This window comes from Triplophysa rosa, linkage group LG1 (assembly GCF_024868665.1).
Source record: "Triplophysa rosa linkage group LG1, Trosa_1v2, whole genome shotgun sequence".
Classification (NCBI taxonomy): Eukaryota; Metazoa; Chordata; class Actinopteri; order Cypriniformes; family Nemacheilidae; genus Triplophysa; species Triplophysa rosa.
Window position 1 is genome coordinate 15,668,874 of NC_079890.1, and position 138,725 is coordinate 15,807,598.

Below are 138,725 nucleotides of genomic sequence, written 5' to 3' on the forward strand. Positions count from 1 at the left end.
TGCTTTATATATCGCATTTACTGCACAAGTTAGCCTATTATTTCAACTTTTTCAATAAGATCCTAATTTCTTTTTGACAATGTTGTATAATGATCATTGGTTGTGTCCTCCTGCATCATATTTTTTTTATTGTAGGGAAAATGCTGACAGACACATCATTGTACGCACAATGGCTGTTAATGGAAGACAATAAGGCAGGCAGTAAAAATACATACCGTTATTAATTATTAACCTCTCACCACTTACTTTCTATGAGGTGTTTACTATATATCAACCACACTGGGAAGTTGGAAAGGCAAACTGAGCTCATCTTTGTTACTTCACATTTAAAACCATTTCCACTTCATGTCAGCAGTATGCCAATATTGCAAAAGAAGTCTACTCCACACTTAGGGGTTAGGGGTTTTCTTTGCTTCAAGGCTTCAAGTTTATTTTTAAGGCTTACATCACATGCTCATCCATGTCCAGTGTGGTAGCAGAATGGGAAGTAATGTTTCCATCTTACAGAAAAGGGGATGTCTAAAGAGAATTAACTCAATAGAAAGTGCAATCTTGTGTGAGTCATGCTTAACACTTTCCTGTCCTTTATCTCGGCAGAACTGAAACTATTATCTGTATACTATTATGATTTTATATTCCCTCTCTGGGAATGTAGCCTATTTCATTCTTCATTTCACAAAAAAATTAAATTAAGGTGTTTATAATTATTTGACTACGCCAACCTTTTTAATAAAACTAGTCAATATACTAAACATAAAACCTGATTCAAGTTGTAATTATCAATTAATAATAATACGCTTCTAATAAGTCTGAACATTATAACAATTTGTCATATGCCAGATACACTCAAAAAAAGACTTTTGCTGCTTGTCCAATTAACTTAACTAACTTAAGTTGAATCAACACAACTTTTGGAAAATTGGGTCACAACATGATTTTTTATGTTTAGTCATATAACTTAATCCATTCATGTTGGGACAACATAAAGGAGTTGTGTGAAGATACAATTGTTACATTTGGGCAGAGGACTTATATTTCCCAGCATGCTTTGCATATGACTGCATTTTGAAAGTTCTTTTTTGAGAGTTTTGTGGCTTATTCAGAAAAGCGTTGCCTTTGGTTAGGGAGTGGGCGGTTGACAACTGTAGGTTTTGTCTGATTTTTAGTAAAAATGTATAAAATTAAAAAATGTTCTTGGATGCCTTCATCGAATAAACTATTCGAGAAAATTGTTTTTCTTATAGTGGTTTAATTTAAAATATACATTTGAGCATTATTTAACTTCTTCAAGATAGTAATTTAAAACAAAAACAAGACTCTTAATCTGATTCAACCAAACAACATTGCATTAACTTGTTACATTGCATGTATACCTTAAGTTTACTGAAATAGATAATGTTACTTAAATTCAACATAATCCAGTTATGTGGAACCTGTTGACATAAAAAAGTTAATTAAGTTGAACATAATTTTTTTAAGTGTAAGCTTGGGTTACATGGAAAGTTCTTACTTCCTCACTTTATGCTTTTATATACTGGCAATGCAATAAACAAAACATTTTATTTTCGATTTAAGAAAAGAAACTTAAAATGGATCTTAACATAATGTCTTGTATTTAAAATTCTATTATTAATAATTCTCAGTTCTAGAATTCAATTGAAATTTTCAACGTAAACTTCACATAGTAATGTTAATGTCATGAATAATTCATAATTTTTATGAATTATATGACTTTCAAATAAATTGCTACGCCATAAAGTCTATATTACCGTATAAATGGATAAAAGAAAAAATATATGCTAATATAAACTGAATCAAAGTTACAGTCCATTCAAAGTTGTATTGTGTTATACAAAGGTAAAAAAGACCAAAAAAGCTGTCAATCTGCTCTGGCTATTATTTCAAGCCCTCCACACATAAAGAGCTGTAAATCCTGTCTGGGAGGTTCTTCTGGGAGGGCCCAATAGATAACATACATGATTTTTACAATCCTAACATACTTCATCACATCAGAACCAACCTAAAACATCAGAAATGTTTATTGGTGGTCGCACCACATTGAGAATATGTTTCTGTTAAGTAGAAAAAAATAAAGAGTAGATGGAGTAAAAAGTTGCTCAAGTGTGTAGCTGTCTGTAAGTAATTTCTTTACTCAAAGTCCAAGCATCAGTTCAAATGCAGTTTAAGATTCCTTCCACCAGGGGTCACCATCCCCTAAGCGGCTGAATCTGTTTGCTTCACTTGTTATAATTCCCATTACTGTTTAAAAATCCAGTCAAGAGTTGCGCTCATTGTTAAGTCTTGATATCCTGTGGCTGCATTCCTGAAAAGTATTGTTTATTCTGCTTATTCAATCCTATGTTGTACTGTTTTTTCTATTCAATATGCTTGAACGTAATTTGTTGTCTGTTGTTACGCCCCGTCTAGGGGTAAGGGTGCAACATGAAAGAGTCGGAGAAATGAATGAATGACAATAATGAAAATTTATTGTTTTAACTTGGGACCTAAGGATTCAAGAGTTGACATAGCCAAAATAATAAACAAAACTTCCTTTATTTAAAACCTTGCTAAATCCTAATAGCAACAGAAGAAAACAAAAATACAACGTATAACCTAACTCCCATAACAGAAACAAAGATCAAACTTATAGCAAAACAAAAGAGTGGCGTCAGACTCCCTACTTTCCCAAGTTAAGCGGTATTTACAAATATATACAAGTTAGAATATTTACAAGGAATAATCCACAGATCAGAAACAAAAGCCAAGCTCAATGTCAAAAACAGGCAAAAGGTCTAGTATCACAGTTAAGTTCAACAAGCCAGAACAACACACACAGCGAGTGAGAACAAATGCGCTCTCGAGAAGTGAAGACTGGATTCCTATAGGCAAAAGGTGTCGTCATGAACCAATCAGGGCAAAGGAATGATCAGTCGTCAGGAGCCAATCAGGTTTCTTCCTGGACAGAGACACAAACAAACTTCTCCCACAGGCAAATAAACATAGAAGGTCGTAACATCTGTCTTAAACTACCCAAGTGAATTTATTTATCTTTTACTTTAATTTTAACTTATACAAAACAAAAAAATCAGAGGATTCTTATTCAAATTTGGTTAATGGATAACACATCTACAATAAACTGTGCCCAATTTAAAGTTTTTTTTTCAATATCTAACGGTTTATATAATATTCAAACATGTGTTTGTTCATACACATACAAAGTGATTTTAAACTTTATTTTAAAAGTTTTAATTTTGAATACTTTCAACAATACAAACAAAAGGTACAATAAAGTATTAATTATTTTTCTCATTACAGAACTCTTTACAATAAACAAAAGTGCTGTAAAACTGAAATAACAAAATAAAATGTACAGTCTGCCAGTTTCATTTACTCTGATAAGCATTTTGAGGAATGTACTCTTTTGGCAGATTTTCTGACAACCCGACAGCTAAAGCGCAACCTCTACTCATCAAACACACCACATTATTTATCTGATCACAGATTCAATATTATAGTCATTACTAACAGTGGTTCACTAAAAATCCTATTAACATTTCACAATAAAAACAGCAGTTTTCTACAGTAGTTAAAAAAGCTAAAGTGCAAGGCTCGCTTGAAAAAAATATATACTCACACTAATTATGGAAATACAGCTTATGACAGGTAAAGCATTAATGCTCAATATCAGTGCAATGTCATCTGAGCAACATTTAACTTAAGAGCCTGACCTGCAGGATGAGAAAAGATCTTTACAAATGCCCTGATGAATCCTGACCCCTAATTTAATATAATGCAATACATTTCTGATAGACCATTTCAGAAAAAACACTGAGCATCTTCAGACTTTTAACTCTTTTCATGAGTCTGTAGCATAAGTTGTTTTGATGATCCACTACTGCTCCCACTGGACTCATGTGTCTTTTCTATCCGTTTCATAATGAAGTGTCGCAGCATGAGGAAAAATCCTGTTGGGATAAATGGGAATTGCATATTATTAGTTTGTATTGGCCTTAGAATACTTGATTGATATTGGTCATTCTTAGTATTCTGCTGTCAAATGTCTTGTATAATGTCTGTATTTAACTACTGACAAAGACAACCAATAATCGGATTCTTCTCATACAGTATAACAAAACATTAACTATAGAAAGAATATGTCCATCATTTAAGTAGCCACGTAAAAATAACTGACTTATACTTATTATGACCACAAATTATCCTACTATGGCCTTACATGGTATTTGAACTGTAATCGTGTAAAACCTCACCTTGTAAGGAATTGATAATGCAGAAAAGGAAGAGGGTGGCCTCTGAAAAGGGGCCAAAATCGAGGAAACTCAGGCCCCATGTTGTGCCAAACAGACAAGTTATGCCCCAGATACTCAGAAATACTCCGTAACGGTTCTTCAGCACTTGCATCTTCATTATCTTTCTCACAACGTAGAAAAGCATGACCATACCAGAGCTCATCACAACAACCAGTAAGCCCATATTTACAATGTAATGAACCAGTCTGCTCTTTTCATTGTCCAACATCCAGCACCTGGGTGGGAAAATACAAAGATAATAAAATATATTTACATTTTTGTATACAGTATGCATGCAAATAAGGATGTCTACGTACATGTAGTATGGATTGTTGACATCATCACTGGGCACAATCTTTCTTTGACCATAAATATCACCTATAGAGACCAGTATAACAACTAGCAGAGCTGGAAGACCTGAAAATAGAAATACAAAAAGATTAATTCATATGAAAATTAAAAAACTATATGTGGCCAAAAGTACCATGACAATATACTGTGCATACTTCCAAAGATAACACCAGGACAACACCTTTACACTCACCAAAACCCCCCAGGTAAAACAGCCATGACGGAGGCGGTATCTCGAACACTTGATGGACTAACAAGAACGCGTGAAACACTTCCACAGCCATCCAGCAGAGGGCGCTTAGCAGCGCGTAATGCAGAAGGGTTCCCGTTATCTGACAAACTGTCTCATTTCCAACATTTGCCATTGTACCAGTAAGAATGAAGAACAAGCTCAAAAGAAATATAGCCACCACCAGACCACGGTGCACCAATGAGGACTGATTTTTCTTTCCTTTTCTGGAATGCAGAGAACAGAAATGAGACAACATAACAGGGGTCAGATTCACAATATTCTTAACATTTGTGAGGATAGTATGATAAATTAAAGGGGTGATATGGCGCGAATACGTGTTTTTCTGTGTTTTTTGTGTGATTTGACTAAGACCGCCTATACGCAAGTAAGGTGGGCGCACCTGTCAGCACAATTGCTTTGGAACCTGATGTTCCAAATATGGTAAGAGGCGTTACATTTCCGTCACACGCTTGCAGTATCGACCAATCACTACAGCACTGGTTAACTGGCCAATCATAGCACACCTCGCTTTTCAGAGCGATGAGCTTTGTTAAAAATCTGCATGTTTCAGAGAGGCGGGGCAAAGAGGAGATACAAACATGCACGGTATGTGGAAAATACAGCGTTTTTGAAATCGTGTATACACATTGCATTACATCTAAAACAAACGATAATATTCGTTTTAGCCGTGTCATATGACCCCTTTAAAGCAATTTACATTTATGCATTTGGCAGACGCTTTTATCCAAATCGACTTACATTGCATTATACTATACATTTGTTTCTGACTATGTGCAATCCCTCGAACCCATGACCTTGGCGTTGCTAGCGCCATGCTCTAACCACTGAGCTGCAGGAAAGCTAGGATTTAGGCCAATATTTACCTCTTTTTACAGAGCCAGTAGAAGAGAACCAAGCAGCTAACTAAAGACACAGCACATCCCACAGCTGTTATGAACGTCAGAGCCTTAAGATGGCGCACAGTAGCTCTCTGTTTCACTTGCTAAAGCGTTGAGAAAAAGACCAAATGTGTCACAGCAAAGCATACCATTGTGTATTACAATGAACACACTGTCTAATTGGCATTTAGTTGATAATATGAACATCACCACAGAATAGCATTCATAAAGTAAACATTATTGTTCACAGAGTCTGGCTCTCAATTGTAAGTATAAAAAAGGGGTAAAAACAGGTTCAAGGCAAAGAAAAACTCTAGACTGAACTATATGTGTACTGTTATTGAGCATGCAATTGTTTCTTGGTTTTGTAAACTTACTACTCACCACAAGAATAGCAAAGTACGTAAGGTGTTTACAACAGCATTCTGTCTCTTCTGCATTGATGTTAAACGTCTCACAACCGTCTGACCTCCACATCACATCTTTGTCTGCAGAGTACAAAACACAGGATTGAGTAACATCACCAGTAATTCTGCTACAGCTAGCGTTGAAACATCAGCTGGAAATTGAAGACCTGAGCTCACCTTTTCTTGTGTCCCATGAAACACATTCATTTGAAAAATTAGACTGTGGAATGAAAGAGAAACACCATTAACCGTCGAGTCTGAATGCTTTGTTGGAAAGAAATGCACTCAGCTGATACAGTTGGCACATAGAATGAGAGATTATCATAGCAGAGTGTACTTTAATAAAATCCCTACTTTAAACAGGCTCAGGGTGATAGAAACATTTTGGTAGCGATATAAACAATCATGGCAGCCATTTCAAAATTTTCAGGCTTCACCTCATGCTTCACTGTTAAAGTATTTTAACAGTACAAACAATACAGTATAACCAGTGTTGGGTGTAACTAGTTACTAAGTAATTAGTTACTGTAATTTAATTACTTTTCCCCATGAAAAAGTAAAGTAAGGGATTACTCTTGTTTTTTCTGTAATTTAATTACAGTTACTTCTGATGTAATTAAACTAAATACTTTGTGTAATATATGTGCGTGCAATAGTGGAATTGACATCAAAATTCAAAGTCTAACTTCAAAATCTGTGCTTTAATGTGTAATTCTCACATTTGTAATACTTTGGTCAGTTAATAATACTACTTTATGTAGTTTTATATTATTTATTTGAATGAATTAGAAGAGCCGTTTCATGTCTGTGCCTGAATCACTTAACTAATCAAGGTTGATGTAGGATATAGAAAGTAATTAGTAATAAGTAACTAAATACTTTTTGGAGAGAGTCATTTGTACAGTAATCTAATTACACTATTGAATATGTAATTAGTAACTAGTAATTAATTACTTTTTCAGAGTAACTTGCCCAACACTGAGTATAACAAACAATAGAACAAAGAATATAAAAGATACACAAATGAATATGCTCAAACAGACTTACCGGAAGGGCTGAATGACGGAACCTGATTCTGACAGGTTCTGGGAGGTTAGTGATGATCTCATTCTCCACTGAGATTCCAACTATGTCATCCAGAAGAGTTGACTCAGGTGATTTTGGTGATTTTTTTTGCTGCAAACACAAGCTGTTACTGTTTGTATCTTTGTACACATACATAAATATTTAACTTTACATTCATTATTCCTACCTTAAAAAATGTCTTTGCTGTCCTCTCCCTGAAGTAGGTAAGGACCACTTTGGATTTTTTTCTTACTTCTGATTTCAGGCAGGGGGGGAGATAGATTGAGGGTATTGTGTTGGATTGGTTACTTCGTGGAGCCTGGAATGCAGCACATACATTCATTCATTTATATGGTGAGGAACATGCTAAGACATGCCATGGCTAAAGGTTATCCATCTCCATTTAAATCATCTGCTTCTGCAAAAATGTGAATGCATTTACTGGCAGCGTGATGTTGTGTCCTGTGAAGCCCTCTTCCATCTCAATGATAGTTCCCTGAACACAAGGTAGATCCACACGCCCAATTTTGCTAGATTTCATTACCGCTTCCTCAATCCTGCGCATGCAAACACAAACAATTCTTAGATCCCCTCTGACTGGTGCTGTGTTCAGTATAGCATAGCACTATCGTTTCTGTCCCTCCATTGATTGTAAATGACATTGTAAATGTGCATGAAAGAGGACTTCTCAAATTCACTAAAGTGACCCCAAAAAAGTCCACCAATCCAACAATATCACCATCAACAGTATTTCCAGTCAGAGGTTAAGGTTACAAATAATATTACAAATAATATATGTGTGGTGTGTATGTGTCACGATCTCAGTTGGTGTTCCCCTGTTATTTTGGACTTTTAGGTTATTTCCTGTTTGAGTACCATGTTTGTAGTCTTTTGTAGTTTTTCGTGTTAATTAGTTTCCCCTGGTGTTTCTTGTTTCCTTGTTATCCCAGTGTATTTAAGCCCTAGTGTTTCCTTTGTTTGGGGTCGGTCTTTGTTTTTATGTTCCTGTTCAGTTCTTGGATTGCCGTGCTTTGTTTGTGTCTTTGTTTATGTCATTAAATTCAATACTGCACGTGGATCTACGCTCGGTTCCTCAGCATTACAGTATGTTTTAGGGTGACATTAAAAAACACAACATGCCTCTACCCACCAATTTCTGCATCTTATCATTGTAAAGTATATATGGATTTGTAATTACAGAATCATAATTTTAAAGAGAATATTACTTTGGATATTTTAATTGTTTTGATAATTTCTTCAATGATGCATTTAGCTGGACATGCAGTAAAATGACATTGCTAGAACAAAAGAAATAGCAAATGTGAGGTTTGGCTTCCTGCTTGTGGCTCAGCTAGCTGCTTTTTACTTGAGAATAATGACTGTAATGATATGAACATGTAATGATTACAGCCCAAAAACATGCATAGAATCTCCTCCTGCTCATTACTGCATTATCAGTTCATTGCACTTCACATAATTGTGAAACTACTTAACTACACTAAAGTTCAAGATGAATGGCTCACATGTTTGGTCCTCCTGGATTTTCGCTTGCCTCATCACAGAACTTCTTCTCTGAAAGCAGAACAATATATTAATATATATTTAAAGCATAATGAATGAATCCTTCATGATTGTAATTTCTTCATAAATCATTCATTATAAATCATAAATCACCATTGGTCACCCTTCATATTTGTCCTTGGGTTTTGCATATATTTAACCAATAAAAAGTACTGAAAAGAGCTTGACATCTTTGGCATCACAGCATTTAATTATTGAAACAATGCAATGCAAACTTTGTTCATTTCCTGTAAAGTGGCAGTTTTGGAGATATGAGCTTCCAGTCTGACAGCGATGATTTGTCAAAGGGATAGTTCACCCACAAATTCTGTCATCATTTACTCACCCTCAGGTTGTTCCAAACCTATATATAAATGTCTTTGTTCTGTTAAACAGAAAAGAAGATATTTTGAAGAATGCGATAAAACCAAACAGTTCTGCGGCACCATTGACTACCACAGTGTTTTTCCCTACTATAGCGCCACAAAACTGTTAGGGTACAAACACTCCTCCAAATCTCTTTCTTAGCGTTCAGGACAACAACAAAATTTAAATAGGCTTGGAACAACTTGAGGATGCGTAAATAATGACAGGATTTTATTTTTTTGCGAACTATCCCTTTAAGACACCTATTAAAAGGAAGATACAGTACTGTGCAAAAGTAATAAGCACATTAGATGCTTTAATCACCACATCATTTGCTTAAGTGTGTGAGTAGATAAAATATATATTTACAAATATTATTTGCCATTAACGTCAATAATCAAGTGAGCTTAGTTGATAGGGTGTTAAAATAATAATAATACTAGATACTTACATCTTTGTATAAACAAGGAAATTCTATAGTATTATCCGATGTCACAATAGGCATTTATGCATTTATATTTTATATTTGTCATTTACATACGACCTGTATCTGGATGTTGTCCTCATACACATTGAAAAGACATGTGTAAACGCGCTTCTGATCGGAATGTTATCTGATCAGCGTGTCCTGATCCAGAGGTAGTCGGGGTTTTTCATTATGATTGGATCACAGTGTAATGTAAACGCAATCCAGACAGTTTATCTACATTTACCGGTACAACTTCACAGAAAACCCCGCCTGCTATCATTATTCTCACTCGTCTGTCCGAAGCCTGTCAGGCTGCGGAGCAGATGACAAATACAGCGGAGAGTTTACTCTTGCTCTTACTCTTTTCCTACGAAATGATCGTGGATGCTTTTTTTACAGTGTATCATTATTTGCAACGTACAGCGGATGTATATCAAATCACACGAGATTTTTTACTTGACCACTTCAGCTGTATCATCACATAGGCTGTGACTGCCATGAACGGGTTTTACTCGCACACACAGCCCTGTTGAAAAACCAGCATATGCTGGTTTGGTATGTTTTGATGCTGGTCTGTGCTGGTTTAAGCTGGTCATGTGCTGGTTTAAAGGTCCAGTGTGTAATTTTTTGGAGGATCTATTGACAGAAATGCAATATAATATACATAACTATCTCTTCAGAGGTGTATAAAGAGCTTACACAATGAAGCGTCATGTTTTTTTTACCTTAGAATGAGCGGACATTCTGAACGGATGTGTTTAACTGTAATGCCTGCGTCTCACGCCGTTTGCAGCATCTCTCACATAAGCGCCACTGTAAAAATGTATTTGTTGTTTCAACTTAAAAAATTAAGTTACCAGGCTGCCTTAAAATTTTGCATTAATTCATTATAAAAAAAATAGTTACATGAATTTGTAAGCTGGGTAACTAATTAATTGTAAAAATACAGTACGCTGTGTCAAGTTGAAATAATTTAAATTTTTACACACAGCGCAGCTCATCAATGTCAGTTCCACAGCAGTTGACCAATCAGAAGACCCCGAAGGCGGGACAAGTGTTGTAAGCTTTTGTTTACAATAGCAACTTGGCATATGGCAATTTCTGTTATCAAAAGAGTGCCACGAGACCCTGGCGGTTTGCGCTGCGCTTTTTCAAACCATTCCTGAGCGCTGTGTCATGCGTTTTTAGATGCAAAGATGCGTTCTGTGCGAACCACTCCTAAGTCCTGTGTATTTGGGCCTAGGTGCAACACTGTTCTCGAAAAATATGTGATGCCAGGTGGCATTTGAAACGTTCCTGCCCAGGGCACATCAAAGTCATAATCCGTCCCTGTACGTGTTCTGTGAAATCTCCCCACACTGGGGCTTTTTTAAATTGCCAGCTTTTTAAAATAATGGGCTGGATACTATAGAGATCCGATCAGATATCCAGATGTGGAAGCCACTTGATGTTGACAAGTGTAAACGCACTGTGTCCTGAATGTCTGAAGATCCGATCTGCTTGTTCGGATCACCGAGATCGCATGTTAATGACAAATATAAACGTACCGAGTCAGTTTGGAATTACATGAAGAGACAAAGAAAATCCATGAGAACTATGTAAATATTTCCAAGAAACTAAAGTGCACAGTACTGTTTTTGTCATTTGAGATATACATTAAAGTACTTACTGCAGTTTATTGATTCCCCACGGAATGTATATATTTCCATGACATTGCTGCTGATAGGATCCCCTTTGATGCTGCCATTCACAATACCATACAGCTTGCTACCATTCTGGTAATCTGGTGAGAGGTTAGTGCAGCAGTTGCCCTGCAGGCCATTTGGGCCACACAGTGTCCGATTTCGTCCATTCACCTCCACTATCAGCAGGTCCAACAATGGCTCCCAGAACACACAGAAATTACTTTGATTTTGAAAGGGGCTTGAATCTAGAGTAATTGTTGCAGATTGCTTGCACTTCGCTGTGATACTGCCCTGAATAGAGAGGGTGAACTCATTTCCTAAAATCCTGATGTCTTCACAACCTGGTCTTAAATCATACGTCAGATTTCGGGATGCGTTGCCATGGCGCCATATTCCACACATCTTAAAGTCTTTGTCATTCTCTGTTGTTGCTGCTACATGGACAGTCACATAAAGCAACAGAATATGTTTGAGGTTAAGAAGCAAACTCAGTTGACGTCTCAATATATTTCTAATAAACTAACCTACACATTTTTGCATGTATCAAAAAGGCATTAACAGCAATCCATCATCAATGAGCAATACCATATTATTTTGCTTCTTAATTATAACTTGCTTACCTTGACCCAAAATGAACACTAGACAGATGATCATGAAGGTTCTTATGGTGTTTTGATTCTGCTTCATTGTTACTCATAGATGAAGCCTGAAATTTGAAAGAGGGATAAAAAACTCATTTAGCATCTCTTCCCATCTTTAGTAAGGGATACAGTATATTATGAATGATCTATAACCCTCACTTCCTCCTTACAAACTCATTATTCTTGAGATAAAGCGACACTCATAGTCATGCATCTAGCAACACATCTATTCCTGGATTCTTATCAATGAGAACACATACATGCACGTGCAAAAATGCATTCTGATACATGTTAGGCAGCAACCGTCATCTCTTATCCTTGAAAACAGACGTTCTTTCTCAACAAAGGCCCTATTGTAACCAATGTGCACATTCAGTGCAACATGCAGATTTGATGCCATACCACAAGTTTCATTTTGTTCACGAAGTACACAAGTCCAAAAACCTGAGACAAAAAGCATGTCTCATGTCTAAAATAAAATGATTCATAATATATTGTCAGTCTCTTAATGTACTGTCTGTGAGAATAGATGACTCAGTCGCTGAATGGAATGTTTTCAGGCCTGAGTCAGCAGTGCGACACTGAAGCTGTGCCGAAGTCACTTCAGCAAATTTCGAAAGTGAAAAAGAAAAGGCTTCATTTTTCATCACAGACTACTGTAAACATGTTCTCTCAGGTAACAAAAGACATGTGATTCATGTGGGAACACTGAAATCATAAACTGTCTATTTCAATTTCATAAACACCCTATTAAATGCAACTACATCTTCCTACATTATTTTTAAGTACATCACCAAATGTCACTGTTAACATTTAGATAACAAAGAGAATTAGATTGTTAAACTAATAATTGGATGTAATCTCTTTTCACATTTCAGAAAGTAGAACAGCAGATACTTTACGCCCAAATGAAACATGAAGTCCCCCCATCATTCATTCATCTTGCATAAAATGTTAGTTCAATACTTTGGGATAAACCTTTAGAGAGATGAGGGCTTAACAATAAGACCACGGTGTTAAACAAAAGGACGATTTCACAAATATACTGTAATCCACACGGAGGACATTGCATACAACATTTCTCAATAACATCTCAACTGTTTTGTTTGTTTTGTCAAATCAAATCCCTTTATTGTTACTCAACCATATACACAAGTGCAACAGTAGGTGAAAAATTTTGCAGATTGCAGATGTAGATTACAAGTAACAAAGAATTACAATGCTTTACAGCATAGACATTTTCTTGTACACATTTACACGGTAAACATGTCTGTACAAGTATATACAGTACTTCCTCAAAGTTGTAAAACATCTTATCTTGCAATTTATCTATATTGAATACAGGTGTTGTGTGTCGACCTTTAAATATGTTGAAGATATAACCCAAGCCAAACTGAAGATGAGACGCGCTGTGGCTTTCCTGCGTTTACCCACTCGAGCACAAAACACGCATTAACCTGTTGTGGCACGCATTAAACATAACACAACACCTGTATTCAATAAAGATAAACTGCATCAGCTTGTTTTACAACTTTGAGGAAGTATAACTGAACTACAATGGAACTGTTTGCAGGAGACATAAGAGACAGATAAGAGATAAAGAAAATGTGACTGACTGAGAGATGTTAATGACTCAACCAAGGTAAACGTAAAGCCTTTTTTAAAATGTTGCATTATAACTTTATTTTGGCTTGATGTCTCGCAGGTTTTATTTCACCCACACTATTTTATATATACTTCCTTTCTAAAGCACATTAAAGCTATCTATTAGGTCCGATTTGGTGTTAAATCATTTGTCTGAGCTTAAATCATACTGTTAAATATCTAAAACAAAAACTGAGAAAAAATTGTGTCTTTGTACTCCTCAGAAGTGTACTGTATATGAATTACAGCTAAACGGAGGCATAACAGATTATTCACTATCACTGAGTGCCCAGTTTCTCAGTGCTGTGTTTGAGAAGGGTGCGTCTATGCCTCCGCCCCGTCTCTCTCTCTCCCTCTCTCTCCCTCTCTCTCCCTCTCTCTCCCTCTCCCTCTCTCTCTCTCATTGTTCCAGCTATGTGTGGACCTCACAGCAGCCAAAGAATGTTCCTTTTCTCCTCTTTTGAAAGCACCAGTTTTGAAAGGAAGCGAGTGAAGTCCAACTACACAGGCTGATTTGTTGCCAGTTTTAAATAAAGTCAAATAAGTTTGATCTAAATGTTTTATTTTCCTGTAATTCATAATCCTATATGTCGTTCTCCACACTAAAGCCATTGAAAATTTTGCGCACATCAACTTCACACAAAATATAATGCATCCTCTTTTACACACCTTTTAACATAGATTTTCAGCTTTCAAGTTTCCACTACCTGCATATCTCTCCTCTGATCAATGTCTTAAAATGATTCAACGTGTTTTGAAATGCCAGCTTATTCACTGAGCAATATGCCTCAAGAGACACGCACAAGAGGCTGAGTGTCGCCTTATCGTTTCCATGGCTGCTGTCTTGTCTAGCAAAGCTAACAACCTGCACAGAGCAAGAATGTGAACTTTGCGATGAACTAGGTCAAGCTATTGTGCTTTTGCTTTGTGACTTCAATGCTCGACAAAAAAGAGAGAGGCCTTTCAGTTCTCGCCATTCTGAGCTGTACTGACAAGTAGCTGAGAGGGGCAAAGGTCTTTCAACCATTTAGTGGTATACTAGATGTACAGCACGTTACAGCAAAGAGACTGGTTTAAGATGCGCAAAAATAACCACCGCGGTGCAGACAGGAAAACCAATACACTTGACAGAGACGTCAACTCTGCTCTAATGAAAACAGACTCTAAATGTAAACAAACAAGCATTAGATCAATACTTTAAAAATGTTTTGTGTCATAAAGCATGAACTCTGTTATATGGGCAGATAAAGAAAGCAAGCATTCCTTTCCATTGAGGTGGACTGTCTGAGGGGGTTAAAGGATTGGAGGATTTGCACAGTGTCTCTTTGATTTGTTCATAGCCTCGGAGTAAATATGCGCTTGCGTTCTTCCACCTGCGCTCCAATTTCCCCAAGGACCTCCAGACACTCAGTCTCATATATTACAGCACCCAGCAGGGAAGTCAAATAAATGTTGATATAAAGGAACACAAAAATGATTAAATATTGTATGCTTATCTTATAAGAAGCTCGTAAAAGCTCCAGGGTTATGATTGGTGAATTCACAGTAGGCCTATTAATAATTACAGTCAGTATGGTAATGTGTTGCTTCAAATGTTTTGGGATAATATCTAGCACTGTCAATGCTCATTTGCTAACGGGACAAACACATTACAGACAACAAAAACCAAAACAAGAAAATGAAAAATGACAGTAGTCTATGTTTCCATAGCTAAATATTTTAGTTATCACTGAACACAATTTCGCACCAAAACATAAACAAGCTTAAAACATTGCGCTGAATCAAACAAGCTCGCTTAAAACGACGCCTGTTAAGGTTTCTTAACATTCTTAGTTAACGTTAACTTTTTGACATTCTTTACATTAGTTTATAATTAAATCGATTGTTAGCCTACATTGTCCCTGTTAACGACAATAAAGACAGTCCATAGACTGTTTATTACATTCACAAGCACGCACCTGCCTCGCGGCGGATCGCAACATTTACGGAAAAAAATCTTACCTTATCGGTCAAACCAAAACACTTGCTGTCTTCCTCGCGTAGACAAAGTACGTGGTTTCGGAAAAAATCTGAAAATTCGTATGTTTATTTTATGCTGGAGGAAAAACACGTATGAAAATCGAGTGTAACTCAATAAACGAGAGTAACTTCGCACTTTGAGAGTCCGCGAGGCAGCAGTGACTCAATGTGTGTGTGCGTGCGTGCGTGCGTATGTGTGTGCGCGTTCGTGTGTGAAAACCTCTCGTGTGTGAAAACCTCTCGTGTGGATAGCGGCGGTACTTCGAACTGATTCCGACAGCAGTCAGTCATACAGAAACTCTCTTCTCCAGAGAGAATAGATCATGTCAGCAGCATTAAACAGCGCAATGCTACTTCAAAACACAATTATGCTGTAAAAAGGTTGAAATCATACCTGGTTTATTTATAAAATATTTAATAGTTCTCCTCCTTGCAAGAAAATACCATATTTCCCCTTATCACTGGAAACACCCTCAAAGGGCACATCCACGGTAGTCTTTAACATCAGTATTTAATATAGCCTTTTTGTGCCATATATTCCACCTAAAAGGACAAAAGGAGATGTAGTCCATCTTGTAGTCCCGAAGCTCAAGTCTTTGCACATTTTTACCAGACAGTGTATGTACGTTAAGTGTTATATTTGCAATACAAAGGTGTGCACAAAAACCCACTGCCCTGGATAGAAAACTGGAATGATTTGCAAGGTCCATGCGTGTACATATTCAGGCTATATTTTGCATCAGAAAGCTGACAAAACTAATAATGCAAAAACAAGAATTGTTTCCTCAGTATTAACAATATGTTCTTTTCGAGGGCAACCTCTGTTTTGACTGAAGACTTGTTACAAATTAAACCCTACAAAACCATAACGTCCAGGAAACTGATAAGGTTTCGATAGGTAGAGGTTAAAAAATGAAACAAGAAGAGGGGCAGTCGTGTGTGTGTGGTGATCAGTTAGAGCACCTGGCTTCCTCTGCATCTCAGCGGCTTTTTCGACGGCTTTTATGAAGGCCAAGGTCTAACAAAGGCTTGTCTGTTTCTCCAACATAAATAAAAAGTCAGACTTTTACACGGAGTGTGTATGCGATTGTTTTGATAAGACTGCTGGTTAAACATGACTCATGCATATTTTGACATTGACATACAACAGCAAACAGCAGAAGGTATAAGAAGCCCTATAAATAATAATATATGTTTGTTGAAGGTCTTTGCATTTTCCATTTACTTCTGAAAGAAAAATGTAAATGTGTGCTGTGAAAAGCGACGTTTGTTTGTAATCTGTTCTCTGTTCTGGGTCATACATTTTAGATACAGACATCTTGATTTAACAGTGTAGGAGGAAACAAAACCTTTTGCCACAATAGGGAAACTGTATCAACTCCCACAAGGTGTAAGCTGATGTTGCAGATGATTGAAACTGTCTACAAAATATTTTGACTTTCTCCCCGTCTTTTAAGCTATTCTTATCATCACAACACATTAAATGCATGTTGTTTTTATGGCTTTTATACAGTTCATTTACTGTATATTCTTTAGTGTGTTAGAGCACTTGCATTTCATTTCCTTTCGTTTTATTTAGTGCTTTTACAAGAGCATAAATTCCCCTTGTGCTAAGAAGAACTGAGAATTTCCCTATAGCTATTCTACATGCATGGTTTAGCTAGACAATGTGTAACTTCTTGCCCCAACTGGACATTAAATCCTTTCAGTGAGGTTTCAAATTGCATTTATGTCTGAACTTGTCTGTTGAGTTAAATCAGCACTGGTCTTTCAATAAACACTTCACTATGCCTAAAATTTTATTTACAGTAATTGGAATTTGAAGTAATAACACCCTAGTGCAACAATATTAGGGAACATTGTTAATGTATTTACATCTTCTCAGGCTTTACCTATGCAAAGCAGTGCATACCTCAAAGATCATGGGAAATGTAGTAACATGTACAGTCACGCTCAAGGTTTTGGTAGGGTTACACTACACCTCGCCTCCTTTTCCAATCCAAAGCTACACAAAACAGATGGCAGCTAGTGCAGATGGTATATAGCAAAACGGCAACCGGCCAACAAAGGCAGTGGCTCCGCTCCTTTGTTGCCTCTCTCAGCGTTCGTTTAGTAGTGCTGACTCATGCTGTGTAAATCCACGGTGAGCTCACAGAGCAGGGGAACTCCAATCCCATGTATATAAAGAGGGATTGAGGGAGCCAGCATGAAAGAGATTTACCCACTCGTAGATAAACACAGACGCTGAATTGAAAACAGGTCCAGCTCAAATATGCTTATGGAGAATGAAAATAGCTTCTGATATGTTGAGACATGACACAAGATATAAAACACCAACCAGTGGTTATTGCTTTATTTCTGAATGTTAGGTGTCTTATTGTATTTTTCTCTTGTACATGTTCACTTCTTTTTTTATTTCATCGATTTAGGGTCTGTTAAGGTAGATTAGAATGGTGCAAAATTGTGTATCTGCTGGTTTTAATACTAAGCAACACAACATACATACAGACCCACGTCTTTCTAAGCTTCCACCGTTTCTTTGCTTACTTGCTTTCTGTCTTATTTTCTATGTCACTTCTCCTGTTGTGGTAAGTCAGGAGGTGATGACGTCCTGTTTTTGTGTCATTGTGGTGTCTGTCAACTACAGCTACTGCACGATGTCTGCAACTTTATGGTCTTAGCGGTCAGTTTATTAGTAAGCTGACAGATGGTTTGTATTTTTCACTGACTATAAACAGATGAATCTCCTCACCCCAACATTATTAAAATTCATTCAAAGGCTAGATCAGATATTCTCACCTCGTGATTGCTTCTGGGAATTGGTCATTCTGCCGTTACCATGGTTATCTGATTGACTAGTGATGTGCTGCTTAAAGCTGGCCCCAGGGGACCTATGGTCATTTCTGTGTCTGCTAGTGGTGGGAGTGATGGTTTATTCTGGTATATTAATAGCTTAGAGGTTGCTGTTGCTATACATTTCCTATTACAACGGCATAATGTGAAAACAGAGCTTACGAGGCCCCAGCACCAAAGAAATATAAGAAATTGATTTTATTTCATGAACATATATCGACGATGTACATTCGCAAGTGAAACTGAGTCCAACTTGGCATTCTGTTAAGGCTCTGACATACTGTAGCTCGGGTTAAATGTCCTACAGTTTTAAAGATTATGTAACTCCTATCAAATGTCTTAGTTCTATCCCACCCATGTATTTAAACTGTTTAGAGAAACAGTTCAAATGCTGAGCAGGAAGGAAGGAAACACAAATGAAAAGATAGCAGATAAACAAGTCGAAAGTTTTATTTTGTAAATAATTTAAGGAAAGGTCAAGACTGCTGTGGCAATACTGATGAATCAGTCAATATATGCAGCTTTAGAACAATATGAATTGTGAAAAGTCCAATACAAATGCAGTGAATTGAAATGAAAATTGAATTACATTACCCATCGATATTGACGATATTTGAAAGCCCCTATTTACACGTTAAAAAATTAATTTTTTTAAATTGATAAAAAATAAATAATACATATTTTTTAGTTGTTTTAGCCCATTTTAATGATCAAACAAGACATGTTGAAGCTCAATTGAAAGTTTGTTGAGCCCTCTTATCGCACCCTGGCCTCTGGTGAGAAACTCTGCGGTTGTATCCCATTTTCTGTACGTTCTTTCCCACACCCATCTACACTTGTGTAGCAAATCCTCTTTTTGTAAAATATTTTAGAATTGTATATTATTTTTTTAGAAAAGAATGAAATGATTCGATCATTCTCTCTCGATTGGTTTAAGACTGAACTGTAAACAAAAACCTGTATTTAATCTATGTTGGAGTGAAAGAAAATAAAGTAATATGGTTTTTACTGCCTCCTGCTGGCTAAAACCATAATGTTTTCTTGGGCTTTGTGGAGTGAAGATCGTATCTTCAATATGCTTCTACCAAAAGCACTTCCTTTTCTGCGTTAATTGTATATTCATTAAAATATGAATTGCATGGTAAAATGTTTTCATAGATAAGAATTTGAACATTCTTAATCAGAATCTTAATATGCTTTTTTTTTTAAAAAATTCAGCCGCATTTTGCTACTCTGGACATGTCAGTCTCCGTGATCCTGCTGCCAATTTTTGGAGTTACTTATTACAATTTTATTCATGATATTTTACTAATACTAATATGCACATATGTGTTTGTTTATGTGGTTTCATGGATAGGTACACAATTACAACAATAACAACTTGGAGCTGAACACGCTTAAAACAGTGGAGATGATTGTGGACTTCAGGAGAAACCCCCCTGCACTCCCCCCTCTCACCATCATGAACAGCACTGTGGCTGTGGCAGCAGTGGAGTCATTCAGGTTCCTGGGCACCACCATCTGATGAGCAGCAACAACAAGCGATCTGTAAACAATGTCATAAAACGGTTTTGTCAAAAGGTGGAAGCACAACAAATCTCTTCTACCACCTGCAAAAATGACGCGGCACAAAACGAAACGTGATTGGTTGCTTTACTGTCAGTCATATGGCCTTCTTGGGCGGGCCTTGGCCAAAGAAAGCGGTGATAAGTTCCAGTCTGGCTACGCGAGACGACGTTGGAAGCTTCTTTTACCCGCAGCGTGCCTTACGAAAAAAATGTTATTATCATTTTTGTTTACAATTTACATGTTTTAAACAAGTGGTGTGCAGCTGTATGTTTTCAAATAGGGAAAAAAAAACCTGTGATTGAATTTCTTTTCACAAGCCATTTTAATAAAGGTGATTGTGACATCTCACATGAGGCTTTGACTTGCAAGTAAACATTTATTACACTTTGTAGAAAATATCGATATACATATCAGATATCGCCTTTCATCAAAAAAATACAGAGATATGAATTTTGGTCAATATCGCCCAGCCCTACATCCAAGCCATCTCTTCACAATGCTGCTGTCTGGTCGGCACTACAGAGCACTGAGCACCAAAACAACCAGACACAAAAGCAGTTTCTTCCCTCAGGCCATCTACCTCTTGAACAGTTAAATGTTTTTTACCCACTGTGCAATTAATAACTGTGCAATAATAATTAAGTGCCATATTAATTATATCCTCCAGATAATACACTATGTATTTTTTATACAACTTTTTCTGTAAATTATATTTCATTCTGCTGTATATAGCACATACCTTGTACAATAATCTATTCTTATTTTTTACATATTTACATACACGCATAGCTTTACTCTTTATATCTTTATCTTGTGTTTATTGTATTGTATTTCTTAAATTTGTATACCCATAGGCCCTTATTTAAATCATCTGTACTGTATTCTATTGTGTTATGGTCTCTGTGTACTGTTGTTGCTCTTTCTGTGTACTGGATGCTCCTGTCACCAAAACAAATTCCTTGTATGTGCAAACATACTTGGCAATAAGGCTCTTTCTGATTCTGAATTAGAAATATTCTTAAAGCCCTGGAAACTATGGATGTTTACTTTCCATGTTTGGTCATTCTGTTATGATGGAGTCAATTTCCTGGCCGTGACAACTGCTCGTGTGTTGTGAAATATAAAATTGTGTCGCATTGTTGGGAGCCACACAAAGGACATTATCAGCAGCACCTCACCAAAAGGCATCTTTTACCCAGGATAATGGATGTGATGAAAGTGGGATCGGACACACAACTCATGAGATGTCTCTCTGATAATAGCAAGGAAAGGTAAGTATAAATATGCTATGTATTTTCATATTTCCCCCAAACAGAGGATGTATTCCCAACAAATTTATTTTCTTGTGAATCACTCTAGTCTACATAAATCTCAATTTAATTTAAAACTGGGCATTTTTTGCACCTCTTTGGGACCCCATGTGTCCCAAGATGTGACGAAACATATCCCTTCAAAAGAAGATTGCTGTGGCACGAGAGGCCTTATCCGCCGCCTGTAGTTTGTAATCTACATAGTCAGTTAAAATTTAACTTATTATTTATTTATTTAATTGCAATTGAGACACAGATAACATGAAATTAACATCATTCAAACAGCCTTCCATTTGCATGCAGAAAAAGTAAACAAGATAACATTATAGCTTAAAATTTGCAAATGTGCCTTATTTAATACACTATTTATGGAAGACACTTCCTAATATAGAGAAAAGATGGGGGAAAAGAAAGGAAAGGAGGAATATTGTTTTGGAACTCATGATCATGTTTGTGGTGCTAAAACAAAATCCAGTCCGATAACATTGTATTGTTTGCTACATAAAATAATTTAATCTGTTTAGTAATTGTGTTTAACTGTACTATAGAAAAAGGTACATGGTCGTGTTGACATAAAATAAAAATGAAAAGGTGTATCCTTCAGGCAGGGATCTTGATGACGGTGAAAGCACCGCCTCTGGTCTGTTATCCCTCCCCTTCCATCCTCTGCCCACACACACTCCGCCTGCCTTCGGTGGGAAAATTCCTGCTGGAACATCCACAGTAGATTGAACTCGGGAATTATATCGAGAAAAAAACACTCGTCTGTGACACAAGCCAGGGGATTTTCCTGCATGTTCTTTCACATATCGTTCAGGTAGGTGCACGCGATGTTACAATAGGGCACGATCAGATGTGTTATAGTGAATTAGGTGAACAGCGACGTCGAATGACATTAAGCACGCAGACGCCGTTGTGGAAACACCGAACTTCCCAGAAATGCAGTTTACCCGCGAATTGTTACAGTGTTTACTTTGTAACCGACGTGTTGCTGTTATAAACAGTGTCTTGTTACATTAGTTCACGTGGTTGCAAATGTAGTTTACTAGTCCTGTGTGCATAAGAACTCGAAACGGAAAAGTTATAGTGATTTCATTGTTGTTAGCCTTCCTTTTATACTGTTACCTCATTTTTTCTTTGCTGTACAGTCACATTATAACTGTAACGTTATTAGAACAAATAAGTTTGCTGTTTTAAGCATATAAGATAAATTAAGTTACAGTAACGGTTTATTGTACAGATCATTCACGCTTTCAACCCAGTCAGTCATTCATTCATGTTGTTTGACGTTAAAGGCAGGAACCAGGACAGACAGACAGCTCTGTTGTCCTTGGGGGTTGTTTGTGCATTACTAAAAGAAAAATATAAATAATTTATTTACATTGTTTGTTTATGTAGACTTACAGGTAAATCTACTGCATCTTTGTGACGTTTTATTCAACCAACTAGCTAATGACAGTTGAAAATAGGGGCTTTTAAAAACATGGCATCTGTTTTCCTCCAGGCTGGGTTGTCCCCCTTTATGCAGTTAAAATAAAAAACGGGGCTTCCTCCACAACAAAACAGTGCTAATTGGAGGTCACACAAGTTCCATAAAGCTGCAGCCAGGCTCACTTTTTCCACATTCAGAGTAGCAAATCCATGGCCACAGAGAGATTCTGTGCACTGTGGTGATAAATTCTCTCAATAGCTGTCAGAGAAAGTTAGATGTGTGGATTACAGTTATCCTGAAATATTGCTTATTTGTCAATTGTGTGAGAAAAGACATTGATAGTAAGGCAGCCCTATTGATTGTATGAGACTTTTTTGTGTCTTTATGTGTTTTATTAAGGAATGTTCTGTATCCCACATCTGGAGCAGTCCGGTCGCACACAGATGTAGTGATTTCTTCCTTCCTCTGTCTCAATTGCTTCTCTGCATTACTGCATGAAAGCGAGCAGAAGTCAAGGCCACACTAACCATCCCGACTGTAATTTCATTGAGTTTGAATATAGTTTGTCAGTTCCAACCACTTGGCTGTCTACATACAATCTCTCTAGTGTCCTGTGATCTTAGGGTCAAAAAAAGCACTGAAAACCAGGGAACAGGCAAGATGGCTTTTGTTTGGTACATAAATGTGCTTCTTGAATCACTGACTTGGTCAAGCACTGCTTTATAATATATATATTTATATTGGTCTTTGGTGGCGTAATTACACATCTTGTTTTGGTCTGACGGTCCGATCTGCCAGACTCTCCCTTTTTTCTGTCAACCTGGCAGTGGTCAGCAGATGGTGGATTGCTTTGTGGAATACCTTTCTAAGTCACCGACCCTCCCTTCTTCTTCAGGAATTCACTGAGGGTAGAACACCAAGCATGGAGGCAGCTAGCCAGACAAATGGAAGGTGAAAAAGCACTATTGCCCCTTCTGCGTTTCTTTATGCTGAAAGGAGAACAAGTCGTGTGAGTGGTTGCTATGGCGACCTCGCCTTTTCAGACGACTCGAACCCATCTGCTTGCTGCTGGCTGCGCGTAGCCAGAGATAGTGAGAGAATGAGAGTGGATGTGATTTTATATTTGGTTTTGGCTCCTTTGTTTGTTTTGCGAATGTGAGCTCTTCGTCTGAGCTTGTGTGCGAAAACCCACATCCTTTCCTCATGATGTCTGTTTTGATAGAATGTTTCAAATTCAAGACCCCGTCATGTAGCTTATCTCAATCAAACCTTATTTTGCCGTATGATAGTTCAGCGTTTCATCTACATTTACATTTCTGCATTCTTTGCTTTGCACCTTCCACAGAGAAACAGCTTCTTACGATTGCATGCTGAATTGACAGCGTTCCTGCCTGTTAAACACATTCCAGTGGCCCACACCCATTCCTTAACACAGTTCGCTCACCTTTAAAACCTCTTCGATTCTTTTCTCGGGATTTTTCCCACTTTTTGCACAGGCACTATTCAGCTTCAATGACATGTTTCTGTTTCGCATGGCTCGGGCATGTGGAGACAGGATTCAATGTCTACTGGAGATTCGTCTCTCTTAAATGATTGATTAATCTCTAAATGTGAAATACAACCTCTCTGATAGCGGATCAGCAGTAAACCAAACCATGATTGCTGGAATGGAGCTCATTGTCGTACGATCTGACGGCCCTCTCGAGGTACCTCTCACCCCTACTGTTATAATCACAGCCAGCTCTGAAATCTGTGCGACCGCAGAACTTTCGTGTGGCCTCTCGACAATTCTTAGGATCGGATACAATTTCACATTTTCTAGTCGTTTTGTGAAGTCGTGTTGAGGGTCAGGATTTATCGGCGGAGACCCTAATTGGAAGTGGCATCTCGTGGCACCTCGGTCGGCTGCCATCGGTGAAGTGTGCAAGTGAAGCCTCTAAGTTTGCAAAGGCTGGGAGGTTTTTCATGCTATGTGTTGTGCTGTTACTGTGTTTGTTGGCTGTTTTATGCTTTGTTTATTACGCTACCTGCAAAGGTTGTACATGCAATAATGATGGTTTACATGGTTTGTAAGTTTATTGGTTGGCATGTGCTAGGTCTGTTTTACTTTCACCATCTGCTTTTAAACATTTAAAGAAAATTGTGTTTTCCAAAATACACAATTGTACATTTTAAGAGCTTAGATATGTTCACCATGCATAACGCACAAAGTAACATGTAGTAATTTGAAAAATAAAATGTAATGGAAAGAACCTTAGATTTCTAAATTGTGCTGGCTTTTCACTGGTAGGTGACTGTCTGTGGATTTAATATGACATATTAGTGGAATGGAAGGATAAGTACTAGGGGTTAAAGGGATAACTCGCTCAAAAATAACAATTCTGCCATGATTTATTTACCTTCATAATGTCTAAAACCTGTCCTGTATGACTCTTTCAGTGGTGGACAAAAAAGATATTTAGCGAAATGTCTCAGTGTTGTGTGTCCAATCCATACAATGGAAGTTAATAGGATTTATGCCGAACGTCACATGCAGACACCGGAAAACAGGTCTCATCTCATCCGCTTCAGGTCTTTTGTATGTACTTGTTACATACTCAAAATGCCTGTAAGAAAAGATACCGAATATTAGCTTAATCATCAATGTACATAATACTTGCAGATTGATATTTAAAAGTTTTTCTTACATTTTTTTCACTGACATTTGAATATAAAAAAGAAACAACATGCTGGCCTCAAAAATGTATAGATATCTCTGTTATTTTATAATACTGTTAACACTTTCTTTGACAAGGAGATGTAACAAGACCTGTATTCTGGTTTGGTCATGAGACGTTCAAGATATACTATAAGGGCCAAAATATCTTCTTTTGTGTTCTGCAAAAGAAGGAAAGTCAAACAGGTCTGGAACGACATGAGGGTGAAGAAATAATGAAAGCGTTTTTATTTCTGGGTGAACTATCCCTTTAAAGTCTGCATTTGATAGAGTATGGGGCTGGGATTAGGATTAATAAACATTGCAGTCGCACTCACCAGACATCTTGAATATCTGTCTATCTATCTTTTCAATCTGTTTTCATTCCCTTCTCATTATATACTTTCTTTTAGATGAATTCTGTGAAGCTACATTGCATGAAGAGTGTAGTGGCCTGTTTTTATCTAGCATGTGTGTTAATAATTGCTGCAGTATTCCTCATTACAGCGTTGCGCCCCATATCAAACGAGATGTTTTTAATTATTGCAACATTCACTGTTTCTCCACCAGTCTGAGTGCTCATTCAGATAAGCACTGGGTAAGTGAGAACTGTGTTCATTCACTGCTAATGTTTTTTCAGCCGTTCAGCCATTTTTTTTGTAGAGTTCCTGTTCTTTAGTCACTTCCCCGGCTGATTTTCAGTTCTGTGAATTATGATCTTGGTCAAGACCACACCAGCTGTTCAAAAAGACATGTGCAACTAAGCAGTTGTTAGTGAGTTTTATATAGAAGCCTTGACTTTAAAATTAGGGTATTCTTAATTAGGGATGGGTACCGAAACCTGGTATTAAACCAAGTAGGGGTCTCTGCAGGTCGGAGAAATGGGCGTGTTGAAAGCTGGGGGCGTGTCGAAAGGTTTTTCATTGGTCAAAGGTGCTCTTTCTAACCAATTTAGTTGACCAATTAGCGTTAAGTTGACACACATACGTCATTTCTTTTAAACAGGAAGATGATCGCAATAAGGTGTGTAATGCAAAGGTTTCAAATTGTGAATTTGTGATCATAAGCCCTTAAAAACTAAATAAAATTTTATCAGACAAGTCGGTGTTTTTGCTCAATTGCTTAGGCCTACCTTCTGTAATTTATTACTAAGTAAATAGCTCTTACTCATCTAGAAGCAGCTGTCATTATGTTTTATGAGTATTTCAGTTTTTTTCTGCATGTTTTCGTTTATATATACTGTAGAAATGCCTTTTACAGTATGACATGTTGTTATTCTATCATGACACCAAGGAAAGTAAATTATGTTGAATTTATAAAACGCTAGTGCAGTTGTAAGTGTTATTATTTTAGAGACATTGTACCACCCTTTAAATAATAATTGTAATTCACTTTTGATTGTGACACTTATCAGCTGTTCCTTAAATATCAGTCATTTCTAAATAGTTCAAATCCAATATGTGCATTCCCTGTACCTTCATTTTACATTTACAATAAAACGCAATATGACATTAACACCTGCTTCTTTTCGTTTTCATTTTAAATATGGTTAAGGTAATGTGATTATTTTCACTTTTAATCAAATACAAAACACATTTTATTGTAAAGTATAAGAAGTACTTTGCACAATAGGGGAAAACAATTCAGTCAAATGTACACAGGCAATGCTCCAAGACTACATTTAACTAATAAATACATACAGCCAGGCTGTGTATAGTTATGAAACTCTGACTGACCTCAGTCAAAATGATTAGTCTCGAAACTAATAGATTCATCAGACCAACGGTTGCCCATTATGAAATGTAACCAAAACTAGGCTACTAATCCTATTACCACTGATTTAAGTGATTTTAGAGGCAGCGGCCAATTTGAGGTGTATTTGCTGCCATCAAGCTGTTCTTGGCGGCGCTAACAGCCCGGTGATCAAGGGGAACTCACACATTAGATTCGCGTCGAGGCCAATTTTAAAATAGGCACTAGTATCTTTATAAATCAACTGCAGATTCTTGGTTTCATATTTAAAAGCTTCGATAAAAAACACCACAGTGAAAAAGTGGCTTTAGATGTAGGCCAATAGCGTTTAAGCTGATGTTGAACAGGCAGCTTTCGTGTCAAATTGAAAAGACCTCCCCTACCCTTCGGTACGCCCAGTTTTCCGACCTGCAGATACCCCTGATTATTAAACTGGCCCCGGGGCAAAATTATGAAAGACCAGAGCGTCGATAAGCTTCGCCCTTATCGGTTCTGCTTTCGGTCCTCTGGGGGAAAAATCTTATGTTGTTGCTACATTAAAGTTATCTTGCACATTTTTTCTCAACAATAGTATCTAATTTTCAATAACACCAAGAATTTAGTCTTTGCCGCAAGCATATTCGTTATTCCCAGCAGAGCGCGCGAGGCGGCACATCACGTGCCTCTCGCGCAGTTGTGTCTACAGAGCGCGCACACACATGAAGTCACGAACACGAGCAGCCGCACAGAATAAAGACGATCTTAATTCGCGACGATGGCGGAGAGAACTAAGCGTTCAAAAGCGTGGTTACACTTCACCAAAGTTGATGCCGACAGTGACAATGCTCGTTGCCACAAGTGCAACAAAACCTTTGCTTGTAGTGTTGGAAACACAAGTAATCTGTCAAAGCACCTGTCAAAAGTGCATCATGTACAGACAGAGAGATGCACTGTTTTTGACTGCTTAGCCCTTATGCCCCATCTACGTCAGGTATGAATGCTGAATGCAAACATACGTTACTTATACTCTGACATTCTTTATATATGCTAATGCCATTCACCCTATTTAAAACAACTGTAAATTCGATCTAACTGGTTTCCATAACCTTACGTTAAAACTATGCTAATTCCACATGGGTGAAAGGAAATTACACATTTAATCCATTTTCTATTAGTTAACTACTTAAAATCAGCCTATATGAGTAATCATTTATTATTACACTGAGAACTGAAATAATTCAGCGCAGTATATGCAAAATAAACATGTACAAAATACATAACTATTTAGAGTAAAATTAAATTATCCTTTAGAAAAAAATATGACAAAGGAACTTATGAAAATGAATAATTTCTTTAATTGTAAATTGTTTATTTTGTTTATTTTGAATTATTTATTTATTGTTAATTATGTTAATTCAAATAAAGCAATGTTAATTCTGTTACTAATTTGTTTCTTTTTATATCAAAAAGTACCGATAAGAATACCGTTAAAGTACCGCACTGATAAGCAGTATCGATAAGAGTAGTAATACCGTTCAAATCTTAATGATACCCATCCCTATTCTTAATAGATCACATTTTACTGGAGTACTGTTCGTTGCACATTCATCTGTTCTCAATGAGACCGAAAGATGCCATGGCAAAATAAATACTTTGTTGTGCTTTGTCATTAATGGCTCTGAGTGTCGTATTAAAGGCATTCTTTCTAAAATATTAGGCATTCTGAAGTTGGAGCAGCAAGAAGGAAGAATGGAGCTTAGAGTCTAGAGGATGTTTTCTCTGAGACCCAACTGCCCCCCTTTCTTTTCTTATTGTAGAAACAACTCTACAGCCCGTCTTCAGAGTGGTTATAAGTCACCTTTTAGCCATGCAGCAGGGGCCAATCCAGCTGGGAATAAATGCACTACATCATTGGATATTCTCTGTTTTACTGTGGCCAATTAGCTTGCACCCCAGGCCCATAAGCAGTCTGCCAGATGCACTATAGCAGTGGTCTGTGGCTTTGAGAGGGAAGGGCTATAGCAGGGGTATTCAGTTAAAGTTCTAAGATGTCAGGTCTTTATATTTTCTTCCAAACGGAGGTCCGGACAATATGTTCTTTGAAAATAAATAAACATTTAATCAATTTAGCCCAGTTCGATATACTGTATATACTGTATAAAAGGTATGATCTTTTATCAGGCCATTTTTTAATATTTTGATATCCACAGTATGTATAGTATACTGTTTTGTAGGCTCTGTGGCTTTAGGGGAATGCCCTCTTAAAGGGGTCATATGACACGGCTAAAACAAATATTATCGTTTGTTTTAAATGTAATGCAATGTGTATACATGATTTAAGGTTAAAAAACGCTGTGTTTTCCACATACCGTGTATGTTTGTATCTCCTCTTTGCCCTGCCTCTCTGAAACGCTTTTATTTTTAACAAAGCTCATCGCTCTGAAAAGCGAGGTGTGCTATGATTGGCCAGTTAACCAGTGCGTAGTGATTGGTTGAATACTGCAAGCGTCTGAGGGAAATGTAACGCCTCTTACCATATTTGGAACATCAGGTTCCAAAGCAATTGTACTGACAGGTACGCCCACCTTACTTGCGTATACATTTGGGCGGTCTCAGTCAAATCATACCACTAACTGACGTAGATTTGTGGGGGTGTGGTTACACGAGGCGTTTCGGGCAGGTCTGGGTGAGCATTCGTTTTTAGATAGAATGCATCTTTTGTTCCCACACTTTAATATTTGCAATTTTACGTTTCTAATACATGCATGGGCAACACACCAAATAACACACCAAAGACACAGATAAACACGTATTCGTGCCATATGACCCCTTTAAAAGAAGTCTGTTAATTAATATTTGTAAATAAAAAACTACTGACAACCTGCAAACAGTAAATGTAATGTAACAATTAAAATGCTCATCATAAACAGAAAACAAAGTTACTTACTAAATTAGCCTTTCCATGTCATTCATACCAGAACTACTTCTATCTTTAAATAATTTCCCAATAAGAACATTGTTCATTACAAAATGTGACCCTGCTTCTGAAAACCCAGCAAAAGTCCTTCATAAAATCATCCTGCAGAATATTCTGTGAAAATATAACAATATCTTCAATATTGACCGAATAATGCCAAAATCGTAGTGAAATTAATGCTTGCAATTAATCTTTGATGGTTGTTATTTAATAATCAATTAGATTATGAGACTTTAGCCTGGTTTTTCAGAGGGTCAAAAAATGTTTACATGCTGATCCATAATGCTAATGCTAAATGTAGATAAAAACGTTATGGTTCATAAAATATCACAAATCTGGTTGAAAGGTTGCAGACATATAGCAAACAGTAAACCGACTGATGGATACAAATGCTTTAATATTTGCTGCATTTTGTTTACTGTTGTGTGTCCGTTTACCTGCTCTGCGTGTCTGCACTACTGTTGTTAAAATAAGCATGTGTTCGCTGCTCTTCATGCGGCGTGTCTTTGGCAGGAGGGAAGCAGCACGCGCAGAGCAGAAAGGGTTAAAATGAAGCACGTTTGGCGCTAGATAAAGATATCAGAGGATATAGCGGCAAACGATAAATTACGTTGTTCCTGAGAGCGCGTGTGATGTGATTCTTCATTGTGTAGACGCGATGCTCAATTTAGATTCAGATTTTTTAGATTAAATTTTTATTGTCATTGCACATGTACGAAGGTACAAGGCAACGAAATGTGACCTCTGCATTTAACCCATCCAGAGAGTAGTGAACACACGTACCCCCGGAGCAGTGCAGTTTAAACAACCAAATTAGTCAAAAATTTTAAATGGTTTATTAGGCTATGTCTCGCGGTCCAGGTCTGGATCCGGACTGCGGTCCGCCAATTGAGGATGACTGGGCTATAGCATACAGTCTATGAGTGATTATTTAAGAGGGCCGCCCTCTCTGAGTCCACAAGCCCAGATATTTGCTTGTTGACTGCTGGAGGAACTACAGGAACCTCATAGACAGCAGATTTTAATAAGTTGGCCATTTCTTGATGAAAAGGATTTAGGGTACATCAAACTTCATGTTGTTCATCCGTTTTGACATCCAAACTTAAAGAATCATTGGAAGATATTGAGTATGATTATCATACTTTCAGCATGGAGTGAAGAGTTCGACCTTGACTAGATTTGGCAGATATTGTGAATGACTCATAAATGTTAGAACACTTTTGTATTGTTCTGTTTAATGGCTGAACATAGATGAGAAAACCATGACAAGGCTTTATTTTATGTTGGCGTCAGCCCTGTTTAATAGTTGTGTTAGGAGGCTGGTTCCTTTAGATCATCTTAAAATCCCCAAGGTATCGTCAGATTTCTTTTCGGTGGGTTTGTGGTTGACTGATTTAAAGCCAGTTTTACTCTTCCGTCCATTGAGATCACCTCTGTGTTGGCAGGAACATGTTTCAAGTGTGACTCCCGCTGAACTAGGATGATTTATGTTATCATGAGATTCAATAGCAGCCTGTTAAAGACAAATTTGGTCCGTCTCTCCTTAATTCAGTGAACAGGGGATTTTTCACAAACTTGGCAACTGACACAGTGATAAAGCCTTTGCTTTTGGGAGCACACATCACGCTTTCTGGTCCTGTAATTTCTACGTATAAATTTACATTTATACATTTGCCAGACAGTTTTAAGCAAAATGACTTGCAGAGCATTCCGGCTATATGTTGTATTGGCATATGTGCATTTCACGGAATATTAACCCCACCATCTCTGCCAGCAGACATATTTTTAAGTGCTTTAATGGTTAGTCACAGATACATTACATTCGGTAATGATTAGTTGTGATGACTGGATAATGAAACATTTCTGTAAAAGATGCGTATATAATCTGTAGTGGTTGAGGTTAACCAGTCGGACAGTCACTATATACATTCATTGATTATTCTATAGACACTGCATTTTCCCTTGTAATTAAATAAATTCATGTCCAACATTTTGAAAAAAAATTCTAGTCTGTGTCACACAACAGGTTTTTTGAAGCAATGCAAAAACATCAGTCTGCAGAAAAAGTCTCCTTGGGTAAGGGAGTTTTACAAGGCTACATTGTTGATGGGCTTTACTTATAGTCTTACTTCTGTGTATGTTTTGACAGTTTAGGTCCCGAATGCTCTCGATAACTAATTTTATGTCATTTTAGCACACAAATAGCGAAAGAAGACCACCCACATGAATACACTGTGCTGATGTGTCTGAACAATTAATCTGATTGGTTTTATTATTAGCAAGTTTTTTCATTTGTCATTCCCCACATGTGCATTCGAACGCAAAGTTGCAAACATGGCTAGAAACAAAGTGTTAAGGCTGTGTTTATATGGCTCCGTTCTTTAATCAAAGGAAAGTATGTGAGAGAAATGGGAGTGTTTGTTTTGGTTCGGTCTGGATGTGTTCAGCTGATGGCTTTGTTCTCTGGCTGAACCGCAGAATGTGATTTAGAGTAGGTTTACACGATAAAAAACGGAAAAGTTTTTCCTTTGCGTTTTTGAAACTTTTCACGCACACACGACAGCGTTATCAAAACGATCTGCATTTACATGGATCTGGGAAAACAAATAAAAAAGATGTATTATGCATGCCCAGCCAGTGGATGCGTATGACGTCATCGTTTTTGGAAAACGCTGCCTTCAGAGTTTACACGGAAACGATAATGCTTGCACTTTGAGACCCGTTTTTCTGAACGTGTCCACCCATGGCGCTGCAGCCATTTTTCTTTCCGCAAGCAACATACGTGAATTAGTTCCGACACCATGGCAAAAAGCCAAAAGAAAGTGGTCGTGACCGGACCTACGGGGACAGGAGCGCCTTCGCGAATGGCCCCAGCGGAAACAGTTATGCTTATAGAAAACAATATGTTTGGTGTTCAAAGACGAGACAGTTTCAGAATGAGTTTCTCATTCGCTTTATGTGTGACCCTTTTCTCGTGTGTACTTTCACTTATAGAAAGCAGTGTGTATGGTTTGTAAATATGCGACCGGTTTGTCATGTGTACCATTACTTTCGCATATAGAAAACGTGCACCTTTGTTAGGAGTCTGTTTGCTTATAGAAAACAATGTGTTCGGTGTTTAAAGACGAGACAGTGTTTTTCATTCGCTTTATGTGACCCTTCTTTCTTGTTTTGTCGTTGGAAGCACAGGCTCACAGCCCTGGCTGCGTTTTCTGCTGGAAAGGGGGCTGAGACTAGCATGGAGGTCTTGTTAGGTTGGCTGTTATTATAGATAGATAGATAGATAGATTCAATTTATTGTCATTGCACATGTACGAAGGTACAAGGCAACGAAATGTGACCTCTGCATTTAACCCATCCAGAGAGTAGTGAACACACGTACCCCCAGAGCAGTGGGCAGCTATCACTGCAGCGCCCGGGGAGCAAGTAGGGGTAAGGTGCCTTGCTCAAGGGCACCTCAGTTGTTACCCGCCAGCCCTGGGAATCGAACCGGCAACCTTCTGGTCACGAGTCCGACTCTCTAACCATTAGGCCACAACTGCCCTGTTATTGTGTGTGTATGTGTGCTGTTGTGGTGGATCGTCTTCCTCATCTGACCCTCATTAGTGCTGGGGTACATGTGGAGTCTGTCTGCGGGACTGTAGACTGTCTCATCCCTCTCTGTATTAGTCTTCTGTCACATGGTATCATCAAAGGAATGATTAAGACCCTAAGCAGATGGCATTTATTATCCCTCTGTGTTACTGTGAGTGAATTGTTTGTGAGTTTAAAACAGTTAGAGGGGTCGAAAACTTCTTTTGTTTTTATCTTCTCCTTTCAGAATCCAGACTGTTTGACCCAGCATGAAGGGTCAGAGGGTTGGCATGCCTGGCTAAGATCAAGAGTCAAAGGACTGAATCTCTGTTTACGTTCCACATGAAAAAATCAAACAGGTTTACAACAATATGAAGGTAAAGAAATGAATTTTCAGTTTTGAAGGAACTTTGAAAGTATTTTTTGTTCATATCAATGGGTGTACTGTAACTGTTTACATTTATTAATTACCAAATTTGCAAAATACATTCAAGGGTGTGGAAGCAACTTTAACAGTCTACAATGTTTTAAACATGTTCTTAAAACAGTTTTTCCTGAATTGTTCTGTATGAAAACCTGATAGTAAAGATAAGAAGATCCTTGTCTGCTTTGAATATGGATTTTAGACAGCTGTGGAGACCTCAGCAGTTTTGCTGCTAGAGTAAGCAGATAAATGATATCCCTTTCCCTCAGCCCCCCATTCTGAAGCAAATCTATCCTTTTGAATAAGTGATAGCTATCGGACACTGGTGCGGATTGTCAGGCAGCCTCCAGCTTTGCAACTTTATCCTCTATTAAAACAGGGGCTGGTAACAAAAAAATGTTTTATGTATACCACATTTATAACGTGGACTCTAAAGTGATTTCCAAAGAACAAGAGTCATTAGAGAAATACATAGAGGTCTACTGTGTATAGTCTCTTCTTGGTTCTGCAAGGTGTGCTGAGTGATTGATTGTTTAAAATCAATATTCTGTCTACTGTGCTGAATCTAAATCAGTGTTAGTACATTCATCTCAGTCCAATTAGAGGTTTCAAATCAGCCCAAAGACAAGGTCTGAACCTGATGTGTTAATGAGTCGAGCTCGCTGTGCAGTACCTCTTCTCTATCAGTCATTGCTGCACAAAGAAGAATGGTCTGGTTTTCAGCTATAGCAGGCTATGTTAGGTTCAGTTATTGCAGACCTTCATTGTTTAGTTGCATCAAACATTTGTTTATTAAGAGATTAGAAGATTGTGCATCGTTGTTAATAGAAAGACTATGGTTTTGCAAGAACAGGGTTTTTCCTGCATAGAGAAATTGGAAGCGGCCGCCTCCATCTAATGTCGTGTCGCCTCAGGCTCTCACCAAAATTATGTTGTTGTGAGTTACGAGTCTTCACAAGAAATGCTGCGTGCATTTAACAGACTGTCATTTGTAACTGCAGTTGCGACATTACGCCACAGTGGAGGCGCTGTTTCGTTATCAGCACACTGAGGCGCTAAAAAGAGTTGCAGAACAAGAGCCAGCCTGTGTTTCACGGCTGTTTGTTTAGCATCCAAGTACGTTTAATTTCTTGATATTTATTAAATTAACATGATGTACATCATTGTAATGTCTTTAGCTGTGCAGTTGGATCGTTGAATCAGCGTGTACTGTACACAGCGAGTTCGCCAGTATGAACGCGAATTGCGTTTAGAACGACTCTCACACGAATGACTCATTTGAACCGATTCATTTAAACTATTGAACTTTTTAGTCACTAGCGAATATTATGGAGGACTAAACCTGCAAAAATTATAAATAAATGAATGTATAAATAAATAAATAAATATATAAACGAATAAATGTAATAATATGAAAATAAATACAGGAATGAATGGTTTGATAAAACAAAATTATTCGTTTTAGCTATTATTGATCTTAGCTTTAACTTTTCTTTTCATTTTTTAAATTGATTTATTATTTTTTGTGTCCATTTTTAATTATTTTTAATTATTATTATTTTTTATTTTTAGATTATTTTATTTATCATTTCCTTTTATTTTTACATTTATTTATTTATACGTTTATTTATTTTTATATTTATTTATTATCGCATGTATTTATTTCCACTTTTATTTATTTATTCTTGTATTTATTCTTACTTTTCTGTGTCTTGTATGATAATTAGATGGGTTGGTCTTGCCTACTATTGGTTCAGCGTAGATTGAAGCGTTTGATCGATTACTCTTGACTTGTTTTGGACTAACGTCACGTCACTCACTGATCGTTTGCTTCGTGTATAACGTTAAGTAACTATGGCGGGCGCACAATTAGCTAGAGAGTTACAGCATTTAGCCAATGAAGTCGATAACCATGCATCAAATGACTATGTGTCATTCAGATTAGATGCACTTATTGAGGATTTATTACAGATTGACGGAGAGATAAATGACAAAGTTCTTCAAAATCTGTGCGAGTCAGGGGGTGCTAAGGTGGTGACCAAGTTCCGGTTACAGGTCCTCTGCCAAAGAGGTGCATGAACGACCTCAGCAGATTCGTCGATTCTGAAAGCACAAGACGACTTGATATTAAGATGTCTAATAAACACAGACTTTCTTGTTACATGATTTTGACATTCTTGTTAAGATTGCAAATTATTGGTATGATCGCCCGTAACGGCTGAAGCGAGGTGAAAAAATAAATAAAGCGATTTGACACGGGATTCGTACCCATACAATAAAGGAGGCAGCGTGTCACTACGGTAACAATCACACTAAGCTATTTCGCAATGCTAGCTGCTGCGGATCTTTGCAATAATATCAAGATGTCACACAACAATATGCAGCTGGATGAATCAAGGGAATATGCCCGTTTAACTTGTGACCTCTGTGTTATTTATCTCTTATGGAATGTAGTTTACGAGTACCGTTTAGTAACCACGTCTTTTTAGAAGGAATGGTTTCCATTTGATGGCCCCTGTAGTGAAAGAACGATGCTCATTACTACCGTGTTAACTTGTGACTTAAGTTCACTATGTCTCAATTCATTTACATTATGTTACACATTACTAAATCTTTACGCCTTTTCTAACCGAAAGGCTGCTTATAACTATCACTTTGACAAAGCGTTAGCTTGCGACTTCGGTTTACAAGCTCATCTGTGTAGTTAAACCTTATTACATTTTGTGCTTTATGATTTTCACCAGTTGAACTGTAACGCCACCATAGCACCCTCTGACTCGCACAGACTTTGAATGTGCTGCAAAGAGGCTAACAACCGAGGGAGAACTTTGTCATTTATCTCGCCGTCAATCTGTAATAAATCATCAATAAGTGCATCTAATCTGAATGACACACAGTCATTTGATGCATGGTTATCGACTTCATTGGCTAAATGCTGTAACTCTCTAGCTAATTGTGCGCCCGCCATAGTTACTTAACGTTATACACGAAGCAAACGATCAGTGAGTGACGTGACGTTAGTCCAAAACAAGTCAAGAGTAATCGATCAAACGCTTCAATCTACGCTGAACCAATAGTAGGCAAGACCAACCCATCTAATTATCATACAAGACACAGAAAAGTAAGAATAAATACAAGAATAAATAAATAAAAGTGGAAATAAATACATGCGATAATAAATAAATATAAAAATAAATAAACGTATAAATAAATAAATGTAAAAATAAAAGGAAATGATAAATAAAATAATCTAAAAATAAAAAATAATAATAATTAAAAATAATTAAAAATGGACACAAAAAATAATAAATCAATTTAAAAAATGAAAAGAAAAGTTAAAGCTAAGATCAATAATAGCTAAAACGAATTATTTTGTTTTATCAAACCATTCATTCCTTTATTTATTTTCATATTATTACATTTATTCGTTTATATATTTATTTATTTATACATTTATTTATTTATAATTTTTGCAGGTTTAGTCCTCCATAGAATATAAGAGATCTTGAATCATTTAAAGTGAACCACAGAGAATGCAAGATGTGAATGAGCTTTGCTCATTTAGAAAGACTGGTTAATTCAGTTGGCTATTGTGGGCTGAAAAGTTAGTTGAAAATGATAAAAAGCTTTATTTGATTAAAAAAACATTTCTGTTTGGTTGAATAAAAGTAATGTTTTATATAACTTAATAATTGTCATTTTATCTAATTTTATTAGAACTTTTAATATGTCAAAGTCACTTTGGTTAAGCCACTTAAAGGTACGGTAGGCCTGTGTGTGTGTGTGTGTGTGTGTGTGTGTGTGTGTGTGTGTGTGTGTGTGTGTGTGTGTGTGTGTGTGTGTGTGTGTAAAAGATCAGGATGGCACCACCTCCGCCTCATTTTGAGCCAGGAAAAACCCTGAAGAAGAACACAATCTGTGTGAACAGCTCTTAACAATAGAGTGATTATTGACAAAATATTCACAATAATTAAGCTGGTAATAAAACTAAATATTTGTAAATATTGTGAGGATTTTGTCATTTGAGGATTCTTGCTATCTGACTCGATTTTAGTAGCATAAAAAAATACAAATTCATATTTGTAGTTCGGTTCTTTTGGTCTGGACCAAAAAAGAAAAAAATCTGATTCGCTTAGCGTTCAGACTGACATTTTACACAGTAACTTTTAATCAGTAACTTTTAACGAAAGTCACTGAGTGCAGCTGTGACATGTCAGAGGGGACCTGGCCCTCCTGGCTGAGACTGGATTTTACTGAGGTTTTTTCCCGTTTATTTTATCATTGGAGTTTGGGTTCCTCACCACAGGGCAGTGTTGGCGTGCTCACTTTAGTTTAGCTTAAAGATTCTGTAAATTCAAAACATCGCTTTAGAATGATCTTGGACTGTACTGTGTTTTGTCTTTTCTGTGTTTTTCTGTTTTTATTTTCTCCTGTAAAGCTGCTTTGGAAAAATGCACATTGTGAAAAGCACTATATAAATAAAATCTTCTGCAAATGTGTTTTTTGCTAAGCAAGTGTTTTTTTGCTAAGCAAGTGTTTTTTGCTAAGCAAGTGTTTTTTTTTGTTTCCTCTAGACAGAGTTGTGTGAATTTCATCTCGTGCACACCAGACACATTCCTGTGTTTTGACTTTTAGAATCGGGCCCTATTAGCTCTCAGACAGAGTTTAGTTGTGATCTCACTGCAGTTCGTCTCAAAGGCTCAGTAGTGCTTGATCATCCAAATGAGTCTTGTACTTTTTATATGTTTTTTATATCAGTCAAGACAGATGTGTTTGTAGTCTAAAGGAATCAGTACTCTTTGACTCTGTTAGATGGGTTCTTAAGAGTGGCTGTCTGGAGTTTGGAATTTGCTCTTACTCATAGGGCTGTCACGATTATGAAATTTGACCTTAATTGTTCTAATAATTCGTTGCGATTATGACGATTAATTGTCTGTTTTAGGGCTTTGACGATTATTTGTCATACATTTTTGATTCAGCGATTGAAATGACCATATTGTTCTGAATACAAGACTATGTTTTTTTCTTGGAAATACATCGGAAAATATTGGTTCATCATATATTTAAGGTTTAGGCTTTTACCTGTCAATAATACAACCGCCAAATACTTGTAAATTGATCAGGTGTGAATTGAAGCCACCATTAAAATACTATCAGTCATAGAAAAGCTTCTAGTCTGTTTTTTTCTCACTTGCAAGACTACAATAAAAGTTTACTTCTATGTTAATGAGATTTTTGTAGACTGGTTTTCACACTGAGATTTGCTTAAATAATATTAAATTGTACTGCAGGTAATTTGTATGGTACAGTATATGCTTTAGTTTCTTTTTTTTTAAGTGATTGTGTTGTGGTGGTACATTTTACAAGTATTACCATGCTTTAGTTACAATATATACACTAAAATATGCAATATGCAGATGCACTACAGCTCCCCCTAGTGTCTTCTATAGAGATGTGCAATAATTGCTATGATCTGAAACCATCGCGATGAGGTCAAACAATCGCGATGAAACGAATAATCGTGACAGCCCTACTTACTCATACTGTATATAGTGTAGTTTGATCCACCCTTATTGCTCCTAAGAACATCAGCCCCAATCTCCATAAGGGTCATTCCGTGTCAACTCAACCAGAGGTCCCGGCTCAAATTTTATTTTATTTTTTTACAGAAGCAAGACCAATATTAGTAGCGATGAAAGGCAAAATATTAAATGCCACTGATGAATAGTTATTAAGTAATCAATTAATTTGTAGAGGGGGTAAAAATGACAATTTTCACTTGAAATTTGAAGCCATATTAGAGGGGGTAAAATTGACATGAGAAATATGCCAAAATCATAATTTTATTTTTCAGTATATCTGTTAGTAAATCTGTTAATTTTAGCAATACTTGATGAATTTTATGCCAATGGTGACAGCTCAAAAATGAACCACCACTGGCCCACACAGCACAAGGGCTGCTTTATTGAAAATTTGTAGGTGGTTCTATAGAGCCATTTTGCCACACTTCATTCTAAAACCCATATCAGATGTAAATTTTTACCACCTCTGACATGTATGCAAACCTTCATGAGTTTTCGAGCATGTTTAGGCTCTCAAGCACGTGATTCATTTTAAATATTATAACAAACGGAGCAATTCCTCACATCATCGGTGCTCGGGCCATAATTAACAGCATCCCTTTATCCAAATTTCCCTTTAACTCAAAGAAATATAGAATCTTATAAATAAAAATAAAAATATTATATTATTATAAAAAACTATTCAGAACAAGTTATTGTGCCTTAACCCAATAATTTTTTACAGTAATGGTTATGTTTAGTGCAGTTGTTTTGATAGAAGGAAAAAAGATACATTTCTAATTTCAACATTATTTGTTCTTCAGATTTTTGAAAAATGACCCACATGTGGTATTTGATGACTGAAAATGTGTCCATTTTAACAGTTTTCTCATGAAGCCATATTTAGATCCCCTTATCTCCAGGACTGAACCTTATAGGGCTTTAAAATGTAGTTCCTAAAAAACAAGTTGGTCAAGTATAAAAGAACCTGAAAGGACATTAAGGTATCTCTTACGGTTCTGGAGTTACAGGCATGCGAATTTTGTAAAAAGAACACAAAAGATGCCCTTTCTTCATTTTTGAGCTGTCACCATTGGCAAAAAATGCATCAAGGATTGCTAAAATTAACAGATTTACTAACAGCTATACCGATCTCTGTGTAAAAATAAAATTATGATCCTGGCATATTTCTCATGTCATTTTTTACCCCCTCTAATATGGTTCTAAATTTCAGGTGAAAATTGTCATATTTACCTCCCTTTACAAATTACTGGTTTACTTTAAGAGTAAATATTACAATGTCCTTAAAATTACATTTCATGCCATGTGTAATGTTGCTGTGTGTGAATGTAAGCAGTCTGAAAGCCGAAAGTGAACGTATAACAAAGTTATTGGCTTGGGAAAAAAGGAGTCGACTCTGAATCACGCGAATGAATCTTTCTAATTTCAGTTCCGGGTTGGATTTGCGTCATTCCGTGTAATGCCCGCCACAATAGGCTGACAGAAAGGAGGGGATTAGACAGATGAATCGCCGAACGAATCGTTTGAGAGTCATCAAGAAGTAAGGTAACAATAACTGCCTATTATTAGAAAATCCAAGTGTTTTTACACCGTGTATGTACGGAAACTTGTTGTTGGACACTCCATAAACCAAAGTAGGACCTTAAAAATCACAAAATATTTACTCTTTAATAAATATTCATCGGTGGCATTTCATAATTATTTTAACATCCTTCCAGATGTTGGTCTTGCTGGTCTTCCATTTGACATGGAATGACCCATAATGCTTTGCCCGAAGTTCCATCATAGAGGATGAGCCTAGGGCATTTTTGCATATCTTTGCTTCACTTTTAGTTCAGAGTTTTAAAATGTTACAGTGGATGTAACGCACACAGTTTCTGCCAATCTCATATTAATCTTGAGTACCTATAGAGTGTTGCATACTTCGTATCGTCGAAGAGGATCGCATTTATAAAAGGCAGATACAGCTGTATGATTATTTCCGAAAGCAGGCGGCGTCCTGAAGGCATGCAGGGGTGGCGGAACTAAAGCACGAGCACACAATACATCATCTCATTACTGTTGATTCACTATAAGTTTGTGTGGTGTACATTATGCACGTACGCACCGATTGCCAACAAAACACAGACATATGATACGACTCAGTTTCACTTTTTGCTTGCGGTTCATGAACGGCATCTTTTAGTGCTGGGACCGCTCCATCTATCAGTTTCAAACGATCTCCAAATCCAGCGTTGTATCCACCGTTTATATATAACATTCCTAACCGAAATGCAGTGAACAAACAAACACATTATGACCGAAGGAACACATTGATGGGCGTGCTCTTTCTCCCACTCTCCATGGTTGACGTGTGGGTGTGCTCTTTCTCTCGCTGGTTGACGCATGGGCGTGCTTTTCCGGGAGAATTGTCCAATAAGGGACTAAGAAAAGTTGTTACGTAAGGGAATTTCATGTTCTAAAAAAACTTTCCTTGGGGGGAACCTTGGGGGGGGAGTGTATCGAGCACAGAAATACTACATCATACGTCCAACTCGTTTTTTGACAAGTTGACCATGTCAAGCACGAGAAGCCAGAACGTTTAACATTGTAAAGAAGTCAGAATGCATGAACACTGTTGCACTACCCCTTTAAACATCAAGAGAATTTGCTTTGCAATTATGCCCACCAACCAGTACGGTCATGTAGGGCTGAATGTTTTCTTTGGTGTGTTGTTGCTTCTCCCATATGTGTTTTTATGGATTTAAGTACTGTAGCAAAGGTTGTGTATGTATGGATTTGTCATTGAGTCATTATTCAGGAATGCACCATGTGTCCTAGATTACACTGATATCTGAATCCTGGAGTCTGAGGAAGCCCAACAATTTCCTGTTAACATTGAGGAACTAATATATCATGTCCATATAAGCATTCTGCATGATTGAACAATTTAAGTAGAAGAAACTTGGTTTCCAAAGCCGCCAATGCCATTACCTAAAGATCACATACTGGAACATAAATATCACAGTGGAACTGGCCACGTGTCGTGAAATATTTTCACCATTACATACAAATGGGCCGATACATACATGAAAGGAAAGTGGTTTTCTACGGACCATTGATATTTTCTTACAGCACTAGCCAATCATGGCCGTTGTATTTTTGTTTGGTGGGGCCGGATAGAGTAATTTTACTCTTATTCTGCTTGTACATTTGTTTGAAAATGTTTTTTTAACTTAGGGCAACCTAATTATTTTTGGAGTTGTGACTGTGGAAAAGACCAACTTAGAATGTCAATGTTGGTTTATTTTTGTTAGTGCTCTTTTGGCTCGAGACAATTTTGAGGAGGAAACAGTTCAGAAGTATGAATGCTCAACATGGCCATTTTATGGGTGGGAAGTTCTGCCTTTTAGGTTAATTAAAATGACTGTACCATGAAACCGCCTACCCCTATAACCGAGAAGCATAACTTGCCTTAACAGGATAGTTCAACCAAAAATGTTTTGTCATCATTTACTCACATTCTTGTTATTTCAAACCTGTATGACTTTCTTGTTTCTGCAGAACACAAAAGAAGATATTTTGAAGAATGTCGGAAGCAAACCATGGCAGTACCCATTCACTTGCATTGATTTTGTGTGCATACAATAGAAGTGAATGGGTACGGCCGATGTTCGGTTACAGATGATGATTCATTTTCGGGTGACCTATCCCTTTAAAGAGACTGTGGTCTGGTGCTGGTCAAAATCGTGGACGTGGAGTCGTGGACCACCATGTTCTTTACATTGAAAAAAGTGGGAAACCTTACTGCCTTGTAGCACCTAAACACAAACATATTCTGATAAACAGCCATTCTGAGAGCCATTCTGGCTTTTACCATTTACACGATCAGCACTTCAGTAAACTGATGTGTCCTGTTCTAAACCTCTTCTACGTGCTCACATCAGGGCTTCAGATTGCACTTCCCTTTTGATGTAAATTTTGTCCCACTAAGTGGGCAGTATTTCATACTCTGACTGACTCTGTAATCACAGTCAAAGCCCTTGTAAATGCAAACATGCTTGGCAGCTGAATGCGCTTATATCATTGCGTATAGTATTTCTGTTGTGGCATGGGCTTGCTCATATTGTATATTGTGTTTTTGCTGTTTTGTACATTGCCTATTTCTATATTATTGTATATTTTTTTTTTTTTTTCATCTGTGTTCTGTCCTGTTGCTGTCTTTCTGTTGTACTGTGGAGCTTCTGTCACTATAACAAATTCCTCGTATGTGGAAACATACTTGGCCAATAAAGCTCATTCTATTCTATTCTATTCTATTCTCTCATAGACTTGTTTGTATATTTGCAGTGGAATCAAGCTCTGTAAGGTCTGCAAGCATCAGGTGCTTTTTGTTTGTTTCTTTTAAGAAGAGCATCATAGATGTAGTTTTTGTGATTTGTGGGTTGTGTGCAATACTTATTTAAAAGGTGCTGTTCCTGACAAATGCAAGCTATGATGAGTTATTCCAATTGATGTCTGCTGATCTCTTTCTGGCTTCATTTCTGTTTTTGTAAATGTAGAGGAGAGTAAAAGAAAAAGAACGAAAAAGATTTTGGGGGGGGTTAGGACCATAAGGGATGTTTATGTCCCTGCCACTCAACCCGCCTCACTCTTGTCAACTCACCTGTCATCATCTCCATCTTATTGTCATGTTTATCTGAAACTCAACTTTATACAGAATGCCGAAGCAGAAATTGGTGAGCATTTTTGTTTTATTTGGAGATTCTGGCTCTGGCTCTCCCACTTAAGTGAGCAATCTGCATCCAGATTTATTGAGAGTTGTCCAGATCTCGGTCTTGTTTCACAGTCACATAAATTATGAGTCAATTTGCTATTAAGATGTCTATGTGTGTGCCTGCCATATCTCCACACACACTGACAATCAATGGTCTTTTGTTCAGAATAAGTTTATGAGTTTACAGGAATTCATATTAAGAATGGTCAATTCCTGATATTTCTGTATTGTTTATCTACTGGATCTGAGTGACCATATTTGCAGGCATTTCGTTTATAGGAAGTGACATAAAAGCTTATAAAGCTATACAGTATTTTTGACAGTTCATAGTCATTTAAAATAAAGCCAGGAATTCCATGCATAGCCTATGTCAGTGTATTTTATGAATGATTGTTAAGATAAGACACCATCAAAGACGGCAATTTGGCCACAAGATTATGAGTACTTGAGAATTTATCGTGGGAATATGTCCGAGAGTATAGATCTAAAAGCAGGCCAGCTTGAAGAACGACATGTGTAAAGGTTGATTTTCCTTTTCTCTCAAGGTTCTCAAAAAACACTTTGATACTTATTTGAGTAAGCAGTATAGTGGGAGCTTATTGAGTTGAATCAGCAAATGATTGATGTAGTTTCATTTTTACGTCAAGATCAGCCTTTTCTTCTGCTGGGTTTCAACACGGAATGAGTCTAATGTGATCTGTGTGTAGTTTTAAGCCTTTAAGTGTGGTTTTGTCACCTTTCGGGATATAATGTCTTGCTGTAAAGCTCTATCTGAAAGGAAATTAGTGGTTGATGACTTGACCTCATAAACTTTTTCAAAATTCAAAACATTAGTATATACAGGTACACAGAGGTGGACGAAGTACACAACTTCCTTACTTGAGTGAAAGTACAGATACTACTGGTCAAATATTACTCCACTACAAGTAAAAGTTGTAAGAACACATTGATGGGCGTGCTCTTTCTCCCACTCTCCATGGTTGACGTGTGGGTGTGCTCTTTCTCTCGCTGGTTGACGCATGGGCGTGCTTTTCCGGGAGAATTGTCCAATAAGGGACTAAGAAAAGTTGTTACGTAAGGGAATTTCATGTTCTAAAAAAACTTTCCTTGGGGGGAACCTTGGGGGGGAGTGTATCGAGCACAGAAATACTACATCATACGTCCAACTCGTTTTTTGACAAGTTGACCATGTCAAGCACGAGAAGCCAGAACGTTTAACATTGTAAAGAAGTCAGAATGCATGAACACTGTTGCACTACCCCTTTAAACATCAAGAGAATTTGCTTTGCAATTATGCCCACCAACCAGTACGGTCATGTAGGGCTGAATGTTTTCTTTGGTGTGTTGTTGCTTCTCCCATATGTGTTTTTATGGATTTAAGTACTGTAGCAAAGGTTGTGTATGTATGGATTTGTCATTGAGTCATTATTCAGGAATGCACCATGTGTCCTAGATTACACTGATATCTGAATCCTGGAGTCTGAGGAAGCCCAACAATTTCCTGTTAACATTGAGGAACTAATATATCATGTCCATATAAGCATTCTGCATGATTGAACAATTTAAGTAGAAGAAACTTGGTTTCCAAAGCCGCCAATGCCATTACCTAAAGATCACATACTGGAACATAAATATCACAGTGGAACTGGCCACGTGTCGTGAAATATTTTCACCATTACATACAAATGGGCCGATACATACATGAAAGGAAAGTGGTTTTCTACGGACCATTGATATTTTCTTACAGCACTAGCCAATCATGGCCGTTGTATTTTTGTTTGGTGGGGCCGGATAGAGTAATTTTACTCTTATTCTGCTTGTACATTTGAATATATACACTAAAATATGCAATATGCAGATGCACTACAGCTCCCCCTAGTGTCTTCTATAGAGATGTGCAATAATTGCTATGATCTGAAACCATCGCGATGAGGTCAAACAATCGCGATGAAACGAATAATCGTGACAGCCCTACTTACTCATACTGTATATAGTGTAGTTTGATCCACCCTTATTGCTCCTAAGAACATCAGCCCCAATCTCCATAAGGGTCATTCCGTGTCAACTCAACCAGAGGTCCCGGCTCAAATTTTATTTTATTTTTTTACAGAAGCAAGACCAATATTAGTAGCGATGAAAGGCAAAATATTAAATGCCACTGATGAATAGTTATTAAGTAATCAATTAATTTGTAGAGGGGGTAAAAATGACAATTTTCACTTGAAATTTGAAGCCATATTAGAGGGGGTAAAATTGACATGAGAAATATGCCAAAATCATAATTTTATTTTTCAGTATATCTGTTAGTAAATCTGTTAATTTTAGCAATACTTGATGAATTTTATGCCAATGGTGACAGCTCAAAAATGAACCACCACTGGCCCACACAGCACAAGGGCTGCTTTATTGAAAATTTGTAGGTGGTTCTATAGAGCCATTTTGCCACACTTCATTCTAAAACCCATATCAGATGTAAATTTTTACCACCTCTGACATGTATGCAAACCTTCATGAGTTTTCGAGCATGTTTAGGCTCTCAAGCACGTGATTCATTTTAAATATTATAACAAACGGAGCAATTCCTCACATCATCGGTGCTCGGGCCATAATTAACAGCATCCCTTTATCCAAATTTCCCTTTAACTCAAAGAAATATAGAATCTTATAAATAAAAATAAAAATATTATATTATTATAAAAAACTATTCAGAACAAGTTATTGTGCCTTAACCCAATAATTTTTTACAGTAATGGTTATGTTTAGTGCAGTTGTTTTGATAGAAGGAAAAAAGATACATTTCTAATTTCAACATTATTTGTTCTTCAGATTTTTGAAAAATGACCCACATGTGGTATTTGATGACTGAAAATGTGTCCATTTTAACAGTTTTCTCATGAAGCCATATTTAGATCCCCTTATCTCCAGGACTGAACCTTATAGGGCTTTAAAATGTAGTTCCTAAAAAACAAGTTGGTCAAGTATAAAAGAACCTGAAAGGACATTAAGGTATCTCTTACGGTTCTGGAGTTACAGGCATGCGAATTTTGTAAAAAGAACACAAAAGATGCCCTTTCTTCATTTTTGAGCTGTCACCATTGGCAAAAAATGCATCAAGGATTGCTAAAATTAACAGATTTACTAACAGCTATACCGATCTCTGTGTAAAAATAAAATTATGATCCTGGCATATTTCTCATGTCATTTTTTACCCCCTCTAATATGGTTCTAAATTTCAGGTGAAAATTGTCATATTTACCTCCCTTTACAAATTACTGGTTTACTTTAAGAGTAAATATTACAATGTCCTTAAAATTACATTTCATGCCATGTGTAATGTTGCTGTGTGTGAATGTAAGCAGTCTGAAAGCCGAAAGTGAACGTATAACAAAGTTATTGGCTTGGGAAAAAAGGAGTCGACTCTGAATCACGCGAATGAATCTTTCTAATTTCAGTTCCGGGTTGGATTTGCGTCATTCCGTGTAATGCCCGCCACAATAGGCTGACAGAAAGGAGGGGATTAGACAGATGAATCGCCGAACGAATCGTTTGAGAGTCATCAAGAAGTAAGGTAACAATAACTGCCTATTATTAGAAAATCCAAGTGTTTTTACACCGTGTATGTACGGAAACTTGTTGTTGGACACTCCATAAACCAAAGTAGGACCTTAAAAATCACAAAATATTTACTCTTTAATAAATATTCATCGGTGGCATTTCATAATTATTTTAACATCCTTCCAGATGTTGGTCTTGCTGGTCTTCCATTTGACATGGAATGACCCATAATGCTTTGCCCGAAGTTCCATCATAGAGGATGAGCCTAGGGCATTTTTGCATATCTTTGCTTCACTTTTAGTTCAGAGTTTTAAAATGTTACAGTGGATGTAACGCACACAGTTTCTGCCAATCTCATATTAATCTTGAGTACCTATAGAGTGTTGCATACTTCGTATCGTCGAAGAGGATCGCATTTATAAAAGGCAGATACAGCTGTATGATTATTTCCGAAAGCAGGCGGCGTCCTGAAGGCATGCAGGGGTGGCGGAACTAAAGCACGAGCACACAATACATCATCTCATTACTGTTGATTCACTATAAGTTTGTGTGGTGTACATTATGCACGTACGCACCGATTGCCAACAAAACACAGACATATGATACGACTCAGTTTCACTTTTTGCTTGCGGTTCATGAACGGCATCTTTTAGTGCTGGGACCGCTCCATCTATCAGTTTCAAACGATCTCCAAATCCAGCGTTGTATCCACCGTTTATATATAACATTCCTAACCGAAATGCAGTGAACAAACAAACACATTATGACCGAAGGAACACATTGATGGGCGTGCTCTTTCTCCCACTCTCCATGGTTGACGTGTGGGTGTGCTCTTTCTCTCGCTGGTTGACGCATGGGCGTGCTTTTCCGGGAGAATTGTCCAATAAGGGACTAAGAAAAGTTGTTACGTAAGGGAATTTCATGTTCTAAAAAAACTTTCCTTGGGGGGAACCTTGGGGGGGGAGTGTATCGAGCACAGAAATACTACATCATACGTCCAACTCGTTTTTTGACAAGTTGACCATGTCAAGCACGAGAAGCCAGAACGTTTAACATTGTAAAGAAGTCAGAATGCATGAACACTGTTGCACTACCCCTTTAAACATCAAGAGAATTTGCTTTGCAATTATGCCCACCAACCAGTACGGTCATGTAGGGCTGAATGTTTTCTTTGGTGTGTTGTTGCTTCTCCCATATGTGTTTTTATGGATTTAAGTACTGTAGCAAAGGTTGTGTATGTATGGATTTGTCATTGAGTCATTATTCAGGAATGCACCATGTGTCCTAGATTACACTGATATCTGAATCCTGGAGTCTGAGGAAGCCCAACAATTTCCTGTTAACATTGAGGAACTAATATATCATGTCCATATAAGCATTCTGCATGATTGAACAATTTAAGTAGAAGAAACTTGGTTTCCAAAGCCGCCAATGCCATTACCTAAAGATCACATACTGGAACATAAATATCACAGTGGAACTGGCCACGTGTCGTGAAATATTTTCACCATTACATACAAATGGGCCGATACATACATGAAAGGAAAGTGGTTTTCTACGGACCATTGATATTTTCTTACAGCACTAGCCAATCATGGCCGTTGTATTTTTGTTTGGTGGGGCCGGATAGAGTAATTTTACTCTTATTCTGCTTGTACATTTGTTTGAAAATGTTTTTTTAACTTAGGGCAACCTAATTATTTTTGGAGTTGTGACTGTGGAAAAGACCAACTTAGAATGTCAATGTTGGTTTATTTTTGTTAGTGCTCTTTTGGCTCGAGACAATTTTGAGGAGGAAACAGTTCAGAAGTATGAATGCTCAACATGGCCATTTTATGGGTGGGAAGTTCTGCCTTTTAGGTTAATTAAAATGACTGTACCATGAAACCGCCTACCCCTATAACCGAGAAGCATAACTTGCCTTAACAGGATAGTTCAACCAAAAATGTTTTGTCATCATTTACTCACATTCTTGTTATTTCAAACCTGTATGACTTTCTTGTTTCTGCAGAACACAAAAGAAGATATTTTGAAGAATGTCGGAAGCAAACCATGGCAGTACCCATTCACTTGCATTGATTTTGTGTGCATACAATAGAAGTGAATGGGTACGGCCGATGTTCGGTTACAGATGATGATTCATTTTCGGGTGACCTATCCCTTTAAAGAGACTGTGGTCTGGTGCTGGTCAAAATCGTGGACGTGGAGTCGTGGACCACCATGTTCTTTACATTGAAAAAAGTGGGAAACCTTACTGCCTTGTAGCACCTAAACACAAACATATTCTGATAAACAGCCATTCTGAGAGCCATTCTGGCTTTTACCATTTACACGATCAGCACTTCAGTAAACTGATGTGTCCTGTTCTAAACCTCTTCTACGTGCTCACATCAGGGCTTCAGATTGCACTTCCCTTTTGATGTAAATTTTGTCCCACTAAGTGGGCAGTATTTCATACTCTGACTGACTCTGTAATCACAGTCAAAGCCCTTGTAAATGCAAACATGCTTGGCAGCTGAATGCGCTTATATCATTGCGTATAGTATTTCTGTTGTGGCATGGGCTTGCTCATATTGTATATTGTGTTTTTGCTGTTTTGTACATTGCCTATTTCTATATTATTGTATATTTTTTTTTTTTTTTCATCTGTGTTCTGTCCTGTTGCTGTCTTTCTGTTGTACTGTGGAGCTTCTGTCACTATAACAAATTCCTCGTATGTGGAAACATACTTGGCCAATAAAGCTCATTCTATTCTATTCTATTCTATTCTCTCATAGACTTGTTTGTATATTTGCAGTGGAATCAAGCTCTGTAAGGTCTGCAAGCATCAGGTGCTTTTTGTTTGTTTCTTTTAAGAAGAGCATCATAGATGTAGTTTTTGTGATTTGTGGGTTGTGTGCAATACTTATTTAAAAGGTGCTGTTCCTGACAAATGCAAGCTATGATGAGTTATTCCAATTGATGTCTGCTGATCTCTTTCTGGCTTCATTTCTGTTTTTGTAAATGTAGAGGAGAGTAAAAGAAAAAGAACGAAAAAGATTTTGGGGGGGGTTAGGACCATAAGGGATGTTTATGTCCCTGCCACTCAACCCGCCTCACTCTTGTCAACTCACCTGTCATCATCTCCATCTTATTGTCATGTTTATCTGAAACTCAACTTTATACAGAATGCCGAAGCAGAAATTGGTGAGCATTTTTGTTTTATTTGGAGATTCTGGCTCTGGCTCTCCCACTTAAGTGAGCAATCTGCATCCAGATTTATTGAGAGTTGTCCAGATCTCGGTCTTGTTTCACAGTCACATAAATTATGAGTCAATTTGCTATTAAGATGTCTATGTGTGTGCCTGCCATATCTCCACACACACTGACAATCAATGGTCTTTTGTTCAGAATAAGTTTATGAGTTTACAGGAATTCATATTAAGAATGGTCAATTCCTGATATTTCTGTATTGTTTATCTACTGGATCTGAGTGACCATATTTGCAGGCATTTCGTTTATAGGAAGTGACATAAAAGCTTATAAAGCTATACAGTATTTTTGACAGTTCATAGTCATTTAAAATAAAGCCAGGAATTCCATGCATAGCCTATGTCAGTGTATTTTATGAATGATTGTTAAGATAAGACACCATCAAAGACGGCAATTTGGCCACAAGATTATGAGTACTTGAGAATTTATCGTGGGAATATGTCCGAGAGTATAGATCTAAAAGCAGGCCAGCTTGAAGAACGACATGTGTAAAGGTTGATTTTCCTTTTCTCTCAAGGTTCTCAAAAAACACTTTGATACTTATTTGAGTAAGCAGTATAGTGGGAGCTTATTGAGTTGAATCAGCAAATGATTGATGTAGTTTCATTTTTACGTCAAGATCAGCCTTTTCTTCTGCTGGGTTTCAACACGGAATGAGTCTAATGTGATCTGTGTATAGTTTTAAGCCTTTAAGTGTGGTTTTGTCACCTATAATGTCTTGCTGTAAAGCTCTATCTGAAAGGAAATTAGTGGTTGATGACGTGACCTCATAAACTTTTTCAAAATTCAAAACATTAGTATATACAGGTACATGACAAAATAATACATGGGGCAAATAGGTGATATCTCTATTAAAAGTGCATTTGCTCTTGCTTTCAGGCCTTCACAACAGATTTACACTAGGGATGGGCATTTTTCAATAATTTCATATTCGAACATTTGAGCTCATAAAAAACGAATATTCGTTTATTTAAATGAAGTTGATAAAGACGTAATTTTTTACGTTTTTATTTAGTCACAATTTCACATCAAGCTTATAATTATCTTTAAATATTCATAACGCACTAATATTATATGCTGTATATAGTTTTTTTAATGTTGAAAAGATTTGCAACGTTGGAAGAAAAACTGCATTTAAATATGCGCGGAGCGAAATCTTACAAAAAGCAGAACATACAAAACGCAATGTATATTTACAGTCCATGATCTTGTTTATTTTGTTTTACATGTTCTTGATAGGAAAAACAAGCATATAGGCCTATTGTACTCTGGGAAAGTTACTCAGCCGGATAACAAGCCGATAGCTGTGAAAACGTGCTGCTCTTCTAACTCCCGGTAACAAAACCCAGATCTAACAAGAATATCTGGCTTTATTGTTTATAATTTTGATAATAAATAAAGTAAAGGGCTTGATACCTCCATGACGACTGTTAAGATCCTAAAAATACCCCGCAACAAAGACGGAGCCATTGTAGTGCTTGTAGTCCTGTTTATTACGTGACCGTCATCTGAGGAAGAATGACTAATCCTGCTGATCACCACCGCATAAATATTGTTCTCTTTGTCTTTTCATGGTCAGTGTCTGTCTTGTTTAGCTTTGCAATGCATTTGCATCAATAAATAAGATCAACTATGGTATCTAAGGAATTACAGCGTGTAAAAAAACACCCGTGCAAATTTATTTACAGACTGTAACTTGAAGGCGATGACTATTTTAACTTAGGAGGAAAATGCTGTGGTATGGAAAAAGGTATGAGTCTTATGCTAAGGCAAAATTCATTAACATTAGTTGCAGTGAAATATACATTTTCATGTTTCAAGTTGTTGAAATTATCATTACATAATATATTTTTAACTAACGAATATGAATTTACAAAGAACAACCGCTCCGAACAAGTTATGGCAATAAATGAATTATTGTTAATCATTTAATATCACGTTGGTATTTTTCTAACTAATGTAATGTTAACGAATTCTGTGGCTGTCACGGATGGTGCGTGGAAGAACCCAGATGCAGGCAGGCAATGGCAATGACGGGGTTAACAGATATTTATTTAAACCAAAACAGAAACAAAACACCCACAATGGGGAAAAACTAAATTGAGAAAAAGCAACAACCATAAAACAAAAACTTCCCACGAGGGGGCAAGACAGAACACGGTCAAAATTACAAGAATAATATAAACAATTACCAAAACTTGACGGGGAGCAGGAACAGAACGAACAAGGCACACAAGGAACGAAGTACACGCACTACAAACATAGTACAATACACGAGCACAGGACAAAGAAACAAGAGGGTATATATAGGTAAGACAAACGAGGGATAACGACATGGGGCAGGTNCGCACAACCATTTCTAGGGTTTACAAAGAATGGTGTGAAAAGGGAAAAACATCCAGTATGCGGCAGTCCTGTGGGCGAAAATGCCTTGTTGATGCTAGAGGTCAGAGGAGAATGGGCCGACTGATTCAAGCTGATAGAAGAGCAACTTTGACTGAAATAACCACTCGTTACAACCGAGGTATGCAGCAAAGCATTTGTGAAGCCACAACACGCACAACCTTGAGGCAGATGGGCTACAACAGCAGAAGACCCCACCGGGTACCACTCATCTTCCACTACAAATAGGAAAAAGAGGCTACAATTTGCACGAGCTCACCAAAATTGGACAGTTGAAGACTGGAAAAATGTTGCCTGGTCTGATGAGTCTCGATTTCTGTTGAGACATTCAAATGGTAGAGTCAGAATTTGGCGTAAACAGAATGAGAACATGGATCCATCATGCCTTGTTACCACTGTGCAGGCTGGTGGTGGTGGTCGTAGATAGGATGCTGTCGGGAGAGTGTGTCAGCTCCTTTGGCGGACAGTTGAGGCCCTATGTAGCCAATGGTCAGTTGGGCGTTTAAGCACGCCTTGCAGCGTATTTCAATCCCAATATTGCGCCTGGATTCCGTTGAAAGCACATTGTATTCCCGTATCTAAAGTGACACGTGGGGAGTGAATGTATACTGCTCATGGCCTTGATCCCTTTCCACATGATCACCTGGTAATCCTCTAATGGCTTATTAGCAATAATGAAGGCCATGTCACCAGAAGCTCGAATCATTTCAAATTGGTTTCTTGAACATGACAATGAGTTCACTGTACTAGAATGGCCCCCACAGTCACCAGATCTCAACCCGATAGAACATCTTTGGGATGTGGTGGAACGGGAGCTTCGTGCCCTGGATGTGCATCCCACAAATCTCCATCAACTGCAAGATGCTATCCTATCAATATGGGCCAACATTTCTAAAGAATGCTTTCAGCACCTTGTTGAATCAATGCCACGTAGAATTAAGGCAGTTCTGAAGGCGAAAGGGGGTCAAACACCGTATTAGTATGGTGTTCCTAATAATCCTTTAGGTGAGTGTAGATACTTAAAGAGCAACGATATTTTTGAACGACATGGGGCAGGTGTGGTTAATCAAACACTCAGGGAAGGATAACAAGGAAACGAGAGGAGGGGAACAGAGACGAGACACTGGAGAGAATGTATATTATTGTCAAAAAGACAATAATATGTTTCTCTCCACACATAACCAAAGACTTTGTCATGGCTCTGCTACAGGACCAAGAAAAACATGACTAAGGAAGCAGAGCCATGACAGGGGCTCACCAGTTTTTTAAAACATTTTAATATGGTGATGTGAGCCAAGCATAACACGCGATCCGGGCATCCAGTGTGTAAACTTAAAAAATTTAAGCTTGCCATCTGAGTGAACAAAGATTTAGGAACACATACAAATGATTTTTTATACTTTCTATATATTATAAAGTCATTACAGATGAAGTGAAGAAGCGTTAAATAAGACGATACAACTCTAATAGGTCTTCTGTAGCGGTAACTTAACACTGTCCCAGATAGCACAATCCATCTGGCTTACGTCTATTTGACGTCTGCATTTACATCTGCAAGACATCTGCAATACGTAGTTTGCTCATCTGCAATACGTATCGGAGACGTCTGAACGTCTGTAATACATCTGCTAAAGATCTGGAGATCTGCTGCGTAAAAACATCTGCTAAACATCTTAGAAAGAGCTGCTTTACATCCATTCTAAATCATAAACATCTTACAGACATCTTCTAGATGTCTATATGATGTCTGACAGCAGACATCTCCGAGACGTATTGCAGATGAGCAAACAATGTATTGTAGATGTCTTTCAGATGTAAATGCAGATGTCAAATAGACGTAAGCCAGATGTATGTGTGCTATCAGGGTGTGGTGACGCAGTTTTTTATTCTCATGAAAAATACAAATATTCGAATAGCATTTTTAATTTTCGAATAATTATTGCTGATTCGAACATTCATGCACATCCCTAATTTACACAGTCTCCAGTGGATTGTTGTTGTTTGTCTTCAATGCTTCAGAGAGGTTGGACCAGTGAACCTGCTTTTTACTCTTCTCGTAGTTGTGGAAACTGTTGCTCTCTAAACACCAAACAGTAGCGCTGTTAAGGTTACAGATGCTCCTGCTAAATGAGTTCCCATGCACAGTCTAAAACGTGACAAACAAGAGCTTAGACGTTTTATTTATTTGCCTGCATAATGTAGTATGTGAAATATACAGTATATACAGTATACAAACTAAACGGTATGTCCTTACATGTCTGTACTTGCTGCCAGAGATCAGCAGATTGTAAATAAACAGTAATCAATAGTTAAAAAAGCACGTTAGTGAACTGTTGTTATATTTGAATGGTTATCATGTAATTTCTATTCTAATTGTAGTATTTAGTGGCTGCCAGGATCTCTTAAAAATATTCCTGGATGGCAGCGTGTGTGTCCTTTATTGAAGTCTTTGTTTTTTGGGGGTTTTGGCTTTGATTATTTCAGACCGCTCTCTTGCTCTACAGTTTAGTCTGTGGCTATTTCATGGATCGTATGACTGCAGAAATGTAGCAATGTCTTCCTCGTCTGACTGATCCGCTGCCCATGTTAATGGAAAACTGCCCCGGCGCAGAGCAGAGAGGACAAAGAGGTCACATGGTCAAGCTGGAAGGAAGTGTTTCGTCACGGGTTTACTCTGAAATTGCAACAGCGAGACTCAAAGGTCTTTCCTTAGCCTCATCTCTGCTTACACTTGCACACCCACAGGCATCGGACTGCTACGGTCATTCATTTTCATTATTTCAACACACTGGATCTAATCAGCACAGAAATTTCCATTTGATCTGTTTTCTCCCCTAGAGAGACAACCGATCAAATAGGTTTTATTTGTAACGCACCATCTTATGTGTTACAGATGAATTCAATGTGCATTTTTTTGGCAAATGATTGTTTTATTCCACGCTGAACTGCTTTTGCATGCGACTAACTTTCCCCAGCAAGTCTGACTCGGTCGCACAGTTTTTGACCTTTATTCTTGCTTTCACAGGATGTTTGTAAATCAAGCATCCTGTCTTTCAAAACCTGTGGTGTAGAAGAGAGCGAGAGCTAAACAAAGACATAAAGAGACTTAGAGAATGGATACAGGACAACCCTCTCAGCTGTAAGTAAGTGTTGCATATATCATTTGTGGCAGACCCCACTGAGTAGAAAAAATGTCCTCTGCCCCTTTCACAAAGACTTTCTCTTTGCCCTCCTCCAGTTCTTCGGTTTATATCGTAGCTGCTTCAGTGACTTTTCCGTTTTCTTTGTCTGAGCAATTTGCTTCCTCCTTCAACGGTCTACATTATTCAGTCTGGCTTGGATTGCATATTACATTTTCCAGGATTCTTATCGCACATGCATCAGTCAAGATTTAACATCTGATCCTTATTAAACCACATCAACGTACACATCCATATAACAGCACTTTAAGATTGAGCACCATTAGTCTGGGCGGAGGAATGCATTGTTCTTGAGCCATACACCCTGTTACCATCTTAAACCACCCGAACATGTGTATGGACTGTGAAAGATCATAGAAATTAGTTGGTTAAAGCAGGGGTTTCCCAAAGTGGGGGGTCGCAAGATGATTTCCAGAAATATATATATAGTTTCTAATATACAGTATATTAGAAATAGCGTATGTAATCAATAAGTGTAACAAAATATAAAAATATTAGTCAAGTTAAGGCAAATAAAAAGCCATCAGCTTTAGGAATTTCCTCCCCCTCGAGCATGACCCCTGAGGTGATTTCGTCACATTAACGACATTAGCAAGCGCATTAGGTTAGGTGCAGCAAGTCCTTTTACAGCACCACGTTAAACAGTCCCGTGCGCACGCAGATTATTTTTTAAGGCTTTAAGTTTAGGATATTCTTATTTGTCGAAATGAAACGTTGATTAATATTGACCATAGACAACGCGAGGAGGCCAGCGGAGGAGGGCGGAGAAGCGGCGCAGTCAGAGGGGCCATTGTCCTCAGGCGCATCCAACAGCACTCGAATCAGTCTGATGAAATTCGACCATCTGTAGTAATAGTTCATAATTTATATATAACAACAAGTAAAGTAATGAGTAAATAACTATAAAATAATATTATGTTAGACTGTGCTCTTTTGTGTTGTCATTATGCGTTTGGGTGGAATAAGTGCATGTGCACATTTGCGTGCAACGTTTGTATACTTTAACCACCTCCGAGGATAGTGGGGGTCTCGAGTCACTGGCAGTGTTATTTTGGGGGTCGCGGGCTGAAAAGTTTGGGAACCCCTGGGTTGAAGGATATAAGCCACATTACACACACAAGCACATTCATTTATGCTGTGTAGTAATCTGTTTTTTTAAATGCTACCATATGTCGCCTGGGGAGATGCAGGAAGAGCTGCATTTAGTTTTCCAGGTGTTGTAGAGACTTGGCATAGGCCAAATGGTCGGAATCATTAAAAGAAGAGCCATAAACCCCCTCCACTCTCTGACAAACGTCTCTGACAAATAGGAACTTTTGTGATTAAACTGTCCTTTTCTAAAAATATATCTAAATATCTAGGTTATATGTTGTCGCTCTTGCCATTTTAATTAATCTGTAATTGTTAAATAGGCAATTTTAATTCAGGCGTTGTTTGTATTCGTACATCCGAATGAATCATGACTTGATGCAATTCCAACCTTAGCATATTTGATATCTAAATGTTTGTCTTTACAATTCCTCCTTGTTTATATATATTATGTGACCATAGAACACTTTCATTCATTATGTTATAATTTGGACTGGTATTTTGTAAAGTTGCTAGGAGGTCATAAAGATGCAAATTAGCTGTTGAGTGCCTCTTCCCAAATTACCTCTTCCCTGCTCAACTCTGATTGGTCGATTCAAACTCAGGTGGGCATGCCCTCTCATGAAGTTAAATATCGAGCCTGCTCTGAAAACGCAAGCTTGGCCTTTTTGCTCTATACCTGCCCTCATCAGAAACTGGTTCGTGGCGTCTCTTTGGAGACTGCCCTTTTCTCCCCACTGGGGTGGAAGAAGGAACAATGGACTTCTGCTGCCTCGCACACCTTGATGAGCCACGCAGCTGGTCACAAGGCCCGGAACTTTCCAGCTGGACTGCATTCTGAAACCTTTTGAACATTGCCATCTCTACACGCGCATATGGATATTGGCCCAGCACAGAGCTCGCAAGTATCCAATTCTATACATAGAATAGCTGCGTTAAGTTTGTACCTCTTTGTTAAAGATGATTTTCATTGGTGTTCAGAAATCGCTGCCATGCTCTCTCTCTCTCTCTCTCTCTCTCTCTCTCTCTCTCTCTCTCTCTCTCTCTCTTCTCACTCTTTCTCTCTCCGCGCTCTCTAGCGTGTTTGTGTTTCATGTTTCATTGTTTTGTTTGTGTTTCTGCGATCGTCATTATCTTTACCATGTAGAGTAGAGTTTAATAAACAACCCTATATATTCATCTGTGATGGGTTTTCTGTGCTCACGCTCACATACTTGGTCCCTTTAACTGTGTTTGATCTACGCTACCTTTGCTCTAAATCCTGTTTGGTAAAGTCACGTTACTTATGGCCGTGAGATAACGTAAAATGTATAATATCATTGATGCATTCGCTGGATGAATACCTACAAATATTGTTATACTTTATATTACTCATCAGAGACTGTAAAATATGTATATTTAATAACGATTATTATACATATTTTCCTTTGAGCTAAACTAATTCCTTGACTGAAATTGATGTTTTAAATAACTCGTTTCATGGATGTGATCTTGATAGATCTGGTGGAGAACCATATTTGGTGAGCTTAGCTCATCATTATTTTAACATGCAGCTAAAACCGCTACAGTGTGTTGGTGGACTATGCCCTGTTTAATGACAGAGATGGATTGGGTATAAAGATGGGCGCTGCATTTGGAGGACAAGCCACACTATGTGTGGTTTAAGAAGGACAAAATGATTTTATAGTACACATGCTTGTCTCATAGTGTATTGTAGGGCTGCACAGTAAATCTAATAAATAAATGAATTAATTCTGTTTCTGCTGTGTATAATTTATAAAAGAACTAAATAATGTTTGTTATGTTGTTAAGAGGGTCAGTGAAGTTATCTTCATAATGTGTGAAACAGCATGGACGGAACACATTTCCAGCTGTTGTGGTTGTGTTGAGTAGTCAACACATATATGGCTTAGATTCATTTTTAAACTATTAAAAATCAAAAACATTGTGATCACAATATCAGGGGTAATTGTGCGCTATCTGAGGCGTGTTGTGCATTGAATCCCTCCATCAGCATTAACTCACTAACTGCCTTATTTCAGACAGGAATTTCCCTCATGGCTAATGCCCCCTTAGGCTGCATAAGTGGCATAAGATAAAAGAGAATAAAAGACTTGAAAACAAGAAAGCACTGTTGTATTATCTTTAATATCGTACGTTACTGTGCAGTTTGATCATGTTCCCTCCTGCTGTTAGGGTGAGGAACAGCTGCCAAGCCACTGTACAACACTGTTTCAGTCCTTTTGCTACCTTCCATTAGACTTTGTCACTGAATTAGAATACCCCTTGCCTTCAACAACACACCCTCCTACCATAACCCTGACCCCCATCCCCAATTTGTAAAAAGCAGAGAGCGTGTTTATGATTGGCTTAAAACTGCAAACTCTCCAGCTCCAACAGAACCTGGGGGTTTTGCACAGACAGGTGTGTTTTCTCAGGATACCCATTTCAGTGTCTGTCATGTGGTAAGAATTTTATGTAGGGTATTCTAAATATATAGCATCTTTAATGAAAGCTTTCAGGCATGTTGGTGTTGTGTTGGCAGATTCTGCTTCTCTTCATTAACTTGAGCTCTAGAGCGTAATTGGTTGTCATACATTGTGTCCGTGCTTCTGGATGGCTCTAGGGTAACTTTGTGTGTTTTCTTGTGCTATTAAATGAGGGTCTGAATAATGATAAAATGAGCAACTACTTTACACATGAAAGAGATCTTGTTTGCTTTCTATTAATTGTTGTGCTGTGGTTGACTGTCTGTGCTCTGTACACCCCATGCCCTGCGAGGATTTCCTGTCATATCTCTATTTTAGGCATAATCTTGTCTAGTCTTGTGTGTGTTACGTCCTATTCTGCATGTGTCCGTCACTTCTGTTTTCATGGCATCTTGTCACCTTGGGTAATTTTCCGCAAATGTCTTATTTTATCCCCCTTATCAAGCCTTCTTTAAGCCATTTTTGTTTTACCCTCTGTACTGGTGGGGTGGCGGCTCTTCCGAAGTTTTGTTCTGCATCCTACTTGGTTATTGTTTTGCATGTCCAGGGCTCTAGACTAACACTTGAGAGAGGTGGCACTGGTGCTACCAAGTTATTCAGTTGGTGGCACCAGCCCTTAATTTGATAGCACCAGAGTCGTGGGGTGAGATAAGAAAAAAGAATCACTAAAACTTTATTAAAATTTATTTAATACATTAATAAATCAATTATAAATTAATACAAATCATTGTTTATGATTTTATGTTGTATATGTAAACTCTCTTTCAACACTTTACCATATTTAAAGCACATCTTTCTTAAAGCTACTTTCTTCCTTTATTTGTTGTGAACAACTCATATAAGAGAACACAATTCCTTTAATATCAGTGAGTGTTTTTGGGCCTGTCCGTTGTTGTTTGATGAACATTATAAACAGAGATCTTTATTAGGGCTGCAACAACTAGTCGATATAATCGATAATGAAAATAGTCGTCAACGAATTTCATTATCGATTAGTTGGTCTGTGATGTCACTTGCGAGCTGCGCAGTTATAAATCAAGCGCGTCTTCTTCCCTTTTAAAATGTCAATCTTAGACGTGTCTTCCATGCAGCATGAGCTGCGCAGTTTTAAAGTCAGACGTGTCTCTCCGTGCAGCCCGAGCTGCGCTGTTTTTAAATCAGATGTGTCTCCGTGCAGCACAAGTTGCGCAGTTTTAAAGTCAAACGTTTCTCTCCGTGCAGCGCAAGGTGCGCAGTTTTAAAGTCGAACTTGTCTCTCCGTGCGGTACAAGTTGCGCAGTTTGTAAGTCAGACGTGTTTTGCATGCAGCTCTTCAAGCTGCGCAGTTTTAAAGTTTAAAGGGGAGAGGTCTTTTTAATGACAAAATTAAAGATTATAGGCCTATTAGTAAAACCCAATTTGTGGCTAAATACTCTGATTTGGGGGTTTATTTGGTTCAGAGGTGGGAAGTAACAAAGTACATTTATTTGTACTGTACTTACGTACACTTTTTGAGTATCTGTATTTTTTTCTAAGTAGGCCTACTTTTTACATACTGTATCTCAACCCGCGAGACCTGAAGGCTTTTAGTGATTATTCTTCATGAAAGCTGCATTGATACACGTTTGGCTTCTATCAATAGCTACTTACAAATAAATAGTATTTAGCGTGATGTATAATATTTTGTATGCTTTGCAGTATTGTTAGAGATCTTTATACAATAGTTTAGTGCTTAAAGTTTAAACACATGTTTCCTGCATTAGCTTCACATGCATACAATACTTACAACACATTTCGTTATCTTTGCTGTTTTGTACCTTAGCCGGGGAAATTCTTGTATTCTGCATATTTATTTCAGTTGCAAGATTGAGCGCTTCACTCGTCTGCTCTTTCGGTCCTTCGCCTCTTACCCGCGAATTACGTCTTTGGGGGCGGGGCACTGATAGATAAGTGAATGGTTGAAGGAGGGGAGACGAAAATGAGTGACTGAATGCGCCGCTTGCGCAATATAACATTTCTGCGCATTAAATTTATAATACGCAAAAATTATATATTGATCAGTTGGGCAGTCTCACCGGTGCGACCATTAAGAAAAACGTATTCCTCGCACTGGCAGGAAAAATAGTCGCAAAATTCGACCATTTAGTCGCAGTCTAGAGCCCTGATGTCTAAACTTCAGCTCTGCTTGTGTATAGGACCTACTATGTAGCCTGTGCGTAGCTCTGCGTAGCCTGACGTGCACCTCTCCAAAAATGTAATAATGTGTCAACTCAACGCGGACAGTAAGTGCTGTGATTGGTCTGTTTGAACCCCTCCCTCAGGTCAAACTCTGTGATAATGTCACGTTTACTCAAACGCATTTCCAAATGAATTATCTAAGTAAATTATTTGTTCTATATTTAACAACTAAAGCAGCAACAAAAGTGACTGTTTACTTGCCGTTATCACTGCTTAAAGCTTCTCCGACAGCGTACAGAACAAGCTGCTTCTTCTTCTGCTCTTGTCTTGGTTACACAAGCAACATGCCCGTGGACACTGATGACTAGTGGTAGACACGGACAACCACGTATAAGGGTCAATGACGTGACACTAATTTTTTTGTGTCCCTGTGATTTAATTACATTTATACCACGGGGCTGTTGAATGCTTCAATCTGATTGGCTGACGAACGTTTTACGGGTGTGCATTAACTTTCGGTTAAACGCACACCTATGAAGTAGTTCCAGATCTGTTGACCGAATTACAGTTCCGTATCACTCCGCCAAGTTTTACCATTATAACGGATTTATACTGTAGCTACAGTCCACCACAAACAACATGGAAGACGATTTAAATTTTCCAGAAATAACTTTTAATATTTATAGAAAGTACGAACATTTCGACAATTGGGCGAAAGCTGTACTTGACAGTCCAGATGAAAAAAAGAAAGCGAATATCAAAGGCAGCCAGCATTAGCAAACGTCATAAAACGGTCACTGAAGAACAACTAGACAAGAATGAAGGTGAAAAACACGAAGAAAACACCAAAAAGACAACAGCTTGTGCAGTAAATGTGTTCAACGATTGGCTTAAAACAAAAAATATATCTGCTGAAGAGGTAGAAAGAGAGGGGGCAAATGCTTTAAACAACCACCTGCGAGCTTTCTATGCAAATGTGAGAACTGCGGCTGGTGCGGAGTACTCTGTATCAAGTTTTCTTGCTTTAAGAGCTGGTCTGAACTGTTATATATCCACATACAACATCATTGGACACCCAGAATTCAAATCATCCAACGTTAGGCCATCCTCTAAAAGTTTCTCAAGGCTGGGAAAGACTCAAGCTCTCATCATCCTCCCATTTGAACTGCCGAAATAGAGCTCATTTGTTCTCCGCATCTGTCACCAGACACAGCAGCCGGGCTAGTCCGAAAAGTCTGGTTCGACATATAACTGAACCTGACAAGGAGAGGGCGCGAAGGAAATCGAGACTTAACAAGGCATTCATTCGTCATAAAAAAAGATGAAGATGACGTTGAATACGTTTGCTTGTCTCATAACGCAGAAACAGAAAAACACAAAAATCCCACTGATCCTAACAAGTACTGCTTCAGAGGATTCATGTTTTCCACTTCCAGAAATCCACTTTGCCCCGTTAAAAGTTTTAAAAAGTACATCACAAAGTGCCCACCTGACGCTACGTCCTTCTACCTTCACCCACTGAGGGTCCCACAGGAAAAGCTTGACGGAAGAGAGTGCTGGTATGAACCTATGGGTGTGAACTATCTCGGGAACATGCTGCCGCGCATTAGCGAGTTAGTCGGCTTACCCAAAAGGTACACCAACCATTCCCTAAGAAGCACCGCAGTTCAAGTGCTGTCAGAGGCAGGGCTGGAGAGCAGGCAGATCATGTCTGTCACAGGACACAAGTGCGAAACAAGCCTAAGAAGCTACTGGGCACCTTCGGCAAAGGAACGAAAGAAATGGAGCTTGATCCTGTCGGATAACATTTCAGATGATACCAAAAACAAAGCCACAGATCACAGATCAGAAGCAACAAACTTCACTGATCAGCACCCTGCGTTTGATCTGCCGTTTTCTATGTCCAACTTCACAATTAATGGAAACGTGCAGTTTAACCTTAACAAATGAAACAGAAATAATTAAACAAACTGAAAAGAATAAAGAAACAATAGGAATAGAAAACAGAATTAACAGAATAATTAAATACCACACAAATTTATTAGTAGCCTAACTAAACATTGATTGCCTATACATGTTATGTTTTTTTCACCTCATGCAAAGAATAAATACTAAATGAATAAATAAAGATTGATTGAATACTTGTTCTGTTTTTTTTACATCATGCTTATAACTATAAAATACCAACAAAGTAATTTATAAATTTTGACAAGCCTACTTGTTCACAGGGTTTTGTAATTACTGCAATATAATGTGCATGTATATGTGCATGCGCTCTCTCTCTCAAGCCTTTAAAGTTTCGCGTCGTGGCCGCATTACCACCTCGTGGTGTGCATTAACTTTCGATAATTGAACGGCCCGTTGTCAATTATTCCTTACTTAAAAGGGTTAAAATTTTAAATTTACAAATTACTTGCATACATTCTCTTTTCTGAGAGACTGAAATTCTGGTTTTAGAGAGTAATTGGGGAATGATTGCAGAAATGTCTATGTGTTGTACCGTAAAAAAATTATCTTGTTTAAAAAAGGTGAAATTCTCAATAAAACACCATATTATATAGCTTGGCATAATCTTACATTAGTCCTATTTAATAGTAAATAAATAAATGGAACACCATTGTTATAAATGATATTAATAATCTGGGAATCATGTGAGTTATGCCGCAAGCCGGAGATCCAGCACGGTGCCGGAAAACTTTAAGCCCTGCATTTTACTTAAATCATTCACCACTGGAATTGGTCAATACCACAAACAAAAATACTCACAATTCTGGCAAGAAAACTGTGGTCTTACTGCAACATCATATTCACTGTTTTGCTTTAGTTTGACTTTGACAGTTGCTATTCAGCTAGACAGCACAATAAATGTCCTGTAAATTCATCAAGAAAACCATTATTTTCTCTCCACTGGGGATTATAGAGAAATGAGAGAAAGTGTAAACAGGTCCGGCTTTTCTTTGTCAGGCCTGTCATTACCTCACAAACTGTGACATGGGTGATTAAATTCTACCAATTCACAAACCAGAAACGTTCAGAGTTGTAGACGATCTAAAAATGACAAGTAGAGCTCCTATAAGCACATTTCCTGCAAGACTGAAAGATTTCAGTCTACTTAACCTACAGTCTGCACAGAAACACCAGTAAGACATAGGTGACTGACAGGGCAGATGTCACCTTGATACACATCAGTAAAATGTGCTTATACTTTGGATAAAAACATGCATTAGTGAAGTTTACTTAGATTCCAATCAGCGCTTAATCATTTCTACCCAAAAACTTGGACTGACAGCCGAATGCTCACAGTGTGACTGGTCAGGATAAAGGTTTCTCCGTCTTCACTAAAAACAAGAGCAATCTTACTTTTTTCTGAACACGTTTTGTAGCAACAATATCATTTATTATGAGTATTTATACGGTGACATAATCTGCCATATCACCTCGACAATCACCCACACTGACTAGCTATATGAAGAAAATAGGTGACAAACTTCAGTAATATGAGATGATTTCCTCAGCCAATCAGATTCAGATTAAACACTACACAGAGAGACAGATGTCAGTTTAGTGAATTAGACATCGGGAAGGGAGTCATTTAGGGGTCAGCCAACCTGATCTCACTCTTTAAGGCTCTTGTGAAAATAACTACTAGTAACTTGATCAAAGCCAGCATCCCAAGAGGATTTTAATGGATCAGGGATTTAGAAGGCCTTACATATAGAGAAGCACATAATAGGGGGGAATAATGATGTTAAAGCAGCCAGAGAGAGGGAGAGAGGTAGTGATATCTAAGGAAAGTGGCCATTTGAGCGTATCACGTTTTAAATCGTTTATCTTTTTATCACCTCATTCAACAAGGCGTGAAACAACAACAATAAACAGCTAAGTTGTTGCGTGAGTGGCTTATGAGTTCAAGGTCAATCCTGTGATCGTGTATCACAACCATAAATTGCCCTTAAATAGTATCCCATACTGTATGCCGCTTAAAGGGTTAGTTCGGCCAAAAAATATTTTTATTTTTTGATAACCCTCATGGCGTTTTATGGTAATTTTCACTGTCAGTGTCTAGAAAAGTAGTAAAGACGTCATTAAAATGGTCCATGCGATCATAGTGGTTCAATCTAATTTTTATGAAGCAACGAGAGTACTTTATGTGCGCAAAAGAAACCAAAATAACAACTTTAATCAACATAATCTTCTCTTCCCTGTCAGTCTCTGATGCACGGTGATGTCTATACTCTATAAGGAGGCCTGGAAGCTCTCGAATGTTATGAAAAGTATCTTAATTTGTGTTCCGAAAACACTGGGAGGTCTTGAATGGTGCGTCTAACGTGGCGTGCCTAGCATCACGTGGGTAAGAATGACACAGTTTTCATTTTTGGGTGAACTAACACTTTAACACCTATTTACAATAACTCTTTGCAAGTGTACTCAGCTGTAGAGTTAACACTTGTTTACACTTGGCAAAACCGCTTTCTTTTATCAAGATTGTGGAACGAGAATTTGTTGTCACCTTTAGTCTGCGGTTGGAGACCGCAGGCACTATGTGCAGACAAACTTCCTCTTCCCCTTTTGTGCAAATTCGTTTGAAATGTTGCAGCCAAGGTGTACTTTCACTCTCAATTAACTGTAAATACTCCACTAAATGCAGCCATTTCTTATTTAACTGAAGGAACCCTTGCACGCAAAATAGATTTCTATCTTCTCATGAATATTTCAGAGCATTTCTTTTGACAGACTTTTCCCATAACATTTACATTTATTCATTTGGCAGACGCTTTATCCAAAGCGACGTACAAGTAGGAGAGCATATAATCATTTTGTCAACACTCTAAACCGTACCGTTAGTTAAAGGGATATTTCACCCAAAAATGAAAAATCGGTCATCATTTACGCCTACGATTTAAACAAGGGAGCGAATGAACCCCAAGATATATATATATATATATATTTAGATATATATTTAGACACAAGACATAGACAGTTATTGGTTAGTCAAATAAATGCGGAACAGGTATGTTTTGAGTTGTTTTTTGAAAGTTCGGGTGGAGGCTGGCAGTTCATTCCACCACAGGGCAACCGAATGAGTAAAGGTTTTTTCAAGTGATTTGGTGTGATGGAACAACCAGCCGTCGCTCATTTTCAGACCGAAGATGGCGGGAGGGGATGCAGACCTGGAGCAGTGAGTTAAGCTAAAGGGGTGAATTTGCTGTTATCGCTCTGAAGGCCAGTGCCGGCGATTTTAACTTGATGTGGGCTGAAACTGGCAGCCAGTGAAGTGAAATCAGGAGGGATGTTACATGGGTTCTTTTAGGCTGATTGAAAACTAGACGTGCAGCTACATTCTGGATCATTTGAAAGGGCTTGACTGCATTGGTTGGAAGGCCGGCCAGTAGAGAATTGCAGTAGTCCAGTCTTGATATGACCAGAGCTTGGACTAGCAGCTGAGAGGCATGCTCCGATAGGAACGGCTCTAATTTTCCTGATGTTGTAGAGCACATACCTGTAAGTTCGAGTGGTTGCTGCGATGTGAGAGGTGAATTTCAGCTGGTCGTGGAACAATGAGCGCTTACACAGATACACACGGAAGTGTTTGATTTTAACTTTGATAGACTTTCAAATGCTTCCACGTGTATCTAAGCGCTCGGTAGAGAGTGCGATGCAATGATCATTTCACGTGCTTCCGGGTTTGGTTGTGCAAGCGCTCGGTAAGGAGCCATTCAAAGACATATCCGTTGAGCTTGGAAACACAATGGCCAATCAGAGGTCTTTCATAGTCTGTTCAACAGCGCTCAAAATGATAGCGGGAAATGCTAGTATCGTAACATTTAGTACCGACTGGTACCGAAGTTTGGTATCATGACAACACTAGTTTGTAAGTGCGTCTACGGTGGACAGTCTGAATGTACTGGAAACACATGTTAGTAGCAAAAAATAGACCGTAGGATAGTAAGGGAAAGAAAAATTAAATTAAAGCTTAACGTGGTGTGTCCTGCCGGCATTTTTCCATAACAATGTGAAATCAAAACTTGATGTTCCCAATAATACATAATTGTGGGTTCAGGTTGCTCTTTTCAGATGGTGGAGTCTGTCTGTAGTCAAATTGTCTTTTAGGAACAAAACACTTGGCTTTCGGTGTCTTGATGGAAGACTTTTCCTGCAGCTGTACTTTGACAGGCATGACTAAAGAACTGAAGAACAACAGATTTCTGCTTCTGGCTTTATGTCAAGAGGTGACAATAGGGCCCCTGAAGTAATACAGGCCAAAGCCATCAGAACAGCTTTAACTGTCACTGGCCAGCAGTGACACTGATCCTCTGTTTGCCTCTGAGCTCCGCCAAGCTCCTGGAGAACCACTGGGGAAAATGGATATACAAATGGATAGTGTGGTTTTATTTACATCTGTGTATTGAAGAACTCTACTATGGTGGGCTTTGAGATTTGTAAATCATTGGTTGTTGAGAGATGAGATGTGGCTCTTTGCTGTGTGTGTGGTCTCCGGTGTTCTTGTCTTTTAAAACCGTGATGTAATAACGATGAGTGTTCTGCTCTTGCTGATTTCATGCATAAATGTTCTTATGTGTTTTTCAAAGCACAGCCGCACGTTGTTATAAAGATTTGCTTGGAAATGCCAAGAATAATAATGACAAATCGTTTGGCTTCTTTTTGTGTTCTCAGGTAGTGTTTGCTCTTCTCTCCATAATCATTTTTATCTGAGTGGCCAAAGGTTTTGAACAAACTCTTTATGGCTAAGCTGAGCTAGTCTTTGTGTACACTCCATTATGCCTGTCAGCCTCATTCTGTTTTGGTGTGGGGTACTGTGAGCTTCCAGATGTTTGCTTGGCAGTGAAATATGACCTGAAATGGGTGAGTCAGCTCGGTTTAATGGTGAATCAAACTTATGGCAGTAAATTTGTGGCTCATAATTTCTTGTAGAGAGGGTAGGGTTTACACTATAGGAGCAGTGTTGGGGCAAAACAAATTCAAGGAAGGAAGGAAAACCATTCAGTCCTTGACACTAACTAACCTCCGGTTTTAGTTTGGCATGAAATATGATCTACACGAAGTTCATACGTTTCTTAAGTAAATAAGTGTTCCTTAATTAATTCTGTATAGTAGAATACTACAAGCAGAATGAGCTTCACTTTCAGCTTAAAGCTCACCAGCTCATAGGCTACTTTGTGGCCAAAAGTAAGGGGATACCCAAAGAACAAATATTATGTGACTGTTGAACATTTAGGCTTCATTTTAAAAGCATAGCTATTAATAGAGAGCTGGACCTTTGATGCAATAGTTCATTCTGGATTCAGACTAGGGATCTTCATATTGACCGTTTAACCGATTAATACTATCAGTTAAACGATTTAAAAGGTATGTTTATTTAATAACGTTTTAAAATAACTATTAAATCATACATATTTTTTAGTTTTCTGTATGGTGAAAGAAAAATATGCTGTACATGTGTTAACTCGCGAAGCATGCAAACGCGTGCGACCAGGTGTTAATGCCCTCACGCAACACACAAACCACTTGACGAAACTGGACAAGTGTACATCATCTGTTTGTTGAGGCCACATTTGTCAGGGCTTTAACAGTTAAGCCCATTGCACATTGACTCCGAAATTTGCGTCCGAAATTTCCGCACGTTAAAAAATAAATACGACCTCACGTTGTGTCAATCACATTTACACACTGCCTCCGATATTTTCGTCCGTCATAAAAAAATTCGGACCGGGTTCGATTTTCTGCGTTTTTCGCATCCGTCAAGCATTTTGAGTGGCCTTTTTTAACAATTCAGAGACACCGTACAAACGAGAGGCAAATACGAAAAAACGCATACGAAAATTTCGGACTGTATGTGCAAAGACCTTAACTCCTCCAAATGAAGCTCATGTACATGTGCTTTTTTATTTTTAATAAATTTGCAAAGATTTCAAACAAACTTCTTTCACGTTGTCATTATGGGGTATTGTTTGTAGAATTTTGAGGAAAATAATGAATTGAATCCATTTTGGAATAAGGCTGTAACATAACAAAATGTGGAAAAAGTGAAGCGCTGTGAATACTTTCTGGATGCACTGTACTGTAAGCTTCCGTGAGGTCAGGTTATAGCACATAGGTGTTGGATGTTGGCCGCTACACTACATGCCGTTCAAATTCTGTGAAGCATTTCTGTACTAGTCATCTTCAATAATCTACAAAGTTGATGGTTAACTAGTTGACCATTGTGACCCATCCCTAAGATAAAATAACTTCCCTTTTAAAGGGATAGTTCACCCAAAAATGAAAACAGATCTCATCCCCCAATGACTCCCATAGAATTAATTTTCCCTACTATGGTAGTAAATTGGGGATCGAGATCTGTTTGGTTACTGACATTCTTCCAAATATCTTCCTTTGTGTTCAGGTTGCCCTCGCTCTCTCTCCTCACCTTTTTCACTCCGCTTGTGTCCTCGTGCTGCTCATCTTTCTGTGGGAGGTGCTGCTCACATTGCATCATCCCAGGTAATCTGGATCTTCTATGTAAACCTCTGAAGCTTATTTAACCGTCTCTGTCTGCTTCTCCTATTTTCTCACTTGCTCCGTCTCAATTCTTAAGGAGTGTTTTTGTGTGCGAGTTGAAGCAGTCGCGCTTTGACACCATGTCTGACATTCTGTTCGCGGGAGCTCATTGGCCTGTCAGCTGCTTTGTTTCAGCATGTCTTTTTAGTTTCCACAGCTGTACCTCAGAAAAGAGATACCCAGATCCTTTGCAGAGGATAAACCTTGTATCCTGTGCTGGTATGTTGATCCTGATTTATTGTGCCATTGACTCACAGTGGCAGCATTTGCTGTTCTTCGCCATCAACACCACTGACCTCACTGAGTCTCGCCCTGTTTTTTTTCAGCTGAGCCAATAAAAAGGGCTTTTGTATGAGTGGTGTTTTATGAGGAGACTATATGCCTCTGTTTCTTGCCTCACTAATGCACAGGCCTGGTGTTCCCAAAGCCACAGGCTCCACCCGTAAACTTCCACAGCTCCTCTGTGCAGCGTGGGTGTTTGTATAGTGCCATAGTTTTTGCCAAGACTTGGACTGAAGGACCCAAAATGCTTCCCCACTGTAATGGAATATATACAATTGTACATGAAAGGAACAGATCATATGTTTCAGTTTAATACAACTCAATACATCTTAAGCTCTATTGAAAGGATCTGCCACATGCTGTCAGTTACCATGGTTTTCAAAACATTCAGAAAACAAATTTTACATACGTTTTACAAACTCAAGTTTACAGTCATCATCTCATTATAGGAGTCTATAAAGAAATTACATTAGTAATAGATACATTAGTACATTAATATTCATTACATTAGAATAAATGTGTATACATTTAGACAGTTCTGTGCTTGTATTTATGTATTTATACTCTGACAATCCAATTAAGACTACAATGACATCACAATGTGCCATCTAATGTATGCACCGAAAACCAGGGTTTGTGAACTACAGTTGGAATGTTTATAGCACATTCTTTTGAATGACATAATCAGCGATTAGACCTTTTTGCATAGTTGCATAAACTAACATTAACGAGCAATGAGCAATTTCGTTTTTCACCATTTTTTAAAGGGGTCCTATTTTTCCTAAGTCTTCTTTATTATGTTTTTGATATGCTAAACAGTAGTCGTTTATTTCTTGATTTTCAAAAAATGCTTTATATATTACATATTTCAACATCCGTGTTCAAGGGGGCAGGGTTTATATAAAATTTGGCCGTCATGATGTAACTACTGTAGGAAGTAACTCGTTGAAATCCCAACGAGCCGTTCATTGTAGTCTTTATGAAGTGAGTTCTGTTAAAGAAATTATCTTCCTTTTCTGTGAACTTTCAGCGTTGCGACTGTTGTTTATGCTCAAACAGCTATACTACTCACTAACTAAATTTAAAGAAGTGAAATTCCATCAGACCCCCCCTTTAAATGTTTGTTATTGTTAGTTAATGTCAGTACAATTAATCATGTTAGTTAATTGTGCATATCTAATGTTAACAGTTTTAGCATTTGATTTAAAATATGTATTATAAAATGTTGAAATTAACATGAACCAAGATTAATAAATGCTTTAGAAATATTGTTCATTGTTAGTTCATGTTAGCTAATGCATTAACTAATGTTTTAAAACGGTCAGTTTCAGTCCTTCAATCTGGTCAATACCTCATTGTTTACGATGTTATCAATGTTATCATGACACACACTCTTCACAGCTTTGCTTACACACATTCCTGGTAAAGTTGTGGGGCCAGAATCGCATATTCTGGCATTCCCACTCTGGAAAACCGAAAACCTTCTGCAAATTTCCAGCATCAGAACCCAGTGTAAATGCACCTATGCTCAGTGCCTTACGGTTCAGATAGAGGGCTGTTTTTAAAAATATAATAAATCTCATCCTTGTTCACCAAAGCCAGCGCTTCACAAAAGATCCTTCTCCCGACGCTGTAGGGCTGTAACTCTTCTCACAGAGGTGCTGGCTGCTCTGAAGACTTTTGACCTGAAACCTCCTCCTCTGTCTCTCTACACGCTTCCTGCCCCTCTAACGGCTTTCTGGATTTTAAGGAAATACAGCCTGCGTGTGGGAGAGAGTGAGAGTACTTTGAATTCAGAGCCCCACTGGGTTGTCATGGTGTGGTTTGGATTGTTAGACAATTTAGATATTATTGGCCATATTGCATTGACATGTTGACAGAGAGGGTCTTTCTCTGGTTCTGCTCTGCCTGAGCTCACTGTGACTCCCTGAGTTACTCAGAAATCTAAAGCTGCTGTATGTCTTTCACTGCGGGCTCAGTCTCAGAGCCAATCTTTGATTGATTTATATTGTTTTGTAATATTTAGCGGTTTTACAGTGCTGGCAAACTTTCCCTTTTGTTCATCTCTTCCAAAACACAGACGCTTCATGCAAATTCAAAAGACTGTTGAGCCAAATGGATTTTGCCAAAATACAACTGCCATAAAATTATTTGTGACCTGATAATTGTTGAAGGAAAATTCAGTCAGCATCGACTCACACTTATGTTGCTTATTTGTTATGCAGGATTTATTATAATTATGAAGATATTAAGATATGAATATGGCAATAAAAATGAAAGAAGACCACCAGCTCAGTCCAGTTCAATTGGAATGTTGCCTGGTTTGCTACAAAAAATTAAATATTTGAAAATGGGTCCACTTCTACCCGTTCTACCACTGTACCACTGGACTGTCACATCTACAGTATAGAAGGAAATTCCAAGGTTATTATAGTTGAACAAAACTAAAACTATTTAAACATTTCTGTTAATTGAAATCAAATAAAATAACAGCCTATACTGTACATAATATTTGAAAAACTTGGTGAAAATTCAAAGTGTTGGCTGAAGTTGATGTACTAAATTATTAACTAAAAAACCAAAATAAAAATAAATAAAAACAAATGCACAAAATCTGCCAAAAATTAAAGTATAATTAATGTGAAAACTAAAAATAAGTTTATTTATAAAAAAAATCTAAGACAAAATGGAAAACAAAACTAGTAATTCTGTAAAGAACTATTATGTAGTTAAACATTGTCATTTTTTTCCTCACCATGTGAGCCCACACTGCCACTAATGCCCCTGTACAAAAACAGGCATATTAACACCCTGTCTAAACCTTTCTGCTTTGCAGAAAGCCATCATCTTGATGTGGATCATGGCTTCCTGATTTGATCTTCTGGACCCCTGTCATCTCATTCCCTGGATCCAACATTGGCTCAGTGATGAACCACACACCCAGCCCCAGCCACATGACGGAGGCCGCCAAGTCTGGGGCAGACTTGTTGTGCGGCCTGGGCCTGGGCCCGGATCGGGTGCGTTCTCCTGACAGCCTGACCCACACGCCCAGCCCGTCGGGAGGAACGCCCAGCTCCAGCCCACCCCTGCTGCTCTCTCCAGGCCTGGGCAGCGACGGAGGCATCGGGGACTGGGAGAGCCGCGAGGAGCTGCGTCTGCGCGAGCTAGAGGAGGCACGGGCGCGTGCGGCTCAAATGGAGAAGACCATGCGCTGGTGGTCAGACTGTACAGCGAACTGGAGGGAGAAATGGAGTAAGGTCCGTGCCGAGCGCAACAGGGCACGGGACGAGGTCCGGCAGCTGAGGCAGCGTTTGGACGCCCTCACCAAGGAGCTGACAGGGGTGAGACGAGAACGCCAAGAGCTGGCGGCGGAAAACGAACAGCTGCGACTGGAGGCCCAAATGGTCCAGGCTGAGCAGAGCTCCCCGGCTGATACTTCCTCCACACCTGTATCCGACTCCTCGACACCCTCCGCCCACTCCGGCCAGCTGACGGAACCAGACGGTAAGCAGCAGAAGCAGGATGAGGAGAGAGTGAGAGATGGACCAGGCTCTCCAGAGCAGGAACCTGTGAGAGATGTTGGCACAGAGAAACCAGACAGACAGAGGGTGAGTGGTTTGTTTGGCTTTCGGGGAGGCTGGGAAATTACTTGATGTTTGATACTCAAAACGCAACCAGTTAGGAAGAGGTGTAAAAATTTCAGATCATCTAGACATTTGCATAGGCAAACAGTTTTAAATAGGTCAGCCACAGACCTGATTTGCCCCACTTTTCATGTGCCTTTTTACCTTACTTTCTGTGTTTGCTCGTGTGCTCGATTCATTTCTTTTGTCCTATTATTAGAACCAACCCATTCCCCCCATCACCCATGGGGCCACAGCCAGGGGTACAGCAGCCGTTCTCACTACCCAGCGTTCCTCTGTTTCATTTCCAGACTTTACAGAGCATGTCTGTTTTTTCTTTAATGTGTTTTTAGAAGAATTACCCCTGTCACATATGGTTTAGTCTAATGTGTGCATCAGCACAAAGCTTTTTATATTGCATACACACACCAGCAAAGAGAAAAAACAAAAAACATAAAAATGAATGTCAGTGTCAGCCCTGACCTTCGTTCTTAAGTATGATAAATGTATATTTCTGCAGATATCAGCAGGGGGTGTCTGTCGGCCTTGATAGCTAAAGAGTCTCTCCAACTCCTGTGAATTCAGTGCCGACTACCTGCTGGGAACAAAACCGGGTTTGCATTATTTATTGGGCAGCACAGAAACACTTTTTTAAAGACAGGTCACTTTCAATCTTTGCTGAATAAGCAAACACTATTAGAGTAGACTGAGTCTAACTGGGTTGTTTGATACTTTTCCATTTCCTGATGCTCTTATTCACACAGGCTGAGTGTTTCCACATGTGAACCTTGAGCCACTGAATAAGTTCCCCTTTGGGTCCCCCTGATGGTAGTAAACTGCTATTGCATGCTCACCTCAGTTACTCAGTAGTGGCATGCCTTGCTGGGATAGTAGGAAGTTGGCAACATGATTGGTGTCTCATGTCTGTCTCCCGGGGCCGAGTCTTTGATACGAAATCCTTGCTGTGTAGGAAGGAAGGAGGATGGATGAGGCACTGAACTGTAAAGCCGTTTTTTTATTACGCCGCCAAGATGCTTATGAATTTCATTCATGCACACAGGAAATAAGGTGTAATGTGTTATTTGTTTTGTGGATGGAATGGAAAATGCCTCTTCTGTGGTTTTGTTTAATAAAAGAGAGAAGCAAAAAAAAAATCTTTCTTTCTTTCTCCCTCCCAGGAGTTGGAGTTATTGGATGCTCTTCTCAGGGCAAAGTCAGAGGCTCCAGACTCATGGGACATGCGCAGTGTCAGTAGCTTGCGCTCGGTTCTGAGTCGGCATGACCGGAGCAGACTGCTGTGGGAGGACCTGGCTGCCCTGGAGGAGGACTCCAGCAAGCTCAATGCACTCCAGCTCCGCCTGGACGAGTCCCAGAAAGTCCTGCTGAAAGAACGAGAGTAAGGCAACATAGTGCAGGTGGCACCTATACATGCATAACAACAGATGTGAACTCGACAAATAACAAATAAGGCAGCTTAAGAAATTTAGTGTTATTAAATACAAGACATGGTGCAAACAATGAACAGTATATGAAGAGTTTGGTTCCAAAAAATTAAAAAAACATGTTTTTTATTATGTTATCATGTTTTCATTGTGTTAGTTAGCTGTATTTTTTGAGTTATTATGGCTTACATCAAAACAAACCAACTGCAGTTTGATTGATATTAATTGGAATGCACACAAAAAAACACGATTTTTGAATTTTTGAGATATCTCATTTTGGAACCAAACTCTTCATATATATCTCACAATAGAATAAAACGTTGTTTGGGCTGTCGCGATAAACCGACGATAAATATCACGTGAATTATGCACAGCTTTTGAGTGAAGTACGGGAAAATGCTGCTGCATCCGAAAGCCAGAGGGCGCTCTCGTGCGGAAACTCCAAATACGCACTGCAGAAGAAGACAATAACACGTTCTAGAATCTAGGAAATGCCTATGGACATCTTTTTATCACTGTTACTCTAGCCTCATCAGGTATTTTTATGATAATAAAGTATATTTATAATGATCATGTTTGACGGGTGTTGCTTTTTCAAATGCACATTATAAGCGACTCAAACTCGCACTGCTTTTAGATCTAGCAGCATTTCCTACTGATCCCAGAGACGTGCTTCACGGACAAGCTACGCATTAAAAAAAATATCGACACATTGCATATCGCAGCCAGCTTAATTTCAATAGGATTTAGTGGTATCGCGATAAATTATCGTGCAGCCCATAAAATTTATTAACTATAGTTATTGAAATAGAAGCATATTTTGAATGAAAATGAAGACATGGACATTTTATAAACGCAAATTCTGCCAGATACCTTTTTTTAAATAGCATCAGAAACAATATAAGATGATGGCATGGACTTCTCAAAATAAATCACACTGCTTAATATGAAGACTCTAAGGATAAAATATATAATTGCTGATTTTAATTTAAATGTTTACCGTTTTTCAGTGTTTCCTCATTCAAGTAGATAGCTGGTGTATGACTGGAAAAACATCCCCGTTGAAGCATCTCAGGATGGTTTCGCAATAATTTTGTGACAGTTACCCTCACTATAATCTTTCAGGCACAGCCATGATGAGTGGATCTGTGCTTTACATGTCAACATGTTTTGTTTCTTTCTTAGGGATAAACACACGCTCATTAAGAACATTGAGAAGCTGGAGACAGATCTGAGTCAATGGAAACTCAAATATGAGGAGCTGAACAAGATCAAACAAGAGGCTCTAAAACAGGTGAGGAAGCCCATTGATCTGTAGCTATTAAAGGTTTTTGAAACATACAGTAACTGAGATGAAGAAAGTTTCCTTGCCCACCTTGCACATTTTCTTGGCAGACCTAACCCGCCGACGGGTCCGCAGAGTTTAACAGGTTAAAGGAGTCATCGGATGAAAATCCCAATTTTTCTGTGTTTAAGTGCTATATTCGGGTCTCCGGTGCATCTAGCAACCCAGAAAACGTGAAAAACAAGATCCCAGTAATTGTTTTGATGAGCCTTTTCCTGCAAGCATGTGAGAAATCGAGCCGTTCAGATTTCGCTCCTGTTGTGACGTAAAAGCAGGATCTTATTATAATATTACCGCCCCTTAATCTACACAATTCCACCCATGGCACTGCAGCCATTGTTGTTTTCACAAGCGACAGCGGTGTACTTGACGCCATGGCTAAAGTTCGTGGACAACATGCAACATGCAATGTAGTCGCTGCACAGAGTCCTAACCTCGGAAGAAACAGGAGTGGATTTATTTTATTTTCAGTGGAAATCCCTCAGAAACCATAAATTAACCTGCTTGTTTGCGCGAATCACTTCAAGCCGTAGTGCTTTTTCAACCTGGGACAGTACAAGCAGGATTAGCTTTAAAGTTGTTCCTCAAGAGGGATCGAGACCAACTGAACGAGACAAAGCTGCCGATGTAAGTAATATTTATCAACGGTCTGAATTGACGCACATGTACCGTTTATATAGGAGGATAACGTTAGCATATGATAGCGAAGGGAGCTAAGTCAGTCACGGGCTAAATAGAACATTCAAAGCCAGTGTTAAACTTACTCTATATGTTTATGTTATTTGGCAAATGGGCACTTGGAGTTTAGCTGTATTTATGTTAATACATTATGTGCGTTAATATGTTCAGCTGCGGCAAGCTGTTTGTTTTGCTAATGAACAGGGGCTAACACTGCGGTTAGTTTCGTTTTAAACGTCTCAAATCATTTGTCCTTAGGCTGAAAAATCTGTCACAGCATACTAGTTATGCTCTCAAGTTGTGTGTGTAACGTTATAACTTGTCAACGACAATCGCTAAAATCCACGTATTCCGTGGATTTTAGGCAAGCATACACACACAACTGAGCGCTGTTTTCTGTGACGGATTTTTTAGTCTCCGGACGAATGATTTGAGACGTTTAAAACGAAACTAACCGCAGAGGAGTTCAGGAAATATCATTTAGCTAAACCATTGCCATGGCAGTACTACACTTGTGTTGTGTTGACACTCCGAATGGAAGGGGGGTGGGGTGGGGTGCACTGTAACTCATTATCATTTAAAGAGACATGCACCAAAACGGGTTGCTGTGAGCATAGTTGTTTTTGACGAGGCAATAAGGGTTTTGTTTACACAGCCATTGAGTGTTTTTAAGCAAAATATGTTCCAGACATTTCATGAAGACCCTAATAAATCATACCAACTTGTTGAAAGTGCTCGTCTGAGGAGACCTTTAATATTGTATCATGACCACTACAATAGTACTTGTAATATATTCAAATCAAACACTTAGATTAACTAGATTAGCTTTTTAACATGTGCATTTGTGGAACATTTAGCTCACTGGCTTCATTTGTTGAATGATGCTATTTTAAGCAATTTGCTTCATTTTTGCTGCTCTTTCAGCTCTAAGTCTGATCAAGGCAACAGTCGTACTGTAGAGTTTTAATCGAGAACATTAGTGTTCTGGCTCTAGTGCTGTATTTGTTAAACCAGAAACAGAATACCGCACTAATTCGGTGTTCTCACGAGGAGCTGATCTTCAGAATGGTAAAAGAGCATGAATTCAGTGGCCTTTTGTCTGGCCAGTTTAGAGTCAGATCTCTAATCAGAAGGAGGTAATGCATGCATTGGGTTCAGTGTTCTAAACTCATCCCTCCACTTTCAACTCCTGACGTCATACATGTCTGATAAGNGGGGACAGTCCATAGGCGTAATGTTTTTATACTGTACAAACTGTATATTCTATCCCCTATCCCTAAACCTAAAGATCATAGAACACTTTTTGCATTTTTAGATTTGTAAAAAATATTGTTCTGTACAATTTATTAGCTTTTTTGCCCCATGAGGACCTCAATTTTGGTCCCCACGGTGACACGAGTCCCCATGTGTTGGTGTGCATTCAGGTTTAGGTCCCCACCGGGATATTTAAAACATGAACGCACACACACACACACACGTCTGGTTTACTATCTCCGTGGGGACAGTCCATAGGCGTAATGTTTTTTATACTGTACAAACTGTATATTCTATCCCCTATCCCTAAACCTAAAGATCATAGAACACTTTTTGCATTTTTAGATTTAAAAAAAATATTGTTCTGCACAATTTATTAGCTTTTTTGCCCATGAGGACCTTAATTTTGGTCCCCACGGTGACACGAGTCCCCATGTGTTGGTGTGTATTCAGGTTTAGGTCCCCACCGGGATATACCAACATGAACACGCACACACACCTGCGCACACACACGCACACACCCACACACACACACACACACACACACACACACACACACAAACACAGTATATTAAATGACAATATAATCAACCAGTCAAAATTGTTAAAGGTATAGTTCAAAAATAAAAATTCTGTCATCGTTTACTCTTATCATTTCAAACCTGTATGACTTTTTTTCTGTATAACACAAAATATATTTTGAAGAAAGTTAGTAACTCAACAATGAACAACGGCGGCACCCATTCACTGGGTTTGTGTCTGTACAATAGAAGTAAATGGGTGCAGTTATCAACATTCTTCAAAATATCTTCTTTGTGTTCTGCAGAAGAAAGAAAGAATGTTAGTAAATTATAACAGAATCTTAATTTTTTTTGGTTCAAATAGTGTATAAGCACTTTCCCTAACTTTGTTTAACAGACAAAGTTCTTGTTATTGTACTATTGTAGTTGTACAGAAAAACAATATTTTACTATAGTTTCGTTGATAGTTTTAGGTGAATAATGTTTAATATGCTTTAGAATAGAACCGGAATTTTAATTTGCATTTGGGGTTTTCAAGTCCAAAAAAGAAGGCTGTCTCACACACAAAAATTGCTGGTGAATCTGATGCATGTCTCAAGACACCACCAGGGGGCAGTTGTTACCTATGCAACACACTTCTTGCCTTTAAGCATAAACGCTGAGCTTTTTTTTATTATTTACAATTTTATGAAAGACAGCCACTCTGATGGGGCCCATAGAAGCTTTCACTCTTAAAACAAGCCTTCTATGAACAGAATAAAGGAATAATTTAACATACACCTATACCTTAGACATAAGTGAAGAGAACCGTAGGAGACACATTCAGAATAGGCAATGGGTCGCAGTTATTTAAAAGAGAAGCACACGATAGTGCGAAGAAGGGTGCAATGTATGAGATGATGAGCAGGAAAAGGTGTGTGTGGCCTCGCGCACACACACACACACACACACACACGCACACACACGCGCACACACACACACACACACACACACACACACACACACTAATGTAATAGATGAGCTGCCTGTCCTCAGCCCAGCTGTGTGAGCTCACGACCTGCAGCGAATGTTAATCACCGCCTTTGAATCACAGTGCACCGGGTGCGAGAGACTGTGGAGAGATCTGACTATGACCATAGTGCTCTTCACTCTTAATGGCAAATGTGCTCGACCGCACTGGCGCCCAATATCACCACGAGTTGTATTAAATGAGCAGAGGCTTTCACCGAGTTTCATCAACTGTGAAATGAGACTTGAGAAACCAGAGTCATTCAAATCGCGATGTTAAATCTGTTTGAATACCAATGACATCTTCAGAATATTATGTAGTTGAGCTTAGTCACGCTGTGAATTTAATTTGAATACCATAGATGTCCTTCTACAGGGCCATAGGCTATACAGTATATTCTCTAATAAGATCATAGATATGCTCCCTTTAGATCATAGGTTTTCTCAAAACTGTAGTTATCCAAAACGTTAGCATTTCCCCTGCTCATAGATAGCAGTTCCCCTGCTCAAGGCTCATAGATATCCAGTTCAACAAGTTTTACTTTCATAAGTTTTAAAATAACAATGTATTTCTTCTCTCACAGCTGAACTTGCTGAAAGAAGTACATCAGGATGAGCTGGGTCGCATGTCTGAAGATCTGGAGGATGAGCTGGGTGCTCGTACCAGTATGGACAAGAAACTGGCAGAGCTGCGTTCAGAGGTACAAAGTCACACACACGCATTGACCATCCTCTGCCAGCCAGTGTCAATGTCATCCCAGGATACACTGTGATCTGCATCAAAGCTAAACACCCTCAGGGCTTTTGCAAATCCATCCACTGTCTATCCCGTGTTCAGACGAGCCAGCCTCAGTGTCCCTCTGTTAATCAGTCTGGCCTCATGACAGAACGCTGCAGTTATGCAGCAGGGCTGTGCTGAGATGAACCCAGCGTGTGACATTTTGCCCTTTAATGTGATTGTTAAAAAAAGAGCAGTCACTCCTGTGTGTCAGATCAGAGCCGCAGTGTCCCCTCATGTCCAGAACCTCAGTCTGACCTCCTCTGTCTTCGCCCTCAGGAATCAACGGTCTTCTCAGCAGTCAAATGACAGTATAGAAATATTAATGACGAGCTGGTCTGGAGAGAGTTTGAATATGTCAGGAAAGTCAGTCAGCACTTAAGGTGAATCGTAAAGAGATGGTTTCCCATTAAACTGCTTTTAGCGGGAGGTCAGTACTGGGAAATCATGGAGAGCCCTTCATTCGTTTTAACATCATTCTGTGCTGATAAGAGTCCTGTGTGCTAATGTACCTTCACTTGTTCCTGATCATAAGGCTCATCAAGGGAGCTTCTGCGTCTCCATGTTTTATATAGTATTTGTATTATAGTATACAGTATTTGTATTAGTAGTAACACATCAGTTTGAGAAAATAAGCAGTTTTTGTGTCTACGTTCTGTATTTCTCTTTCTCACCGTGTCATGAGATGCACAAGAACCATTTTGCGAGCGTCATTCACATTCTTGTGTACAGTAAATGGGTTTAAGATTTCTCCAAAAATCTTTTGGCATAGGCCATTACTGAAACTCGCTGTCTACTGAATCTCTTACTGAATGTATATATGTGTGCTTGTTGTCCGTGTGTGCAGATGGAGCGTCTGCAGGTGGAGAACGCTGCCGAGTGGGGTCGGCGAGAGCGTCTGGAGACGGAGAAGCTGGCTCTAGAGAGGGAAAACAAAAAGCTGCGTGCCCAGATGGAAGACCTGGAGGAGCAGCTGGCACGCAAGCGCAGGCAGGCCGCCAGCGCCCTGGACACTGACCTCAAGACCATCCAGTGTGAACTGTTCGAGAGGAACAAGGTGAGCGGAGGAGCGCGGCATCCACACAGTAAACTCACACAAACAAAGCAAAGGGCTAGTAGGAATTTCTAGTCATCCACATGCAATACTGTAGATGCAGAATGAGTTGAAGTAGCTTTATAATAGTGATGGCTAGAGCTTTTTTTTTGTGGGAAATTGTAAACTACAAGATTTGAGGAACTCAATATACGCCTGTGCGTCCCTAGAAGAATGTTGGTTGGCCACAAAACAAAGTGAATATGCCAAAGTGTGTCTGCAGTGCACAGTCATGGGATGTACATGTAACAGCTGAGCTGAGATGCACACTAACAACTTCAATGCCAAATTTGTCCACAGATGCATTGTGACACATGCACAGTGAGGTGCGATGCATAATAAAGCAAGAAGCCATGGTTCTTGTGATTCACGGTTCAAGTGATTTTATAACAGCTGAGGGTGTTGTTAGGCACAACGCGAAGCGGTGTTATAAAGTCACTGTAAATGACTTCATGGTGCTTATTGTTTTAATAAAACGGTTATTCTATATACATGGCAAGGTTTCATAAAATAAAACGCAGCAAAATAAAATGTAATGATATTAAAAAAAACATTATTGCTGCACCGAACAATATAGTTCTTCGGAAACAAAGCGATGCAGTGGTACTCTGTAATGTGGACAGCTGTACGTTTTCAGAAATTTTATTACAGCTTAGAACATGCCCACCCAATCAGAATCAAGGACCAGAACTAACCGTTTTATACATTTTCCATTATGCACTGCTGTTTGTATACCTGGACAGAGAGATGAATCTCTTAGCTCAATTAAGCACAAACCCCTGATAGCTTGTCTGCCGTTTGTTTACATTCTTTTCAAGCAAATGTATTTGCTAAAAATGACTAAACTGCGAAATGCATGGTTAAAAATTCTTCAAAATATGTGAGCTCCTAAAGTGTTACAGCTTAATTCTGTGATAGTTGGGGGAATTTCTGAACATAAAAAAGGGGCCAAGGACCATCACATCCTGCAAACCCCTGCAGCATATAAGAGCGATTGATAAAGTGTGAAGGTAGAATGTTGAAATCTTTAGTTGCAGTGTACCTGGTCCAGTCCTGCAATAAATCCAGTTAGTGTCATTGCAACGAAGAGGCCTTATCCATCAGAACCTGAGAGCTCTGCATCCTGTGCTGCCTCAGCTGGGCTGCATCAACACTGCTGCGAAACTGCAGACGTCCACAGTGACTGCGACATTGTTTTAGTTTTTTATTGATTTCTTTTTGACGTAGCTTATGGTAATTGGCAGGTTTGATTTGCTTTGAGGATATTGTGCAGTATTTGTGTGTGTTTGCTACATGATGGTGAAATATTCAAGTGGCGTGGCCAGAAATCCAAACACTTATAGCCAGAGCCCTTATGAGCGGCCATTAGCGCAGGCAGAGATTTATGAAGTGATCCCAAGCTCCCCTCATACAGGCGCTGTAAATCACTCGCTCACCTGCTCGCTTTTCTCTCCCTTGAAAGCCGGAAAGATTTAAGGGAGAGAAATGAATATAAGCAGAGAGAGAGAGAGTTGTTTTAGAGTTGAGACGTGTATCGAGAGGAAAAGAAGAGAGAGAAGAGGATAAAGTGTGTTTAGAATGTCGATTAGACCAATTAAAGATGTTGTTCCAGAAAATGCATGCATAACCTTAAGTGTTAAATGCACGACATACAACATCCGAGCGTTGCGTCTGTGTGTGCGTGTCCACATGCTGTTGTACGTTTCCACACAAGTGATGTCCTGTGGCCAGCGGCCTGCCGTTTTGGGAGAGAAACACTGAGAGATTGATTAGCTTGCTCAGGACCCGTTGAAGCAAATGGATCGATGAGGACGGGAGCGGAGAAACAGGCCACAGCGCACTGAGGACAAGCAACCATCGCTGACATAAAGAACAAAGTGTGATTGATACTGAAATCATATCCCGGTCCAGTCGCTCGCTCACTTTCACCAGCGTTACGTTTAGCCCCCTGCTTCAGATTGATGAATACTGTCACTTGTGCTGTTATACCCAGCATGTGCAGAAGATTGGGAATGGGACTCTGTGGCTACTTCCTGGTCTTGCACGGCTTCCCGGTGTTTGCTATCTCGACGTGAAATGAAATATTGATTTGATGGCGTGGATAAGCCTCGGTCACTCAATGTTATCGTCTTTGCGCTCGAGGGGTGCGCTTTGAGGCAGAGGTCGACACTTAGCAGACCGCGGCCAAGATCTGAACCTCGATTGATTCTTTCCTGACTGCGTTTGTGTTCGAATCAGAAACAAGATGTGTGCCATGACTAGATGTGACTTTATAATGACACTGACAGGCAGCATGTGTGTATTTGTACAGTATTCATTTATACAAGTATTATAGTTGCAGCAAAACTGTTTTTAGCTCAGTTTGTCTGCTATGTATCTTCTCTTGTCATTTGTTTGATTGTCATGATGATTGCGAAGTTTATAGCTTAAAATTGTATTTACAGAATGACACATCTCTGTCAAAATGTAAAAATGTTTGTAAACTCTTTCAACTGTTTAGTATGTATTTTATTTGGTACAAATACTAGAACAAAACAGCAGACTAGAAGAGATTATTTATCCTTTATGTACTTTTATACAGTGTACAGAAAAAAATTAATTAGCAGTCAGCACCAAAATTTTAGGAAGGAAATTAAGTGACTGGACCTCTGCCTTTAGGTCTGGACCATGGCCCATTGAAACGCAATGCTTGGTGTGCATCTGTACGGCTACATGTTGGTTTAAAAGAGATTTATCAGGCTGGCGGAGGCTCAGTCAGAGCTCTCGGTCTGACAGTAACTATGATGCACATACACCTGCAGATTGGCACATCACACACACACACGCACGCACACGCACGCACACACACACACACGCACACACGCACACACACACACACACACACACACACACACACGCACACACACACACATCAAAAAGGTTCCAGTTGAATCCTGCAGGTGGATGTACTGCTGTTGTTTCTGCCGTCTTTTTTCTGTGTGGTGATCACAGAGACTTCAAAGCAAGCATGTTCGAGTGAGCGTTTGCGTGGAGCTAATACATGATGACACCGATTTTCCAACAAACGGAAAAAGCGAGCAGGGCTTCACCCAGATGGAGAGGCGTTAGCGAAACAGACTCTACTTTTTTATTATTCCTAAAGGGTTTGTTGAGTCTAGAGCAGACAAGCTTTGAACTGGAGTCAGAGTCTCCCGGATCAAAGAAAAGTTAGTCTGTCTATCTGAAGGTCAGTTTAATGCTCGACTTTTCTATCTTTCCAGCTTTTGCTCCTCTTGCTTTTATTCCGGTCATCATCAATTTCTCCCTTCACAAATCATTCGTACACCACCAGTCAAAAACCTTTGGACACACCAGTCCAGCACATTGTTTTATTACTATTTCTATGTATTTCAATAAAAAGTATGATATGACACACATTGTTTTTAATCATGTAATGATTGGCATGTAGACTATCCTGTATTTTAGTTTATTTAAAGTGGGGGTGTCACGATTTACCAGTCTTTTGAAGATAACCTTAATATTAAAAACCATGATTATAGATTTCGTGTCAACTCTCTGTGATAATATAAATAATCCAGCATCCGTTTAAAGTTTTCCTTAAGAGTCACAATGCTGCTTACAAAGTCTCAGTCTAATCTTTGTACTCATTTACATTCAGGCATTTAGCAGACGCTTTCATCCAAAGCAACTTACAGAGAAGATAAGGAAACAATAAAGCGATTCGTCAATAGGCTGCAATAATGCAATAAGTGCTTATACCAAGATAACCAAGATATACTCGATTTTTAAGTGTGATTTGTTGGCCAAAAGAGGGGAAAACCAAAATACACAAATATGAATTTGACTGATAGCGTTAATTGTTTATTTAAAAACATTTAAACAGATACTGCGATTGTGTTGTTACCATGAATTATTTTGGTTAACCATGAAGTGAAAATCTGATATTATGACAGCCCTATTTTATTTATTTTTAATCCCATTACACAGCCAGTACTACTGTTGCAGCCATTAAAATAGTTCTGTTTTGTTTTTTTAATAGCAAAGTAGTTATATATTTTTTTTATTTTTTTTATTTAAAAAAATTTGGAGCATTTTTTTGTTTGGTAAATTAAACTTTTTGTTTTTAAATAGACGACCAAGCGGCTAGCGGCTGATGGTGAGTTGACTACGTTTGATCAATTTAGTCTATCAAATCAACACTTGGCTTGCCTGCAATAAAATCCAAAGATTTTTTGAAATAAAGAAAAAACTCAACTATTTAAGCATATCACAATGTTAGTTTAAACGTTTATTATCACCACAACAGTAAAAGGGCACTTTTTATAAACTAAGGTGCTTGCAACGGCGAACAACGTGCTGAAAACAAACGAAAACGTGTAAAATCGAAACAATTTAAAATAATAATAATAACAACAACATGTCTTACCTTACACTTAGGCAACAATTACCAATGAAAAAAGTCTAATCCCAAACAGAAAACGAGAGGGTACAGCCACAAGAACAATCTCTTAAAGAACATCGTGTAGAAAAACAGCCCAGAAGTTTGCCTTTCCTCTTTGTTTTTCTGTGTTTTAAGTTCGCCATTTGCGATTTTTCTCTTTATGTTCTCCATTGCACGTGAGGTGATTAGTGGACGAGGGAAACCTGTGTGAACGCGCGGGCGCAACTGCGCGCAAGCAGAATGTGTAATGTGTGTCAGCGTGATATGTAAACGCGTTCGATGTTTTAAATTTACCATCATCAACTTCTTATCGCTTCTTTATTTACTGAATTTCTAATATATATTAGAAATATTAATGAATGTCTAATATATAAAAAGGAGGACAAGCCTAAAACAAGCCCGAAGCCTGGCCTGCTTGTGAGCTATGATGTAAAAATTGGCCCGAAGCCCGGCCCGAGGGGCGTAAATAAGTCGGGGCCCGCCGGGCCCGGGCTGAAATGCAGGGCTCTACTGGGAAGTGGTTTGCTTATTTCCTTCACCCTTCAGTCCAAGATGTCCCCAAAAATTTGCTTTATTCAGAAACTCGTACGTAGGCACAATTTATATTTGCCTGCAAAACTAATTTCAAGCATTTTAACACAAACGTTTAGATCAAACAGTTTTCAAGATAAGGAGGAACATAAATTCAGCAAGGCCAGTCTAAACTTCTGATTGCTAGTGCGCTCTTCTACTCTTTGTCACCCGCCTAGTCATATACAGATGTGTTCTTCACGTTCGGCTCAACATCCCGAACTTCTTCAACATCTGGCCAGCTGCCTGCACCCTCCTCACAGGTGTTTATCCCTCCTGCTCTGTTGGCATAGAGACCGAGTTCATCCACCGATCCCAGTGATTAATGAGGCTATATTGGCTGCTCATCTGCTGCTTCTGACTGCGGCTGCTCCCACATTCTGATGGAAATGCGGTAAACAGTATCAACAGCCAATGTGGGAGCCCATGTGTTCGGTTTTGCCTTTTTCTGGCTTCACAAGCAGCGTATGAATCGGAGTGTGCGTGTCTAAATGAGCTTCTCTGGAGTGCTACATCTGGAGTAAGCCAGTGTGAAATGAATTGTCTTGCCTTTCAGATTCTGTGCTGCTTCTCCAGAGGTTTTCCATTTGGGTTCGCTGTTTGTTTTCTCACAGGGGTCGGCCTTTACTGATTGAGGTGGCACACACACACATTTTCTTTCTCTTTTTAATCTGTCACTCTTTGCCAGCTCTCTTCCCTCCCTGAATTGTTTAGGGTTGTTCTGCTTTTATACAAGAGTTTACGAATATGATTTCTTTATATTTTTCTATAAAAAAGGGTTTCTTAAACAATCTTACTGTACCCTCCACCTGTTTTCCATTGGTCACACCAACAGGTAGTCCCGCCCTAAACTCTTGCTATTGGTTGAGCCAAGAATATTCTTTTGAAGTCCCCACACGTAGTTTTAGAAACGTGAATTGTGGAGTCAATCTACAATTTGCTCAATTTATAGTTGTCTCTGCGTATTAACGTTCACTCAAAAAATGAAATTTTATTATTTACTTACCCTCGTGTCATACCCCTATGATTTCATTTTTCAGCAGAACACACTGTTAAATTGCTTAAATATTGGATTGTTTTCAACAAAGTCGAGCACTTGGGAAATTATTGGCGAGCCACTGTCACTTTTTTGCTGACGTTCTTGTTCTCTTTATGAAGAGTCATGATGTACTGCCATTGTATTGAATCCGCCCGACTGGATATTCATTGCCTTCATTCCTCTTTTGTGTTCTGCAGAAGAAACAAAGTCATACCGGTTTTGAACGTCAAAGTAAATGATGACAGAAATTTCTTTGTGGGGTAAACTAATCCTTATTTTAACATACAGAAATAATGACACACTTTACCATTTAACTGCAGTCATTGGGGCAGATTAGGTGGCGTAATTGAAATCTTCACCTACCCCTGCGCCTTGTCTGGTGTGAATGGCGGTTTATATTAATAACCTTTGTCACTTAATGCTCATGCTGTGTGCATTGAGTTTCTCTCTGCTGGCTGCATGTGTTGGGACCCTGACAGTGGCCCCGCACATCACTCAGCTGTCTCATGATCCCAAGACGGTCTGTGGAGCCCTATTAGCTCAGGACTGAGTTTAAATGAACCCATTAGCACCTACCGCTATGGCTTATTTATGAGCCACTGAAGCTAATGTCCCAGTTAGCCGGCGCTGACAACATGCCATTAATGCTGATCTATAGCCCACTATCTAACCCCAAGGTACAAAGGACATATACGACAAAGGAGATATACGTATACCTGGAATGTACAAACTGAATGATCTGAGTTTTTTACCCTTATATTTTTATTGATGTGACACAATTAAGCAAGATCTGAGGGAAATCTTTTATTCTTAATTTGATCCTTTAATCTTTTATTTGCATTTTAACATTTTAAACATTTTAAGTTAACACTTAACATTTTAAGTACAGTACTATGTAGAAGTCATAGGCCACCATTAGATTTCAGCATGTGTGTTAGTAACGGCATACTGTTGTAACTTCTCAGTTTCTTTATTAAAATACAACTAGAAAATTCAGTTTGTTTAAATTTGTATGCAGTATTTAAAACAGGAAAAATGTAGAAAATATTCTATATAGTAAAGTGGCAAGTATTTAGTGATGCCCCCTTACACTTGACCAATAGCAGGTACCTTAAGCTCTCTTAAACCTAAATGGAATGGAGCATTTCTATCTTATAACATTTCTCATTCCTTATTCTAATCTAATGAGTTCAGGACAATCTCCTCATAGAAGTTTAAGATTTGCTTGGTGCCAAGGGAGGTCACACTAAATACTGACTTTTGCCTAAATTGTTATTTTTTATTTTGTGCAGTGTTATATATAGTACTTAAGTATTTTTACTTTTACTCAAGTAGATTTTCAAGTATCTGTATAGTTTATGAGAGCGTTTTTACTTTGGAAAAAATGCTACACTACATTTTAAAGCATATCAAATGGTTTACTCCACTACATTTCTAAAATATGTTTTTTACATGTTTTATACCTTTAATACAGTAAGTTTATTTAAAAAATCTAGCACTTTTACATTTTTAAAAGTATAAGTACATTTACATTTATTCATTTGGCAGACGCTTTTATACAAAGCGACTTACACGTAGGAGAGCATATAAACATTTTGTCAACACGCTAAACAGTACCTTTAGATTACAAGGCCATGCTACTAGGAGGATTAAAGCTGGAGTAAGCAAGGGAGAGAAGGAACAACAAGATTTTTTTTAAATACTTCGTAAAAGAAAGTACTGTATTTTAATGTACTTCAGTATTAAAAGTAAGGGTGTAACGATACTTCGTATTACTATATTTCGCGATGCAAAAATGTTACGATGCGCATCGTAGCGAGATGGGGATATTTTACGATATGTTTAATTGTATTCGTTCAGCGGTCAAGACGCTACCTACTCTGCGCCAGCGCGTCACGTGTGCTTATCTCACATATGCGGTAGAGAGAGAACAATCTGTGAGAAGGGGAAGCACAAGACACAATCTGTGTCTCCAAGTGGTTTACAAAGCGTCGTATTTTCCTTCACAATCGCCGTTAAAACACAGCAAACTTGAAGCGTGACTGCAGGCGAGTCACCCTGAAACTCATTACAAAGGCAGCACAAACGTTTTTAAATGCCAATGTTAGTTTATCCGCTAACGTGAGCTGCATGATTGAAGAGATGTAATACAGTTTATGTAATATGTCTTTTTGAAAGATTTTTCTCATTCATTACTGTCTCAAGCAAAGACAGCGCAGCTTCAGAGAGACACGAGCCAATAGCACTTGAGCGTGAGCTCTGTCAGAGCGTTTCATTGGTTGAATGTACTGAATGAACACGCCCTTCACTGAACGAAGGAGTCAATTGAGTCAAAATGAGACAGAATGAACTGCTACATGTCGTTCATGGTCTAATATTCTCTGTGTTACAGCAATGCATATCCAGTAGTTACTCAACTTTTCTGAAAAATAAAGGTAATGACCTGGTTTAATTTAATTCCAAGGTAAAGTAAATTATGTCGGAACAGTTAAATCTTTGTATGGAACATTTAATTACACTGATTAAATGAGTTGATCCAGATAGATTTTAGTAGACTAATATAATGTAGATTTTGTAGACTAAAAATAGACTAAAACTATGATAAATTGGGATGACTAAAACTAAATTGCATTTTAGTCAAAAGACTATGACTAAAACTAAATCAAAATTTGCTGTCAAAATTGACACTGATCTTAATTCTAATTTCAGTTAAGCCTTAAAATGTTAAAATTCTTTATTAAGCTGTATGTGCAACAAAATAAGTTAATGAAATTGTTAATATTTTTAAAATAAATGTTATTTGAATTTTTAATTTTGTTCAAAATATCGAGATGTGTATCGTATCGTGAACCCAGCATCGAGATATGTACCGAATCGTGAGCTGAGTGTATCATTACACCCCTACTTAAAAGCTAAGAAAACAACAACAATTATTTATGAAATGTAGTGGAGTAAAAAGTATGATATATGCTTTATAATGTAGCGAAATATTTTTTTCCAAAGTAAAACCATTCTGATAAAATACAGATATTTAAAAATCTACTTGAAAAATAAAAATACAACACTGATTTTGTGTGCATATTTTCTGCATTTTCTGTTTGTACAAAGAGACTGAAAAATAAATACAGATGTTCATAAAACAACATGCTTTTACAACAAAGCAGAGACTGGCCTTAGACTTTTGCCCTGTATACGCTTAGATATAAGTGTGTAAAAGCTGAGCTGTGAAACCAGTGCCTGCATCCAGTGTTTTTTATTGAGTGAGCTTTGGGTCAGCAAAAACTCCTCTCAGGACCAATAGGACAGAAAAGTGGAGGAGGTGAAGTGAAGGTTAAACAAAAATGAGGAGAGTGATGAGGATGAAGATGTGAGGATAATGCTCTGAAAGAAAGTGCAGTGTTCATCTCACTTACAATGAAGAGATTGTGAAAGGGGGAGAAATGGACGGATGGACAATACAATCGCACAGGACAATGGATCCACAGTGTGAAATTGCATGGTGGTAATGAAGGTGAGACAGCGAGGTTGAATAGCGGAGGTGACAGGAGAAAGAGAGAGAGAGAGGGTGGAAGCAAAAGAAAGTAATTGGAACATCGGAATTGTACGAGGAAGGCGAGAAGGGCAGAAGAGCAGGTCAAATGGTCTCGGTTTAAATCTGACGTTGGGGTCAAAGGTCACGGGTTGTTTCGGGGGTGGGGTGCAGGCAGAAGGAAGCGTTTCTTGCGTACTGTAATTTACTGCCGCTAGAATCCCTACACCAGCGTACCGAACCCTGCAATTACAGAGGACCAGCACGGCTCTCAGCACGAGGTCAGCTGAGGTCAGGGTTTCTTGTGAAATTTCAATTAACCTATTTGTGGCATAATAACATCCCAAATTCAATAGTTACACTTGTCTCGTAGTTTTGTAATACTAATAAGTGGTAAAATGTCAAGTTTATTATTCTATTCCCTATAACAATGGTTCTTTTTGCTGTAATTCAGACAAGCTTTATTGGCATGAATGTGTAGTTGCACTGTGTGCATATTTCTGTATTTGTGGCAACAAGCTAATTTGGCAAACAGTGCAGGTCTTCGCGTCACTCGCAGCGCTCGAGACGAGCCTGTCGCTATTTCAGCGTTTCACTTTAGTAGATAGCTTGTGCGTCTTTCATCTGATCTCTCATGCCACTTATAAATGTGTTATTTTGCAGTTTCTAACAAAGTTACCAGCCAACTGCCACACACCTTGCCAAAGTGGGTTTTTACTCTCATTTGGCACTCAGCAAGTGTTTATTTTAGATCCTGCCTGTGAGGATGTATGTTTAATCCACCATCTGCCTATAGACTCTTTAATGTGAACCATTTACATTCAGGCTGTGTAGACCGCTCGCAAAGCACCATTCATTCATGCCCTGCAAATTCTGTAGATGATACATCCATTTGCCTGACCAGTGCTTTTCCCTGTTCTTAGGTCAGACCCTCTAAGAATCCCAGACGGTGTTTTATCATAGAAGTCGCTCCTGGTTTCTGCTCACTATGAGGCTGGAGTGAGTGAATCATCCTCTCAGTGTGACAAGAAGAATAGTAGTAGGAAGGCCATTATGGCCCCGACAGCTCCTACATCGACTGAAGCCTCAGACGGCTCTCTTTTAGCTGTTTTATTAAAGTCATATCGCACTCGCGGTCATGCTTTTATGGATGTATAGGATCACAGCCAATCACAGCGTGATTGTGAGGGTAATATTGCTTTTATACCTCAGTTCTGGACAATAGAAAGTATGTGAATGGAGAAAACTGTAAAACATTCCAGTGCTTTTCGTGCCCTTTGAACGCCTCTTGTCCAATCAGATTTGAGGACTATGTGTAATGGACGTTATCTGACCCTTAGCTGTAATAAAATGAGAAAGGGCAGGGTCAGGGGTTGGGTTGAATTTCAGCTGCACTTGAACTTACATAAACATGTTAAAAGATGGTATGCCTCTCCTGAGGATAGCAAGCTAATCTTTTTATTTTTTAGAAATAGTCCCCATGGAGCAAGTTGAGGTTAAGTGTTCAGCGCGAGGATGCCATGGCAACAGGTGACCTCTGTAACTTATCAGATAATACTCCGTTTATCATTTTTGGACCTGCAGTTTTTCTGCATAACTTTGCTACGATATGTGGGTTTAAGGTTTTATGTGAATAGACACAGTATGTACACCAACATTCAGCTTATAACACCACACAGAGCTTACATTTTTCATATGTGGCTGCATGAGAAAGCCTGGGTTAGTAGTAACCGTTGGATATTGTAAAAGTAAAAAGCTGCAAAGATGAAATGTGTATATATAATGTACAGTATGTTGTACATATGCTTTATATGTTTGTGTAATATTTATACATGTATATGCATGCAGGTTTTTAAATATTGTTTTGTACAAACACAGCTCAGTTGTTTGTTCATATGCAGCACCCACTGAACTTGTACTATAGCTGCCTTCATCTCTGCTGCATGAAAAGAAAATAGATGTGTTTAATGTTTCTGATCTTTCAGTGAGAGACAGAGAGAGGTGATTGTGTCTAGCGTTGCGAGGTGCGTCTTCTGAGCGCGGTGGGCCAGATGTTTAAGCAGATTTCAGAATCTGAAAACCAGTGAGGGGGAAACATTTAACAGCCTTCCCCCATGCGGCTGTACAGCCTCACCCTGCTTCCACTCATCTTTATTCACTGTCTCACTGTGTGGATGTATGTATCTGATTACATTTGTTTATGTATTATTTGGGGTTATTTTGTATTTTCAACCTTCATGTATCACTGAAAACTGTGTGTTTGAATCGGTATGTTTGTATCTGTGTGTGTGTTTGAGACCAGGTGTCTTTCCCAAGTTTCCATTTCTCACCTTCCATTTCTTTTGCTACTGTAGATTTCTCTATCATCATGGATCATTCATCAAGCTGTGGCATGTTTTATTCATCCAGCCCTCTTCCACTCAGATCCTCTCTTTCACTATCAAAACACTCAGCAGAGATGGCTAGGCCCAAATTACCCCAGATGAAAAATTAAACCTTTAAGTGGAGAAGGCCGTTAAATCACAGGCTCCCCTTTTTTTGATGTGACATCATTTGTAATTTTGCCATCTCTTGGCTTAAAAGAGTGTGAGTAAATTCTGACAGAATTCTCATTTTTGGGTGAACTATCACTTTAAAGTCACCATGAAACGGAAGTTGGGATTGACTTCTTTTCCATATTGTGACGTACATCCGAGCGAAACGGCTTCTGAAATTAGATAAAATGTAGGGCGGGGCTTTATTTTGCCCTTTCCTTTTTGATTGGTTTGTTTTAGGTTGGACGCAAAGGCTAAAAAATGCCTGGCCATTGGACAGTCAGTATAGTCCTCCCTCTTTTTTGTTGCTGATGTCATGTGGTGAAGAGTTGTTGTTGAGAGGGGGAGAGGAGCGTAACGTTTTTGATTAAAGATTACAAGTGCAAATGAATATAAATTATTTATAATAATCACTCTGCAACGCTGTGTAAAACACGTAGAATTTTCCTGTTTGATTTCATGGTGACTTTAAGCATTTCTGTTTCTTAACATGTCCCCGTCTGCTTACATGATCTTAAAAACACAGCGGTTTGATTTCGAAGAAATAGTTGACTTTCATACGTCCGTTCTTATGACTATTTTCACTCTCTCTTTTGCGCTTGTAACAACAAAGCTCATTCTTTGCTGCTTTGCCTCCTGTACTTCTTCACCAATGACATGAGCTTACTGTAAAGTAACAGTGCTTACTCAGAGGTTGCCGGTTTGCTTTCAGGCAAAATATAGTTTGCGCTGCCCCTTCCTTCAATAACAGCCGCTTCGCAAGCCTGTAATACATTGTGACAGCTTAACTAAACAATCCATGCACAAACCGTAAAGGTCTGACTCACATAATCAGCGGCATATTTCTAACGTTTTTCCGAGCTGCATGTGACTCTCTGACTGTTCAGGACAATGCCTTGCAAATGTTTATGTCCTGATTGCAAACTTTTATGTCCTTATTGTAACACTAGGCATCATACTACTACTAAATAAATGCATTGTTTGGATATTTAGGTTATTGGCATAAAAAAGGATTTTGAGTTTTTTGGATTCAACATGATGTTTCTGGTCTGGGATGGTTGTTCTGAATCCCTCTGAATCTTACTGTATGTTTACTTAGTACAGTGAACTCATTTCAAAGGAAATGGGATTTAACATAATATAACCACTTTAACAGTAATAAATCTGATTCAGCAAAACCTTTTCATCACTTTTCATTACCCCCACATCCACACACACAGACCTGTGCATACACAGCACTTGGCAGATTGTATAGAAGAATGTGCTCCATATACAAAGCCGTGTGATTTGCTCTGGGGTTAACTATGCTACGGCTCTCAGTAAAAACACAAGTAGATCTTGTCCTCCTTTTCAGTGACCCAGAAATCAATACACAGCACAGCAGCATGGGAAGCTCATTCTGCCAGGTGGCTTAGAGTATAAATGCGTGTGCGCGACATGTGTGTTCTGTGTTAGAGTCCCTTATGTTGGTCTTTTACTTTTTAAAGCTGTGGTTTTCAACTAGTTTTGCTTCAGGACACAGATTTTCCATTGGACATCAAGTGGTGATCTACTGTAACACTGTACCAAATTTAGCTAAATTATTCTAAAATCAAACAATATTAAATGCATATCATCATTAATTTCATAAGCTCACTGATTTGAAAAATTAACAACACAATGTACTACTGTATATAGGGAAATTGATTTTAGTTTTGATTCTTAGCACAAAACAAATTCTGGTCAGCAGAATCAGCTTTTTAACTGTAGATTGGTTTATGTGTTGAAATCATGTTGTCATCTAACCTGTTTGCATTTTCCTAATTTGTGTCACCTTCAAATAAAGAATGAATTTGCACAGGAATACATAGAATTTGAGCAGACCAGTGTTGGGTGTAACTAGTTACCAAGTAATTAGTTACTGTAATTTAATTACTTTCCCCTTGAAAAAGTAAGGGATTACTATAAATGACATCAAAATTATTAGTCTAACTTTAAAATGTATGCTTTAATGTATCCTTCCTAAATTTGCAATACTTTGGTCAGTTAATAAGAATAATTGATGTAGTTATTTATTATTTATTTGAATGAAGTAAATTAGCCGTTTCATATCTATCCTTGAATCAGTTCTAATCAAGGTTCAAGGTGGATGTAGGATATAGAACGAAATTAGTAATAAGTAATTAAATACTGTTTGGAGAGAGTAATTTGTACAGTTATCTACTATTGAATACGTAAATAGTAACTAGTAATTAATTACTTTTTCAGAGTAACTTACCCAACACTGGACCAGACACATCTCACTGATCCACTGTTTCCACAGTTTTACACTTTGAGATCAGATCTTTCATGCCATTTTTTACATGAAAAAGAAATACAGAGGTAGTCATGTTGAACATACAGTACATGTTTCCATATGTGCACACACGCTCCCACTCTAAAACAATCAGATGGTTCGACTGCTCTTGTGATGGGGGAGGTACATTATGAATGAGATTTGTCTAGCTACTTGATTATCCTCTTAAATTATTAATGGATTCTGGTACTTCCATTGGTCTCCATCCCCCTGGATCTCCCCAGACTCGCACTCTTTTTGTTCTTCACTGTTAAGACCACGAAGGGGTTAATATGAGCTTTGTGTGTGTACTGAAACATAATAAGTAGGGATGTGTAGCGATTCACTCAACTCGCGATGCGATGCGATTCACGATTCTGATCTCACGATGCGATTTATTTACGATTTACTCGCGATTTATTTTTACAAAATGAGTTGAAACAAATTAGAAATGAACAACTTCCCTTGCATTATTTCTTAAATGCTTCATGTTTCTTTGTATAAGAATTTTTTTATTTCAAATAACAAAACTAAACTGCAATTTTAAAACAAATTAATAATAGAAAAAGTCTCTTTAATATAAACAAACTAATACTGTCTGTGCTTTTTTTTGCATTTAAGAAATATCAGCATGTCCACGTTTAGGTTTGCAGTGAACATGGCGGCCCCTGCTGTTCAAAAAATGTGTTGCGATTCAGTTCACACTTCAACCGATTTGAATCGTCACACATTATAATCGATTTTCAACCGGCTCACGGTGAATCGTTACATCCCTAATAATAAGGTCAAAACACTGTACTATATGTAGATCATACTGGGTGACTTCTCCCCACAGGGCATTTGGGTATGGCAGGGGCTAGCGGCTGCCATACCTTGGCTGTCTGGTCAGGTCAATTCAAAGTAATATTTTACTGCAGTATTTATTGCAGGAACATGGGCGTCGGAAGCGCGCAAAATGTAGGTGGCTCATCCCCCAGAAAAGAGTGTAAAAACAGCGCCGCTTTATCTGCAGCTTCAGTGGTGTAGTGCGAAAGACTCGTGACAAATAGTTTTGACTCTGCTGCGAAGCAAGTTCGAATCCGCCGAACTCGGTCTTCTAAATGTTCACATCACATATCAGATCTGCTTCCATTTGTTTTTAAACTATATGACGTTTTCATCAATAGATTATTTAAAGCATGTTGTGCTTTATGATATGTAAGGATGGCTGCTGCAGTAGTAGCATGTATGATCAGGTCAGGAATGAATAAATATGTGAGACCATCATGTCGAGGTACAGTAGTAAGATTGGATGACCTGACAAGAGTCTGCCATACCTTGGCTTTAGGGGAACTGACGCCACTGTCTCCCCATCAGATATGTTTTAATTGGACTGATATTAAATTTAACTTAAGGTACATTATAGTGATTTTTGAATAAGACCTGCTTCACCATGTCCAAATTATAGCCTGTTCACAAACTCAATAATAACTATTGTGATTGATGTACAGTAAATAAATACAAATAATTTATAAATCCAGTCTTTTTGCTTGTGTGTTTTAACCGTAACCCTATTGGGATTTGTTTGAATTGTTTTTATGCAAGCACTATAGAAAAAAAAAACACTTAACACAACTAATGTTTACCTCCAAGTTATAGGCTATAAGTATCATGTAAATATATTATACATTTGAATATATAAAGTTTATATATTATGAAAATAAATAGGTAAATACATACTCTTTATGACACTTTGCAACTTACACTTACACATGCCTGAAAAAGCCACACTTTTTTATTTATAAAGCAGTGATACGTTGTTACGGTTTCGGTAGACGAAGGTAATCCACAGTGAGATTATATTTAATGAAAGCACTCGATACAAATAAACAGAACCCCAAGAAGGCATTTACCACACAGTAGACAAGACAAAGAACAAATGGAAATGGCAGTGGCTAAATAGTGGATGATAGTGATGACGATAACAACTAACAGGTGCGAGTTAAAACAAACGAGGTACAGGTAAGGGATCGTGGCAAAATTAAGTCCAATGGCAAAACCGGAGAAAACTAAATAGGGAAACGGACGTAAATGTGACATACGTGTTGATGTTCTATTTATTCCATACATGCTCCTGTATTTACACAATATTAAACTGAACGGCTAAATACTGCATTGTAAGCTATTAGTGTTGAAATGTAAAGAGAGTGTTTGTTTCTGTCTTAATCAACAAGGTAGAAAATCCATATTCTGGTTTCAACTGAAATGTCATTGTTAGCTTGTTTCCGCATTCTGATCTGGGAACAGCTCCTGGGGGGTTTAGTGGTATGTTGTTTTGGTGTTTTATTTCCAGCGATCTAATTGATCCCCCAAAAGGGGCAAAATAGTGAGGTGGTAAAGTTACAATAGACCAATGTCTGAGGTCTGACCACCTGAGCCATGGTGTGCCAGTCTTTTACCATACAAACATTGCAATTAATATACCAGACCTTTTATTTTATTGTTGTGTTTACTGCTCCTCCCTACTACTCCCATGGCAGCGGAAGAATAATAATACAGCAGAGCACTAATAAACACTATTAATTAAAATTTATTTGGCAAACATAATGCTTTTTGTTGCTTGTTAGTTGTCATGTTTCGTTTGATGGCGGTCTGTGATGTGTAGTGGTAAGAAATGAATCACAGTGTCCTATTGTATTAATGTCTGCAAAGCTACTCAGTTTTTTAATTATTTCTAATGGCTGGAATACACTACTTTTAAAATCTGAACAGATTTTTTTTAAACTAGACATCATACACTTGCAGACTTTTTGAAAGTTTCAGATAGAAACACACTAACTGATCAAATCTGCAGACTGGCACAGACTTTCTGCAACAAGTCCAGACTGAAAATCTGGGCAAAATCTGAGCAAAAGTCTTGTAGTGTATTTTAGCCTTAAGATGACATGTGCTTGAATCTTCTATATAATCTAATATAAGATTGGAAAGTCTTTACCTTGAATGGATCCAATACACGATGAGCTTAGAATTGTAGCACTTCATAACATGAACAGCCTTTTTGTGTCAGTGAGACTGAAATGACATTTGTAGTGGTACTGCATGTAGGTTGGTGATTGGATCATGTCTCTGCAAATTCTCAGCAGTCTCTGAACCTCAATGTCAATACACCTGCTGTCTTACAGGAACTGGCAGATTTGCGACACGTCCACTCCAAGGTTAAGAAACAGTACCAGGATAAGACGGCCGAGCTGGCGCATGCAAACCGGCGTGTGGAGCAGCATGAAGCGGAAGTTAAGAAGCTCAGACTGAGGGTGGAGGAACTGAAGAAAGAGCTGGGTCAGGCTGAAGATGAGGTGAGACAATTGAACTTATGCACAATATCGCTTGAGATACAGTATGTTTTGTGGGTTTATCTTTTATTTTAATCTGATATTATGTCTATACATTTCAGTTGGATGAAGCTCATAACCAAACCAGAAAGCTACAGAGATCCCTGGATGAGCAGGTTGAACAATCAGAGAACCTTCAAGTTCAGCTGGAGCACCTACAATCCAGGTAAGCGAAAAAAGATGTGCATTTACCAGTCTCCTGAACTAGGTAAACAGTGCATTTTGTTTGAGTAATATGTTAAATTCGCCACTCTTTTGATCAGTAATGTATTCTGGATAAGCTTCCCTGTTACACAACATCATGAATAAGATTTATAGTGTAAACTGTCAACGATTCACCCGGCTTCTTCTCCCTTTCAATGTCTCTCTCATTATTCTACTTGCATTCAAGCTCGCACCTACCCGTAGCCAATCCTGAGCTGCCAGGCTGCGGGTTACCGTAGTAACAGGGAGACTTGAAGCAGTGTTGTGGGCTCAGGCCCCCCGCAGCTGGAGAGAACAGTGACAGGCGTGTCGGTATGCTGGTGCTTATGGAGACTTTGATGGAAAGCTTGTAATGATTAAGGACATTCGCACTGTAAAGTTCCTCCACTTCACACCTGTGTGGTTACATATGATTCAGTTATGAGGTGGTCATAAAATCATGAGTCATTGATCTACAGCTTGCAGTTTTACTGATTTTGTTCCCCAGGATAAATTGGATTTGATGGAGTTGGATTCAGTCCAGATTAAAAAATATCAGATGATTGTTTGTAATTCAAACTAGTATGTTAAAATGTATGAAGAAGATTGCTTGTACAAAAGCTCAGGCGTTGCTATGAAATGCGGAGTTATGTTTTGAAGGGCCGTTCACACAGAATATGTTTTTGCATCTGAAGCATGAGACACAGAGTGAAGTCCGTACTTCGAAACATGTTTTTGAGACGTGATGCAATATTGAAATGTCAAGAATTGCCATGCCAGCTTGCTACTGTAACACAAAAGGTGCAACGCTTTGCCCTGCCTTTGGGGTCTTCTGATTGGTCCACTTTTCTAGAACAGGCATCGATGTGTGTAGCAGTTTAAATTATTTTACAGACACAGCAAACCCGTAAAAGCCGGGTCTGAAATTATGGCTAAAAAAGCGCAATGCAGAAAAGAGAACCAGAAGCCATTCTTTTTTTGAATGGATGTCCGTGAGAAGCTTCACTGCGCTGAATAAACAGCTTTTATGAAAAATAGCGTATCATTTAATGAATCCCCTTTCTGCTAATCTTCTAATGTTTTACACAAAACCATACTTCTGCTGAAAACCGGATGCACTGAAAACATTGCTATTATCTGACTGGCTAAAGTTTGCTGTATCTCCGTAATAGAGGAACATGTGGAACATGTGTCATGACGCCCAGTGGTCAAACACTGTTTTGCACTTGTTTGCATAGAAAAAACAATGGAAAAGTAGTGCAGTGGAATGGAAAAACACAATCTGTGTGAATGCTTTGCTGTTGCTAGGATGTTTTAGATGGTTGCTAAATCGTTCTTTACTGGTCCATGTCAAAAGAGCGTGCCCCCAAGTCTTTATGATATCCTGGTCACTAGATATGACCCCTAAAGCTCAGTTGCCTAGTAATAGCACATCTTTCCACAACAAGCAGCTTAAGTTGGTTCTGATTCATGCCTGCAGCACAAACAGTGTGGAATAAGTTATATGTTAAGTATTTACTGTAGATTTAGGGGTTTGTTCACTGGCCTAACCCATTGACCACTATTAATTCTGCTCATGTACTCTTTGCTTACACTTTTTAAGCAATCTGCACTCCATTTTGAGAAAAGGTCGGTAGCCATGTTGTCAGCCAGAGCCATACATCAACATGAAAGAGACCGAGATGAATAAAGGATGAAGGTACAATCAGACCGCCCATCTGAGTGGTGGGTCAAAGTTCAGCGTTATCGCAGCAATAGAGGAGGGGAGGAGCGTGCCATGGGTGGAAAGGGCAACAGATGGAGATGAGTGCTTGTCCAAGTTGTCATGGAGACAGAGGATGGTTTACCAGAGGCTGATTTGGTTGTCAAGGTGACTAGAGAAGACTGGAAATGATAGTATTAAAGAACTGATGGTACTTAATTCATCGCCTTAATAGGTTTTAAAGATGAAGTGGGTCATTTTAACATAGCTTTGTCTTTCCCAGTTTCTCTGTGGAGCTATTAAACATTGCTCTTTCTGTCCAATCACCGATAGGTTTTTTCACTGTGGGCGCACTTATCTGTTTGTCCAAACAATGGTAAATGCAAAGGATGTGTGAGACGCCTACTGTAACTGACAACAGGTATTATTTCTGTCACAGTGCACCCTTACATTTCAACCTGCGTCCGATGCCAGAGATCAGAGTAGCGTCTCGTCCCAGCTGGATATGTTTCCACCCAGCAAAAATACCATAAACAGCATCTACAGTGACTGCACAGAATAGAAAAGAAGAGGCTCAGATCCTGTGATTGAGGTTGGCTGAGGGTGCTCACAGCGGCTATGTCTGTCTGTTAGTCTCACAGCACGAGAAGGCATCTCTGCTCAGGCCGCCGGCAGCACCATTTGGCACCCCCACCGTGCCTATTTGCTTCTTTCTTCAGTGTAAAGCTGTGAACTCACTGTCTCGCATCTTACTTTTTTCCCCCCTTAGCGGCTTGTTCCTCGTTGTACCTTTACTTTCTTTCCACAGTCATCTTCATTATTGTCCGTTTGCTTTGTCTTTCTGTCTCTCTATACTTTATACTTTACTGTATCTTTCTATCTCGCTCAGCCTCTACAGAGAGTGAATGAGAACTGACTGTATGTGCTTCAGTCTATAATCATAAACCTGGTGTGTAAATCAATATTTGAGGGCAGACAATGCTAGAAAGCCAAGCCAGGTCTGAATCCATCATGCCACACATTGAGCTCTTGTTTTCCATATGTTGTACTCCTTTTCTGTTTGTAAGCTCACAAATGAACTTAACATTGATGTTTCGTGTTAGTATTTTTAATGGATAATCTTATGATAACTGGTACATTTAAAATGTCATAAAAATGACCTGTAAATTTCATGACATCATTCTAACACCCGCATGAAAAATGACTTTAAAGAATTTACCATATTAAGACTTTGTAAACGATGTACAAAGTAGCACACTCATCCCAGTTATGAAATTATTTGTTGTTTTTGTAGTGTTTTTCTGCTGTTAGATTGATTTGAATGAGAAGCAACATTACTATACTGGTTACCAGTCACCTTTGTGAAATATGCATTTCCCTTTCGTTCAGGGATAGTTCACACAAAAATAAAAAAGTCATCTTTTATTCAACCTCATGTTGTTCAAAACCTCTATATAACTCTTTCTTCTGTAGAACACAAAAGATGATATTTTGAGAAATGTCTCAGTGGTTTTGTGTCCATACAATGAAAGTCAATGGGGGGGGTCTGTTTTGTTTGGTTACCAACATTCTTAAAAATGTTTTCTGCTAAAGATAGAAAGTAATGCAATGTTGTTTGGGTTTTTTTATGTGAACCCTTTAAATAATTTGCTTATATGTCTGCTTTGTTAGTTCAGAGGGAAAAAAATGGAAATAACTTGTTTATATAGTATACAAATTAGTGTTATTATTTACACACATAACTTAAAGTGATAGTTCACCCAAAAATGAAAACTCTGTCATCATTTATTCACCCTCAGGTTGTTCCAAACCTGTATAAATGTCTTTGTTCTGTTGAACACAAAGAAAGATGTTTGGAAGAATGTCAGTAACCAAACAGATCTCATCTTTCATTTGGGGGGGGTAAATTATGACATAACAGGGCTCTAGAGTGCGACCAATTTGGTCGCACATGCGACCTTATTTCTCAATGGTGCGGCTAAGAAAAATGTGAGGTCGCACCGGTGCGACCAGCCGTTCGAGGGAGAACAAAAGTCTCCGCGACTCTGAAAGTCTCCCTGTGATTCAACAACAGACACACATTAGGTGCATATCGTGGTCTAAACCAGTCAGAGATAGTGAAGGGCGGACCCCCTCTGATTGGCCGTGGTCCAGATTTTCCTGTACGTGTGTGTACCAGACGTCGCGTTAAACGAAAATTCTCTGTCATTGACAGATCTTTTTTACCAGTGACGGAAAAATCTGAAGGCCGTCCGTCCGTCTGTCCGTCATTTTGACGGATTACAATGAGGGCAATTTGTAACTCCCCGTTTCCCTTCATTAGAGCGTGATATGCTCGCGAAGGGACGTGCGTGTTTTCACCTGTCATTGTTACCGACTAGACATACAGTATGTAATGCGATCTGGGAAAACCCGTCGGATGTCGCGCTGGGATGCAGGAAAGACGGTTCACCTATCAAAGTAAACCACATAACATGAAGAATGAAGGAGTAGCAATGCACATTTCCTGCCAGTCCTGTGTAAACTACGGCATGCAAAGTTTTTTATACAATGTTTTCGTGAGATGACAGAGCTCCCTGTCTGCAGCACCGGGAGTTATCCGATCGCAAAACATACAAGGGATGATCAAAAGTCCAGACACTATGCACATGATAAACAACGTAAAACTTGCTTCACTGCTTATTAGTTGTTGTCCGTAATGTTTGCTAGTTTCCTCGTGTAGTGATAATGGCAGAGCTCTCGTTCTTTAAGTGTGCCCGCACCATTTTCCTTACTTTCGTTTTATTCAAACGGTTTTGTACAGTATTTTTATAGACTTCAACACTGGGAAATGTTTTTTTTATTAAATTGTCATTAGAGTAAGTCTTTTACTACTCTAAAGTGACTTTTACTTGTGATACTGGACTGTTGTGCTTTTATTTTCATCACTTAACTTTAAACCCGTTTTCCTCCAAATTCCGTTCCTGAAAATCCTAGCGCTTCAGCCGACCTCAGCCATAACTTTTGTTACATACACAAGGTATGAGCAAAATAAAAACTGATTTGGAAAGGGCTTGGTATCAAAAACTGTAATGTATAAATTTGCACCATGTGTTGGGTTTTCCCAGATCGAATCACATATGAACATAAACATTAAAACATTAAATATATAGATGAATATAAACAACAACGGCTTTATTGGGCATTCAGTTGTATTAAAATACAACAAGTTCCGAGACGCAAGTACAGCGTGATGACGTCACGAACATACTAATTACCACGTAACGCCACCTTGCACCATAGTGACGGGTAATAATAGATTATGACGGATTTTTTACGAGCCTGTCAGTCAAAATGACAGACAATAAAAAAGTCTAGTGCAACCTCTGGTGTGTACGTGTGAAATGCGTGTGCTGCAGTCAGACAGAGAGGTGAGGAGCCTATAGGCCTGTCAGTTAAACAGAGAGGGGAGGAGCCTATAGGCCCATCAGTTAAACAGAGAGGGGAGGAGCCTATAGGCCCGTCAGTTAAACAGAGTGGATGTAGCCGCGGATGATGAGAGAAGATGAAAAGAACGATTGACAACTTTTTCGTGAATAATGTTAAGTTAAAGGCCTGATCCGTCCGAAAATCATAAGCAATGCTCTGACACGGAGCCATCAACCTCCCAGGTTATGTCAAGCCCTGGTCCATTTATCTTGAGATGTTTTAAGTTTCAGTTTCAGTTCACTGAAGCACTTTAAGCACCAACACTTTTTCAGTAAGTTACCTTTCTTGTAGAATTGTGCTTCAAATAAAGAACTTTATGTTGACCAGATTGTTAGTTAATCATTTACAAGTCAATTTTGCCTATATGGCCAGCGATTTAAAAAAAAAAGTGAACTGGTAAAACTGCGGTGTTAAATGCGATGCGGTCGAAAATTTGGGTGCACCTAACTTTTGTGCTGGTGCACCTAAGAAAAAAAGTTAGGCGCACCAGTGCAACCAGTGCAAAAAGTTAGTCTAGAGCCCTGGAAAATTGTCATTTGTGGGTGAACTATCCCTTCAGTCCTCAGTAAGGCACTTTATAGGCATGACAGCTTGAAAGCGCTGAAGAATGTGACAAATATGATTCTCTGTGGAGGGATGAACTTCTCAAAGATTTTGTGCATGAGACAGATCTGATCTAGAAAGCTGATGGTACGGATTTGCAATGCTTTAATGTAGCTCGCCAGTTCTTATCTGAGGCATTAAAAGGCAGGCACGCGACGTACACTCGCCAGCTTTGTGTGGCAGAGTAATTCTGCATTATTGTGTGTTGTGTGTATGGGGGAGGAGTGGAGGAGGACACCGTATATTAATAAATATATCCTTTGTTTGGTAATGAAAATGTCTTTGGTGTTGTGTTGTATTGTCATGTATGTGTCATTTGTGTCGGCTGCTTATTCAGCTGTGTATGACTGGCACGTTCTTTTATTGTGCATGTCTCAGAGGCGGTAGTGATGGGGGTGAGACTATTACATGGCTGCTTTCCCATTGGTCAAATTGGATTACCAATGGCTTGCTAGTGGCATAAAGGTCCAACAGCAAATTCATTTATGGTGTTTTTCTCTGGGATGGTGGTTCGTAGATTTCCATCAGTCATTTTTAGCCCCATTATTAGATTGAAGAATGTCACAAATGCATAGTGAAAATGTAATGTAATGTACATTTTAAATCATGAAATATGAAAAGGTTACATCCATGTCAAGTTCACTATCCGAATACATGTAGAAAATGTCACTGTGTGGGTTCAACAAAAACCTGTTTGCATGTGTCTCTGTATTTATGATCTCTCGTGTCAATTTGTAGCCCGGTTGAGCTTTGGACTCTAAAAGCTTTTAGCCTCTTTGAGGAATTCACTGTGGTCAAAACAGTGTGATGTGTAATTCAGTGCAGTGTTTAGTGTTTGCTGACTCTAGGTTCCACTCCTGTGAAGGATTCGAGGCCCTTTTGTGCACTTATGTGCCCCTGAGAGGCGAGAGACTGTTCAGTTATGCAAACATTAATAATATAGTGAGTCATCAGCTGTTCACTGACAAGAGAGGCATTTTGACTCCCTCCTTTTCTAACATCTGAACTTCAAGCTCCTTTTTTTGTAGTTTTTGTTGCTATGATTTTTTTTACCTTGCTTATTTGTGCCCCAGACTCCGTAATGGACAGGTTATGCCACAAAGCCAATATTTCCTCATAATAACATCAGAAAAGGACAAATACAGTTTCTCAAAGAAAGAAAGATGTGCAAATAAAAAATTGAACAAAGTCATCATCTCAGTGTACTGTCTTTGCTGAAAACCAATCGGATGGTTGTATTTGCATTATGTGATTTAGACGTTCAGATATCGTATGAATCATCATAAAAACAAAGATTTATTCCATTCATATGCCTACTGATTAGTCATTCCAAGCTGTTCTGTATTTGCACAGATAGAGAGAGACTATGTTTAAACATTAGGATCGGAACATTTGTTTATTTTCTGGGTGCAGGATTGGCCTTAGGAAGCTGAATTGACGTAATTCTTTATCTATTAGCGTGCCATGTATTTGTATTTTTCGCCAATGGTTGCCATGTCAGCGAGAACGGAGGCTGTACAGTTACTTTGATTCACAGAGCTACTGTCTCTAATGTCTTGATTTTATTCTAATGGATGTAAGGGGGTGTTTGGAGACATCGACTGTATTGGAGCGATTGTGTCGGTAAACAAGTAATTACAGGTGGCCCGTCAAAGTATTTGAACATTCCACCATAAAATGTATTCATAGAAACAAGAAAAAGTACGAAATGCTTCTACAAAACAGTCCTCTGACCTACTGTACTTCACAATAACTTAGTGTTAGTTTGTATGTAAGTCAGATCATCATATTGTTTAAGTATCAATGGAGGAAAAAAAAAATATATATACATTTAAATGTAATTAAAGGTCCAATTTGTAATTTTTTGGAGGATCTATTGACAGAAGTGCAATATAATATACATAACTATGTCTTCAGAGGTGTATAAAGACCTTACATAATGAAGCGTTATGTTTTTATTATCTTAGAATGAGCTATTTCTATCTACATACACTGCGGGTCCCCTTACATGGAATTCGCCATGTTGTTTCTCTACAGTAGCCCTAAACGGACAAACTGCTCTACAGAGATCGTTTCGTAAATGTTATCTCCTTCAGCAAAGAAGCGAAAACGTGACGACATCTTAGTTCTGTGTCAGTCTCTGTAGTGCTTCGAAAAGGAGGGGAGGAGTGAGCTGTTGGTTGCACTTTGAAACCTCACCGCTAGATGCCGCTAAATTTCATATACTGGACCTTTAAATTAAAATGATTACTTATAATGAATAAAAAATTTACATTTTAGCTCACAACCTGAACCTCTACATAGCGTCGACTATTCCAGTGTTTATTGCTTCCATTGTTTACCTCATTTGTAAGTCGCTTTGGATAAAAGCGTCTGCTAAATTACTACATGTAAATGTAATTGTTATCACACATTTTATTTCAATTTCTCTCTTTTTCTCTTGGTCTGTTTATTAGGCTAAGGCGTCAGCAGAATCCTGGTCTGTTTGGCAAGATGAGGACATCGGCTTCATCACGTTTTGGGCCTGAAGATGCAGATGGACCAGCTAGTGATCCTGATGATGAGGAGGAGGAAGCACTGCAGCTCCAGATCCCCTGAAACATTCACTCCAGACCACGGGAATGTACGAAAGACTCATAGATCACACCCGAGCATTTCACCGTGCCCTTTATTTCATTTCACAGCTGGAACCATCGATTTGAAAGACTACTCTGTCTGTCTCCACTCCCCTCAGCAGACAGATAAACACAACAATGATGTCAACAATGAACAACTTAAAAAGTGTGTGCCAGAGACAAACTGGTGCTGTAAACTGTGTCTGAAGTCTTGTCTAAAAGTCTTTTGCTTGTTTCTCTGTTGTTGGTTACAGTCAAAGACGGCACATAGATTATAGAATTACATAGATACACATATATTTACAGGTTCATAGACTGTTAGTTGAGTGAAATTATGAGTGAGCTTTCCTCCCTGTATTTCAATAATTACTCAGAAAAACGTGTCTTGTGCTGTTTCTTAAAGGGATAGTCGCCCAAAATATGTTCATGCATTCATCATCTTTCCTCATTTATTCACCCTTATGTTGTTCAAAACCTGCGTATGACTCTTGGTTCTGTGGAACACAAAAGAAGATATTTTTAGAAATGTCTTGGTGGTTTCGTGCCCATACAATGGAATTCAATGGCGGTAAAAGTTTCATTTTTCAAAATATCTTCTTTTGTGTTCAACAGAAGAAAGAAAGTCATACAGAGAATGCCGTGAGGGAGTAAATGATCAAGGAATTTTGGGTGAACTATCCTTTTAAATATCATCAGAACGACCTCTATATGTTTTCAGGGTCCTATAAACCTGTGGCATAGGCACCAAATAGCCCATTTGAAATCTTGTGTCTCCTAGTAGAATCATAAAAAAGCTGTAAGCACAAGCATACAGTATAATGGCACACACTGATCAAGCCTAATACGCCATTGTGTTCAAACTATCAAAGAGAAAATGTTATGTTTTGGACATTACATCCCCATTTTCAGTCTGATCTGTGACCTCAGATGACCTCTAAAAGCATCCATGCGTTCATACTTGTGTCTCTGCTGCTTATCTACATTCAAGCTTCCTCTTCTTTTTCCTTTTCATCACTTGCATTATCATTTTTGTTGCTTGTCACCCATACATTTTTCTTCTTGCTCTTCCCTTTCATTTTGATTTCTTATTTAATCTTTCGTCAGCACTCCCGCACACCCCCATCTTGAACACTAACTCTCACATCAATATTCAAAACAACCCATTCAGAACATGATGGTTTTGTTTCCTGTGTCTGGGGAGCATTTCATTTCTGCTGTGTTGTTACTGATGGGCCAGCGAGTGCTGCTGTTCAGCAGTAGACCTGCTTGTAATTGTCCCGGAGCTTTTCCCGTGGCCACATAAACGTGTTTCCGTCTTTGCAGTGGAGTCGTCGTCTTGTGTTATGTACAGTAGGATGTGGGGAAACTTGTGAATGAGTCGGTGGGGTTCTTTTGACAAAAATACAACCCGAGTTCTTTCTTTTCGTGCATAACATTACTCGTGCACGAGGGAACACTTTGTTCTGTTGATATTTAAGCAGTTGTTTAAGCAATATGATGCTGTCTACACATCAGCAATGGGACCAATACTGACTCAACTGGGACATTTATACTGGTCATATTAAAGTATTTATCAGAGGTTGTTTTTTTACTTAAGCGGTCTGTATTACAGTTTTGTATTTGTTTGTGTTTGTATTTTACCTCTATAAATGTTAAGTGTATATACATATTGGCCGTGTGACAGTTATTTATGTGGTTTTTAGTTTTTCGTGTGTGCGTGTTTAGTTTAACCAAAAATTCTGTCATTTATTCACCTTCATGTGGTTCAAAACCTTTATGACTCTTTTTTTTCTGTGGAACACAAAAGAAGATTTTTCTAGAATTGTCTCAGTGGTTTTTTGTCTATACAGTGGAAGTCAATGGAGGTCAATGTTGTTTTGTTACCAACGTTATTCAAAGACTTTAAAGTCTTAGTAAAAAAAAAGCTTGAACATACAGCTAAGCGGGCCCCAATAATAAATGATTTCCTAACTTTTTAGAGCATTTTTCTTAGTTCTTTGTCTGTTGGAAAACGCATTTAAAATTAAAAAGAAAGGTCTAACATAACAGGACCTGAACTGTCCGCTCAAGCTGTAATTTGCCGAGCCATGAAGTCCAAACACACCTATTATTTTGTGTGTGTTTAAATATATGTTTAAGCCACATCAGGTTGTGTTCCACTTCATTTGATGTTTTGGCTGTTATCGAGGCTCTGAGGCAACTTCTCGGTCCATTACAATGATGACAGTGCAGAGCGGTATTAGTGTCCTATGGCCGATATATACCACTTCATAGAGTTTTATTCCCCCCCTTTTTTTTTATCCTCTTACCTGGGTTTTATTTCTAACATCTTCACTTGGGCTCATATACAGGAGCTCCTGCTCTCCATTCATGTATGACAGGTGCTGACAGAGCGTTTCTGTGCCATTGGAGAAGAGCATTCACGGTTTGCCACCTAATCCAGTGTGTCCTCAGTTATACCTGCACTTATGGTTAATGTAGCAAGTCATTATCTGAAGCGGCCTAAGACTAAAATAACATCCTCGCTGTGTGCCAGCCCCTTTAATGATGTCCAATTATCTACATTTTTAATTTGTTGAAGAATCCAAGCGCTTCTGTGAAAGCAAGATTTCATATTGTCACCTGAAGAGCTCAAGTGTGACAGCTCAGAGGCTACATGCAACTGTATTGATGAATGAGGGTTCCCTACCAAGTGTCCAAAACTAACACTAGTGCTCCTTTGGCACAGCTACGCTAAGTATTGACTGTCAGCAGGCTGTGGCGGAAACCGTGTTGAATGTAATGAGATACAGTGTGTCGTGACTAAAGCCTTTCTTGCATAGCTCTGCCATCATATGTGATATCTCACAGTGCTGCTTATATTTACTTTTGGGCAGGAATTTTTTCTGTAACTGGGTTTTACATGTTGTGAAAGAAATGTCAGTGCTGCTTGCACATTGCTGAAACAATGTTACAATGTTGTGGGTGGATTTTTGAAAAATCCCCAACAAATTTTTGCTGACATATAAGTGCACATATCCATATCTGTAGGACTGAAGAAAGCACACGATATATACAAACACCAACACTTCGATATTAAGTAAATGCTGCTATATCATTCTGATGCTGTTATCATTTTGAGGAGAATATAAATAGTAACAGATGAGCCATCAGGCATAAGTGTTAAAGCAAAAAATAAAACTTTGTTGTGTGGATGTGGGATGAATGACTCTGCGTGGCACATCATTGTGTGCCTATAATATTTACTTTTTCATTCATTTATTTAGCAGATGCTTTTATTCAAAGTGACTTATTAAGAGAGCATTTAATTTTGTCAGTATGCTCAAAAATGCTGTTCACAAAGCCACGTTTACAAGCTGAACCTGAGCTGAAAAATATACAGCAGCTGTATTACTGTAGATGCATAGAAGTGTCAGTTCATATTAGGCTACAATATATTTTCAGAATCAGATACAGTATATTTAAACCTTTAAAGATCGGGTATCATGCTGACATACATTCTGACTTTTTTACACTGTTAAACGTGCTGGATTCTCATGCTTAACATGGTCAACTTGTTAAAAAACGAGTTGGACGGAGTATTTTTGTATACGGTCCCCCAGCACTCCAACTTGTTTCGGAAAGTTTTTTTATAATTCTGGATCCATGTGTCGTCAAAGGGATTCTATTGCTTTATTGGGCAATTCTCCCGGAAAAGCAAGGCGAAAGAAAGAGCCCGCCTACGAGCCAACCGACGAGCGAGACCCGCTTATCTGCGCTGCGCCAAAATGGGCAGCTCCTTACTCTTGCGATAGTAAAGTTTGTTCACGGCAAACAGACGCATGCAAGTCAATGGGTACCGCTGTTATATAAACGGTGTTTATACACTAGTCCCACCTCTGTTTTTCTGGAAATAATCGTACAGCTGTATCTCTCTTTTATAAATTTGATCAAACTAAATACTCTTCAAAGATACGACGTATGCAATACTACTGTAGGCACTCATGATTAATATGAGATTGGCAGAAACTGCCTGTGATACGCGATCTTTAAAGAAGGACACATTTGTTAAATGTTGCAATATTAGGCTACTCCAAACTGTGTTAATGACAAATGATGGCTTAAAATAAACATGTATTATAGTTATAATGTGCAATCGAGTCAACATTTTCAAATGTCACCATTTGTCATTTTGGTGGCCTTTGTTATTTGCAGGTATCATCTTTGCTGAGATGGCCTGTGGTGAAATCCAGATGTTGCACTGCAGGTAAGCACCCTCATGACTCACGCAAGATGATTTCAAGTACGTATAGGAGTCTTTAAGTTGTACAGTAAGTTACACAACAGAGCTGTGTGCGTATAAAAGCCATCTGTGTTTAAGAGACTTCTGTACTAAAAGAGACTTTAAAAGAAATTAAGGCGTGCAACCTATGGTTCACCCATAAATGAAAATCCTGTCATCATTTACTCACCATCTTATCTTCAATTTCTTATATTATCTTCAATCTTATCTTGATCTATCTATCTATCAATCCTGTATGACTTACGTTCTTCAGGGAACACAACAGAAGATATTTTGAAGAATGTTGGTAATGGAACAACAGCTGTACCTATTCACTTCTATTTCATGGACACAAAACCAATGCAAGTCAATGGGTACCGCTGTTGTTTAGTTACCAATATTCTTCAAAATATCGTCTTTTGTGTTCTGCAAAAGAAAGTAAGTCATACAGGATCTTTTTGACACGGTTTGTCCTCTTTACTCTCACATTAAACGCAGTTATAACTTGAATGTAATCATTAATCTGTGCAAGCGTCCTGTCTGGTTGTATTTGGACAAGAAACCAGGTGTTTTTCTGTCTTTCTCAGAACTAATTTAACAGGTATCAAAAGAGAAAATGAAACCATTAGTTAATTGAATGCTAGGCTGTGATTCCATCAGTTTGATTAAAAAATGGATTAATTTGCCAATTAAAAGAAGCAGCTCTTAATAACTGATGCTAGCTTAATACAAGCTCAGGCTGCTGCTGTTGTCCTGGGATGCTGATGAGAAAAAAAAACACATTTGAATTGCTTGCAAGCCTGAAAGATTAGAGCCAGTAATTAAACTCTTGTCCTCCATATTAGGCAGTTCAGTCCAAGCAGCTTTCGACCATTTTGTGTTTCTTTCAACCTTCAACTTTGCAGTGACAACCCATCCTCCCACCATTCATTCGCATTTGGGGAAAGAGAGTTTGTTCGTTTATCAAAGTATGAAAAAAATGTTGCTTTCGGAGCGAGAGAGACAAGCTGAAACTAGTGATCGTGACAGATTCATCTGCTGGAATCTTCATCATTGCTCCAATGGAGGGTCTCAGACCCTGTCAGCTTCAAATAAACTCACCTGATGCCATCCTTGACAGACAGGCGTAATAAAAGAATAAACAGAAAACAGAACGCTTGTCCCACATCTCTTATTTAAATCCCCTTCCCCTAGCAAGCATCACAGAGCTGTCTTTCTGAGCTTAGACATACTTTGTAAGCATCCACTGGTGCACACGCTATTTCTCTCATATCTTTTCCCCAGCATGCTGTAAGAGTTAAGAGATAGCAAAGCACCAAACGACTGTGAACGACCGAAATGGATAACAGATCCTCACATATTACTTGCTTGTGAAGCAAAGGGTGTTGTGATATTCATCTCATGGTCAGCTGTCATTTCAGAAAGTATGTCTCTGGAGGCACTTGGAGTGCGGAGTGTTTCCACTGCTTATTTACTTTTACGTGATGCCGTTCTCAGGTATCTGTTGGTGTCGGGCTGTCATTTTCTATTACATGTACACAAGCAATCATTGGAGATAATGGCCGGGATACTAATTCTGTAATCTTACCCTTGTTTACTGGAAAAGCCACAGGTCTGTTCAGCCTCAGTAAGTCTTGTTTTTACCATGCCATTGGTTAGGCCCGTCATACAGAAACGATTTGTTTATTAATCATAAATCGGTGTGATATGTGCCTATGCATGCATTTATATCTACATATTGTTGCTGTCCTTCTGAAACCTTGTACAGTCTCTCTATATTTCATAATTTAAATCTTTTGTCCTAAATCATTATTTTTAGTCACCCTTTATGTTTGTAACTGGGTTTTGGAAAGTACTAACCAACAAAAAGTATTAAAAAGTGTTTGTCAACTTTGACAACACGATATTTAATCATTTTAAAAGTACAGTGTTTTTTTCCATTTCCTGAAAAACTGTGAATTTAGACACATGAGGTTTTGCGACAATATGATACAAAGATATCAAAATCAAACTCTAAACCTGTTGTTAACTCTGTTAAGTGTTGTTTAATTGTGTTAAAACCCTGTCTTGGTCTAGTTGAGGACACATTTTGTGTTACTTTTATCTCAAACTTGTGTTGAGTTACCTTTTATTTAATCAATACAAAATGACTCCTAATGTGTTTAAAAAATCTAAAAACAACAGTTTCTAAAAACATAATTTTAAAGGTTTACAGGGTTTTTTTTAACAGATTTTTCATGTATTTTTAAAATACTGTCAAAACCGTAAAATTACATAAAAAGACCACACATTTACAAGAAAACGAGAAACATGTCTGTGGCAAGGGGGGCGTGGTTCAGCGAGGACTGCAGCGGGAGAGAGAGTTGGGAGACGAGCGGTAAGTGAGTGGGGTGAGTGCAAATGACGAACACCTGTGTCCTGTTCCAGTAACTGGCGTGGGGAGGCTTAAAAACCAGCGAGGCAGCAGAGCGAGGAGAGAGACGGACGCTACCACTGGGTGCTGAGAAGGACGTCAGGGGAAAGACGGACTAAGGAAAGTTCTTCAGTTATTGAGACTGTGTTTGCTTTATGTTTGGAAGCGCGTGTGGCGCAACGTCGAGTGACGACGAAGAGAGAAATAAACTTACCAGTGGTAGTAATCCCGATCCCAGCCTCTTCCTTCCTGTGTCTATTGAACTTTGTTACAGTGGTGCTGAAACCCGGGAGAAGGAAGGAAGCAGGAACGCCGCGGCCAAAATGCAGAATCTGCCGGCCTCGCCATTTGTGGAAGTGATTGCATCTCTCGCGGTCCTCCACCGAGAACAGCATCAGGCCCTGCTTTAACTGAGGCAGGACCAGGAGGGGCGGTTCCAGGCTATCGTCCAGGCCCAGCAGGAGGACCGCGAGATGTTCCGGAGCTGGATGGACCAGGGGGTTCAGACGGGGACACACGCCAGGCAGACACCACCCACCCACCTGTTGCTGACCAAAATGGGCCCGCAGGATGATCCAGAAGCATTCCTGGACCTCTATGAAAGAGCAGCAGAGACCAGCGAGTGGCCGAGGGAACAGTGGGCTCTGCGGCTGATACCGCTCCTCTCCGGAGAGGCACATTTGGCGGCGCAACAACTGCCCCCCGAGAATCTTCTGGTCTATCCTGAGTTAAGGAGAGCCATTCTACAAAGGGTCGGCCGGAGCCCTGAGGAACACCGCCAGCGATTCCGGTCGTTGGGGTTGGCGGAAACCGGTCGACCCTATCTCCTAGCTCAACAGCTCCGGGACTCCTGCCGCAGATGGCTGATGGCTGAGGGCAGCGACGTCGAGAAAATGATCGACAAGGTGGTACTGGAGCAGTTTACAAACGGCGGGCTGGGTCCAGTGCCACCGACCGACGTCGCTGGACTCAGCCATCCAGCTGGCGGAAGATCATATGGTCGCGTGCCCTGGGGTCAGGGACCCCTTACCGGCTGCGTCTCTCTCTGCAACACCGCCGACCAGACCGGTACCAGCTCCCCGGACCCGACCACCCGGACCCCTGAGAGGCCCTCCTCGCGGACGAGGAGGCTACGGACCGGGATCGGCCGAGGAAGGAGGAGCCATGACCGGACGACCAACGGGAAGCTTGACACCTGGCTCCCGATTCCCACCAGCTGCCCCGCCCTCCCCACGCCAGGCACCTGCCCCATTCCTGGGCTGGCTTGTTGGCGCTGCGGGGACCCGGACCATTTCGTGAATCGGTGCCCCCTGATGGAGGTGGGAACCATGATCCGGGTCCCGGACGCCCCACAGGCTGCCCCCGATCCGGCTGGCTGGTACCAGATACCTGTGAGTATTGGGGGAGGTACATATCAGGCTCTGTGGACTCAGGTTGCAACCAGACCTCTATCCACCAAAGCCTGATTCGGCCCACGGCATTGGATAAAAACTGCGAGGTTAGGGTTCGGTGTGTGCACGGGGATGTGGTGAAGTACCCCCTAATGGTACTGCCAATCAAATTTCGGCGGAAAAAGCATAGTGTAGAGGTGGCGGTTAATCCTCACCTCCGACATCCGTTAATTTTGGGTACGAATTGGCCCGCTTTTTCCAAATTATTGGGGATACTGTGTGCGGATGTCCCTTGGGGTAGAAAGAAGCCGGGTGGGGGAGGTTCCGTGCAGATGGGCAGTGCTAAACCGGCGTCGCCGGGTACTGACTCAGGGGAAAGGAGATCCCTCTATCGCCGGCATCCAAAGAGAAATCGGACTTCACCATGCCGTTTAGATTACACCAATTCGTGACTCTTCCGTTCGGGTTGTTTGGGGTTCCGGCCACCTTCCAGCGCCTCATGGACCGTATCCTCCGGCCTCATGCAACGTATGCCGCTGCCTATCTGGATGATATCATTATCTATAGTAATGACTGGCAACGGCATATGGAGCATCTGAGAGTGGTTCTGAGGTCACTTAGGGAGGCCGGGCTCACAGCCAATCCAAGGAAGTGTGCAATTGGGCGGGTGGAGGTCAGGTATCTGGGCTTCCACTTAGGTCACGGGCAGGTGCGTCCCCAAATTAATAAGACTGCAGCGATTGCAACTTGCCTGAGACCTAAGACCAAAAAGGAGGTGAGACAGTTCCTGGAGCTAGCGGGGTATTATAGACGGTTCGTACCCAAATATTCGGAGCTCACCAGCCCGCTGACTGATCTCACTAAAAAGGAAGCGCCAGATCCGGTCCAGTGGACGGAGCAGTGCCAGCAGGCCTTTACCCAAGTGAAGGCTGCTCTCCCCTTTTTGCTACAGACTGACGCGTCGGACAGAGGGCTGGGTGCAGTCCTGTCCCAGGAGATGGGGGGTGAGGAACGGCCGGTGCTGTACATTAGCCGGAAGCTCTCTAAGAGGGAAGCTAAGTACAACACCATAGAGAATGAGTGTTTGGCCATCAGATGGGCCGTCCTCACCCTCAGATATTATCTCCTGGGGCGGGAATTCACCCTCTGTTCGGATCACGCTCCGCTCCAATGGCTCCATCGCATGAAGGATACCAACGCGCGGATCACTTGTTGGTATATTGCTTTGCAACCATTCAAATTCAAGGTGGTCCACAGGCCGGGTGCACAGATGGCTGTGGCCGACTTCCTCTCCAGGCAAGGGGGGGGGGGCTGCAGGCCGGATGGCTCCCCGGCCTGAGTCGGGCGGTGGGGGTATGTGGCAAGGGGGGTGTGGTTCAGCGAGGACTGCAGCGGGAGAGAGAGTTGGGAGACGAGCGGTAAGTGAGTGGGGTGAGTGCAAATGACGAACACCTGTGTCCTGTTCCAGTAACTGGCGTGGAGAGGCTTAAAAACCAGCGAGGCAGCAGAGCGAGGAGGAGAGAGACGGACGCTACCACTGTGTGCTGAGAAGGACGTCAGGGGAAAGACGGACTAAGGAAAGTTCTTCAGTTATTGAGACTGTGTTTGCTTTATGTTTGGAAGCGCGTGTGGCGCAACGTCGAGTGACGACGAAGAGAGAAATAAACTTACCAGTGGTAGTAACCCCGATCCCAGCCTCTTCCTTCCTATGTCTATTGAACTTTGTTAAAATGTCATTTTACAGGAAATTTTACCCCAGCTGGCAGAAAATGTTACATTTTTTTACAGTGTAGGTTAATGGCTATAAAGGAAGATACATTGTGCTATTATTACATGTTTAAGGTCATTTTAGGTAGATAGGGGCAGTTTGAGGTAAATGTTCACATACCTTACCTCACAAAAATGAAGGAGCCTAGAAGTTTTTAATGTTTTTATGCTTTATCACAAATCAGTTTTCTCTTTAATACTCTTTAAAATCATGTCACACAGTTGACATGAGTGCTTATAGATCAGGTACAGAGAGTTGTTGTGATTCAGTGGATGCAGTAGCTAATTTGCATATTTGTGGGATATTTGTGCATTTGCTAAATGAAGCAATAGAGTTACATGCAATCTATTTAAAGAAAAAACACTTAAATATGTAGTTGAAATACAATTTTTACAACAATTCATTTAATAAATGTAATACAATTATTGACTACACTGTTAAACTTTGCTGTAGTTTTGCAGCAGGTTTGCCAGTAACTTACTGTAGATTTAATTACAGCTTAATACTTTCCTATTAGTACTTTTTTCAGTTTGAGCAAAGTTTTACAGTGTACATTGGACTTAAAGTCAACATACATTAGAATCAATGTTCCCCACTGAGCAGCTGACTGTGCAGCAGTCATGCTATAACATAACTACACGAATACTAGAAGGTACCTGCTACCCACAAGCTAGTAATCTTTAAACAGAAGAAAAACATGCTGCCGCTTGTTCTATATGTCATATATTTCTGTCAGCTGCTGGAGTTTGTGTTAAAACACCATTCAGGCTGTGAGCACCTGAAGCCAACTTCTGTTTCTAAGCCCTTAATCTCACTACAAGTTCTCAGGCACTAGTACATTTGATGTTGACTGGGCCTTTGAGCCAAGCATAACCCAAGTAAGCATGCTTGAAATTATGGGGTTTATCACAGCACCCAAATGGTGTTCAGTGTGCTGTTCGATAAACATGGTTGCCATTTGCCTCACGGGTGCAAGCTGTGTCCGGCATCTTTCTGTCTCTATATGAAGACACAAGACACATAAAATTCAATTCCCTTCAATGGGTCTCATCCACTCACCAGGGCTGCTAATGAGTTAACCATGGCAACCGTGCTGCCAGTTTTTCCCCAAAAAACATTTAAGCAAAAACAGTGATTAGGTGTGGTTTTTTATTTTTATTCTCAGAGAAAAACAGTCATCTGATCTCCATAGTGATAATTACAGGCCGAATCACCCGACACCTGGTCATTATGGTCTATGTGAAGCTTGGCACAGAATCACATCAATATTGAAGAGACTTTCAAAAGATGATGCTTCTCCTGCTTCCATCCTTCCGACAGCTTTATTAGTTCATTAGAAATTCTGCGACCACTGCCAGGTAATGGAGTCTAATGGAATGCAATCACAGATTTGAGCAACTGTAATGAAATCTAACCTCTTGGTGCATGAAGTTGCATTGTGATTTTATGTAATATTGCAGCTGTTTGAAAACATCTCACACAGAATGAAAAATATCGAAGTGGTCATGAGAGAACAGTTTAATAAGAAGCATAGATGCAAAATATATGTTTGTCAGGAGATGCTTGTAATGTTTCTCCTTGACTTTCTTTCATTCCGCATTGCCATGCTCTTCATTGAGATCACTCACTTCTGAGGACAGGATAAAAGTGACGAGTGGAGTGGAGCTGCTGAAGAGTGATTGGATGTGGAGTGCTTCTGAGTGTCCGTTTGGACATTGGTCCGGAAAAAATACAATGCAACCCTTAAGATTCTGTTGAGGTTTTCTTCTCCCAAGGAGAAACCATTCAACCATCTTCTTGATAGTAATGCCCTTAACACTGTTACTGAAGAAGTTTTGGGAAATTGTCTGTAGATTTGGATTGCAATAGGTTGACAGTGAAAAACTGTCTATAAAATTCCTATTGCTCTATATAGTCAATCTGAGTGTTTATACAAGATCTTTTCTGAAATGTATGTAAGTAATATTAAAGTTTTATTTGTCAGTTCTGTTCTGATCAGATTTTCATGATCCATTCTGTTTTACAGACAGTTAAACAATTCAGCAGAAGTTACGGCCAGCACTGCTTCATTGTTGCATTTCCACAATCTGTTGCATGAGAATAAAACGAAACATTCAGATAAAATATGTGCAATTTAAAAGGATTCTTCTAACTGGCTTGGGCCTGTGTGGGCGAAATAAAAACAAATCAATCTCTGTGTTTACATATAATTTGCATATTAAATGTGCGAGCAAATAGGATGCAATGCTAATGAAGTTGTAAGACAGTTTCCAAGCTCTGCCTAATACTGCATGGTTGTTAAGGTGGAATTTTTATTAATGTGACTCGAGGCTAATCATGTTTATATACAAAATGTTAATAGTCTCCGTGCCTCATTCACAGTGCCTAATATAATGGGAAAAAATGAAAAGCAATGCATCTATAATGTAAGGAGTTGCCAATGGCTTTCTGACTGCTGTGGCATTTAGCGGATGTAAATGTTAAACACAACTTAGCTATTATTTTGACTTATCAAGTTTGACTTATCAAGTTGAAATTAAATGGCTCACAATCTTGATAATCATAACTATAATCATAAAATAAACTATCGCATTTTTTGAGAGTTCTACACAAAATACTGGACTATAATGTTAATCTACCTTTACATGTTTTTACAGACTTTTGTCTGATAAAGGTCTACAGTACTTCCTCTGTTTTGTGTCATTGCTGTCTATAGAAAAAAAGGCATGGCTAGTAGGACATGTGTTTGACACACTATACTGGTACGCATATTTAAATCTGGCTCAATAAGAATTTGTAATTTGTAGAAAGAGATACATAAATAGTTTTATTTAGTGTAATTAATATTTTCCCAGCATTTACTAAAATGATCCCTTATTCATTTTTTTAAAACAAGGCAAAGGGAACACTGTAAAAATGTAAATATTATGCGGTAAAAAATACTGGTAACACTTTACATTAAGGTACCCTTTATAAAGCATTTATACATGTGTTCATTAATGATAAATAAGTCATTTACAAATGCATTATGAAGCAGTTATAACTGCATGAATAAAAAGGGGGATTCTAACGAAATACCTGCCAAATAGTGAGCAGGTATAAGATAAACAACATAACACCCTACAGTGTCCAGTCTGACAGCCTATATTGCAAACAACATCAAAATCATAATTAATCTGCTTTCCAGTCAAATAATTAATGGATAAATACATTTATTAAGCATTTATAACATGTGAGTTAAAATGGCTCACTGTTTGGCAGGTATTTCGTTAGAATCCATCTTTTTATTCATGCAGTTATAACGGCTTCATAACAGTGAGCCATTTTTAACTCACATGTTATAAATGCTTAATAAATGTATTTATCCATTATTTATTTGACTCGAAAGCAGATTCATTATTATCTTGATGTTGTTTGCAATATAGGCTGTCAGACTGGACACTGTAGGGTGTTATGTTGTTTTTCTTATACCTGCTCACTATTTGGCAGGTATTTCGTTAGAATCCCCCTTTTTATTCATGCAGTTATAACTGCTTCATAATGCATTTATAAATTACTTATTAATCATTAATGAACACATTTATAAATGCTTCATAAAGGGTACCTTAATGTAAAGTGTTACCAAAATATTGAATTACATAAATGAAAGTTTTTTAAGGGAATGAACAAAACATTTTCAAACTTTACTTTACTGAGGACATATTTGCTCACCTGCACACAATGAGAGTGCACGTGAATAAATACATATATACTATACAGTTTAAAACTGTTTAAAGAATAAAGGATACATGTGTTTATCTAGTAATATAAAAAATAATGAGACATAAATTTACTTTGAACCTGACTTTGACTGTTAAGTAACTTACAGACACACACCCATACTAATATATTATTATAAATCCTGTTCTTTATTATGGTGGTCAGTTGTAAGCACTGCCTTCAATTTTTGTTCTATAATAATGTTCTCTCCAAGCTTCTTCAGTATACGTTTTACTGTACTGACAAAATTAAGCATAGCTGTCTATCCACAATGTTTTTATGATGTTGCTCAACTCAATCAGGTCTCATGAGGCTCTATGTGGATTAAAATAAATACGGGCTCAATATTATTGCAGAGCTCTTCTAAACTGCACGCAATTACCTGTAGAACACACCAAGGCTTGTTTCTTATGCTTTAATGGGTTACGACCTGCCCCACGCGAATTTTGCACCCGCAGAGCTCTGCGGAAAGCTCCATGGATTTCTTCAGTGGATTACAGGCTGTTTGTATTGTTAGACTAAGAGCCACCCCTGTTGTGCTTTAACCTTTCAACACAAAGATCACAAATCTTCATTAAGATGCTTTTAAAAAAGAAGCCATTTTGAATGATAAAAGTAAAAATTATCTCCTGAGCCAGACAGAGAGGTAATGTTTCTTGGACTCATTGTGAGATAACAAGGAGTCGTTTCTTTAGGCATCAATAAAAATGTAAGTCTTCAACTTTGACATATTGCACAGAAAAGAAAAGCCATTAAGGTGCAGAGATGAGAAGGCACCAAGATTTTTTTTGCTGGCAGGGGTTGAAGGGAGTTGCTTGTGTCGTGAATCAGAGCTGTCAGAGCCGATCCCGCTCTTCCAACAGTCTTCGAGTGGGTCGAAATGCATAACTGAATAAAAGACTCACGTTGTTTAGGAAGCAAAAAAAGTCCTGCATTCAAGCTGTGGAATTACAACAGGGAAAAAATCCACTGCTCTGTTTGAGTGAAAAAACACGAAGCCAGATATGAAATGGAAATGCACTGAATGGAAAGTCAGACAGAGGGACACGAAGTAAGATGGAAAGATAGAAATGGAGAATTTTGCAGTGCTTTGCAGGGTGTATGAAAGTATGAAATAATGAAATTATTCAGTCATTTTCGTCTGCACTGACAGATGGCAGACGGCCATGTCAAGAGAACCATTTGCCACACAAATAAAAATGGAAGTGCCGCTCTGCATCGCAGGTAAAAGTGCATTTAAACTGCGCTTAGAGGCCCCTTATACGTCTGGCACATGCTGAATAGCAGAGATGAGAGTTAAGAGAAATCCTCCAAGTGAACATTGAATTGTAACGTAAATAAAAATGCTCTTTGCACATGGCAAAAGTACCAAGGGCGCTTGAGAGAGGACTCTCATACATGCAGGCGCATTTTGTACCACTGTTCTGCTTTTAATTGACTAATATTGTTTCCCGAGTCTAACGTTTTCAATTCAGGAAAATGTACTTTAAGCTGGATTTGAAAAAATATCCAATTTATGGTTGTGAGGTCAGTGACATTGATATTAGTTTCTTCCTGTGACAACAGTGATGGAAGCTGACATTTCAAGTTAAATCTGTGTTCATTTTTTTATCTCCTGCTGTTGAGAACTGCCCTCAAGCTTTTGATTTGTCAGAGCGAAAAACACAAATTCTAGAAATATACATGAGATGAGAGGGTAAGGAAGACGGTGGTTTAATGTCCTCAAACAATCTGAGAATGACATTTATTATGGTTTTGCGCACGCTCACTCGTAACACACACATCTGTTGCCCATTTGATCATAATTGTATTAGAGGGCACTTTTTCCTCAGTGCTCATGCCAAAGAACTCAAATATACACAATGAAGGAGGAAGGGGGGATGATGGGATATAGATGGAGTAAGGCTGGAAAGATGTTCCCTCAGGCCCTAGAGTTCTCTTTACATTATTTTTTCATTCCAGATATAGTGGGTTTATTAAGGAGGTATTTCTAACTGATCTGACTAAAAATACTTCCACAGCATATTTGACATATTATATTCAGGATTTTTCATAATAGGGGTGACACAACATATTGTATTAGTACTACAAATATTATCTCTCAAATAATTAAGAAGCCATTTAAAAATTTGCCTCAAGAGCCACAATGCTTACAAACTCTTTCCTTTCTACATTTATGTGTTGAGTGCAATTATTTGGGCCCCAAAAACTAAAAACTAGGGCTGTCAAACGATTTACTGCTATTAATTGCATCCAGAATAAAAGTTTGTATTTACATAATATATGTCTGTGCACTATGCATGTTAATTTTGTATTTATAAACACATACATGTATACTCTTGGCCTACAAGACCACCACTGGTTCGGCACCCACCTACTTCTTAAAAGACTTATTTACCCGCCAGTTCCCTAAACTCTGCAGACGAACGACGTCTTGTAATGCCATCCCAAAAAAGGAAAAAATCACTTTCATGTACCTTCTCTGGATCTGTTTCACATTTGTGGAATGATCTGCCCGTTGCCACAAGATCAGCAGATTCTGTAGCCATCTTTAAGAATCTCTTCTGTCAACACCTGACCGATTAGTTCTGACTTCTATCTCTTTTCTACGCTTTTTATCCCTAAAAAATAAAAAAAACTTAGCTTTGTATACTGTGGTAGGCTATATGAGACCAGTTGTACTGCGCTTTTGCTTTGTTGTCCTCCTGCAGAAAATATTTACATGTATTAGTTTATATTTACCAATAATTTAAATTATATATAAATGTATATATTATATTTTAGATTTCTAAGTCTCTCGAGAGTAATTCAAGATCACGGAGCAGTCGCAGTTATGCGATTTCATACGCTGTCTGCGCAGCCTGCGCATGCTGCAAGAAGTCGAACTTGTGCTTACACGGGGTTGGGGCGCCTTCTAGTAGCTGACAGTACAGCAAATTTTGAGTGACAGTAAAACTGACCAATCATATAATTATAATGAGTGCGCTTTGTTTTTTGCTAACTTTCCGACATTTGGGGGATTGTTCACCAACAGTATCGTAAAAAGGAAGAAGCACACAAAGTTGGTGTAACAAGCTCAATAAAACGGAAGGAAGGAGGCGGGAACCGGCGAACATTTAACAATCTTTAATCAAAATAAATAAACAATAAACAGCAAATAACAGGCCGGCAGCCCCTCACGGACGACTGCCGGCCACACAAACATAAACCAACTTAAACAAAACTCAACTCATGTCCGGGCCCGGTCCTCTCTCCCCGTATTCTCCTGCCTTTTGTCCTTTTATGCTTCCGCTCCTCCATGAGAGATACGAGGCCGGAATGACGCCCAGCTGACACTCATTATCAATCGCATCCCGGCCTCGCTTCTTCCTCCCACGGCTCTCGTCACGCCTCCCTCGTCACATACCCCCATCGCCCCTCACAGGCCGGGGGGCACCCACGAGACTGTGCTTACTCCCCCCCCGGGGGGCCAGTCTCAATGGCCCCAGCGCCTGGGGGTATGGACAGACGAGACGAGAGAACGGAGACGGAAGCACCAGGAACGACAGGGGCGAGAGAGGGGAGAGAGGAAACAGAAAAAAAAAATTTGGTCCGGTTCCCCGACACGCTGCCGCTTGGTCCTCAGCCAGCCGAGAGGCTCTTCCTCGCGGTGCCATGCGGTGGTACTGGACGCCCGGTGGACAGCTCGCGCCTCCTCCGCCCCCTGGCGGCCGGCGATGGCTCTTCCGGCTGAGGGCAGCCAGTAGCGAGTCCCCCGCTTCCTGCTCCTCCCCTTTCCGGCAGACGGCAGCAGGCTCCGGCCCACGGCAAGCGGGGCTGACTCCTCCGCTCCCTCCCGGACCATCCCACCTCGACCCAGGGGCGCGGCAGCGAGGCCCCAGTGTCCCGGCGGCAGGCGCTGGCTCCTCCAGCTGCGGGCGGCAGCCACCCCACCTCGACCCAGGCACACGGCAGCGAGCTCCTCGTCCCATCCGGGCACACGCTCCAGCACCACCGCCTCGGGCAGCCGTTGGCGGACATCCCTCGCCCACGCTGCCCGACTCCGCAGCACCGTGAGACCCCTCGCGGCGAGGGCTCTTCGACAGCATGTCCTTCCTCCCGGGTTTCGGCACCACTGTAACAAAGTTCAATGTAGGGAAGGAAGGAGGCGGGAACCGGCGAACATTTAAACAATAAACTTTAATCAAAAATAAACAAACAATAACACGGAAGTAAAAGGCCGGCAGTCGACCGTGAGGTGGCCACACAAACATAAATAAAACTTAACATTTCCGGGCCCGGTCCTCTCTCCCCGTATTCTCCTGCCGTTCGTCCTTTTATGCTTCCGCTCCTCCGTGAGAGATACGAGGCCGGAATGACGCCCAGCTGACACTCATTATCAATCGCGTCCCGGCCTCGCTTCTTCCTCTCGTCACGCCTCCCTCGTCACAGTTGGTTTCGCAGACCACCAAAAAACTGCAAAAGAAGAAGAAATGCAGAAAACGTCATTCAAAACAACATGCGGTTGAACTTTGTTATCAAATCTCGGAAAAAAAAGAGAAAAGCTGATAAACGTTGTTCAAAACAACAGGAGGAAGACTTTGTTATCAAGCAATTTGATCATCAAATTGTAAGTTATTTATGATTTATAAGGCCACCGTGCCTCAATTAATTCTGGTTGCTGATGTGAACATTTGTTTATGTTGCTTAACATTAGCTTTATTTGAGACAAGTGATTTTGACTGTGGTTTTGGACAGTTTTAAATATAACAAATTTTGCATGCATTTTTGCTGTTATTCTGCATAACAGTGACATTTTATCAGATAAATGGTAAATTTACTATGGTCAGTTCCAAACTTTTAGTTCACTGTAACGTTACCAGTTTAATATTACATAAATAGTACATTTAATAGTACATAAAATTGAGATCATGAAAATTACATTTCATGCAGTGTGTAATGTTGCCGTGTTTGAAAGTAAGCAGTCTGCCAAGTTGTAAATCTGAAGGTGAATGAATAAAGTTATTCGCTTGGAAAAAAGGGAGTCGACTCTGAATCACGCAAACGAGTCGTCCCTAGTCAGATTCGCGAACCGCCGCGGATTTACGTCACTACATATAGTCCCCGCCTACGTTTTGCGATGACTGCCCGCGAAAACTTCACTCTTCTCCCCCAAACACTGTAGCTCGTGAGCTTCATTCGCAGTAGACCAATCACAGCAGACTAGACCATCTGACCAATCACATCAGACTAGGCTAGCGGAAAGGAGGGGATTAGACAGATGAATCGCGGAACGAATCATTTGAGAGTCAGTCAGTCAAAGTCAGTCAAAGTCTTCTTTATTGTGAATTCTGCCACATGTACAGTACATACAGAGGATTGAAATTACATTACTCTCAGACTCATGGTGCATACAAATAACACTACACAGAATAAATATGTATATATATAAAAATACAGATAAATACAGATTATTATATATATAAAAAATACAACTATTACAAGCAGGGATATTTAAAAAAAGAAAAAGAAGATAGTCAGGTAAGAATAACCGCCTATTATTACGAAATAATAGTGTTACACCTTCTATGTACATAAACTTGTTTTCGAACACTCCATACACCAAAGTAGGACTTTAAAAATCCCTAGTTATGTACTCTTTAACTAAAGTCCATGTTTCAAGTCATTAATAGCAAGTCAAAGTTAAGTTAAGTCTTTATTAATATTTGTCAAGCAAGTCTCAAGTCCTAAAATTTCAAGTCATATGACTTGAGTCCCCCATCTCTGCAGTATAGTGTCAGAACACCGAGTTCATTAGTCTGGTGGAAAATGATGTTTTATTAACAAAGTTCGGGAGGAGCACGTGCAAACAATTAACCAGATGCAAGCCATTAGCCATTACGTCTCCCGTCCTATCAAATCAAGAGCAAACTCTATAAACAGTTATATCGCCTTACCTCCTTCACTCTACAGTTTTGCAATATCACTCCTCCACCCCGACTCCTCACTATTAAACCCTCTCCTTACCCGGGGGGGGGGGGATTAGCGCAAAACACTGAGATTGGAGCCCTCGCCCCGGATAAGGGGGAGTGCTCCGGGATCGGGAGAGAATGCCGAACCCGGAGCCCTCTCCCCGGACAGCACGCCAAATACACATACAATATTCTCTGCTTAATTAAACTGCTGCCTATTAATTATTTGCTAAGGCGAATGTAGAATGGAGAGTCTCGTTTCTGCTGTAAAGTTTTTGAAGTAATGTAATTGTCTCTCGACATGAGTTTTGTTGCCGCTGTGCCATTCCCCTGACTCCATCGCCAGTGTCCAGCATAATGATTCCACAGCAGATCATTATTACTTTACCCCAGCTGTCTTTGTCCCCCACTGCATGGACACAGTCCAGCAGAACATCCACCAATCACCAGCACCACCCAAGGCTGTCCCCTTCACTGACTTCAAAAGATGTCATTTCATGCTGATTTTGGGCTGTATTTTCCCTACCAATTCTTTTTAAAAACTGCAAAATGAAATGGAGATCAATGAGAAACCTACGACTTTTAACCCCAATATGGCTTAACCATTACTGATGAATGTCCAACACTGATGGCGCCTCTCATTCATCTCGCTGTTCCCTACCATCCATGAGCTCTCTACTTCTGATTTCTATTATTATTCAGAACAGACAGCCCCCATATCACTGCTACATGAGCTAAGGGAGTACATCAGCCTGTCATCTATACTCTCCCTCTCCTTTTCTCCCCCTCGTTCGTTTCGTATCTCTTTCGCTCACTCTCAATATCTGTCAGTGATTGGCAACTTGCTGTGGGGTTGTGTCAGGCTGGGCCAACTGCTACACTGGATGTTTCTGTGTGGATAGAATAACTGCACCCTGGCACAGGAGCTGATTAATATTAAACAAAGCCAGTGTGCTGTGGCTTCCATCGGCCTTTCCGCAGTTCGAGCCTGGTTAACAGGTCCCCTGTGATACACAGAGAGCAAAGATAGAGAAGAGCTGTCATGTGGAAGGTCATCTGACTAAAAGGGCCATCAATCCATGTTGCGCACTGACAAAAATCTCAGGATAGAAGCAATTACCACCAACTCATTTGAAAGCATGGATATAGGGTCAAAATAAACAGGCAGTGTTGGGAGTAATTTGTTACAAAAGTAATGTATTACAGTAACGTATTACTTTTTGCTGTAACGCAGTAGTGTAAGGCATTACTAATCAATTTTCAGTAATATTTTACTCGGTACATGTTCAGTAACGCTTGCGTTACAACAAACTTTTCGCCCGCGAGACATTAACAAATAAAAAATCCCGCAAGTAAATTCTATTTCCTATTCGTGATAGATGCGTGTGGTGTCATTCATCTCCCTCTGGCTGGTGGAGTTTATATTTTGTATTGTAACGCGGCATGATTTCAGCCTCTGAGCTCGAGGTCCGAGGCTATTGGCCCCGCCTGGTTCGCTGTAAGGCCTAGCGCCAGTGTTGCCAGGGTCGCGGTTTTCCCGCACAATTGGGCTATTTTGAAAATGCAGTTGCGGGAAAAATTATGGAGCCGCGGGTTGCGGGTTTTGGGGCTACTTTCATAATGTACTGCAGCCGCCAAAATGTTTATTTATATTCTAAGGATAAATGTTAATTGATGAGATTCTTAATGTGTATTCAAACTCAAACGAATACCTGGCAACTCCAGGACCGGTGTTGTGCCGAGAAATGCCCCTGCCAGATTATGCACCTCCTTCAATAACACGCTGTCTGATTGGCTAATTCTAACCCCTCCCCTCCCCACACCTAATCCTAATCCTAACCCCTCCCCTAACACCTAATCCTCACCCTAACCATTATGGGGAGGGGGGTGCATAATCTGGCAGGGGTGCATTTCTCGGCACAACACCTGACCCGTTCTCAAAAGTGTGGGGAATGAGTGTCTGACAGGCAGGCTACATTACATGGAGGAACGCGGGAGCTCAGCTCAACCAAAGAGGAAAATATAGCGGTGGTATTAGACAATGCATCCGAATTATGTTTTTACCAATGTTTCGTACTAAGGTGCATGTCACGTTGCACAATGAAAGAAATCAAATATCACATTTGAGCAGCGCTATACGCAGTCTAGAACAACTAAAACATTGACGTGCTTGTACACATTATACATATGCAATACATTTAACCATGCTTATTTCTTAAGCAAGTTTTTGCATGTCTTACGAAGAGAAAACATGTTTCTCGTTCATTTCCGTGCGTGGCCTCGAGCACACATGAATGGGATCTTTTTTAAAGGTACACTCCACCCAAAAATGAAAATTCTGTTATGGATTACTCACTCTCTAGTTGTTCCAAACCTGTATACATTTCTTTGTTCGGTTGAACACAAAGATATTTGGTAGAATGTTAGCAACTGAAAATTCTTGGCATCATTGACTACCATAGCAGAAAAATTATAATGGTAGTCAAAGGTGACCTAGAATTGTAAAAAAAATCACAGTCTGTGTGCCTGTTTTGTTATGTGTGGAAGACACGTGGCCATTGTGTTCACCGTGCACCACGTGTTTCTCCAGTGTCTCGTCATTGGCCCTGCCCTCTCGTTCCCTCGTTAGCTTCCCCTCAGTGTTTCATTCCCATCACCTGCCCATCACTAGCCTTTTGTCATTTTCCATTGTTAGTATTCCATTTATATTCCCTTTGTATTCAGTCTCCCCTTGTCGGTTCATTCCTTTACCCTGCCCTACCTCTCCTCGTATGTGGATTACCGTGTTCCTGTTTTGCTGTGTCCCAGTCGTGTTATTGGACTTTTTATTTGGATTCTCTTGGACTTTGTTTGTTTTCCCCTTGAGGTAGTTTTTGTTTTGAGTTTTTGTTTTGATTTTTATCATGTTTTCCCCGTCATGGGTTTTTGTTTCATCTTTGAATAAATTTTTTCTGTTAACCCTTTGTCTGCCTGCGCCTTGGTTCTCTGCCTTATCATTCCTGACAATATACAATACCTAGGAAACCATTCAGATAAGTAAATATAGCAATAGAAATGTCTTTTGGCAGTTGTTAACTTTGATTTGACACCGGAAAATAATTGGGCTAGTTTTCATTTCTTTTGGGGGGTCATTGGGATGCTTTCAGGAAGCTAGTTAGCAAGATTCCTGTGACCAGCAGCAATGACAAGGTATGCTAACGTTTACATGATGACTAGCTAGAATTCTATATAATCTAGTTCAGTGATGGGATGGGACTATTTTGTATTTAAATACCTTATATTTAAATGTGTTTAATCTTAGTATTTTTGTATTTTCAAACTAAAATACTTTTTGCCAATCAACCTCCTTATTAGACTGCATGGATGGGCAGTGTTTCAAATACATCCATTTGAAATACAAAATACTACTATTTTGTATTTAAATGCATTTAATCTTAGGTTTTTTTGTATTTATTTTTGTATAGCCTAGTTAAAGAAATCAGCAGTCTCATAAAGAGGTTGATTGGCAAAAAGTATTTTTTATTTTGAAAATACAAAAATACAAAGACATTTTGTCATTTTAGAATGTTAAGTTCTACTTCTGTAGTTATTTTGGTGAAAGTAACTCAAAAGTAATACAGGAGTCATGTAACGTATTAAAATTCTGAGACAGTAATATTGCAAGGTAAGGGATTACTTTTAAATAACAGTAACAAGTAATCTGTAATGTACTACAGTTTGGACCTAACTTTCACAACACTGTAAACAGGTACATTGAGAAAACTTTAAGTAACATAGGTAAATAAGAAGGTAAACATATAGAATAAACATTATATTCTAAAAGTTGCGCGAGTCACTGCAGATGTTTTCTTTATTAAACTAGATGGTTTGATGATTCAACCGCACACATCACTTTAATCAGCCTCATTTATCAACAGTGTAGAAAAGCTTTTATATTTTGTCGAATGAAATTTAGAATGTGTAAATACAAAAAATCTGTATTTATCAAACGTGCGTACATGGTTCTTACGCACACCAATGAGTAATCATTGTTGATAAATCCAACATGTTCTTAAACGCCATGCTCGTTCATGGTCATTTGCATTCGTAAACGACCCCAATGAACTATAAATGGTGATGAAACCTCCCTTAATAAATCACGTGAATATAATCTGTGATCTCACTAAACAGATCACAGTGGTCTTTGAAAATGCATTCTTTGCGCAATGCATGATTTGCTCAATTTGGTACCAGTGTAAAAGTATTAAAATAACAAAGCCCAGTTATAATTCAATCAAAACTAAGCATTCTAGTGTAATGTAATATGTAATATTTGAACACAGGGAGGGAGAAATATTTACTTTGATGCCAGGAGCCTAAATCACATTCAGAATTGTAAAGACTGCATCCCTCCCAAAGAAACAATACAACTTATTAAACCTGACAAGCTGGTTCCACAAATCTTGCATCGTCTGTTTGAGAGCAGAATGAATGTGGAGGAAAAAGAGCAATAGAAATCAAACATTACAGTGAGAGGTGGGGAGCAGCATTGACGTTTACCACATGATAACATACAAAAAAGAGCTCACAGCAGTTTTTGGACAAGCCCAAAGAGCTTTTGAAAAAGCTTTATCATACAAACACAAACAATATTATGAAGAGAGACTATTGACTAAAAGCTATTATCACTGAAGAGAAAAACTCTTCTTGAGTTATTTAGTTGCACAGGAAATAAAAGACTGCAATATGAACAGAGGGAAAAACATCTAGCATAATAAAATTGAGGCACAAACTATGTCGTTTCACTATTTACAGGATGTCGTATTTACATTTATGCATTTGGTAGAATTATATATTTTTCATTATGTGTGTTCCCTAGGAATCAAACCCACAACCTTTGTGTTGCTAATGCAATGCCTTACCAAACGAGCTACAGTGACATACAATTTTAAAAGAAAAGCTTTAAAAAAGTTACATAATCCAGAAGTACACTGCAGAGGCACTGGATGTGGAAGGCTGGAGAATTCTGTACACATCTTACCGTACACTGTATGTCATTTTCTGCAGGCAGGGCAGCCTGTGGTGAAAGGTGTTGGGAAAACAAACCATGACCGGGACCTAATTTTCTGCTTGTAAAATAATAATGTGCACCTCTCTGCATGCATGCAAGAGTGTGAATTTGAGTCCCTATGTGAATGTTAGCCTCTTTGTGCAGAACAGCAGTTTCCTTTTCTTTAGCCCTTTAATGAGAGAGATTGAGATTCAGTGCCAGGTTCCTTCATGGCAGCCAAAAGGGCTTAACTGTAATTCATACAGCTACAGCAGTTGCTTTCTTTTTTACCACTTCCATCTATCATGCGCACAGATAATAGATGCTCTTATTATCACTGTGAAATGTGCTATCTTGCTACAAGATTGCTTCACCAAGACAATGCCAAGAGACAATAAATATACCATAAATTTCCGATTTGAGCTCCATTCTCCAGACAGTTTGTATATCGCTCGTCTGGCGTTCTCGGTGCGCCTCATCCTATCATTTCTGAACAGCACGCCAACAGATATGGCAACATTAACCATCTGTCGATAAATGAGAAAAGAATTCCCACATAATTTATCAAGCAGCGGGGATGTTTTTCTCCTCATTGATCCAGTTCTCTTTCTTCATTTTCATTGGATCTGTTTTCCCTCAACTCTGAATGATCATTTAGGAAAATAATATCCAGCAGTTTTTGTGTGTTAGAAACATCCTCAATGCTTTTGAATGAACATTAATATACATTTAAACAGATTCTTGATTATTGTGATATGTAAACACAGGGTTGAAGTTTTTAAATAATTTCAAAAGTTAATGCATAATGGAAATCCGTACAATGTTTTGTTATGCGAGTGGGTGTGGATGTGCCCTTCCTGTTTTCTTTCCTGGGTGTTTACAAACTTTCGTTGTTTGTTTTTCTTTTTTTACTGTATAATTCATTCACACATTGTTCTCACGAGTTCCTGCCTCTGTTTAAATGACATTCACTCAGCAAGAGTTATGCAACAACAGCAGTATGATGCTTTCAGAATGCAATTAACACAGTCTGCATTACATGCAACCTGCACTCTTTGTCCCCACTCAATATTTATCACACTTTTGCAAACTCATTTAAATGCCAATGTAATGTTTCCCTCATCAGCAGTAAAGAGCACATGCAGCAGCTGACACTGTGTACCAGCATCTCTCTCATAGCTGGAGTTTATCATTGGAGTTCAATGACATCAGGGCAAATATTTAAACCCTGAGTGCTCTGTGAAGTTTCTGGGGGACATGGGAAGCTTCGTCTCAGTTCGTAAAGCTCAATGGAAAGGGAAAACTATGACATGAAGCATTTCAAGCGCAACAGAGTGAGAAAGAGAATTTCTATATGAAGACAAAAAGCATCATCGGCCAATTCAACTTCTACAAACTGTGGAATACTCAAATCGGGTGCTGGTCTAGTGATTTTTCTATTTCATGTCCTCTCTTGCATTGCACTGCTTAGTAGGGCTGAAAAATCCCCCGTGTTACGCTGAAATGAAGATATCCCGCTGTTGTTGCAGCGCTCAGAACTGAACAGCTCCCTTTGTTCATGACTGGGAATTAAATAAAATTCCTTATATGATAATTACTCCCTTGATGTGCTGCTGGGTTTTAATGAGGTTGCAAGTCGCTCCTCTTTATGGCGATTATTATTTCAATTTTGAATGCCTGCATTCAGATTTTATTTTCTACTTGATTCTGAAATCGAAAGCTGCAAGACTTGCAAAAACATGGTTTGGCTCAAACCAGTAAACAGTACATTAGGACCGCTGTGACTGATGGCATAATTAGCAGTGACATGAAAATTTATGACTGGCTGCATCTATAGCACTCCAATAAAAGGTTGTAAAAAATTACGACATGATAAAGGCAATGAAAGGAGACATTTGTTATTGTAAAAATGGCTGTTTTGAGAAGAATATAAAGACAAGAAAGGATATAAAAAAGGATTATGTGGAATTGATGTCAGAGAGTTTAGGATATGATGAGAACAAGATATGATCTTCGGAAATTAGCATATGGCGGATAAATCCTGTCCAGATTTGGCCATATATCTCAAAAGCGTTCAATCAACATTTATTCAATCAATTCAACCCTCGGAAGTTTCCAGTTGGGGAGACTTAAAGCAGAGAGAAATGGAAAAATGAGAAAATAGTTCAATTTGAATATATATACTGTATATAGAAGTGCTGTTCTACCATATTTTAATGTTATAACAAAATGTTAATTTATGAAAGTATCATTTCAAATACGGTAGAACAGCACTTCTATATAGCACTGCTGTTGGCCGCAATGTACAGCATTTGCTAAATTAAACTATTTTCTCATTTTTCCATTTCTCTCTGCTTTAAGTCTCCCCAAACGGAAACTGCAGAGGGTTCTGAACGTGAAACGCGGAAGTCACGCATGCATAGAGCCCATTCCACCTGCCATGGATGGACATTTCTAGTCCTGCAGAGTCTCTATTCCTGCAGAGTTTGGCTCCAACACACCTACCTGCCTTGGAAGTTTTCTAGTTGTCCTGAACTGCTTCAGGTGTGTTTAGGGTTGAAGTTAAACTCTGCAGGGACTAGAAATGTCGATCCCTGCCACCTGCATATCTAGTAAACAGTGTTTTTTTTGTTTGTATTATATTGTGCCACACACTATTTCCTCAGTGTGTGTGTGTGTTTTAGGGCTATTCAATACATGTCTGTATTAACATAAACACCACTATACTATAATATGCTGGGAAAGTGGTATATAGTGGATTTAGCAGACACGGGTTGGCAGATCCTGATCTCCATTCCGTGTGAGATGAGGAGTCAGTGATATTTTTTCCAGACATGTGGTTCAGGCTCTCAAAAGCTGCCATATGGCCACGATTACACTCATTTATGAAACGTCTCACACTGGATGGTTTTAGACTGCTGCTGTGTCTCCTAAGTGTTTGTCCTCTGCACTCAATTAAACCAGAGAGGGCTGCGTGTGTGTATGAGAGAGAGTCTGTTCATATAATAGAAAGAGAGAGAGAGAGAGAGAGAAAGAGAGAAGCATAGGTGCTTGATTATCATGTAACGCTAGTCGGCGAGTCGATTTATTCTAATTTTCTATAATATTAATAATATTCAATTACCAAGAGGTATTATACACTTAACTACTGTAGGTAGGTTAAGACCTGGGCATTTTTAAAAAGCATTACGCGTCCTGTAGATTAACTGTATAATCCAGTAATGTAAGTAATTATATATACTGTAATCTGTCAAAAATATCAAAATATCTGCATAAATGGGATCTGTGTGTGTGTGTGCGTGTAAATGCAAGCGCATGTGGGCATGAGCCTCTGCCTGTCATCACTTGCCCTCGTGTCTGTCTCTTGTCCCCCGCTGTCTCCCTCTGTCAACATTATCACACACTCTTATCAGTGTGGCGGCACCATTTATCGCAAACAAATTCTGTCCATTTTCCCCCACCCGCCCATTCATTCCCAATAACCTCTTAGCTTTTCTGCATGTCTATAATGTCTGCATGTCTTTCACATTCTCATAAGGCTGGTATCATACAATATATGTGATGGAACTCTGGGCAACGAGGCCATCTATAAGGGCTCGAATTTGTTCTTGAGTCATTTCAAGCTCTAGAATGAGTCAGAGATCTGACTAACATTTTTCATACTCATTAAAAGTGCTTAAAAAGTGCTTTGATAATAACCGCTTGCCACGGTGATGAGCCAAGAAATGTAAGCAGGCAACCTGCCCATTTCGCTAAACTTGCTATAATCAAGCTTTATTCCTCTTTCTTGTTCGTAATCCCTTGCTGTCGTTCTTCCTCGCTCCTTCACGGTGCATCACTTTTCCAGCCGTTACCACGAGAACCGAGGACAAGGACAGAGCGGCCTTTTTTTACTGTCACCATTTTGAGATAACCCCAAGTGGTCCATATAATCATAATCATGTTCCACTTCAAATCAGCTTGGGGCAATAAATTCTGATATCAAAATCTAATATAGCACTAGATTTAAGACTAAATGTTTCATGCGTCGTTTTAATAAGACTGTGAGTTTCAACATCACCAAAATCCCTTTTTTTAAATGTTGATACTTAAAAACATTGATAAGCTCTTATTGTGAGTAACGATGATGATGATGTATCTTGCCTAGAAACTCCAACATCAGCAATGGCAGGCTCGGTTGAATGCTCCCACCGAAGACCCATCATTTCTCATACAAGCGAGTGGCTCTCTTGGGCATTGTGCACCATGTGAATACTTCCATTGCTACATATGTGAGAGTGAGAATATGTGAGAATGTGCACAGGAAACAGAGTTTACACTGTGAGTAAAAAAGGTACATTGATGATGCACAGTGACTGGAAAAGGTTCATTAGTGAGCAACCTTCTTATGTTGTAAAATGATAAGGCACACCCTGTGGTATTGTGGAGCTCACACAGATTCATACCTACAAAGGCATATTTTCATTCACATCCACGTATTTTGTTAGCCAGACTGACTGCGCTGTAATAATG

At 39.0% G+C, this 138,725-nt stretch overlaps 2 protein-coding genes across 9 annotated transcripts; one reads left to right on the plus strand and one right to left on the minus strand.

Moving 5' to 3' along the window:
• Positions 1-2,464: 2,464 nt before the first annotated feature.
• LOC130551717 (adhesion G-protein coupled receptor G5-like) lies at positions 2,465-15,837 on the minus strand. Of its 2 annotated transcripts, none has more exons than XM_057329592.1 (14): positions 15,628-15,837; positions 11,962-12,047; positions 11,326-11,772; positions 8,785-8,833; positions 7,704-7,818; positions 7,449-7,580; positions 7,244-7,372; positions 6,374-6,416; positions 6,174-6,277; positions 5,775-5,893; positions 4,852-5,114; positions 4,625-4,724; positions 4,269-4,543; positions 2,465-3,965 (listed from the first exon to the last, which is right to left on the minus strand). In XM_057329592.1, exons 2-14 carry the CDS (start codon positions 12,026-12,028, stop codon positions 3,847-3,849), a joined length of 1,962 nt encoding a protein of 653 aa, XP_057185575.1. In that variant the 5' UTR covers positions 12,029-12,047; positions 15,628-15,837; the 3' UTR covers positions 2,465-3,846. The 2 variants fall into 2 exon arrangements, with proteins under 2 accessions (XP_057185575.1, XP_057185567.1); XM_057329584.1 differs by having other exon boundaries at positions 11,326-11,775.
• Positions 15,838-22,047: 6,210 nt separating this feature from the next.
• ccdc102a (coiled-coil domain containing 102A) lies at positions 22,048-111,308 on the plus strand. Of its 7 annotated transcripts, XM_057343840.1 has the most exons (11): positions 22,048-22,194; positions 34,033-34,162; positions 71,097-71,194; positions 74,370-75,141; positions 76,335-76,552; positions 77,784-77,892; positions 81,989-82,105; positions 83,030-83,239; positions 100,864-101,034; positions 101,133-101,236; positions 109,483-111,308. In XM_057343840.1, exons 4-11 carry the CDS (start codon positions 74,461-74,463, stop codon positions 109,622-109,624), a joined length of 1,752 nt encoding a protein of 583 aa, XP_057199823.1. In that variant the 5' UTR covers positions 22,048-22,194; positions 34,033-34,162; positions 71,097-71,194; positions 74,370-74,460; the 3' UTR covers positions 109,625-111,308. The 7 variants fall into 7 exon arrangements, with proteins under 7 accessions (XP_057199823.1, XP_057199814.1, XP_057199832.1 ...); XM_057343831.1 differs by lacking the exon at positions 71,097-71,194; XM_057343849.1 differs by lacking the exons at positions 34,033-34,162; positions 71,097-71,194.
• The last annotated feature ends 27,417 nt before the right edge of the window (positions 111,309-138,725 follow it).

What these genes read in the sequence shown, in the direction of transcription:
- LOC130551717 (XM_057329584.1), bottom strand. Translation starts at nt 12,028, where the DNA reads ATGAAGCAGAATCAAAACACCATAAGAACCTTCATGATCATCTGTCTA. An exon ending in CAGCAAAGACATTTTTTAAG is followed by an intron (nt 7,373 to 7,448) that starts GTAGGAATAATG and finishes TTGTGTTTGCAG; the next exon opens with CAAAAAAAATCACCAAAATC. An exon ending in TCCGTCATTCAGCCCTTCCG is followed by an intron (nt 6,417 to 7,243) that starts GTAAGTCTGTTT and finishes TTCATTCCACAG; the next exon opens with TCTAATTTTTCAAATGAATG.
- ccdc102a (XM_057343840.1), top strand. Translation starts at nt 74,461, where the DNA reads ATGAACCACACACCCAGCCCCAGCCACATGACGGAGGCCGCCAAGTCT. An exon ending in TGGCAGAGCTGCGTTCAGAG is followed by an intron (nt 82,106 to 83,029) that starts GTACAAAGTCAC and finishes CCGTGTGTGCAG; the next exon opens with ATGGAGCGTCTGCAGGTGGA. An exon ending in AACTGTTCGAGAGGAACAAG is followed by an intron (nt 83,240 to 100,863) that starts GTGAGCGGAGGA and finishes GCTGTCTTACAG; the next exon opens with GAACTGGCAGATTTGCGACA.